The sequence below is a fragment of the Aristolochia californica genome, unplaced genomic scaffold, assembly GCF_029961685.1.
Source record: "Aristolochia californica isolate CCGP_79_NKW_82.1479 unplaced genomic scaffold, dmAriCali1.0.hap1 SCAF_3, whole genome shotgun sequence".
NCBI lineage: Eukaryota > Viridiplantae > Streptophyta > Magnoliopsida > Piperales > Aristolochiaceae > Aristolochia > Aristolochia californica.
In genome coordinates this window covers 23685598-23829776 of record NW_027181992.1, presented here as the reverse complement: position 1 = coordinate 23829776, position 144179 = coordinate 23685598, and positions in this window count along the sequence as shown.

Here is a 144179-nt window from a genome sequence, read left to right as displayed (position 1 = left end):
AAGATGGCAAATAGATCACTGTAAAATGAAAATTTTAGACAAAACTATCTTAAACAAAAAAATGTAAGCGAAGAAAATTTATTCACATGCCACAAATGAACACTAAAGTTTTGTTATCAGAGTTTGGGAAATTCCACCAGCTCAACCCTAATAGCTTGCAATTTTGTGAGAAAGAGATTTCTAATTGATCCAACACATATTTTAAACATGGATATTGCATTCTTGGAGCATGTTAAAGACGCAAATCTTTGCAAAACCTCAGATATTAAAACTGAAGAGAGTTCCTAATCCCTAAAAATTACATACACCTTTTTGAATTATCTATGTCTACATTTGTGCATTTTCTTTTTAGATGTATACTTTTCCCTTAAACATAAACTTGAGTTAACTCTCGGAATTCAAATTTTAAGAAGGCAAATAGATCATAGTAAAATGAAAATTTTAGAGAAAACTATTTGAAACAAAAAAATGTATCTGAAGAAAATTTATTAACATGCCACATATGTACAGTAAAGTTTTGTTATAGGAGTTTCGGAAATTGCACCAGTTCAACCCTAATAGCTTGGAATTTTTTGAGAAAGATTTCAAATTGATCTAACACATGTTTTAAACATGGATATTGCATGCTTGAAGCATATTAAAGACGCAAATGATTGTAAAACCTAAGATATAAAAACTGAAGAGAGTTTACATTCCCTAAAAATTACAAACACTTTTTGGAATTATTTATGTCTACATTTGTGCATTTCCTTTTTATATGTATACTTTACCCTAATACATAAACTGGACTTAACTCTCGGAATCCAAGTTTTTAATGGCAAATAGATCCTATGAAAATGAAAATTTTAGAGAAAACTATTTTAACCAAAAAAATATTTGTGAAGAAAATTTAGTCACACGCCACAAATGTACACTAAAGTTTTGTTATTAAAGTTTCGGAAATTGCACCAGTTCAACCCTAATAGCTTGGAATTTTGTGAGAAAGATTTTTAATTCATCCAACACATGTTTTAAACATGGATATTGCATGCTTGAAGCATGTTAAAGATGCAAATGATTGCAAAACCAAAGATGTAAAACTGAACAGAGTTTACATTCCCTAAAAATTACAAACACTTTTTGGAATTATCTATGTCTACATTTGTGCAGTTCATTTTTAGATGTATACTTTACCCTGATAGATAAACTTGAGTTAACTCTCGGAATCCAAATTTTAAGATGACCAATAGATTACAGTAAAATGAAAATTTTCGAGAAATCTATTTTCAACAAAAAAATGTAAGAGAAGAAAATTTATTCACACGCCACAAATGAACACTAAAGTTTTGTTATCAGAGTTTGGGAAATTCCACCAGTTCAACCCTAATAGCTATGAATTTTGTGAGAAAGAGATTTCTAATTGATCCAACACATGTCTTAAACATGGATATTGCATGCTTGAAGCTTGTTTAAGACGCAAATCATTGCAAAACCTAAGATATAAAAACTGAAGAGAGTTCCCAATCCCTAAAAATTACAAACACTTTTTGGAATTATCTAACCCTACATTTGTTCATTTCCATTTTAGGTGTATCCTTTACCCTTAAACATAATCTTGAGTTAACTCTCGGAATCAAAATTATAAGAAGGCAAATACATAACAGTAAAATGAAAAATATAGAGAAAAAAATTTTAAACAAAAAAATGTAAGTGTAGAAAATTTATTCACACACCACATATAAATACTAAAGTTTTGTTATCAGAGTTTGAGAAATTCCACCAGTTCAACCTTAATATTTTGGAATTTTGTGAGAAAGAGATTTCTAATTGATCCAACACATGTTTTAAACATGGATATTGCATTCTTGAAACATGTTAAAGACGCAAATGATTGCAAAATCTAAGATATAAAAACTGAAGAGAGTTTACAATCCCTAAATATTACAAACACTTTCAGGAATTATCTATGTCTACATTTGAGAATTTCCTTTTTAGATGTATACTTTTCCGTAAAACATAAACTTGAGTTAACTCTAGGAATCCAAATTTTATGATTGCAATAGATCACAATAAAATGAAAATTTTAGAGAAAACAATTTTAAACCAAAAAATTTAAGTGAAGAAAATTTATTCACACGCCACAAATGAACACTGTAGTTTTGTTATCAGAGTTTGGGAAATTCCACTAGTTCAACCCTAATTGCTTGGAATTTTGTGAGAAAGAGATTTCTAATTCATCCAACACATGTTTTAAACATGGATATTGCATGCTTGAAACATGTTAAAGACGCAAATCTTTGCAAAACCTAAGATATAAAAACTGAAGGGAGTTTACAATACCTACAAATTACAAACACTTTTTGGAATTATCTTTGTCCACATTTGTGCATTTCCTTTTTAGATGTATACTTTTCCATAAAACATAAACTTGAGTTAACTCTCGGAATCCTAATTTTAAGATTGCAAATAGATCACAGTAAAATAAAAATTTTAGAGAAAAAAATTCTAAACAAAAAAATGTACGTGAAGAAAATTTATTCACAGGGCACAAATGAACACTAATAGTTTTGTTATCAGAGTTTGGGATATTCCACCAGTTCAACCCTAATAGCTTGGAATTTTGTGAGAAAGGGATTTCCAATTGATCCAACATATGTTTTAAACATGGATATTGCATGCTTGAAGCATGTAAAAGACGTAAATAATTGCAAAACATAAGATATAAAAACTGAAGAGAGTTCCCAATCCCAAAAAATTACAAAGACTTTTTGGAATTGTCTATGTTTACATTTGTGCATTTCCTTTTTAGATGTACACTTTTCCCTTAAACATAAACTTGAGTTAACGCTCAGAATCCAAAATTTAAGATGGCAAATAGATTACAGTAAAATGAAAATTTTAGAGAAAACTATTTAAAACAAAAAAAGGCAAGTGATGAAAATTTATTCACACGCCACAAATGAACACTATAGTTTTGTTATCAGAGTTTGCGAAATTCCACCAGTTCAACCATAGTAGCTTGGAAGTTTATGAGAAAGAGATTTCTATTTGATCCAACACATGTTTTAAACATTGATATTGCATGCTTGAAGCATGTTAAAGACGCAAATTAGGGCAAAACCAAAGATATAAAAACTGAAGAGAGTTTACAATCCCTAAAAATTACAAACACTTTTTGGAATTATCTATGTCTACATTTATGCATTTCCTTTTTGATGTAAACATTTCCCTAAAACAGAAACTTGAGTTAACTCTCGGAATCCAAATTTTAAGAAGGCAAATAGATCACTGTAAAATGAAAATTTTAGAGAAAATAATTTTAAACAAAAAAATGTAAGTGAAGAAAATTTATTCACATGCCACAAATAAACACGAAAGTTTTGTTATCAGAGTTTGGGAAATTCCACCAGTTCAATCCTAATAGCTTGGAATTTTGTGAGAAAAAGATTTGTAATTGATCCAACACATGTTTTAAACATGGATATTGCATGGTTGAAGCATGTGAAAGACGCAAATCATTGCAAAACCTATGATATAAAAACTGAAAGAGTTCCCAAACCCAAAAAATTACAAACACTTTTTGGAATTATCTATGTCTACATTTGTGCATTTCCTTTTTAGATGTATACGTTTCCCTTGAACATAAACTTGCGTTAACTCTCGGAATAAAAATTTTAAGAAGGCAAATAGATAAAGTAAAATGAAAATTTTAGAGAAAAAAATTTTAAGCAAAAAAATCTAAGTGAAGAAAATTTATTCACACGCCACAAATGTACACTAAAGTTTTGTTATCAGAGTTTCCGAAATTCGACCAGTTCAACCCTAATAGCTTGGAATTTTGTGAGAAAGAGATTTCTAATTGATCCAACAAATGTTTTAAACATGGTGTTGCATGCTTGTAGCATGTTAAAGACGCAAATGATTCCAAAACCTAAGATACAAAAACTGAAGAGAGTTTACAATCCCTAAATATTACAAACACTTTTTGGATTATCTATGTCTACATTTGAGCATTTCCTTTTTAGATGTATACTTTTCCCTTAAACATAAACTTGAGTTAACTCTCGGAATCCCAATTTTAAGATGGCAAATAGATCACAGTAAAATGAAAATTTTAGACAAAACTTTCTTAACCAAAAAATTGTAAGAGACGAAACTTTATTCACACGCCACAAATGAATACAAAATTTTGTTATTAGAGTTTGGGAAATTCCACCAGTTCAACCCTAATAGTTTAGAATTTTGGGAGAAAGAGTTTTCTAATTGATCCAACACGTGTTTTAAACATGGATATTGCATGCTTGGAGCAAGTTAGAGACGTAAATCATTGCAAAACCGTAGATATAAAAACTGAAGAGAGTTCTTAATCCCTAAAAATTACAAACACTTTTTTGAATTATCTATGTCTACATTTGTGCATTTCCTTTTTAGATGTATACTTTTTCCTTAAACAAAAACTTGTGTTAACTCTCGGTGTCAAAATTTTAAGAAGGCAAATAGATCACAACAAAAAGAAAATTTTAGACAAAACAATTTTACACAAAAAAATGTAAGTGAAGAAAATTTTTTCACATGCCACAAATAAACACTAAACTTTTGTTATCAGATTTTGGGAAATTCCACCTGTTCAACCCTAATAGCATGGAAGTTTGTGAGAAAAAGATTTCTAATTGATCCAACACATGTTTTAAACATGGATATTGCATGCTTGAAGCATGTGAAAGAAGGAAATCATTGCAAAACCTAAGATATAAAAACTGAAGAGATTTCCCAAACGCTAAAAAATACAAACACTTTTTGGAATTATCTATGTCTACATTTGAGCATTTCCTTTTTAGATGTATACATTTCCATTACACATAAACTTGAGTTAACTTTCGGAATCAAGATTTTAAGAAGGCAAATAGATCAAGTAAAACGAAAATTTTGGAGAAAAAAAATTTAAACAAAAAAGTGCAAGTGAAGAAAATTTATTCACACGCCACAAATGTACACTAAAGTTTTGTTATCAGAGTTTCGGAAATTGCACCAGTTCAACCCTAATAGCTTGGAATATTGTGAGAAAGATTTCTTAATCATCCAACACATGTTTTAAACATGGATATTGCATGCTTGAAGCATGTTAAAGACGCAAATGATTGCAAAATCTAAGATATAAAAACTGAAAAGAGTTTACTTTCCCTAAAAATTACAAACAATTTTCGGAATTATCTATATCTACATTTGTGCATTTCTTTTTTAGATGTATACTTTACCCTTAAACATAAATGTCACGGAATCAAAATTTTAAGAAGGCAAATAGATAACAGTAAAATGAAAATTTTAGAAAAAAACAATTTTAAAAAAAAAATGTATGTGAAGAAAATTTATTTACACGTCACAAATGAACACTCAACTTTTGTTATCAAAGTTTGGGAAATTCCACTAGTTCAACCCTAATAACATGGAATTTTGTGAGAAAGAGATTTCTAATTGATCCAACACATGTTTTAAACTTGGATACTGCATGTTTGAAGCATGGTAAGGACGCAAATGATTGCAAAACCTAAGATATAAAAACTGAAAAGCGTTTACAATCCCTACAAATTACAAACATATTTTGGAATTATCTCTCTCTACATTTGTGCATTTCCTTTTAAGATGTATACTTTTCCCTTAAACATAAACTTGAGTTAACTCTCGGAATCCTAATTTTAAGATGGGAAATAGATCACAGTAAAATAAAAATTTTAGAAAAAAAAATTCTAAACTAAAAAATGTAAGTGAAGAAAATTTATTCACACGCCACAAATGAACATGGATATTGCAACACATGTTATCAGAGTTTGGGAAATTCCACCAGTTCAACCCTAATAGCTTGGAATTTTGTGAGAAATTGATTACTAATTGATCCAACACATGTTTCAAACATGGATATTTCATGCTTGAAGCATGTTAAAGACGCAAATGATTGCAAATCCTAAGATATAAAAAATGAGAAGAGTTTACAATCCCTAAAAATTACAAACATTTTTTGGAATTATCTATGTCTACATTTGTGCATTTCCTTTTTAGATGTATACTTTTCCCTTAAACATAAACTTGAGTTAACTCTCAGAATAAAAATTTTAAGAAGGCAAATACATAACAGTAAAATGAAAAATATAGAGAAAAAAATTTTAAACAAAAAAATGTAAGTGAAGAAAATTTATTCACACACCACATATAAACACTAAAGTTTTATTATCGGAGTTTGAGAAATTCCACCAGTTCAACCCTAATATTTTGGAATTTTGTGAGAAAGAGATTTCTAATTGATCCAACACATGTTTTAAACATGGATATTGCATTCTTGAAACATGTTAAAGACGCAAATGATTGCAAAATCTAAGATATAAAAACTGAAGAGAGTTTACAATCCCTAAATATTACAAACACTTTCAGGAATTATCTATGTCTACATTTGAGAATTTCCTTTTTAGATGTATACTTTTCCGTAAAACATAAACTTGAGTTAACTCTAGGAATCCAAATTTTATGATTGCAATAGATCACAGTAAAATGAAAATTTTAGAGAAAACAATTTTAAACCAAAAAATTTAAGTGAAGAAAATTTATTCACACGCCACAAATGAACACTGTAGTTTTGTTATCAGAGTTTGGGAAATTCCACTAGTTCAACCCTAATTGCTTGGAATTTTGTGAGAAAGAGATTTCTAATTCATCCAACACATGTTTTAAACATAGATATTGCATGCTTGAAACATGTTAAAGACGCAAATCTTTGCAAAACCTAAGATATAAAAACTGAAGAGAGTTTACAATCCTTACAAATTACAAACACTTTTTGGAATTATCTTTGTCCACATTTGTGCATTTCCTTTTTAGATGTATACTTTTCCATAAAACATAAACTTGAGTTAACTCTCGGAATCCTAATTTTAAGATTGCAAATAGATCACAGTAAAATAAAAATTTTAGAGAAAAAAATTCTAAACAAAAAAATGTACGTGAAGAAAATATATTCACAGGCCACAAATGAACACTAATAGTTTTGTTATTAGAGTTTGGGATATTCCTCCAGTTCAACCCTAATAGCTTGGAATTTTGTGAGAAAGACATTTCCAATTGATCCAACACTTGTTTTAAACGTGGATATTGCATGGTTGAAGGATGTAAAAGACGCAAATAATTGCAAAACATAAGATATAAAAACTAAAGAGAGTTCCCAATCCAAAAAAATTACAAAGACTTTTTGGAATTATCTATGTTTACATTTGTGCATTTCCTTTTTAGATGCACACTTTTCCCTTAAACATGAACTTGAGTTAACGCTCGGAATCCAAAATTTAAGATGGCAAATAGATCACAGTAAAATGAAAATTTTAGAGAAAACTATTTAAAACAAAAAAAGGTAAGTGATGAAAATTTATTCACACGCCACAAATGAACACTATAGTTTTGTTATCAGAGTTTGGGAAATTCCACCAGTTCAACCATAGTAGCTTGGAATTTTGTGAGAAAGAGATTTCTATTTGATCCAACACATGTTTTAAACATTGATATTGCATGCTTGAAGAATGTTAAAGACGCAAATTAGGGCAAAACCAAAGATATAAAAACTGAAGAGAGTTTACAATCCCTAAAAATTATAAACACTTTTTGGAATTATCTATGTCCACATTTGTGCATTTCCTTTTTTATGTAAACTTTTCCCTAAAACATAAACTTGAGTTAACTCTCGGAATCCAAATTTTAAGAAGGCAAATAGATCACTGTAAAATGAAAATTTTAGAGAAAACAATTTTAAACAAAAAAATGTAACTGAAGAAAATTTATTCACATGCCACAAATAAACACAAAATTTTTGTTATTAGAGTTTGGGAAATTCCACCAGTTCAACCCTAATAGCTTGGAATTTTGTGAGAAAGAGTTTTCTAATTGATCCAACACATGTTTTAAACATGGATATTGCATGGTTGGAGCAAGTTAAAGACGTAAATCATTGCAAAACCGCAGATATAAAAACTGAAGAGAGTTCTTAATCCCTAAAAATTACAAACACTTTTTTGAATTATCTATGTCTACATTTGTGCATTTCCTTTTTAGATGTATACTTTTTCCTTAAACAAAAACTTGTGTTAACTCTCGGTATCAAAATTTTAAGAAGGCAAATAGATCACAACAAAAAGAAAATTTTAGACAAAACAATTTTACACCAAAATATGTAAGTGAAGAAAATTTTTTCACATGCCAAAAATAAACACTAAACTTTTGTTATCAGAGTTTTGGAAATTCCACCTGTTCAACCCTAATAGCATGGAAGTTTGTGAGAAAGAGATTTCTAATTGATCCAACACATGTTTTAAACATGGATATTGCATGATTGAAGCATGTGAAAGACGGAAATCGTTGCAAAACCTAAGATATAAAAACTGAAGAGAGTTCCCAAACCCTAAAAATTATAAACACTTTTTGGAATTATTTACATCTACATTTGAGCATTTTCTTTTTAGATGCATACATTTCCATTACACATAAACTTGAGTTAACTTTCGGAATCATGATTTTAAGAAGGAAAATAGAAAAAGTAAAATGAAAATTTTTGAGAAAAAAAATTTAAACAAAAAAATGTAAGTGAAGAAAATTTATTCACACGCCACAAATGAACACTAAAGTTTTGTTATCAGAGTTTCGGAAATTGCACCAGTTCAACCCTAATAGCTTGGAATTTTGTGAGAAAGATTTCTAAATCATCCAACACATGTTTTAAACATGGATATTGCATGCTTGAAGCATGTTAAAGACACAAATGATTGCAAAATCTAAGATATAAAAACTGAAGAGAATTTACATTCCCTAAAAATTACAAACACTTTTTGGAATTATCTATGTCTACATTTGTGCATTTCCTTTTTAGATGTATACTTTACCCTTAAACATAAACTTGAGTAAACTCACGGAATCAAAATTTTAAGAAGGCAAATAGATAACAATAAAATGAAAATTTTAGAGAAAACAATTTAAAAAAAAAATTTAAGTGAAAAAAATTTATTCACACGCCACAAATGAACACTAAAGTTTAGTTATCAGAGTTTGGGAAATAACACTAGTTCAACCCTAATAGCATGGAATTTTGTGAGAAAGAGATTTCTAATTGATCTAACACTTGTTTTAAACAAGGATATTGCAAGCTTGAAGCATGGTAAAGACGCAAATGATTGGAAAAACTAAGATATAAAAACTGAAGAGAGTTTAAAATCCTTACAAATTACAAACACTTTTTGGAATTATCTCTGTCTACATTTCTGCATTTCCTTTTTAGATGTATACTTTTCCCTTAAACATAAACTTGAGTTAACTCTCGGAATCCTAATTTTAAGATGGCAAATATATCACAGTAAAAAGAAAATTTTAGAGAAAAAAATTCTAAAAAAAAAAATGTAAGTGAACAAAACTTATTCACACGCCACAAATGCACATGGATATTGCAACACATGTTATGAGAGTTTGGGAAATTCCACCAGTTCAACCCTAATTGCTTGGAATTTTGTGAGAAATAGATTTCTAATTGATCTAACACATGTTTTAAACATGGATATTGCATGCTTGAAGCATGTTAAAGACGCAAATGATTGCAAATCCTAATATATAAAAACTGAATAGAGTTTCCAATCCCCAAAAATTACAAACATTTTTTGAAATTATCTATGTCTACATTTGTGCATTTCCCTTTTAGATGTATACTTTTCCCTTAAACATAAACTTGACTTAACTCTCGGAATCAAAATTTTAAGAAGGCAAACAGATAAAGTAAAATAAAATTTTTTGAGAAAATAAATTTAAACAAAAAAATGTAAGTGAAGAAAATTTATTCACACGCCACAAATGTACACTAAAGTTTTGTTATCAGAGTTTCGGAAATTGCACCAGTTCAACCCTAATAGCTTGGAATTTTGTGAGAAAGATTTCTTAATCATCCAAGACATGTTTTAAACATGGATATTGCATGCTTGAAGCATGTTAAAGACGCAAATGATCGTAAAATCTAAGATATAAAAACTGAAGAGAGTTTACATTCCCTAAAAATTACAAACACTTTTTGGCATTATCAATGTCTACATTTGTGCATTTCCTTTTTAGATGTAAACGTTACCCTTAAACATAAACTTGAGTTAACTCACGGAATCAAAATTTAAAGAAGGCAAATAGATAACAGTAAAATGAAAATTTTAGAGAAAACAATTTAAAAAAAAAATGTAAGTGAAGAAAATTTATATACAAGCCACAAATGAACACTAGAGTTTTGTTATCAGAGTTTGGGAAATTCCACCAGTTCAACCCTAATAGCTTGGAATTTTGTGAGAAAGAGATTTCTAATTGATACAACACATATTTTAAAGATGGATATTGCATGCTTGAAGCATGTTAAAGACGCAAATCAGTGGAAAACCTCAGATATTAAAACTGAAGAGTGTTCCTAATCCCTAAAAGTTACAAACACTTTTTTGAATTATCTATGTCTACATTTGTGCATTTCCTTTTTAGATGTATACATTTCCCTTAAACATAAACTTGAGTTAACTCTCGCAATCCAAATTTTTAGAAGGAAAATAGATCACAGTAAAATGAAAATTTAAGAGAAAACTATTTTAAACAAAAAAACATATGTGAAGAAAATTTATTCACACGCCACAAATGTACAACAAAGTTTTGTTATAAGAGTTTCGGAAATTGCACCAGTTCAACCCTAATAGCTTGGAATTTTGTGAGAAAGATTTCTAATTGATCTAACACAGGTTTTAAACATGGATATTGCATGCTTGAAGCTTGTTAAAGACGCAAATGATTGCAAAACTAAAGATATAAAAACTGAAGAGAGTTTACATTCCCTAAAAATTACAAACACTTTTTAGAATTATTTATGTCTACATTTGTGCATTTCCATTTTATATGTATACTTTACCCTAATCCATAAAATTGAGTTAACTCTCAGAATCCAAATTTTAAATGGCAAATAGATCCCAGTAAAATGAAACTTTTAGAGAAAACTATTAAAAACAAAAAATATATGTGAAGAAAATATATTCACACGCCACAAATGTACACTAAAGTTTTGTTATCAAAGTTTCGGAAATTGCACCAGATCAACCCTAATAGCTTGGAATTTTGTGAGAAAGATTTCTAATTCATCCAACACATGTTTTAAACATGGATATTCCATGCTTGAAGCATGTTAAAGACGCAAATGATTGCAAAACCAAAGATATTAGAACTGAAGAGAGTTTACATTCCCTAAAAATTACAATCATTGTTTGGAATTATCTCTGTCTGCATTTGTGCATTACATTTTTAGATGTATACTTTACCCTGATAGATAAACTTGACTTAACTCACGGAATCCAAATTTTAAGATGGCAAAAAGATCACAGTAAAATAAAAATTTTAGAGAAATCTATTTTAAACAAAAAAATGTAAGAGAAGAAAATTTATTCACACGCCACAAATGAACACTAAAGTTTTGTTATCAGAGTTCGGGAAATTCCACTAGTTCAACCCTAATAGCTTGGAATTTTGTGACAAAGAGATTTCTAATTGATCCAACACATGTTTTAAATATGGATATTGCATGCTTGAAACATGTTAAAACGCAAATCATTGCAAAACCTATGATATAAAAACTGAAGAGAGTTTACAATCCCTACAAATTACAAACACTTTTTGGAATTATCTATGTCTACATTTGTGCATTTCCTTTTTAGATGTATACTTTTCCCTTAAACATAAACTTGAGTTAACTCTCGGAATCCTAATTTTAAGAAGGCAAATAGATCACAGTAAAATAAAAATTTTAGAGAAAACAATTTTAAACAAAAAAATGAAAGTGAAGAAAATTTATTCACATGCCACAAATAAACACAAAAGTTTTGTTATTAGAGTTTGGGAAATTCCACCAGTTCCACCAGATTTCTAATTGATCCAACACATGTTTTAAACATGGATATTGCATGCTTGAAGCATGTTAAAGACGCAAATCATTGCAAAACCACAGATATAAAAACTAAAGAGAGTTCTTAATCCATAAAAATTAAAAACAATTTTTTGAATTATCTATATCTAAGTTTGTGCATTTCCTTTTTAGATGTATACTTTTCCCTTAAACATAAACTTGTGTTAACTCTCCGAATAACAATTTTAAGAAGGCAAATAGATCACAATAAAAAGAAAATTTTAGACAAAAACATTTTACACAAAAAATTGTAAGTGAAGAAAATTTTTTCACATGCTAGAAATAAACACTAAAATTTTGTTATCAGAGTTTGGGAAATTCCACCAGTTCAACCCTAATAGCTTGGAATTTTGTGAGAAAGTGATTTCTAATTGATCCAACACATGTTTTAATCATGGATATTGCATGCTTGTAGCATGTGAAAGACGGAAATCATTGCAAAACCTAAGATATAAAAACTGAAAAGAGTTCCCAAACCCTAAAAATTACAAACACTTTTTTGAATTATCTATGTCTACATTTGTGCATTTCCTTTTTAGATGTATACTTTTCCCTTAAACATAAACTTGAGTTAACTCTCGGAATCAAAATTTTAAGAAGACAAATAGATAAAGTAAAATGAAAATTTTAGACAAAAAAATTTTAAGCAAAAAAATGTAAGTGATGAAAATTTATTCACACACCACAAAGGTACACTAAAGTTTTGTTATCAGAGTTTCGGAAATTGCACCAGTTCAACCCTAATACCTTGGAATTTTGTGAGAAAGATATCTAAATCATCCAACACATGTTTTAAACATGGATGTTGCATGCTTGAAGCATGTGAAAGACGCAAATGATTGCAAAACCCAAGATATAAAAATTGAAGAGAGTTTACATTCCCTAAAAATTACAAACACTTTTTGGAATTATCTATGTCTACATTTGTGCATTTCGTTTTTAGATGTATACTCTACCCTTAAACATAAACTTGAGTAAACTCTTGGAATCCAAATTTTAAGATGGCAAATAGATAACAGTAAAATGAAAATTTAAGAGAAAACAATTTTTAAAAAAAAATATAAGTAAAGAAAATTTATTCACACGCCACAAATGAACACAAAAGATTTGTTATCAGAGTTTGGAAAATTCCACTAGTTCAACTCTAATAGCTTGGAATTTTGTGAGAAAGAGATTTCTAATTGATCCAACACATGTTTTAAACATGGATATTGCATGCTTGAAGCATGTTAAAGACGCAAATCATTGCAAAACCTAAGATATAAAAATTGAAGAGAGTTCCCAATCCCTAAAAATTACAAATCGTTTTTGGAATTATCTATGTCTACATTTGTGCATTTCCTTTCTAGATGTATGCTATTCCCTTAAACATAAACTTGAGTTAACTCTCAGAATCCAAATTTTAAGATGGCAAATACATCACAGTAAAGTGAAAATTTTAGAGAAAACTATTTTAAACAAAAAAATGTAAGAGAAAAAAATTTATTCACACGCGACAAATGAACACTAAAGTTTTGTTATCAGAGTTTGGGAAATTCCACCAGTTCAACCCTAATTGCATGGAATTTTATGAGAAAGAGATTTCTAAATTATCCAACACATGTTTTAAACACGGATATTGCATTCTTGAAGCATGTTTAAGACGCAAATCATAGCAAAACCTAAGATGTAAAAACTGAAGAGAGTTCGCTATCCCTAAAAATTACTAACACTTCTTTGAATAATCTGTACCTACATTTGAGCATTTCCATTTTAGATGTATACTTTTCCCTTAAACATAAACTAGAGTTAACTCTCATAATCAAAATTTTAAGAAGGCAAATACATAACAGTTAAATGAAAAATTTAGAGAAAAAAATTTTAAACAAAAAAATGTAAGTGAAGAAAATTTATTCACTCGCCACAAATGAACACTAAACCTTTGTTACAAGAGTTTGGGAAATTGCACCAGTTCAACCATAATAGCTTGGAATTTTGTGAGAAAGAGACTTCTATTTGATCCAACATATGTTTTAAACATGGATATTGCATGCTTGAAGCATGTTAAAGACGCAAATGATTGAAAAAACTAAGATATAAAAGCTGAAGAGAGTTTACATTCCCTAAAAATTACTAACACTTTTTGGAATTATCTATGTCTACATTTGTGCATTTCCTTTTTAGATGTATACTTTTCCCTTAAACATAAACATGTGTTAACTCTCGGAATCAAAATTTAGAGAAGCCAAGTACATAATAGTAAAATGAAAATTTTAGAGAAAAAAATTTTAAACAAACAAATGTAAGTGAAGCAAATTTATTCACTCGCGAAAAATGAACACTAAAGTTTTGTTACCAGAGTTTGGGAAATTCCACCAGTTCAACCCCAGTAGCTTGGAATTTTGTGACAATGACATTTCTAATTGATCCAACAAATGTTTTTAGCATGGATATTACATGCTTGGAGCATGTTAAAGACGCAAATGATTGGAAAACCTAAGATATAAAAACTGAAGTGAGTTTACAATCCATAAAAATTACAAACACTTTTTGAAATTATCTATGTCTACATTTGTGCCTTTCCTTTTTAGATGTATACTTTTCCCTTAAACATAAACTTGAGTTAACTCTCGGAATCCAAATTTTAAGATGGCAAATAGATCACCGTAAAATTAAAATTTTAGAACATTCTATCTTAAACAAAAAAAAAAAGTTAAGAAAATTTATTCACAAGCCACAAATGAACAATAAAGTTTTGGTATCAGTGTTTGGGAAATTCCACCTGTTCAACCCTAATAGCTTGGAATTTTGTGAGAAAGAGATTTCTCACTGTTCCAACACATGTTTTAAACATGGATATTCCATGCTTGAAGAATGTTAAGGACGCAAATCATTGCAAAACCAAGGATATAAAAACTGAAGAGAGTTCCCAATCCGTAAAAATTACAAACACTTTTTTGAATTATCTATGTCTACATTTGTGAATTTCCTTTTTAGATGTAGACTTTTCCCTTAAACATAAACTTGAGTTAACTCTCGGAATCCAAATTTTAATAAGGCAAATAGATCAAAGTAAAATGAAAATTTTAGGGAAAAATGTTTTAAACAAAAAAATGTATGTGAAGAAAATTTATTCACACGCCACAAATGTATACTAAACTTTTGTTATCAGAGTTTCGAAAATTGCACCAGTGCAACCCTAATAGCTTGGAATTTTGTGAGAAAGATTTCTAATTCATCCAACACATGTTTTAAACATGGATATTGCTAGCTTGAAGCATGTTAAAGACGCAAATGATTGCAAAACCAAAGATATAAAAACTGAAAAGAGTTTACATTCCCTAAAATTTACAAACACTTTTTGGAATTATCTATGTCTACATTTGTGCATTTCCTTTTTAGATGTATACTTTACCCTTATACATAAACTTGACTTAACTCTCGAAATCCAAATTTTAAGATGGCAAATAGATCCCAATAAAATGAAAATTTTAAAGAAAACTATTTTGAACAAAAATATGTAAGTGAAAAAAATTTATTCACACACCACAAAAGAACACAAAAGATTTGTTATCGGAATTTGGGAAATTCCACAAGTTCAATCCTAAAAGCTTGGAATTTTGTGAGAAAGAGATTTCTAATTGATCCAACACATGTTTTAAACATGGATATTGCATGCTTGAAGCATGTTAAAGACACAAATCATTGCAAAACCTAAGATATTAAAACTGAAGAGAGTTCCCAATCCCTAAAAATTACAAACACTTTTTCAAATTACCTATGTCTACATTTGTGCATTTCCTGTTTAGATGTACACTTTTTCCTGAAACATAAACTTGAGTTAACTCTCGGAATCCAAATTTTAAGATGGCAAATAGATCACAGTAAAATGATAATTTTAGAGAAAACTATTTTAAAATAAAAAATGTAAGAGAAGAAAATTTATTCACATGCCATAAATGAACACTAAAGTTTTGTTATCAGAGTTTGGGAAATTCCACCAATTCAACCCTAATAGCTTGGAATTTTGTGAGAAAGAGATTTCTAATTGATGCAACACACGTTTTAAACATGGATATTGCGTGCTTGAAGCATGTTTAAGACGCAAATCATAGCAAAACTTAAGATATAAAAGCTGAAGAGAGTTCTGAATCCCTAAAAATTACAAAGACTTTTTTGAATTATCTAAGCCTACATTTGTGCATTTTCATTTTAGATGTATACTTTTCCCTTAAACATAAACTTGAGTTAACTCTCGGAATCCAAATTTTCAGAAGGCAAATAGATAGCAGCAAAATGAAAATTTTAGAGAAAAAATTTTAAACAAAAAATTGTAAGTGAAGAAAATTTTTTCATAGGCCACAAATAAACAATAAAGTTTTGTTATCAGAGTTTTGGAAATTCCACCAGTTCAACCCTAATAGTTTGGAATTTTGTGAGAAAGAGATATCTATTTGATCCTACACATGTTTTAAACATGGATATTGCATGCTTGAAGCATGTTAGCGATGCAAATCATTGCAAAACCTAAGATATAAAAACTGAAGAGAGTTTACAATTCCTAAAAATTACAAACACTTTTTGGAATTATCTATGTTTACATTTGTGCATTTCCTTTTTAGATGTATACTTTTCCCTTAAACATAAACTTGAGTTAACTCTCGGAATACAAATAATAAGATGGCAAATACATCACAGTAAAGTGAAAATTTTAGAGAAAACTATTTTAAACAAAAAAATGTAAGAGAAAAAAATTTATTCACACGCCACAAATGAACACTAAAGTTTTGTTATCAGAGTTTGAGAAATTCCACCAGTTCAACCCTAATAGCTTGGAATTTTATGAGAAAGAGATTTCTAATTGATCCAACACATGTTTTAAACACGGATATTGCATTCTTGAAGCATGTTTAAGACGCAAATCATTGCAAAACCTAAGATGTAAAAACTGAAGAGAGCTCGCTATCCCTAAAAATTACTAACACTTCTTTGAATTATCTATACCAACATTTGAGCATTTCCATTTTAGATGTATACTTTTCCCTTAAACATAAACCAGAGTTAACTCTCAGAATCAAAATTTTAAGAAGGCAAATACATAACAGTTAAATGAAAAATTTAGAGAAAAAAATTTTAAACAAAAAAATCTAAGTGAAGAAAATTTATTCACTCGCCACAAATGAACATTAAACTTTTGTTACAAGAGTTTGGGAAATTGCACCAGTTCAACCCTAATAGCTTGGAATTTTGTGAGAAAGAGATTTCTATTTGATCCAACATATGTTTTAAACATGGATATTGCATGCTTGAAGCATGTTAAAGACGCAAATGATTGCAAAACCTAAGATATAAAAGCTAAAGATTGTTTACAATCCCTAAAAATTACAAACACTTTTTGGAATTATCTTTGTCTACATTTGTGCATATCCGTTTTAGATGCATACTTTTCCCTTAAACATCAACTTGAGTTAACTCTCGGAATCAAAATTTAGAGAAGCCAAATACATAATAGTAAAATGAAAATTTTAGAGAAAAAAAATTTAAACAAAAAAATGTAAGTGAAGAAAATTTATTCACACGCGATAAATGAACACTAAAGTTTTGTTATCAGAGTTTGGGAAATTCCACCAGTTCAACCCCAATAGCTTGGAATTTTGTGACAATGACATTTCTGATTGATCCAACAAATGTTTTTAGCATGGATATTACATGCTTGAAGCATGTTAAAGACGCAAATGATTGCAAAACCTAAGATATAAAAACAGAAGTGAGTTTACAATCCATAAAAATTACAAAAACTTTTTGGAATTATCTATGTCTACATTTGTGCCTTTCCTTGTTAGATGTATACTTTTCCCTTAAACATAAACTTGAGTTAACTCTCGGAATCCAAATTTTAAGATGGCAAATAGATCACCATAAAATTTAAATTTTAGAAAAAACTATCTTAAACAAAAAAATAGAAGTTAAGAAAATTTATTCACAAGCCACAAATGAACAATAAAGTTTTGTTATCAGAGTTTCGGAAATTCCACCTGTTCAACCCTAATAGCTTGGAATTTTGTGAGAAAGAGATTTCTAATTGTTCCAACACATGTTTTACACATGGATATTACATGCTTGAAGAATGTTAAAGACGCAAATCATTGCAAAACCAACGAAATAAAAACTGAAGAGAGTTCCCAATCCGTAAAAATTACAAACACATTTTTGAATTATCTATGTCTACATTTGTGCATTTCCTTTTTAGATCTATACTTTTCCCTTAAACATAAACTTGAGTTAATTCTCAGAATCCAAATTTTAATAAGGCAAATAGATCACAGTAAAATGAAAATTTTAGGGAAAAATTTTTTAAACAAAAAAATGTATGTGAAGAAAATTTATTCACACGGCACAAATGTATACTAAACTTTTGTTATCAGAGTTTCGAAAATTGCACCAGTGCAACCCTAATAGCTTGGAATTTTGTGAGAAAGATTTCTAATTCATCCAACACATGTTTTAAACATGGATATTGCATGCTTGAAGCTTGTTAAAGACGCAAATGATTGCAATACCAAAGATATAAAAACTGAAGAGAGTTTATATTCCCTAAAAATTACAAACACTTTTAGGAATTATCTAAGTCTACATTTGTGCATTTCCTTTTTAGATGTATACTTTACCCTGATACATAAACTTGAGTTAACTCTCGAAATCCAAATTTTAAGATGGCAAATAGATCCCAATAAAATGAAAATTTTAAAGAAAACTATTTTAAACAAAAATATGTAAGTGAAAAAAATTTATTCACACGCCACAAAAGAACACTAAACTTTTGTTATCGGATTTTGGGAAATTTCACAAGTTCAATCCTAATAGCTTGGAATTTTGTGAGAAAGAGATTTCCAATTGATCCAACACATATTTTAAATAAGGATATTGCATGCTTGAAGCATGTTAAAGACACAAATCAATGCAAAACCTAAGATATTAAAACTGAAGAGAGTTCCCAATCCCTAAAAATCACAAACACTTTTTGGAATTATCTATATCTACATTTGTGCATTTCCCGTTTAGATGTACACTTTTCCCTTAAACATAAACTTGAGTTAACTCTCAGAATCCAAATTTTAAGATGGCAAATAGATTACAGTAAAATGATAATTTTAGAGAAAACTATTTTAAAATAAAAAATGTAAGAGAAGAAAATTTCTTCACACGCCACAAATGAACACTAAAGTTTTGTTATCAGAGTTGTGGAAATTCCACCAATTCAACCCTAATAGCTTGGAATTTTGTGAGAAAGAGATTTCTAATTGATCCAACACATGTTTTAAACATGGATATTGCATGCTTGAAGCATGTTAAAGACACAAATAATTGCAAAACCTAAGATATAAAAACTGAAGAGAGTTTACAATCCCTAAAAATTACAAACACTTTTTGGAATTATCTATGTTTACATTTGTGCATTTCCATTTTAGATGTATACTTTTCCTTGATACATAAACTTGAGTTACCTCTCGGAATCCAAATTTTAAGATGGCAAATAGATCCCAGTAAAATGAAAATTTTAGAGTAAACTATTTTAAACAAAAAAATGTAAGTGAAGAAAATTTATTTACACGCCACAAATGAACACAAAAGATTTGTTATCAGAGTTTGGGAAATTCCACCAGTTCAACTCTAATAGCTTGGAATTTTGTGAGAAAAAGATTTCTAATTGATCCAACATATGTTTTAAACATGGATATTGCATGCTTGAAGCATGTTAAAGACGCAAATCATTGCAAAACCTAAGATAGAAAAACTGAAGAGAGTTCCCAATCCCTAAATATTACAAACCGTTTTTGGAATTATCTATGTCTAAATTTGTGCATTTCCTTTCTAGATGTATGCTATTCCCTTAAACATAAACTTGAGTTAACTCTCGAAATCCAAATTTTAAGATGGCAAATACATCACAGTAAAGTGAAAATTTTAGAGAAAACTATTTTAAACAAAAAAATATAAGAGAAAAAAATTTATTCACACGCCACAAATGAACACTAAAGTTTTGTTATCAGAGTTTGGGAAATTCCACCAGTCCAACCCTAATAGCTTGGAATTTTATGAGAAAGAGATTTCTAATTGATCCAACACATGTTTTAAACACGGATATTGCATTCTTGAAGCATGTTTAAGATGCAAATCATTGCAAAACCTAAGATGTAAAAACTAAAGAGAGTTCTCTATCCCTAAAAATTACTAACACTTCTTTGAATTACCTATACCTACATTTTAGCATTTCCATTTTAGATGTATACTTTTCCCTTAAACATAAACTAGAGTTAACTCTCAGAATCAAAATTTTAAGAAGGCAAATACATAACAGTTAAATGAAAAATTTAAAGAAAAAAATTTTAAACAAAAAAATGTAAGAAAAAAAAATTTATTCACTCGCCACAAATGAACACTAAACTTTTGTTACAAGAGTTTTGGAAATTGCACCAATTCAACCCTAATAGCTTGGAATTTTGTGAGAAAGAGATTTCTATTTGATCCAACATATGTTTTAAACATGGATATTGCATGCTTGAAGCATGTTAAAGACGCAAATAATTGCAAAACCTAAGATATAAAAGCTGAAGAGAGTTTACAATCCCTAAAAATTACAAACACTTTTCAGAATTATCTATGTCTACATTTGTGCATTTCCTATTCAGATGTATACTTTTCCCTTAAACATAAACTTGAGTTAACTCTCAGAATCAAAATTTTAAGATGGCAAATAGATTACTGTAAAATGATAATTTTAGAGAAAACTATTTTAAAATAAAAAATGTAAGAGAAGAAAATTTATTCACACGCCACAAATGAACACTAAAGTTTTGTTATCAGAGTTTGGGAAATCCACCAATTCAACGCTAATAGCTTGGAATTTTGTGAGAAAGAGATTTCTAATTGATCCAACACATATTTTAAACATGGATATTGCATGCTTGAAGCAGGTTGAAGACGCAAATAATTGCAAAACCTAAGATATAAAAACTGAAGAGAGTTTACAATCCCTAAAAATTACAAACACTTTTTGGAATTATCTATGTTTACATTTGTGCATTTCCATTTTAGATGTATACTTTTCCATGATACATAAACTTGAGTTAACTCTCGGAATCCAAATTTTAAGATGGCAAATAGATCCCAGTAAAATGAAAATTTTAGAGTAAACTATTTTATACAAAAAAATGTAAGTGAAGAAAATTTATTCACACGCCACAAATGAACACAAAAGATTTGTTATCAGAGTTTGGGAAATTCCACCAGTTCAACTCTAATAGCTTGGAATTTTGTGAGAAAGAGATTTCTAATTGATCCAACATATGTTTTAAACATGGATATTGCATGCTTGAAGCATGTTAAAGACGCAAATCATTGCAAAACCTAAGATATTAAAACTGAAGAGAGTTCCCAATCCCTAAAAATTACAAACCGTTTTTGGAATTATCTATGTCTAAATTTGTGCATTTCCTTTCTAGATGTATGCTATTCCCTTAAACATAAACTTGAGTTAACTCTCGGAATCCAAATTTTAAGATGGCAAATACATCACAGTAAAGTGAAAATTTTAGAGAAAACTAATTTAAACAAAAAAATGTAAGAGAAAAAAATTATTCACATGCCACTAATGAACACTAAAGTTTTGTTATCAGAGTTTGGGAAATTCGACCAGTTCAACCCTAATTGCTTGGAATTTTATGAGAAAGAGATTTCTAATTGATCCAATACATGTTTTAAACACGGATATTGCATTCTTGAAGCATTTTTAAGACGCAAATCATTGCAAAACCTAAGATGTAAAAACTGAAGAGCGTTCGCTATCCCTAAAAATTACTAACACTTCTTTGAATTATCTATACCTACATTTGAGCATTTTCATTTTAGATGTATACTTTTCCCTTAAACATAAACTAGAGTTAACTCTCAGAATCAAAATTTTAAGAAGGCAAATACATAACAGTTAAATGAAAAATTTAGAGAAAAAAATTTTAAACAAAAAAAAGTAAGTGAAAAAAATTTATTCACTCACCACAAATGAACACTAAACTTTTGTTACAAGAGTTTGGGAAATTGCACCAGTCCAACCCTAATAGCTTGGAATTTTGTGAGAAAGAGATTTCTAATTGATCCAACACTTATTTTAAACATGGATATTGCATGCTTGAAGCATGTTAAAGACGCAAATAATTGCAAAACCTAAGATATAAAAATTGAAGAGAGTTTACAATCCCTGAAAATTACAAACACTTTTTGGAATTATCTATGTTTACATTTGTGCATTTCCATTTTAGATGTATACTTTTCCATGATACATAAACTTGAGTTAACTCTCGAATCCAAATTTTAAGATGGCAAAGAGATCCCAGTAAAATGAAAATTTTAGAGTAAACTATTTTAAAAAAAAAAATGTAAGTGAAGAAAATTTATTCACACTCCACAAATGAACACAAAAGATTTGTTATCAGAGTTTGGGAAATTCCACCAGTTCAACTCTCATAGCTTGGAATTTTATGAGAAAGAGATTTCTAATTGATCCAACATATGTTTTAAACATGGATATTGCATGCTTGAAGCATGTTAAAGACGCAAATCATTGCAAAACCTAAGATATAAAAACTGAAGAGAGTTCCCAATCCCTAAAAATTACAAACCGTTTTTTGAATTATCTATGTCTAAATTTGTGCATTTCCTTTCTAGATGTATGCTATTCCCTTAAACATAAACTTTAGTTAACTCTCGGAATCCAAATTTTAAGATGGCAAATACATCACAGTAAAGTGAAAAATCTAGAGAAAACTATTTTGAACAAAAAAATGTAAGAGAAAAAAATTTATTCACACGCCACAAATGAACACTAAAGTTTTGTTATCAGAGTTTGGGAAATTCCACCAGTTCAACCCTAATAGCTTGGAATTTTATGAGAAAGAGATTTCTAATTGATCCAACACATGTTTTAAACACGGATATTGCATTCTTGAAGCATGTTTAAGACGCAAATTATTGCAAAACCTAAGATGTAAAAACTGAAGAGAGTTCACTATCCCTAAATATTACTAACACTTCTTTGAATTATCTATACCTACATTTGAGCATTTCCATTTTAGATGTATACTTTTCCCTTAAACGTAAACTCGAGTTAACTCTCAGAATCAAAATTTTTAGAAGGCAAATACATAACAATTAAATGAAAAATTTAGAGAAAAAAATTTTAAACCAAAAAATGTAAGTGAAAAAAATTTATTCACTCGCCACAAATGAACAGTAAAATTTTGTTACAAGAGTTTGGGAAATTGCACCAGTTCAACCCTAATAGCTTGGAATTTTGTGAGAAAGAGATTTCTATTTGATCCAACATATATTTTAAACATGGATATTGAAAGCTTGAAGCATGTTAAAGACGCAAATAATTGCAAAGCCTAAGATATAAAAGCTGAAGAGAGTTTACAATCCCTAAAAATTACAAACACTTTTCGGAATTATCTATGTCTACATTTTTGCATTTCCTTTTTAGATGTATACTTTTCCCTTAAACATAAACTTGTGTTAACTCTCGGAATCACAATTTTATGATGGCAAATAGATTACAGTAAAATGATAATTTTAGAGAAAGCTATTTTAAAATAAAAAATGTAAGAGAAGAAAATTTATTCACACGCCACAAATGAACACTAAAGTTTTGTTATCAGAGTTTGGGAAATTCCACCAGTTCAATCCCAATAGCTTGGAATTTTGTGACAATGACATTTCTGATTGATCCAACAAATGTTTTTAGCATGGATATTACATGCTTGAAGCATGTTAAAGACGCAAATGATTGCAAAACCTAAGATATAAAAACTGAAGTGAGTTTACAATCCATAAAAATTACAAACACTTTTTGGAATTATCTATGTCTACATTTGTGCCTTTCCTTTTTAGATGTATACTTTTCCCTTAAACATAAACTTGAGTTAACTCTCGGAATCCAACTTTTAAGATGGCAAATAGATCACCGTAAAATTAAAATTTTAGAAAATTCTATCTTAAACAAAAAAATACAAGTTAATAAAATTTATTCACAAGCCACAAATGAACAATAAAGTTTTGTTATTAGAGTTTGGGAAATTCCACCTGTTCAACCCTAATAGCTTGGAATTGTGTGAGAAAGAGATTTCTACTTGTTCCAACACATGTTTTAAACATGGATATTCCGTGCTTGAAGAATGTTAAGGACGCAAATCATTGCAAAACCAAAGATATAAAAATTGAAGAGAGTTCCCAATCCCTAAAAATTACGAACACTTTTTTGAATTATCTATGTCTACATTTGTGCATTTCCTTTTTAGATGTATACTTTTGCCTTAAACATAAACTTGAGTTAACTCTCGGAATCCAAATTTTAATAAGGCAAATAGATCACAGTAAAATGAAAATTTTAGGGAAAATTTTTTAAACAAAAAATTGTATGTGAAGAAAATTTATTCACTCGCCACAAATGTATACTAAACTTTTGTTGTCAGAGTTTTGAAAATTGCACCAGTGCAACCCTAATAGCTTGGAATTTTGTGAGAAAGATTTCTAATTCATCCAACACATGTTTTAAACCTGGATATTGCATGCTTGAAGCATGTTAAAGATGCAAATGATTGCAAAACCAAAGATATAAAAACTGAAGAGAGTTTACATTCCCCAAAAATTACAAACACTTTTTGGAATTATCTATGTCTACATTTGTGCATTGCCATTTTAGATGTATACTTTTCACTAAAAGATAAACGTGAAATTACAAACACTTTTTGGAATTACAAACACTAAAAATTACAAACACTTTTTGGAATTATCTATGTCTACATTTGTGCATTTCCTTTTTAGATGTATACTTTACCCTGATACATAAACTTGACTTAACTCTTGAAATCCACATTTTAAGATGGCAAATAGATCCCAATAAAATGAAAATTTTAAAGAAAACTATTTTAAACAAAAATGTATAAGTGAAGAAAATTTATTCGCACGCCACAAAAGAACACTAAAGTTTTGCTATCGGAATTTGGGAAATTCCACAAGTTCAATCCTAATAGTTTGGAATTTTGTGAGAAAGAGATTCCTAATTGATCCAACACATGTTTTAAAAATGGATATTGCATGCTTGAAGCATGTTAAAGACACAAATCATTGCAAAACCTAAGATATAAAAACTGAAGAGAGTTCCCAATCCCTAAAAATTACAAACACTTTTTGGAATTATCTATGTCTACATTTATGCATTTCCTGTTTAGATGTACACTTTTCCCTGAAACATAAACTTGAGTTAACTCTCGGAATCCAAATTTTAAGATGGCAAATAGATCACAGTAAAATGATAATTTTAGAGAAAACTATTTTAAAATAAAAAATGTAAGAGAAGAAAATTTATTCACATGCCACAAATGAACACTAAAGTTTTGTTATTAGAGTTTGGGAAATTCCACCAATTCAACCCTAATAGCTTGGAATTTTGTGAGAAAAAGATTTCTAATTGATCCAACACATGTTTTAAACATGGATATTGCGTGCATGAAGCATGTTTAAGACGCAAATCATAGCAAAACCAAAGATATAAAAGCTGAAGAGAGTTCTGAATCCTTAAAAATTACAAAGACTTTTTGGAATTATCTAAGCCTACATTTGTGCATTTTGATTTTAGATGTATACTTTTCCCTTAAACATAAACTTGGGTTAACTCTCGGAATCCAAATTTTCAGAAGGCAAATACATAGCAGTAAAATGAAAATTTGAGAGAAAAAATTTTAAACAAAAAATTGTAAGTGAAGAAAATTTATTCACAGGCCACAAATAAACACTAAAGTTTTGTTATTAGAGTTTTGGAAATTCCACCAGTTCAACCCTAATACTTTGTAATTTTCTGAGAAAGAGATATTTATTTTATCCAACACATGTTTTAAACATGGATATTGCATGCTTGAAGCATGTTAGAGATGCAAATCATTGCAAAACCTAAGATATAAAAACTGAAGAGAGTTTACAATTCCTAAAAATTACAAACACTTTTTGGAATTATCTATGTTTACATTTGTACATTTCCTTTTTAGATGTATACTTTTCCCTTAAACATAAACTTGAGTTAACTCTCGGAATCCAAACTTTAAGAAGACATATAGATCACAGTAAAATGAAAATTTTAGAGAAAACATTTTTAAACAAAAAAATTTAAGTGTAGAAAATTTATCCACATGCCACAAATGAAGACAAAAGTTTTGTTATCAGAGTTTGAGAAATTCCACCAGTTCAACCCTAATAGCTTGGAATTTTGTGAGAAAGAGATTTCTAATCTATCCAACACATGTTTTAAACAAGGATATAGCATGCTTGATGGATGTTAAAGACGCAAATGATTGCGAAACCTAAGATATAAAATCTTAAGAGAGTTTACAATCCCTTAAATTATTACGTACACTTTTAGGAATTATCTATGTCTACATTTGTGGATTTCCTTTTTAGATGTATACTTTTCCCTTAAACATAAACTTGACTTAACTCTCGGAATCCAAATTTTAAGATTGCAATAGATCATAGTAAAATGAAAATTTTAGAGAAAGCAATTTTAAACAAAAAAATGTAAGTGAATAAAATTTATTCACACGCCACAAATGAACACTAAAGTTTTTTTATCAGAGTTTGGGAAATTCCACTAGTTCAACCCTAATAGGTTGGAATTTTGTGAGAAAGCGATTTCTAATTGATCCAACACATGTTTTAAACATGGATATTGCATGCTTGAACCATGTTAAAGACTCAAATCATTGCAAAACAAAATATATAAAAACTGACGAGAGTTTACAATCCCTACAAATTACAAACACTTTTTGGAATTATCTTTCTCTACATTTGTGTATATCCTTTTTAGATGTATTCTTTTCCCTTAAACATAAACTTGAGTTAACTCCCGGAATCCAAATTTTAAGATAGCAAATAGATCACTGTAAAATGAAAATTTTAGACAAAACTATCTAAAAACAAAAAAATGAAAGCGAACAAAATTTATTCACATGCCACAAATGAACACTAAAGTTTTGTTATCAGAGTTTGGGAAATTCCACCAGTTCAACCCTAATAGCTTGGAATTTTGTGAGATAGAGATTTCTAATTGATCCAACACATATTTTAAACATGGATATTGCGTGCTTGAAGCATGTTAAAGACGCAAATCATTGCAAAACCTCAGATATAAAAACTGAAGAGATTTCCTAATCTCTAAAAATTACAAACACTTTTTTGAATTATCTCTATCTACATTTGTGCATTTCCTTTTTAGTTGTATACTTTTCCCTTAAACATAAACTTGAGTTAACTCTCGGAATCCAAATTTTAAGAAGGCAAATAGATCACAGTAAAATGAAAATTTTAGAGAAAACAATTTTAAACAAAAAAATGTATGTACAGAAAATTTATTAACACGCCACAAATGTACACTAAAGTTTTGTTATAAGAGTTTTGGAAATTGCGCCTATTCAACCCTAATAGCATGGAATTTTGTGAGAAAGTTTTCTAATTGATCTAACACATGTTTTAAACATGGATATTGCATGCTTGAAGCATGTTAAAGACACAAATGATTGCAAAACCTAAGATATAAAAACTGAAGAGAGTTTACATTCCCTAAAAATTACCAACACTTTTTCGAATTATTTATGTCTACATTTGTGCAGTTCCTTTTTATATGTATACTTTACCCTGATACATAAACTTGAGTTAACTCTCGGAATCCAAATTTTAAGATGGCAAATAGATCCCAGTAAAATGAAAATTTTAGAGAAAACTATTTTAAAGAAAAAATGTATGTGAAGAAAATTTATTCCCACGCCACAAATGTACACTAAAGTTTTCTTATCTAAGTTTCGGAAATTGCACCAGTTCAACCCTAATAGCTTGGAATTTTGTGAGAAAGATTTCTAATTCATCCAACACATGTTTTAAACATGGATATTGCATGCTTGAAGCATGTTAAAGAGGCAAATGATTGCAAATTCAAAGATATAAAAACTGAAGAGAGTTTACATTCCCTAAAAATTACAAACACTTTTTGGAATTATCTATGTCTACATTTGTGCATTTCATTTTTTGATGTATACTTTACCCTGATACATGAACTTGAGTTAACTCTTGGAATCAAAATTTTAAGATGGCAAATAGATCACAGTAAAATGAAAATTTTAGAAAAATCTATTTTAAACAAAAAAAATGTAAGTGAAGAAAATTTAGTCACATGCCACAAATGAACACTAAAGTTTTGTTACCAGAGTTTGGGAAATTCCACCAGTTCAACCCTAATAGCTTGGAATTTTCTGAGAATGAGATTTCTAAATGATCCAATACATGTTTTAAACATGGATATTGCATGCTTGAAGCATGTTTAAGAAGCAAATCATTGCAAAACCAAATATATAAAAACTGAAGAGAGTTGCTAATCCCTAAAAATTATAAACACTTTTTGGAATTATCTTAGCCTACATTTGTGCATTTCCATTATAGATGTATACTTTTCCCTTAAACATAAACTTGAGTTAACTCTCGAAAACAAAATTTTAAGAAGGCAAATACATAACAGTAAAATGAAAATTTTAGAGAAAAAAATTTTAAACACAAAAATGTAAGTGAAGAAAAGTTATTCACACGCCACAAATGAACACTAAAGTTTTGTGATCAGAGTTTTGGAAATTCCGCCAGTTCAACCCTAATAGCTTGGAATTTTGTGAGAAAGTGATTTCTATTTGATCCAACAGATGTTTTTAACAAGGATCTTGCATGCTTGAAGCATGTTAAAGACACAAATGATTGCAAAGCCTAAGAAATAAAAACGGAAGAGAGTTTACAATCCCTAAAAATTACAAACACTTTTTGGAATTATCTATGTTACATTTGTGCATTTTCTTTTTAGATGTATACTTTTCCCTTAAACATAAACTTGAGTTAACTCTCGGAATCCAAATTATAAGTAGGCATATAGATCAGACTAAAATGAAAATTTTAGAGAAAACAATTTTAAACAAAAAAATGTAAGTGAAGAAAATTTATTCACACGCCACAAATGAATACTAAAGTTTTGTTATCTGAGTTTGTGAAATTCCACCAGTTCAACCCTAATAGTTTGGAATTTTGTGAGAAAGAGATTTCTAATTGATCCAACACATGTTTTAAACATGGATATTACATGCTTGAAGCAAGTTAAAGACACAAATGATTGCAAAACCTAAGATATAAAAACTAAAGAGAGTTTACAATCCCTAAATATTACAAACACTTTTAGGAATTATCTACGTCTACATTTGAGCATTTCCTTTTTAGATGCATACTTTTCCCTTAAATATAAACTTGAGTTAACTCTCGGAATCCAAATTTTAAGATGGCAAATAGATCACAGTAAAATGATAATTTTAGAGAAAAAAATTCTAAACAAAAAAATGTAAGTGAAGAAAATTTATTCACTCGCCACAAATGTATACTAAACTTTTGTTGTCAGAGTTTTGAAAATTGCACCAGTGCAACCCTAATAGCTTGGAATTTTGTGAGAAAGATTTCTAATTCATCCAACACATGTTTTAAACATGGATATTGCATGCTTGAAACATGTTAAAGACGCAAATGATTGCAAAACCTAAGATATAAAAACTGAAGAGAGTTCCCAATCCCTAAAAATTACAAACACTTTTTTGAATTATCTATGTTTACAATTGTGCATTTCCTTTTTAGATGTATACTTTTCCCTTAAACATAAACTTGAGTTAATGCTCGGAATCCAAATTTGAAGATGGCAAATAGATCACAGTAAATTAAAATTTTAGACAAAACTATTTAAAAAAAATATGTAAGAGAAGAAAATTTATTCACACGCCACAAATAAACACTAAAGTTTTGTTATCAGAGTGTGGGAAATTCCACTAGTTCAACCCTAACAGCTTGGTATTTTGTGAGAACGAGATTTCTAATAGATCCAACGCATGTTTTAAACATGGATATTTCATGCTTGAAGCATGTTTAAGACGCAAATCATTCCAAAACCTATGATATAAAAACTGAAGAGAGTTTACAATCCCTAAGAACTATAAACACTTTTTTGAATTATCTAAGTCTACATTTGTTCATTTCCTTTTTAGATGTATACTTTTCCCTTAAACATAAACTTGAGTTAACTCTCAGAATCCAAATTTTCAGAAGGCAAATAGATCCCAATAAAATGAAAATTTTAGAGAAAACAATTTTAAAAAAAAAATATATCTGAGGAAAATTTATTAACACGCCACAAATGTACACTAAAGTTTTGTTATCAGAGTTTTTGAAATTGCACCAGTTCAACCCTAATAACTTGGAATTTTGTGATAAAGATTTCTAAATCATCCAACACATGTTTTAAACATAGATATGGCATGCTTGAAGCCTGTTAAAGACACAAATGATTGCAAAACCTAAGATATAAAAACTGAAGAGAGTTTACAATCCCTTAATATTACTAATGCTTTTAGAAATTATTTATGTCTACATTTGAGCATTTCCTTTTTAGATGTATAGTTTTCCCTTCAACATAAAGTTGAGTTAACTCTAGGAATCCAAATTTTAAGATGACAATAGATCACAGTAAATTGAAAATTCTAGAGAAAACAATTTTAAACAAAAAAATGTAAGTGAAGAAAATTTATTCACCCGCCACAAATGAACACTAAAGTTTTGTTATCAGAGTTTGGGAAATTCCACTAGTTCAACCCTAATAGCTTGAAATTTTGTGAGAAAGAGATTTCTAATTGATCCAACACATGTTTTAAACATGGATATTGCATGCTTGAAGCATGTTAAAGACGCAACTGATTGCAAAACCTAAGATATAAAAACTAAAGAGAGTTTACAATCCCTACAAATTACAAACACATTTTGGAAATATCTATATCTACATTTGTGTATTTCCTTTTTAGATGTATACTTTTCCCTTAAACATAAACTTGAGTTAACTCTCGGAATCCTAATTTCAAGATTGCAAATAGATCACAGTCAAATGAAAATTTTAGAGAAAAACATTCTAAACAAAAAATGTAAGTGAAGAAAATTTATTCACACGCCACAAATGAAAACTAAAAGTTTTGTTATCAGAGTTTGGGAAATTCCTCTAGTTCAACCCTAATAGCTTGGAATTTTGTGGGAAAGAGATTTCTAATTGATCCAACACATGTTTTAAACATGGATACTGCATGCTTGAAGCAGGTTAAAGACGCAAATGATATCAAAACCTAAGATAATAAAAACTGAAGAGAGTATACAATCCCTACAAATTACAAACACTTTTTGGAATTATCTATGTCTACATTTGTGCATTTCCTTTTTAGATGTATACTTTTCCCTTAAATATAAACTTGAGTTAACTCTCGGAATCCAAATTTTAAGATGGCAATAGATCACAGTAAAATGAAAATTTTAGAGAAAACAATTTTGAACAAAAAAATGTAAGTTAAGAAAATTTATTCACATGCCACAAATAAACACTAAAGTTTTGTTATCAGAGTTTGGGAAATTCCACCAGTTCAACCCTAATAGCTTGGAATTTTGTGAGAACGAGATTTCTAATTAATCCAACACATGTTTTAAACAAGGATATTGCATGCTTGAAGCATGTTAAAGACGCAAATCATTGCAAAACCTAAGATATAAAAACTGAAGAGTGTTTACAATCCCTACAAATTACAAACACTTTTTGGAATTATCTATGTCTGCATTTGTGCATTTTCTTTTTAGATATATACTTTTCGCTTAAACATAAACTTGAGTTAACTCTCGGAATCCTAATTTTAAGATTGCAAATAGACCACAGTAAAATGAAAATTTTAGAGAAAAACATTCTAAACAAAAAATGTAAGTGAAGAAAATTTATTCACAGGCCACAAATGAACACTAAAAGTTTTGTTATTAGAGTTAGGGAAATTCCACTAGTTCAACCCTAATAGCTTGGAATTTTGTGAGAAAGAGATTTCTAATTGATCCAACACATGTTTTAAACATGGATATTGCATGCTTGAAGCAGGTTAAAGACGCAAATGATTGCAAAACCTAAGAGATAAAAACTGAAGAGAGTTTACAATCCCTACAAATTACAAAAACTTTTTAGAATTATCTATGTCTACATTTGTGCATTTCCTTTTTAGATGTATACTTTTCCCTTAAATATAAACTTGAGTTAACTCTCGGAATCCAAATTTTAAGATGGCAATAGATCATAGTAAAATGAAAATTTTAGAGAAATTTTTTTTTTTAAGAAAATGTAAGTATAGAAAATTTATTCACATGCCACAAATAAATTCTAAAGTTTTGTTATCAAAGTTTGGAAAATTCCTCCAGTTCAACCCTAATAGCTTGGAATTTTGTGAGAAAGAGATTTCTAATTAATCCAACACATGTTTTAAACATGGATATTGCAGGCTTGAAGCTTGTTAAAGACGCAAATCATTGCAAAACCTAAGATATAAAAACTGAAGAGAGTTTATAATCCCTACAAATTACAAACACTTTTTGGAAATATCTATGTCTACATTTGTGCATTTCCTTTTTAGATGTATACTTTTCCCATAAACATAAACTTGAGTTAACTCACGGAATCCTAATTTTAAGATTGCAAATAGATCACAGTAAAATGAAAATTTTAGAGAAAAAAATTCTAAACAAAAAATATAAGTGAAGAAAATTTATTCACAGGCCTCAAATGAACTATAAAAGTTTTGTTATCAGAGTTTGGGAAATTCCACTAGTTCAACCAAAATAGCTTGGAATTTTGTGAGAAAGAGATTTGTAATTGATCCAACACAGGTTTTAAACTTGGATATTGCATGCTTGAAGCATGTAAAAGACGTAAATCATTGCTAAACCTAAAATATAAAAACTGAATAGAGTTTACAATCCCTACAAATTACAAACCCTTTTTGGAATTATCTATGTCTACATTTGTGCATTTCCTTTTTAGATGTATACTTTTCCCTTAAACATAAACTTGAGTTAACTCTCGGAATCCTAATTTTAAGATTGCAAATAGATCACAATAAAATGAAAATTTTAGAGAAAAACATTCTAAACAAAAAATGTAAATGAAGAAAATTTTTTCACAGGCCACAATTGAGCACCAAAAGTTTTTTTATCAGAGTTTGGGAAATTCCACCAGTTCAACCATAATAGCTTGGAATTTTGCGAGAAAGAGATTTCTAATTGATCCAACACATGTTTTAAACATGGATATTGCATACTTGAAGCATGTTAAAGACGCAAATGATTGCAAAACCTAAGATATAAAAACTGAAGAGAGTTTACAATCCCTACATATTACAAACACTTTTTGGAATTATCTATGTCTACATTTGTGCATTTCCTTTTTAGATGTATACTTTTCCCTTAAATATAAACTTGAGTTAACTCTCGGAATCCAAATTTTAAGATGGCAATAGATCACAGTAAAATGAAAATTTTAGAGAAAATAATTTTAAATAAAAAATGTAACTGAAGAAAATTTATTCACTCGCTACAAATGAACACTAAAGTTTTGTTATGTGAGTTTGGGAAATTCCACTAGTTCAACCCTAATAGCTTGGAATTTTGTGACAAAGAGATTTCTAATTGATCCAACACATGTTTTAAACATGGATATTGCATGCTTGGAGCGTGTTAAAGTTGCAAATCATTGCAAAACCTAAGATATAAAAACTGAAGAGAGTTTACAATCCCGACAAATTACAAACACTTTTTGGAATTATCTATGGCTATCTTTGTGCATTTCCTTTTTAGATGTATACTTTTCCCTTAAACATAAACTTGAGTTAACTCTCGGAATCCTAATTTTAAGATAGCAAATAAATCACAGTGAAATGAAAATTTTAGAGAAAAAAATTCTAAACAAAAAAGTAAGTGAAGAAAATTTATTCACAGGCCACAAATGAACACTAAAAGTTTTGTTATCAGAGTTTGGCAAATTCCACCAGTTCAACCCTAATAGCAAGAATTTTGTGAGAAACAAATTTCTAATTGATCCAACACATGTTTTAAACATGGATATTGCATGCTTGAAGCATGTAAAAGACGGAAATTATTGCAAAACCTAAGATTTAAAAACTGAAGAGAGTTCCCAGTCCCTAAAAATTACAAACACTTTTTTGAATTATCTATGTTTACAATTGTGCATTTCATTTTTAGATGTATACTTTTCCCTTAAACATAAACTTGAGTTAACGCTCGGAATCCAAATTTTAAGATGGGTTATAGATCACTGTAAAATGAAAATTTTAGAGAAAACTATTTTAAAGAAAAAACAGTAAGTGAAGAAAATTTATTCACATGCCACAAATGAACACTAAAGTTTTGTTATCAGAGTTTTGGAAATTCCACCAGTTCTACCCTAATAACATAGAATTTTTTGAGAAAGAGGTATCTATTTGATCCAACACAAGTTTTAAACTTGGATATTGCATGCTTCAAGCATGTTAAAGACGCAAATGATTGCAAAACCTAAGATATAAAAACTGAAGAGAGTTTACAATCCCTAAAAATTACAAAAACTTTTTGGAATTATCTATGTTTAAATTTGTGCATTTCCTTTTTAGATGTATACTTTTCCCTTTAAGATAAACTCGAGTTAACTGTCGGAATTCAAAATTTAAGAAGGCATATAGATCCCAGTAAAATGAAAATTTTAGAGAAAACAATTTTAAACAAAAAAATGTAAGACAAGAAAATTTATTCACATGCCACAAATAAAAACTAAAGTTTTGTTAACAGAGTTTGGGAAATTCCACCAGTTCAACCCTAATAGCTTTGGAATTTTGTGAGAAAGAGATTTATAATTGATCCAACACTTGTTTTAAACATGGATATTGCAGGCTTGAAGCATGTGAAAGACGCAAATCATTGCAAAACCTAAGATATAAAAACTGAAGAGAGTTCCCAAACCCTAAAAATTACAAACACTTTTTGGAATTATCTATGCCTACATTTGTGCCTTTCCTTTTTAGATGTATACTTTTCCCTTAAACATAAACTTGAGTTAACTCTTGGAATCAAAATTTTAAGAAAGCAAATAGATAACAGTAAAATAAAATATTAGAGAAAAAAATTTTAAACAAAAAAATGGAAATGAAGAAAATTTATTCACACGCCACAAATGAACACTAAAGTTTTGTTATCAGAGTTTGAGAAATTCCACCAGTTCAACCCTAATAGCTTGGAATTTTGTGAGAAAGAGATTTCTAATTGATCCAACACATATTTTAAAAATGGATATTGAATGCTTGAAGCATGTTAAAGATGCAAATGATTGCAAAGCCTAAGATATAAAAACGGAAGAGAGTTTACAATCCCTAAAAATTACAAAATTATCTATGTCTACATTTGTGCATTTCCTTTTTAGATGTATACTTTTCCCGTAAAGATAAACTTGAGTTAACTCTCGGAATCCAAATTTTAAGAAGGCATATAGATCACAGTAAAATGAAAATTTTACAGAAAAATTTTTTTAACAAAAAAATGTAAGTGAAGAAAATTTATTCACATGCCACAAATAAACACTAAAGTTTTGTTATCAGAGTTTGGGAAATTCCACCAGTTCAACCCTAATAGCTTGGTATTTTGTGAGAAAGAGATTTCTAATTAATGCAACACATGTTTTAAACATGGATATTGCATGCTTGAAGCATGTTAACGACGCAAAAGATTGCAAAACCTAAGATATAAAAACTAAAGAGAGTTTATTATACCTACAAATTACAAAAACTTTTTGGAATTATCTATGTATACATTTGTGCATTTCCTTTTTAGATGTATACTTTTCCCTTAAACATAAACTAGAGTTAACTGTCGGAATCCTTATTTTAAGGTAGCAAATAGATCACAGTAAAATGAAAATTTTAGAGAAAAAAAATTCTAAACAAAAAATGTATGTGAAGAAAATTTATTCACAGGCCATAAATGAACACTAAAAGTTTTGTTATCAGAGTTTGGGAAATTCCACTAGTTCAACCCTAATAGCATGGAATTTTGTGAGAAAGAGATTTCTAATTGTTCCAACACATATTTTAAACATGGATATTGCATGCTTGAAGCATGTAAAAGACGCAAATCATTGCAAAACATAAGATATAAAAACTGAAGAGAGTTTACAATCCCTACAAATTACAAACACTTTTTGGAATTATCTATGTCTACATTTCTTCATTTCCTTTTTAGATGTATACTTTTGCCTCAAACATAAACTTGAGTTAACTCTCGGAATCCTAATTTTTAGATTGCAAATAGATCATAGTAAAATGAAAATTTTAGAGAAAAACATTCTAAACAAAAAATGTAAGTGAAGAAAACTTATTCACAGGCCACAAATGAACACTAAAGTTTTGTTATCGGAGTTTGGGAAATTCCACCAATTCAACCCTAATAGCTTGGAATTTTGTGAGAAAGAGATTTCTAATTAATCCAACACATGCTTTAAACATGGATATTGCATGCTTGAAGCATGTTAAAGACACAAATGATTGCAAAACCTAAGATATAAAAATTGAAGAGAGTTTACAATCCCTACAAATTACAAACACTTTTTGGAATTATCTATGTCAACATTTGTGCATTTCCTTTTTAGATGTATTTTTTCCCCTTAAATATAAACTTGAGTTAACTCTCGGAATCCAAATTTTAAGATGGCAATAGATCACAGTAAAATGAAAATTTTAGAGAAAACAATTTTAAACAAAAAAATGTAATTAAAGAAAATTTATTCACTCGCCACTAATGAACACTAAAGTTTTGTTATCAGCGTTTGGGAAATTCCACTAGTTCAACCCTAATTGCTTGTAATTTTGTGAGAAAGAGATTTCTAATTGATCCAACACATGTTTTAAACATGGATATTGCATGCTTGAAGCATGTTAAAGACGCAAATGATTGCAAAACCTAAGATATAAAAACTAAAGAGAGTTTACAATCCCTACAAATTACAAACACTTTTTTTAATTATCTATGTCTACATTTGAACATTTCCTTTCTAGATGTATACTTTTCCCCTAAACATAAACTTGAGTTAACTCTCGGAATCCTAATTTTAAGATTGCAAATAGATCACAGTAAAAATTTTAGAGAAAAAAATTTTATACAAAAAATGTAACTGAAGAAAATTTATTCACAGGCCACAAATGAACACTAAAAGTTTTGTTATCTGAGTTTGGGAAATTCCACCAGTTCAACCCTAAAAGCTTTGAATTTTGTAAGAAAGAGATTTCTAATTGATCCAACAAATGTTTTAAACATGGATATTGCATGCTTGAAGCATGTAAAAGACGCAAATTATTGCAAAACCTAAGATATAAAAACTGAAGAGAGTTCACATTCGCTAAAAATTACAAAAAAATTTTTGAATTATCTATGTTTACAATTGTGCATTTCCTTTTTAGATGTATACTTTTCCCTTAAACATAAACTTTAGTTAACGCTCGGAATCCAAATTTCAAGATGGCAAATAGATCTCTGTAAAATGAAAAACTTTGGAGAAAACTATGATAAAGAAAAAAATGTAAGCAAAGAAAATTTATTCACATGCCACAAATGAACACTAAAGTTTTGTTATCAGAGTTTTGGAAATTCCACGAGTTCAACCCTAATAGCATGGAATTTTGTGAGAAAGAGATATCTATTTGATCCAACACAAGTTTTAAACTTGGATATTGCATGCTTCAAGCATGTTAAAGATGCAAATGATTGCAAAACCTAAGATATAAAAACTGAAGAGAGTTTACAATCCCTAAAAATTACAAACACTTTTTGGAATTATCTTTGTTTACATTTGTGCATTTCCTTTTTAGATGTATACTTTTGCCTTACACATAAACTTGAGTTAACGCTCGGAATCCAAATTTTAAGAAGGCTTATAGATCACAATAAAATGAAAATTTTAGAGAAAACAATTTTAAACAAAAAAATGTAAGTGATGAAAATTTATTTACACGCCACAAATGAACACTATAGTTTTGTTATCAGAGTTTGGGAAATTCCACCAGTTCAACCCTAATAGCTTGGAATTTTGTGAGAAAGAGATTTCTAATTGATCCAACACATATTTAAAACATGGATATTGCATGCTTGAAGCATGTTAAAGATGCAAATGATTGCAAAGCCTAAGATATAAAAACTGAAGGGAGTTTACAATCCCTAAAAATTACAGAATTATCTGTCTACATTTGAGCATTTCCTTTTTAGAAGTATACTTTTCCCTTAAAAATAAAGTTGAGTTAACTCTCGGAATCCAAATTTTAAGATGGCAATAGATCACAGTAAATTGAAAATTTTAGAGAAGACAATTTTAAACAAAAAAAAGTAAGTGAAGAAAATTTATTCTCACGCCACAAATGAACACTAAAGTTTTGTTATCAGAGTTTGGGAAATTCCACTAGTTCAAAACTAATATCTTGGAATTTTGTGAGAAAGAGATTTGTAATTGATCCAACACATGTTTTAAACATGGATATTGCATGCTTGAAACATGTTAAAGACGCAAATGATTGCAAAACCTAAGATATAAAAACTGAAGAGAGTTCCCAATCCCTAAAAATTACAAACACTTTTTTGAATTATCTATGTTTACAATTGTGCATTTCCTTTTAGATGTATACTTTTCCCTTAAACATAAACTTGAGTTAACTCTTGGAATCAAAATTTTAAGAATGCAAATAGATTATAGTAACATGAAAATTTTAGAGAAAAAAATTTTAAACAAAAAAATGGAAGCGAAGAAAATTTATTCACACGCCACAAATGAACACCAAAGTTTTCTTATCAGAGTTTGGGAAATTCCACCAGTTGAACCCTAATAGCTTGGAATTTTGTGAGAAAGAGATTTCTAATTGATCCAACACATGTTTTAAACATGCATATGGCATGCTTGAAGCATGTTAAAGACGCAAATGATTGCAAAACCTAAGATATAAAAACTGAAGAGAGTTTACAATCCCTACAAATCACAAACACTTTTTGGAATTATCTCTGTCAACATTTGTGCATTTCCTTTTTAGATGTATACTTTTCCCTTAAACAAAAACTTGAGTTAACTCTCGGAATCCTAATTTTAAGATGGCAAATAGATCACAGTAAAATGAAAATTTTAGAGGAAAAATTTCTAAAAAAAAAATATAAGTGAAGAAAATTTATTCACACGACACAAATGAAAACTAAAAGTTTTGTTATCAAAGTTTGGGAAACTCCACTAGTTCAACCCTAATAGCTTGGAATTTTGTGAGAAAGAGATTTCTAATTGATGCAACAAATGTTTTAAACATGGATATTGCATGCCTGAAGCATGTTAAAGACGCAAATGATTGCAAATCCTAAGATATAAAAACTGAATAGAGTTTACAATCCCTAAAAATTAGAAACCTTTTTTGGATTTATCTATGTCTACATTTGTGCATTTCCTTCTTAGATGTATACTTTTCCCTTAAACATAAACTTGAGTTAACTCTCGGAATCCAAATTGTAAGATGGCAAATAGATCACTGTAAAATGAAAGTTTTAGACAAAACTATCTTAAACAAAAAAATGTAAGCGAAGAAAATTGATTCACATGCCACTAAAGAACACTAAAGTTTTGTTATTAGAGTTTGGGAAATTCCACCAGTTCAACCCTACTAGCTTGGAATTTTGTGAGAAACAAATTTCTAATTGATCCAACACATATTTTAAACATGGATATTGCATGCTTGAAGCACATTAAAGATGCAAATCATTGCAAAACGTCAGATATAAAAACTGAAGAGAGTTCCTAATCCCTAAAAATTACAAACACTTTTTTGAATTATGTATGTCTACAGTTGTGCATTTCCTTTTTAGATGTATACTTTTCCCTTAAACATAAACTTGAGTTAACTGTCGGAATCGAAATTTTAAGAAGGCAAATAGATCACAGTAAAATGAAAATTTTAGAGAAAACAATTTTAAACAAAAAAATGTATGTGAAGAAAATTTATTCACACGCCAGAAATGTACACTAAAGTTTGGTTATAAGAGTTTTGGAAATTGCACCAGTTCAACCCTAATAGCTTGGAATTTTGTGAGAAAGATTTCTAATTGATCTAACACATGTTTTAAGCATGGATATTGCATGCTTGAAGCATGTTAAAGACGCAAACAATTGCAAAACCTAAGATATAAAACTGAAGAGAGTTTACATTCGCAAAAAATTACAAACACTTTTTGGAGTTATTTATGTCTACATTTGCGCATTTCCTTTTTATATGTATACTTTACCCTGATACATAAACTTGAGTTAACTCTCGGAAACCAAATTTTAAGATGGAAAATTGATCCCAGTAAAACGAAAATTTTAGAGAAAACTATTTTAAACAAAAAAATGTATGTGAAGAAAATTCATTCACACGCCACAAATAAACACTAAAGTTTTGTTATCAAAGATTCGGAAATTGCACAAGTTCAACCCTAATAGCTTGGAATTTTGTGAGAAAGATTTCTAATTCATCCCACACATGTTTTAAACATGGATATTGCAAGCTTGAAGCATGTTAAAGACGCAAATGATTCCAAAACCAAAGATATAAAAACTGAAGAGAGTTCACATTCTCTAAAAATTACAAACACTTTTTGGAATTATCTATGTCTACATTTGTGCATTTCTTTTTTAGATGTATACTTTACCCTGATACATATACTTGAGTTAACTCTCGGAATCAAAAGTTTAAGATGGCAAATAGATCACAGTAAAATGAAAATTTTAGAGAAAACTATTTTAAACAAAAAAATGTAAGAGAAGAAAATTTATTCACACGCCACAAATGAACACTAAAGTTTTGTTATCAGAGTTTGGGAAATTCCACTAGTTCAACCCTAATAGCTTGGAATTTTGTGAGAAAGAGATTTCAAATTGATCCAACACATGTTTTAAACATGGATATTGCATGCTTGAAGCATGTTTAAGATGCAAATCATTGCAAAACATAAGATATAAAAACTGAAGAGAGTTCCCAACCCCTAAAAATTACAAACACTTTTTGAAATTATCTAAGCCTACATTTGTGCATTTCCATTTTAGATGTATACTTTTCCGTTAAACATAAACTTGAGTTAACTCTCGGAATAAAAATTTTAAGAAGGCAAATACATAACAGTAGAATAAAACTTTAAGAGAATAAAATTTTAAACAAAAAAATATATGTGAAGAAAATTTATTCACACGGCACAAATGAACACTAAAGTTTTGTTATAAGAGTTTCGGAAATAGCACCAATTCAACCCTAATAGCTTGGAATTTTGTGAGAAAGATTTCTAATTAATCCAACAGATGGATATTGCATGCTTGAAGCATGTTAAAGAGGCAAATGATTGCAAACCGTAAGAAAAAAAAAACTGAAAAGAGTTTACATTCCCTAAAAATTACAAACACTTTTTGGAATTATCTATGTTTACATTTGTGCATTTCCTTTTTTGATGTATACTTTTCCCTCAAACATAAACTTGAGTTAACTATCGGAATCCAAATTTTAAGAAGGCATATAGATCACAGTAAAATGAAAATTTTAGACAAAAGTATCTTAAACAAAAAAATACAAGTGAAGAAAATTTATTCAAATGCCACAAATGAACAATAAAGTTTTGTAATCAGAGTTTGGGAAATTCCACCAGTTCAGCCCTAATTGCTTGGAATTTTGTGAGAAAGAGATTTCTAATTGATCCAACACATGTTTTAAACATGGATATTGCATGCTTGAAGATTGTTCAAGACGCAAATGATTACAAAACCTAAGATATAAAAACTGAAGAGAGTTTACAATCCCTTAATATTACAAACGCATTTAGGAATTTTCTTTGTCTACATTTGAGCGTTTCCTTTTTAGATGTATACTTCTCCCTTAAACATAAACTTGAGTTAACTCTCGGAATCCAAATTTTAAGATGGCAATAGATCACAGCAAATTGAAAATTTTAGAGAAAAAAATTTTAAACAAAAAAATGTAAGTGAAAAAATTTATTCACACACCACAAATGAACACTAACGTTTTCTTATCAGAGTTTTCAAAATTCCACCAGTTCAACTCTAATAGCTTGGAATTTTGTTAGAAAGAGATTTCTCATTGATCCAACACATGTTTTAAACATGGATATTGCATGCTTGAAGCATGTTAAAGACGCAAATGATTGCAAAACCTAAGATATAAAAACTGAAGAGAGCTTACAATCCCTACAAATTACAAACACTTTTTGGAATTATCTATGTCTACATTTGTGCATTTCCTTTTTTAGATGTATACTTCTCCCTTAAACATAAACTTGAGTTAACTTTCGGAATCCAGATTTTAAGATGGCAAATAGATCACTATAAAATGAAAGTTTTAGAGAAAACAATTTTAAACAAAAAAATGTATGCGAAGAATATTTATTCACACGCCACAAATGTACACTAAAGTTTTGTTATCAAACTTTCAGAAATTGCACCAGTTCAACCCTTATAGCTTGGAATTTTGTGAGAAAGATTTCTAAATCATCCAACACATGTTTTAAACATGGATATGGCATGCTTGAAGCATGTTAAAGACACAAATAATTGAAAAACCTAAGATATAAAAACTGAAGAGAGTTTACAATCCCTTAATATTATTAACGCTTTTAGAAATTATCTATGTCTACATTTGAGCATTTCCTTCTTAAAAGTATACTTTTCCCTGAAACATAAAGTTGAGTTAACTCTCGGAATCCAAATTTTAAGATGGTAATTGATCACAGTAAATTTAAAATTTAGAGAAAACAATTTTAAACAAAAAAATGTAAGTGAAGAAAATTTATTCACACGCCACAAATGAATAATAAAGTTTTGTTATCAGAGTTTGGGAAATTCCACTTGTTCAACCCTAATAGCTTGGAATTTTGTGAGAAAGAGATTTCTAATTGACCCAACACATGTTTTAAACATGGATATTGCATGCTTGAAGCATGTTAGAGACGCAAATCGTTGCAAAACCTAAGATATAAAAACTGAAGAGAGTTTACAATCCCTACAAATTACAAACACTTTTTGCAATTTTCTATGTCTACATTTGTGCATTTCCTTTTTAGATGTATACTTTTCCCTTAAACATAAACTTGAGTTAACTCTCGGAATCCTAATTTTAAGATTGCAAATAGATCACAGTAAAATAAAAATTTTAGAGAAAAAAAATTTAAACAAAAAAATGTAAGTGAAGAAAATTTTGTCACAGGCCACAAATGAACACTAAAAGTTTTGTTATTAGAGTTTGGCAAATTGCACCAGTTCAACCCTTATAGCTTGGAATTTTGTGAGAAAGAGATTTCTAACTGATCCAACACATGTTTTAAACATGGATATTGTATGCTTGAAGCATGTTAAAGACGCAAATAATTGCAAATCCTATGATATAAAAACTGAAGAGAGTATAGAATCCCTTAAAATTACAAACACTTTTTGGAATTATCTATGTCTACATTTGTGCATTTCCTTTTTAAGATGTATACTTTTTCCTTAAACATAAACTTGGGTTAACTTTCGGAATCCAAATTTTAAGAAGGCAAAAAAAGAAAATTTTAGAGAAAAAATTTTAAACAAAAAAATGTATGTGAAGAAAATTTATTCATACGCCACAAATGTACACTAAAGATTTGTTATAAGAGTTTCGGAAATTGCGCTAGTTCAACCCTAATAGATTGGAATTTTGTGAGAAACATTTCTAATTCATCCAACGCATGTTTCAAACATGGATATTGCATGCTTGAAGCATGTTAAAGACGCAAATGATTGCAAAACCTAAGATATAAAAACTGAAGAGAGTTTATATTCCCTAAAAATTACAATCACTTTTTTGAATTATCTATGTCAACATTTGTGCATTTCCTTTTTAGTTGTATACTTTACCCTGATACATAAACTTGAGTTAACTCTTAGAATCCAAATTTTAAGAAAGCAAATAGATCTCAGTAAAATAAAAAATTTAGAGAAAACTATTTTAAACAAAAAAATGTATGTGAATAAAATTTATTCACATGCCACAAATGAACACAAAAGTTTTGTTATCAGAGTTTGGGAAATTCCACCAATTCAACCCTAATAGCTTGGAATTTTGTGATAAAGAGATTTCTAATTGATCCAACACATGTTTGAAACATGGATATTGCATGCTTGTAGCATGTTAAAGACTCAAATCATTGCAAAAGCTAAGAAATAAAAACTGAAGAGAGTTCCGAATCCCTAAAAATTACAAACACTTTTTGGAATTATCTATGTTTACATTTGTGGATTTCCTTTTTAGATGTATACTTTTCCCTTAAACATAAACTTGAGTTAACTCTAGGAATCCAAATTTTAAGTTGGAAAATACACACAGTAAAGTGAAAATTTTAGAGGAAACTATTTTAAACAAAAAAATGTAAGATAAGAAAATTTATTCACACGTGACAAATGAACACTTTAGTTTTGTTTTCAGAGTTTTGGAAATTCTACCTGTTCAACCCTAATAGCTTCGAATTTTTTAAGAAAGTGATTTCTAATTGATCCAACACATGTTTTAAACATAGATATTGCATGGTTGAAGCATGTGAAAGACGCAAATCATTGCAAAACCTAAGATATAAAAACTGAAGAGAGTTCCCAATCCCTAAAAATTACAAACACTTTTTGGAATTATCTATGCCTACATTTGTGCATTTCCATTTTAGACGTATACGTTTCCCTTAAACGTAAACTTGCGTTAACTCTCGGAATCAAAATTTTAAGAAGGCAAATAGATAACAATAAAGTGAAAATTTTAGAGAAAAAAATTTTCAACAAAAAAATGTTAGTGAAGAAAATTTATTCACATGCCACAAATGTACACTAATGTTTTGTTATCAGAGTTTTGGAAATTCCAGTAGTTCAACCCTAATAGATTGGAATTTTGTGAGAAAGAGATTTCTAATTGATCCAAAACATGTTTTAAACATGGATATTGCATGCTTGAAGCATGTTAAAGACGCAAATGATTGCAAAACCTAAGATATAAAAACTGAAGAGAGTTTACAATTCCTAAAAATTACAAACACATTTTGGAATTATCTATGTCTACATTTGTGCATTTTCTTTTTAGATGTATACTTTTCCCTTAAACATAAACTTGAGTTAACTCTCGGAATCATAATTTTAAGATGGCAAATAGATCACAATAAAAAGAAATCTTAGAGAAAAAAATTTTAAACAAAAAAATGTAAGTGAAGAAAATTTATTCATAGGCGACAAATGAACACTAAAAGTTTTGTTATCAGAGTTTTGGAAATTCCACCAGTTCATCCCTAATAGCTTGGTATTTTGTGAGAAAGAGATTTCTAATTGATCCAACACGTGTTTTTAACATAAATATTGCATGCTTGAAGCATGTTTAAGACTCAAAAGATTGCAAAACCTCAGATAAAAAAACTGAAGAGAGTTCCCAAAGCCTAAAAATTACAAACACTTTTTGGAAAATCTATGTCTACATTTGTGCATTTCCTTTTTAGATGTACACTTTTCCCTTAAACATAAACTTGAGTTAACTCTCGGAATCTAAATTTTAAGAAGGCAAATAGATCACAGGGAAAAAAAAATTTCAGACAAAACAATTTTAAACAAAAAAATGTAAGTGAAGAAAATTATAGAGAAAATTTTTTTTAGCAAAATAATGTAAGTGTAGAAAATTTATTCATACGCCACAAATGAACACTAAAGTTTTGTTATCAGAGTTTCGGAAATTCCATCAGTTCAACCGTAATAGCTTGGAATTTTGTGAGAAAGAGATTTCTAATTGATCCAACATATGTTTTAAACAAGGATATTGCTTCAAGCGTGTTAAAGATGCAAATGATTGCAAAACCTAAGATATAAAAACTAAAGAGAGTTTACAATCCCTGAAAATTACAAACACTTTTTGGAATTATCTATGTCTACCTTGTGCATTTCTGTTTTAGATGTATACTTTTCCCTTAAACATAAACTTGAGTAAACTCTCGGAATCCCAATTTTGAGAAGGCAAATAGGTCATAGTAAAATGTAAATTTTAGAGAAAACTATTTTAAACAAAAAAATGTAAGTGGAGAAAATTTATTCACACGCCACAAATGAAAACAAAAGTTTTGTTATCAGAGTTTGGGAAATTCCAACTGTTGAACCCTAATTGCTTGGAATTTTGTGAGAAACAGATTTCTAATTGATCCAACACATGTTTTAAACTTGGATATTGCATGCTAAAGGAATGTTAAAGACGCAAATCATTGCAAAACCTACGAAATAAAAACTGAAGAGGGTTCCCAATCCCTAAAAATTACAAAAACTTTTTGGAATTATCTATGCCTACATTTGTGCATTTCCTTTTTAGATGTGCACTATTCCCTTAAACATAAACTTGAGTTAACTCTCGGAATCCCAATTTTGAGAAGGCAAATAGATCACAGTAAAATGAAAATTTTAGAGAAAACTATTTTAAACAAAAAAACATAAGAGAAGAAAATTTATTCACATGCCAAAAATAAACACTAAAGTTTTGTTATCAGAGTTTGTAAAATTCCACCAGTTCAACCCTAATAGCTTGGAATTTTGTGAGAAAGAGATTTCTAAATGATCCAACACATGTTTTAAACATGGATATTGCATGCTCGAAGCATGTGACAGACGCAAATCATTGCAAAACCTAAGATATAAAAACTAAAGAGAGTTCCCAAACCCTAAAAATTACAACCACTTTTTGGAATTATTTATATCTAATTTTGTGCATTTCCTTTTTAGATGTATACTTTTCCCTTAAATATAAACTTGAGTTAACTCTCGGAATCAAAATTTTAAGAAGGCAAATAGATAACAGTAAAAAGAAAATTTTAGAGAAAAAAATTTTTAACAAAAAAATGTGAGTGAAGAAAATTTATTCACACGCCACAAATAAACACTAAAGTTTTGTCATCAGAGTTTGAGAAATTCCACTAGTTCAACCCTAATAGCATGGAATTTTGTGAGAAAGAGATTTCTAATTGATCCAACACATGTTTCAAACATGGATATTGCCTGCTTGAAGCAAGTTAAAGACGCAAATGATTGCAAAACCTAAGATATAAAAACTGAAGAAAGTTTACAATCCCTACAAATTACAAACACTTTTTGGAATTATCTATGTCTACATTTGTGCATTTCCTTTTTAGATGTATACTTTTCCCTTAAACATAAACTTGAGTTAACTCTCGGAATCCTAACTTTAAGATGGCAAATAGATGACAGTAAAATGAAAATTTTAGAGAAAAAAATTCTAAACAAAAAAATGTAAGTGAAGAAAATTTATTCACACGCCACAAATGAACACTAAAAGTTTTGTTTTCAGAGTTTGGGACATTCAACCAGTTCAACCCTAATTGCTTGGAATTTTGTGAGAAAGAGATTTCTAATTGATCCAACACATGTTTTAAACATGGATATTGCATGCTTGAAGCATGTTAAAGACGCAAATGATTGCAAATCCTAAGATATAAAAACTGAATAGAGTTTACAATCCCTAAAAATTACAAACACTTTTTGGAATTATCTTTGTCTACATTTGTGGATTTCCTTTTTAGATGTATACTTTTCCCTTAAACATAAACTTGAGGTAACTCTCGGAATCCTAACTTTAAGATGGCAAATAGATCACAGTAAAATGAAAATTTTAGAGAAAAAAATTCTAAACAAAAAAATGTAAGTGAAGAAAATTTATTCACACGCCACAAAAGAACACTAAAAGTTTTGTTATCAGAGTTTGGGAAATTCAACCAGTTCAACCCTAATTGCTTGGAATTTTGTGAGAAAGAGATTTTTAATTGATCCAACACATGCTTTAAACATGGATATTGCATGCTTGAAGCATGTTAAAGACGCAAATGATTACAAATCCTAAGATATAAAAACTGAAGAGAGTATAGAATCCCTAAAAATTAAAAACACTTTTTGAAATTATCTACCTCTACATTTGTGCATTTCCTTTTTAGATGGATACTTTTCCCTTAAACATAAACTTGAGTTAACTCTCGGAATCCTAACTTTAAGATGGCAAATAGATAACAGTAAAATGAAAATTTTAGAGAAAAAAATTCTAAACAAAAAAATGTAAGTGAAGAAAATTTATTCACACACCACAAATGAACACTAAAAGTTTTGTTATCAGAGTTTGGGAAATTCAACCAGTTCAACCCTAATTGCTTGGCATTTTGTGAGAAAGAGATTTCTATTTGATCCAGCACATGTCTTAAACATGGATATTGCATGCCTGAAGCATGTTAAAGACGCAAATGATTGCAAATCCTAAGATATAAAAACTGAAGAGAGTATAGAATCCCTAAAAATTAAAAACGCTTTTTGGAAATATCTACGTCTACATTTGTGGATTTTCTATTTTAGATGTATACTTTTCCCTTAAACAAAAACTTGAGTTAACTCTCAGAATCAGAATTTTAAGGTGGCAAATAGATCACAGTAAAATGAAAATTTAAGACAAAACTACCTTAAACAAAAAAATATAAACGAAGAAAATTTATTCACACGCCACAAATGAACGCTTAAGTTTTGTTATCAGAGTTTGGGAAATTCCACCAGTTCAACCCTAATAGTTTGGAATTTTGTAGGAAAGAGATTTCTAATTGTTCCAACACATGTTTTAAACATGGATATTGCATTCTTGAAGCATGTTTAAGACGCAAATCATTGCAAAACCTAAGATATAAAAATGGAAGAGAGTTCCCAATCTCTAAAAATTACAAACACTTTTTGGAATCCCTTAAACATAAACTTGAGTTAGCTCTCGGAATCAAAATTTTAAGAAGGCAAATACATAACAGTAAAATGAAAATTTAAGAGAAAAAAATTTTAAACAAAAAAATGTAAGTGAAGAAAATTTTTTACACTCCACAAATGAACACTAAATTTTTGTTATCAGAGTTTGGGAAATTCCACCAGTCCAACCCTAATAGCTTGGAATTTTGTGAGAAAGAGATTTCTATTTGATCCAACGCATGTTTTAAACGTGGATATTGCATGCTTGAAGCATGTTAAAGACGCAAATGATTGAAAACCTAAGATATAAAAATTGAAGAGATTTTACAATCCCTAAAAATTACAGACACTTTTTGGAATTATCTCTGTCGATATTTGTGCATTTCCATTTTATATGTTTAATTTTAACTTAAATATCAACTTGAGCTATCTCTCATAAACAAATATTTAAGAAGGTAAATTGATCACTAAAAAATGAAAATTTTGGAGAAAAAATTTATATAAAAAACAAATGTAAGTGAAGAAAATTTATTCACACACCACAAATCAGCACAAAAGTTTTGTTATCAGAGTTTGGGAAATTCCACCAGTTCAACCCTTATAGCTTGGAATTTTGTGAGAAAGAGATTTCTATTTGATCCAACTGATGTTTTAAACATGGATATTGCATGCTTGAAGCATGTTAAAGACGGAAATGATTGCAAAACATAAGATATAAAAACTGAAGAGAGTTTACAATCCCTAAAAATTACACACACTTTTAGGAATTATCTATGTCTACATTTGTGCATTTCCTTTTTAGATGTATGCTTTTCCCTTAAACATAAATTTGAGTTAAGTCTAGGAATCCAAATTTTAAGAAGGCAAATAGATCACAATAAAATGAAAATTATAGAGAAAATAATTTTTAACAAAAAAATGTAAGTGATGAAAATTATTCACACGCGACAAATGAACACTAAATTTTTGTTATCAGAATTTGGGAAATTCCACCAGTTCAACAGTAATAGCTTCGAATTTTGTGAGAAAGAGATTTCTAATTGATCCAACACATGTTTTAAACATGGATATTGCATGCTTGAAGCATGTTAAAGACGCAAATGATTACGAAACCTCAGATATAAAAACTGAAGAGAGTTCCCAATCCCTAAAAATTACAAAGACTATTTGGAATTATCTATGTCTACATTTGTGCATTTCCTTTTTAGATGTATACTTTTCCCTTAAAAATAAACTTGAGTTAAATCTTGGAATCCAAATTTTAAGAAGGCAAATAGATCATAGTAAAATGAAAATTTTAGAGAAAACTATTTAAAAAAAAATGTCAGTGAATAAAATTTATTCACCCGCCACAATAGAACAAAAAAATTTTATTATCAGAGTTTGGGAAATTCCACCAGTTCAACCCTAATAGCTTGGAATTTTCTGAGAAAGAGATTTCAAATTGATCAAACATATGTTTTAAACATGGATATTGCATGCTGGAAGCATGTTAACGACGCAAATTGTTGCAAAACCTAAGATATAAAAACTGAAGAGAGTTCCCAATCTCTAAAAATTACAAAGACTATTTGGAATTATCTATGTCTACATTTGTGCATTTCCATTTTAGATGTATACTTTTCCCTTAAACATAAACTTGAGTTAACTCTCGGAATCTAAATTTTAAGAAGGCAAATACATAACATTAAAATGAAAATTTTTGAGAAAAAAATATTAAACAAAAAAATGTAAGGGAAGAAAATTTATTCACACGCCACAAATGAACAGTAAAGTTTTGTTATCAGAGTTTGGGAAATTCCACCAGTTCAACCCTAATAGCTAGGAATTTTGTGACAAAGACATTTCTAATTGATCCAACGAATGTTTTTAGCATGGATATTGCATGCTTGAAGCATGTTAAAGACGCAAATGATTGCAAAACCTAAGATATAAAAATTGAAGAGATCTTACAATCCCTAAATATTACAGACACTTTTTGGAATTATCTCTGTCGACAATTTTGCATTTCCATTTTATATGTTTACTTTTAACTTAAATATCAACTTGAGCTATCTCTCATAAACTAATATTTAAGAAGGTAAATAGATCACAAAAAATGAAAATTTTTGAGAAAAAATTTATATGAAAAACAAATGTAAGTGAAGAAAATTTATTCACACGCCACAAATGAACACAAAAGTTTTGTTATTAGAGTTTGGGAAATTCCACCAGTTCAACCCTAATAGCTTTGAATTTTGTGAGAAAGAGATTTCTAATTGATCCAACACATGTTTTAAACTTGGATATTGCAAGCTTGAAGCATGTTAAAGACGCAAATCAGTGCAACACCTAATATATAAAAACTGAAGAGAGTTTACAATCCCTAAATATTACAAACACTTTTTAGAATTATCTATGTCTACATTTAAGCATTTCCTTTTTAGATGTATACTTTTCCCTTAATCATAAACTTGAGTTAACTCTCGGAATCAAAATTTTAAGATGGCAAGTAGATCACAGTAAAATGAAAATTTTAGAGAAAACAATTTTAAACAAAAAAATGTAAGTGAATATAATTTATTCACACGCCACAAATGAACACTAAAGTTTTGTTATCAGAGTTTGAAAATTCCACCAGTTCAACCCTAATAGCTTGGAATTTTGTGAGAAAGAGATTTCTATTTGATCCCAAACATGTTTTAATCATGGATATTGCATGCTTGAAGCATGATAAAGATGCACATGATTGCAAAACCTAAGATATAAAAACTGAAGAGAGTTTACAATTTCTAAAAATTACAAACATATTTTGGAATTATCTATGTCTACATTTGTGCATTTTCTTTTTAGATGTATACTTTTCCCTTAAACATAAACTTGGGTTAACTCTCGGAATCATAATTCTAAGATGGCAAATAGATCACAGTAAAAAGAAAATTTTAGAGAAAAAAATTGTAAACAAAAAAATGTAAGTGAAGAAAATTTATTCACAGGACACAAATGAACACTAAAAGTTTTGTTATCAGAGTTTTGGAAATTCCACTAGTTCATCCCTAATAGCTTGGAATTTTGTGAGAAAGAGATTTCTAATTAATCCAACACATGTTTTAAACATGGATATTGCATGCTTGAAGCATGTTTAAGACTCAAATGATTGCAAAACCTCAGATAAAAAAACTGAAGAGAGTTCCCAAAGCCTAAAAATTACAAACACTTTTTAGAAATATCTATGTCTACATTTGTGCATTTCTTTTTTAGATGTATACTTTTCCCTTAAACATAAACTTGAGTTAACTCTTAGAATCCAAATTTTAAGAAGGCAAATAGATTACAGTAAAAAGAAAATTTTAGAGAAAAATTTTTTTAGCAAAATAATGTAAGTGTAGAAAATTTGTTCACCCGCCACAAATGAACAATAAAGTTTTGTTATCAGAGTTTCGGAAATTCCTTCAGTTCAATCGTAATAGCTTGGAATTTTGTGAGAAAGAGATTTCCAATTGATCCAACACATGTTTTAAACAAGGATATTGCATGCTTGAAACGTGTTAAAGATGCAAATGATTACAAAACCTAAGGTATAAAAACTGAAGAGAGTTTACAATCCCTAAAAATTACAAACACTTTTTGGAATTATCTATGTCTACATTTGTGCATTTCCGTTTTAGATGTATACTTTTTCCTTAAACAAAAACTTGAGTAAAAGAATCCCAATTTTGAGAAGGCAAATAGGTCATAGTAAAATGTAAATTTTAGAGAAAACTATTTTAAACAAAAAAATGTAAGTGAAGAAAATTTATTCACACGCCACAAATGAACACAAAAGTTTTGTTATCAGAGTTTGGGAAATTCCAATAGTTGAACCCTATTTGCTTGGAATTTTGTGAGAAACAGATTTCTAATAGATCCAACACTAGTTTTAAACTTGGATATTGCATGCTTGAAGCATGTTAAAGACGAAAATCATTGCAAAACCTAAGACATAAAAACTGAAGAGGGTTCCCAATCCCTAAAAATTACAAACACTTTTTGGAATTATCTATGTCTACATTTGTGCATTTCCTTTTTAGATGTATACTATTCCCTTAAACATAAACTTGAGTTAACTCTCGGAATCCAAATTTTAAGATGGCAAATAGATCACAGTAAAATAAAAATTTTAGACAAAACTATCTTAAACAAAAAAATGTAAGTGAAGAAAATTTATCCACACGCCACAAAAGAACACTCAAGTTTTGTTATCAGAGTTTGGGAAATTCCACAAGTTCAACCCTAATAGCTTGGAATTTTGTGAGAAAGAGATTTCTAATTGATCCAACACATGTTTTAAAAATGGATATTGCATGCTTGAAGCATATAAAAGACGCAAATCATTGCAAAACCTAAGATATAAAAACTGAAGAGAGTTCCCAAAGCCTTAAAATTACAAACACTTTTTGGAATTATCTATGCCTACATTTGTGCATTTCCATTTTAGATGTATACTTTTCCCTCAAACATAAACTTGAGTTAACTCTCGGAATCCAAATTTTAAGAAGGCAAATAGATAACAGTAAAATGAAAATTTTAGAGAAAAAAATTTTAAACAAAAAAATGTAAGTGAATAAAATTTATGCACACGCCACAAATGAACAGTAAAGTTTTGTTATCAGAGTTTCGGAAATTCCATCAGTTCAACCATAATAGCTTGGAATTTTGTGAGAAAGAGATTTCTAATTGATCCAACACAATGTTTTAAACAAGGATATTTCATGCTTGAAGCGTGTTAAAGACGCAAATGATTGCAAAACCTAAAATATAAAAACTAAAGATAGTTTACTATCCCTAAAAAATACAAACACTTTTTGGAATTATCTATGTCTACATTTGTGCATTTTCTTTTTACATGTACACTATTCCCTTAAACATAAACTTGAGTAAACTCTCGGAATCACAATTTTAAGATGGCAAATACATCACAGTAAAATGAAAATTTTAGAGAAAACTATATTAAACAAAAAAACGTAAGAGAAGAAAATTTATTCACACGCCACAAATGAACACTATAGTTTTGTTATCAGAGTTTTGGAAATTCCACCAGTTCATCCCTAATAGCTTGGAATTTTGTGGGAAAGAGATTTCTAACTGATCCAACACAAGTTTTAAACATGGATATTGCATGCTTGCAGCATGTTAAAGACACAAATGATTGCAAATCCTCAGCTATAAAAACTAGCGAGAGTATAGAATCCCCAAAAATTACAAACACTTTTCTGAATTATCTATGTCTACATTTGTGCATTTCCTTTTTAGATGTACACTTTTCCCTTAAACAAAAACATGTGTTAACTCTCAGAATCCATATTTTAAGATGGCACATAGATCACAGTAAAATGAAAATTTTAGACAAAACTATCTTAAACAAAAAAATGTAAGAGAAAAAAATTGATTCACACGCCAAAATTGAACACAAAAGTTTTGTTATCAGAGTTTGGGAAATTCCACCAGTTCAACCCTAATAGCGTGGAATTTTGTGAGAAAGAGATTTCTAATTGATCCAACACATGTTTTAAACATGGATATTGCATTCTTGAAGCATGTTAACGACGCAAATCATTGCAAAACCGCAGATATAAAAACTGATGAGCGTTCCCAATCCCTTAAAATTACAAACACTTTTTTGAATTATCTATGTCTACATTTGTGCATTTCCTTTTTAGATGTATACTTTTCCCTTAAACATAAACTTGAGTTAACTCTCGGAATCCAAATTTTAAGAAGGCAAATAGATCACAGTAAAATGAAAATTTTAGACAAAACAGTTTTAAACAAAAAAATGCAAGTGAAGAAAATTTATTCACATGTCACAAATAAACACTAAAGTTTTTTATCAGATTTGGGAAATTCCAACAGTTCAACCCTAATCGCTTGGAATTTTGTGAGAAAGAGATTTCTAATTGATCCAGCACATGTTTTAAACATGGATATTGCATGCTTGAAGCATGTGAAAGATGCAAATCATTGCAAAACCTAAAATATCAAAACTGAAGAGAGTTCCCAAAGCCTTAAAATTACAAACATTTTTTGGAATTATCTATGTCTACATTTGTGCATTTCCATTTTGGATGTATACTTTTCCCTTAAACATAAACTTGAGTAAGCTCTCGGAATTCCAATTTTGAGAAGGCAAATAGATCACAGTAAAATGAAAATTTTAGAGAAAACTATTTTAAACAAAAAAATGTAAGTGAAGAAAATTTATTCACATGCCACAAATGAACACAAAAGTGTTGTTATCAGAGTTTGGGAAATTCCACCAGTTGAACCCTAATTGCTTGGATTTTTGTGAGAAAGAGATTTCTAATTGATCCAACACATGTTTTAAACATGGATATTGCATGCTTGAAGCATGTTAAAGACGCAAATCATTGCAAAACCTAAGATATAAAAATTGAAGAGGGTTCCCAATCCCTAAAAATTACAAACACTTTTTGGAATTATCTGTGCCTACATTTGTGCATTTCGTTTTTAGATGTAAACTATTCCCTTAAACATAAACTTGAGTTAACTCTCGGAATCCCAATTTTGAGAAGGCAAATAGATCACAGTAAAATGAAAATTTTAGAGAAAACTTTTTTAAACAAAAAAATGTCAGTGAAGATAATTTATTCACACGCCACAAATGAACACAAAAGTTTTGTTATCAGAGTTTGGGAAATTCCACCAGTTGAACCCTAATTGCTTGGAATTTTGTGAGAAAGAGATTTCTAATTGATCCAACACATGTTTGAAACCTGGATATATCATGCTTGAAGCATGTTAAAGACGCAAATCATTGCAAAACCTAAGATATAAAAACTGAAGAGAGTTCCGAATCCCTAAAAATTACAAACCCTTTTTGGAATTATCTATGTCTACATTTGTGCATTTTCCTTTTAGATGTACACTATTCCCTTAAACATAAACTTGAGTTAACTCTCGGAATCACAATTTTAAGATGGCAAATACGTCACAGTAAAATGAAAATTTTAGAGAAAACTATTTTAAACCAAAAAACATATGAGAAGAAAATTTATTCACACGCCACAAATGAACACTAAAGTTTTGTTACCAGAGTTTGGGAAATTCCACCAATTCAACCCTAATAGCTTGGAATTTTGTGAGAAAGATATTTCTAATTGATCGAACACATGTTTTAAACATGGATATTGCATGCTTGAAGCTTGTTTAAGACGCAAATCTTTGTAAAACCTAAGAGATAAAAACTGAAGAGAGTTCCCAATCCCTAAAAATTACAAAAACTTCTTTGAATTATCTATGCCTACATTTGTGCATTTCCATTTTAGATGTATACTTTTCCCTTCAACATAAACTTGAGTAAACTCTCGGAATCAAAATTTTAAGAAGGCAAATACATAACAGTCAAAAGAAAATTTTAGAGAAAAAATTTTAAACAGAAAAATGTAAGTGAAGAAAATTTATTCACACACCACAAATGAACACTAAAGTTTTGTTATCAGAGTTTATGAAATTCCTCCAGTTCAACTCTAATAGCTTGAAATTTTGTGAGAAAGAGATTTCTATTTGATCCAACACATGTTTTAAACTTGGATATTGCGTGCTTGAAGCATGTTAAAGACGCAAATGATTGCAAAACCTAAGATATAAAAACTGAAGAGAGTTTACAATCCCTAAAAATAACAAACACTTTTTGGAATTATCTATGTTTACATTTGAGCATTTCCTTTTTAGTTGTGTAATTTTCCCTTAAACATAAACTTGAGTTAACTCTTGGAATCAAATTTTAAAAAGGCAAATACATAACAGTAAAATGAAAATTATAGAGAAAAATATTTTAAAGCAAAAAATGTATGTGAAGAAAATTTATTCACACGCCAAAAATAAACACTAAAGTTTTGTTATCAGAGTTTGGGAAATTCTAGCAGTTCCACGCTAACAGCTTGGAATTTTTTGAGAAAGAGATTTCTAATTGATCCAACACATGTTTTAAACATGGATATTGCATGCTTGAAGCATGTGAAAGACTCAAATCATTGCAAAACCTAAGATATAAAAACTGAAGAGAGTTCCCAAACCCTAAAAATTACAAGCACTTTTTGGAATTATTTATGTCTACATTTGTGCATTTTCTTTTTAGATGTATACTTTTCCCTTAAATATAACGTTGAGTTAACTCTCGGAATCAAAATTTTAAGAAGGCAAATAGATAACAGTAAAATGAAAATTTGAGAGAAAAAAAATTTTAACAAAAAAATGTGAGTGAAGAAAGTTTATTCACACGCCACAAATGAACACAAAAGTTTTGTTATCAGAGTTTGAGAAATTCCACTAGTTCAACCCTAATAGCATTGAATTTTGTGAGAATGAGATTTCTAATTGATCCAACACATGTTTCAAACATGGATATTGCCTGCTTGAAGCATGTTAAAGACGCAAATGATTGCAAAACCTAAGATATAAAAACTGAAGAAAGTTTACAATCCCTACAAATTACAAACACTTTTTGGAATTATCTATGTCTACATTTGTGCATTTTCCTTTTAGATGTACACTATTCCCTTAAACATAAACTTGATTTAACTATCAGAATCACAATTTTAAGATGGCAAATACCTCACAGTAAAATGAAAATTTTAGAGGAAACTATTTTAAACAAAAAAACATAAGAGAAGAAAATTTATTCACATACCACAAATGAATACTAAAGTTTTGTTTCGAGAGTTTGGGAAATTCCACCAATTCAACCCTAATAGCTTGGAATTTTGTGAGAAAGAGATTTCTAATTGATCGAACACATGTTTTAAACATAGATATTGCATGCTTCAAGCATGTTTAAGACACAAATCTTTGTAAAACCTAAGATATAAAAACTGAAGAGAGTTCCCAATCCCTAAAAATTACAAAAACTTCTTTGGATTATCTATGCCTACATTTGTGCCTTTCCATTTTTGATGTATACTTTTCCCTTCAACTTAAAGTTGAGTAAACTCTCAGAATCTAAATTTTAAGATGGCAAATACATAATAGTGAAATGAAAATTTTAGAGAAAAAAATTTTAAATAAAAAAATGTAAGTGAAGAAAATTTATTCACGCCACAAATGAACACTAAAGTTTTGTTATCAGAGTTTATGAAATTCCTCCAGTTCAACTCTAATAGCTTGGAATTTTGTGAGAAAGAGATTTCTATTTGATCCAAAACATGTTTTAAACATGGATATTATATGCTTGAAGCATATTAAAGACGCAAATGATTGCAAAACCTAAGATATAAAAAATGAAGAGAGTTTACAATCCGTAAAAATTACAAACACTGTTTGGAATTATCTATGTCTACATTTGAGCATTTCCTTTTTAGATGTGTAATTTTCCCTTAAACATAAACTTGAGTTAACTCTCGGAATCAAAATTTTAAGAAGGCAAATACATAACAGTAAAATGAAAATTATAGAGAAAAAATTGTAAACAAAAAAATGTATGTGAAGAAAATTTATTCACACGCCAAAAATAAACACTAAAGTTTTGTTATCAGAGTTTGGGAAATTCCAGCAGTTCAACCATAACAGCTTGGAATTTTGTGAGAAAGAGATTTCTAATTGATCCAACACATGTTTTAAACATGGATATTGCATGCTTGAAGCATGTGAAAGACGCAAATCATTGCAAAACCTAAGATATAAAAACTGAAGAGAGTTCCCAAACCCTAAAAATTACAAACTTTTTTTGGAATTATTTATGTCTACATTTGTGCATTTTCTTTTTAGATGTATACTTTTCCCTTAAATATAAACTTGAGTTAACTCTCGGAATCAAAATTTTAAGAAGGCAAATAGATAACTGTAAAATGAAAATTTTAGAGAAAAAAATTTTTAACAAAAAAATGTGTGTGAAGAAAATTTATTCACACGCCACAAATGAACACAAAAGTTTTGTTATCAAAGTTTGAGAAATTCCACTAGTTCAACCCTAATAGCATGGAATTTTGTGAGAAAGAGATTTCTAATTGATCCAACACATGTTTCAAACATGGATATTGCCTGCTTGAAGCATGTTAAAGACGCAAATGATTGCAAAACCTTAGATATAAAAACTGAAGAAAGTTTACAATCCCAACAAATTACAAACACTTTTTGCAGTTATCTATGTCTACATTTGTGCATTTTCCTTTTAGATGTACACTATTCCCTTAAACATAAACTTGAGTTAACTCTCGGAATCCTAACTTTAAGATGGCAAATAGATGACAGTAAAATGAAAATTTTAAAGAAAAAAATTCTAAACAAAAAAATGTAAGAGAAGAAAATTTATTCACACGCCACAAATGAACACAAAAGTTTTGTTATCAAAGTTTGGAAAATTCCACCAGTTCAACCCTAATAGCTTGGAATTTTGTGAGAAAGAGATTCCTAATTTATCCAAAACATGTTTTAAACATGGATATTGCATGCTTGAAGCATGTGAAAGACGCAAATCAATGCAAAACCTAAGATATAAAAACTGAAGAGAGTTCCCAAAGCCTTAAAATTACAAACACTTTTTGGAATTATCTATGTCTACATTTTTGCATTTGCATTTTAGATGTATACTTTTCCCTTAAACATAAACTTGAGTTAACTCTCGGAATCCAAATTTTAAGGAGGCAAATAGATAACAGTAAAATGAAAATTTTAGAGAAAAAAATTTTAAACAAAAAAATGTATGTGAAGAAAATTTATTCACACGCCACAAATGAACACTAAAGATTTGTTATCAGAGTTTCAGAAATTCCATCAGTTCAACCATAATAGCTTGGAATTTTGTGAGAAGGAGATTTCTAATTGATCCAACACATGTTTTAAACAAGGATATTGCATGCTTGAAGCGTGTTAAAGACGCAAATGATTGCAAAACCTAAAATATAAAAATTGAAGATCGTTTACAATCCCTAAAAAATACAAACACTTTTTGGAATTATCTATGTCTACATTTGTGCATTTTCTTTTTAGATGTACACTATTCCCTTAAACATAAACTTGAGTTAACTCTCGGAATCACAATTTTAAGATGGCAAATACATCACAGTAAAATGAAAATTTTAGAGAAAACAATATTAAACAAAAAAACGTAAGAGAAGAAAATTTATTCACATGCCACAAATGAACACTAAAGTTTTGTTATCAGAGTTTGTGTTCAACCCTAATAGCTTGGAATTTTGTGAGAAAAAGATTTCTAATTGTTCCAACACATGTTTTAAACATGGATATTGCATTCTTGAAGCATGTTGAAGATGCATATCATTGCAAAACCTAAAATATAAAAACTGAAGAGAGTTCCATATCTCTAAAAATTACAAACACTTTTTGGAATTATCTTTGCCTACATTTTTGCATTTCCATTTTAGATGTACACTTTTCCCATAAACATAAACTTGAGTTAACTCTTCAAACCAAAATTTTAAGAAGGAAAATACATAACACTAAAATGAAAATTTTAGAGAAAAAAATTTTAAACAAAAAAATGTTAGTGAAGAAAATTTATTCACACGCCACAAATGAACACTAAAGTTTTATTATCAGAGTTTGGGAAATTCCACCAGTTCTACCCTAATAGCTTGGAATTTTGAGAGAAAGAGATTTCTATTTGATCCAACACATGTTTTAAACATGGATATTGCATGTTTGAAGCATGTTAAAGACGCAAATGATTGCAAATCCTAAGATATAAAAACTGAAGAGAGTTTACAATCCCTAAAAATTACAAACACATTTTGGAATTATCTATGTCTACATTTGAGCATTTTCTTTTTAGATGTATACTTTGCCCTTAAACATAAACTTGAGTTAACTCTCGGAATCAAAATTTTAAGATGGCAAATAGATCACAGTAAAATGAAAATTTTAGAGACAAAAATTCTAAAAAAAAAAATGTATGTGAAGAAAATTTATTCACAGGCCACAAATGAACACTAAAAGTTTTGTTATCAGAGTTTTGGAAATTCCACCAGTCCATCCCTAATAGCTTGGAATTTTGTGGGAAAGAGATTTCTAACTGATCTAACACAAGTTTTAAACATGGATATTGCATGCTTGAAGCATGTTAAAGACGCAAATGATTGCAAATCCTCAAATATAAAAACTAGTGAGAGTATAGAATCCCCAAAAATTACAAACATTTTTCTGAATTATCAATGTCTACATTTGTGCATTTCCTTTTTAGATGTACACTTTTCCCTTAAACAAAAACTTGTGTTAACTCTCAGAATCCATATTTTAAGATGGCAAATAGATCACAGTAAAATGAAAATTTTAGACAAAACTATCTTAAACAAAAAAATGTAAGAGAAGAAAATTTATTCACACGCCAAAATTGAACACAAAAGTTTTGTTATCAGAGTTTGGGAAATTCCACCAGTTCAACCCTAATAGCTTGGAATTTTGTGAGAAAGAGATTTCTATTTGATCCAACATATGTTTTAAACATGGATATTGCATGCTTGAAGCATGTTAAAGATGCAAATCATTGCAAAACCGTAGATATAAAAACTGATGAGAGTTCCCAATCCCTTAAAATTACAAACACTTTTTTGAATTATCTATGTCTACATTTGTGCTTTTCCTTTTTAGATGTATACTTTTCCCTTAAACATAAACTTGAGTTAACTCACACAATCCAAATTTTAAGAAGGAAAATAGATCACAGTAAAATGAAAATTTCAGACAAAACAGTTTTAAAAAAAAAAATTAAGTGAAGAAAATTTATTCACATGTCACAAATAAACACTAAAGTTTTTTATCAGATTTGGGAAATTCCAACAATTCAACCCTAATTGCTTGGAATTTTGTGAGAAAGAGATTTCTAATTGATCCAACACATGTTTTAAACATGGATATTGCATGCTTGAAGCATGTGAAAGATGCAAATCATTGAAAAACCTAAAATATCAAAACTGAAGAGAGTTCCCAAAGCCTTAAAATTACAAACACTTTTTGGAATTATCTATGTCTACATTTGTGCATTTCCATTTTGGATGTATTCTTTTCCCTTAAACATAAACTTGAGTAAGCTCTCGGAATCCCAATTTTGAGAAGGCAAATAGATCACAGTAAAATGAAAATTTTAGAGAAAACTATTTTAAACAAAAAAATGTAAGTGAAGAAAATTTATTCACACGCCACAAACGAACACAAAAGTTTTGTTATCAGAGTTTGGGAAATTCCACCAGTTGAACCCTAATTGCTTGGATTTTTGTGAGAAAGAGATTTCTAATTGATCCAACACATGTTTTAAACATGGATATTGCATGCTTGAAGCATGTTAAAGACACAAATCATTGCAAAACCTAAGATATAAAAACATAAGAGGGTTCCCAATGCCTAAAAATTACAAACACATTTTGGAATTATCTATGCCTACATTTGTGCATTTCCTTTTTAGATGTAAACTATTCCCTTAAACATAAACTTGAGTTAACTCTCGGAATCCCAATTTTGAGAGGCAAATAGATCACAGTAAAATGAAAATTTTAGAGAAAACTATTTTAAACAAAAAAATGTAAGTGAAGAAAATTTATTCACACGCCACAAATGAACACAAAAGTTTTGTTATCAGAGTTTGGGAAATTCTACCAATTGAACCCTAATTGCTTGGAATTTTGTGAGAAAGAGATTTCTAATTGATCCAACACATGTTTGAAACATGGATATATCATGCTTGAAGCATGTTAAAGACGCAAATCATTGCAAAACATAAGATATAAAAACTGAAGAGAGTTCCGAATCCCTAAAAATTACAAACACTTTTTGGAATTATCTATGTCTACATTTGTGCATTTTCCTTTTAGATGTACTCTATTCCCTTAAACATAAACTAGAGTTAACTCTCGGATTCACAATTTTAAGATGGCAAATACATCACAGTAAAATGAAAATTTTAGAGAAAACTATTTTAAACCAAAAAACATAAGAGAAGAAAATTTATTCACACGCCACAAATGAACACTAAAGTTTTGTTTCCAGAGTTTGGGAAATTCCACCAATTCAACCCTAATAGCTTGGAATTTTGTGAGAAAGAGATTTCTAATTGATCGAACACATGTTTTAAACATAGATATTGCATGCTTGAAGAATCTTTAAGACGCAAATCTTTGTAAAACCTAAGATATAAAAACTGAAGAGAGTTCCCAATCCCTAAAAATTATAAAAACTTCTTTGAATTATCTGTGCCTACATTTGTGCATTTCCATTTTAGATGTATACTTTCCCCTTCAACATAAACTTGAGTAAACTCTTGGAATCAAAATTTTAAGAAGGCAAATACATAACAGTCAAATGAAAATTTTAGAGAAAAAAATTTTAAACAAAAAAATGTAAGTGAAGAAAATTTATTCACAAGCCACAAATGAACACTAAAGTTTTGTTATCATAGTTTATGAAATTCCTCCAGTTCAACTCTAATAGCTTGGAATGTTGTGAGAAAGAGATTTCTATTTGATCCAACACTTGTTTTAAACATGGATATTGCGTGCTTGAAGCATGTTAAAGACGCAAATGATTGCAAAACCTAAGATATAAAAACTGAAGAGAGTTTAGAATCCCTAAAAATTACAAACACTTTTTGGAATTATCTGTCTACATTTGAGCATTTCCTTTTTAGATGTGTAATTTTCCCTTAAACATAAACTTCAGTTAACTCTCGGAATCAAAATTTTAAAAAGGCAAAAACATAACAGTAAAATGAAACTCGTAGAGAAAAATATTTTAAACAAAAAAATGTATGTGAAGAAAATTTATTCACACGCCAAAAATAAACACTAAAGTTTTGTTATCAGAGTTTGGGAAATTCCAGCAGTTCCACCCTAACTGCTTGGAATTTTTTGAGAAAGAGATTTCTAATTGATCCAACACATGTTTTAAACATGGATATTGCATGCTTGAAGCATGTGAAAGACGCAAATCATTGCAAAACCTAAGATATCAAAATTGAAGAGAGTTCCCAAACCCAAAAAATTAAAAGCACCTTTTGGAATTATTTATGTCTACATTTGTGCATTTCCTTTTTAGATGTATACTTTTCCCTTAAATATAACCTTGAGTTAACTCTCGGAATCAAAATTTTAAGAAGGCAAATAGTTAACAGTAAAATGAAAATTTTAGAGAAAAAAAATTTTAACAAAAAAATGTGAGTGAAGAAACTTTTTTCACACGCCACAAATGAACACAAAAGTTTTGTTATCAAAGTTTGAGAAATTCCACTAGTTCAACCCTAATAGCATTGCATTTTTTGAGAAAGAGATTTCTAATTGATCCAACACATGTTTCAAACATGGATATTGCCTGCTTGAAGCATGTTAAAGACGCAAATGATTGCAAAACCTAAGATATAAAAACTGAAAAAAGTTTACAATCCCTACAAATTACAAACACTTTTTGGAATTATCTATGTCTACATTTGTGCATTTTCCTTTTAGATGTACACTATTCCCTTAAACATGAACTTGAGTTAACTCTCGGAATCCTAACTTTAAGATGGCAAATAGATGACAGTAAAATGAAAATTTCAAAGAAAAACATTCTAAACAAAAAAATGTAACAGAAGAAAATTTATTCACACGCCACAAATGAACACTAAAGTTTTGTTACCAGAGTTTGGGAAATTCCACCAATTCAACCCTAATAGCTTGAAATTTTGTGAGAAAGAGATTTCTAATTGATCTAACACATGTTTTAAACAGGGATATTGCATGCTTGAAGCATGTTTAAGACACAAATCTTTGTAAAACCTAAGATATAAAAACTGAAGAGAGTTCCCAATCCTTAACAATTACAAAAACTTCTTTGAATAATCTATGCCTACATTTGTGGATTTCCATTTTAGATGTATACTTTTCCCTTCAACATAAAGTTGAGTAAACTCTCGGAATCAAAATTTTAAGAAGGCAAATACATAACAGCCAAATGTAAATTTTAGAGAAAAAAATTTTAAACAAAAAAATGTAAGTGAAGAAAATTTATTCACACGCCACAAACGAACACTAAAGTTTTGTTATCAGAGTTTATGAAATTCCTCTAGTTCAACTCTAATAGCTTGGAATTTTGTGAGAAAGAGATTTCTATTTGATCCAACACATGTTTTAAACATGAATATTGCATGCTTGAAGCATGTTAAAGACGCAAATGATTGCAAAACCTACGATATAAAAACTGAAGAGAGTTTACAATCCCTAAAAATTACAAACACTTTTTGGAATTTTCTATGTCTACATTTGAGCATTTGCTTTTCAGATGTGTAATTTTCCCTTAAACATAAACTTGAGTTAATTCTCGGAATCAAAATTTTAAGAAGGCCAATACATAACAGTAAAATGAAAATTATTGAGAAAAAAAATTTAAACAAAAAAATGTATGTGAAGAAAATTTATTCACACGCCAAAAATAAACACTAAAGTTTTGTTATCAGAGTTTTGGAAATTCCAGAAGTTCAACCATAACAGCTTGGAATTTTGTGAGAAAGAGATTTCTAATTGGTCCAACACATGTTTTAAACATGGATATTGCATGCTTGAAGCATGTAAAAGACGCAAATCATTGCAAAACCTAAGATATAAAAACTGAAGAGAGTTCCCAAACCCTAAAAATTACAAACACTTTTTGGAATTATTTATGTCTACATTTGTGCATTTCCTTTTTAGATGTATACTTTTCCCTTAAATATAAACTTGAGTAAACTCTCAGAATCAAAATTTTAAGAAGGCAAATAGATAACAGTAAAATGAAAATTTTAGAGAAAAAACTTTTTAACAAAAAAATGTGAGTGAAGAAAATTTATTCACACGCCACAAATGAACACTAAAGTTTTGTTATCAGAGTTTGAGAAATTCCATTAGTTCAACCCAAATAGCATGGAATTATTTGAGAAAGAGATTTCTAATTGATCCAACACATATTTCAAACAAGGATATTGCCTGCTTGAAGCATGTTAAAGACGCAAATGATTGCAAAACCTAAGATATAAAAACTGAAGAAAGTTTACAATCCCTAGAAATTACAAACACTTTTTGCAATTCTCTATGTCTACATTTGTGCATTTTCCTTTTAGATGTACACTATTCCCTTAAACATAAACTTGAGTTAACTCTCGGAATCCTAACTTTAAGATGGCAAATAGATGAAAGTAAAATGAAAATTTTAAAGAAAAAAATTCTAAACAAAAAAACATAAGAGAAGAAAATTTATTCACACGCCACAAATGAACAGTAAAGTTTTGTTACCAGTGTTTGGGAAATTCCACCAATTCAACCCTAATAGCTTGGAATTTTGTGAGAAAGAGATTTCTAATTGATCGAACACATGTTTTAAACATGGATATTGCATGCTTGAAGCATGTTTAAGACGCAAATCTTTGTAAAACCTAAGCTATAAAAACTGAAGAGAGTTCGAAATCGCTAAAAATTACAAAAACTTCTTTGAATAATCTATGCCTACATTTGTGGATTTCCATTTTAGATGTATATTTTTCCCTTCAACATAAACTTGAGTAAACTCTCGGAATCCAAATTTTAAGAAGGCAAATACATAATAGTCAAATGAAAATTTTAAAGAAAAAAATTTTAAAGAAAAAAATGTAAGTGAAGAAAATTTATTCACACGCCACAAATGATACCTAAAGTTTTGTTATCAGAGTTTATGAAATTCCTCCAATTCCACTCTTATAGCTTGGAATTTTGTAAGAAAGAGATTTCTATTTGATCCAACACGTGTTTTAAACATGGATATTGCATGCTTGAAGCATGTGAAAGACGCAAATCATTGCAAAACCTAAGACATAAAAACTGAAGAGAGTTCCCAAACCCTAAAAATTAGAAACACTTTTTGGAATTATTTATGTCTACATTTGCGCATTTCCTTTTTAGATGTATACTTTTCCCTTAAATACAAACTTGAGTTAACTCTCGGAATCAAAATTTTAAGAAGGCAAATAGATAACAGTAAAATGAAAATTTTAGAGAAAAAAATTTTTAACAAAAAAATGCGAGTGAAGAAAATTTATTCACACGCCACAAATGAACACTAAAGTTTTGTTATCAAAGTTTGAGAAATTCCACTGTTCAACCCTAATAGCATGGAATTTTGTGAGAAGAGATTTCTAATTGATCCAACACATGTTTCAAACATGGATATTGCCTGCTTGAAGCATGTTAAAGACACAAATGATTGCAAAACCTAAGATATAAAAACTGAAGAAAGTTTACAATCCCTACAAATTACAAACACTTTTTTGGATTATCTATGTCTACATTTGTGCATTTCCTTTTTAGATGTATACTTTTGCCTTAAACATAAACTTGAGTTAACTCTCGGAATCCGAACTTTAAGATAGCTAATAGAGCGCAGTAAAGTGAAAATTTTAGGGAAAAAAATTCTAAACAAAAAAATGTAAGTGAAGAAAATTTATTCACACACCACAAATGAACACTAAAAGTTTTGTTATCTGAGTTTGGGAAATTCAACCTGTTCAACCCTAATTGCTTGGAATTTTGTGAGAAAGAGATTTTTAATTGATCCAACACATGTTTTAAACATGGATATTGCATGCTTGAAGCATTTAATGACGCAAATGATTGCAAATCCTAAGATATAAAAACTGAATAGAGTTTACATTCCCTAAAGATTACAAACACTTTTTGGAATTATCTATGTCTACATTTGTGGATTTCCTTTATAGATGTGTACTTTTCCTTTAAACAAAAACTTGAGTTAACTCTCGGAATCCAAATTTTAAGGTGGCAAATACGTCATAGTAAAATGAAAATTTAAGACAAAACTATCTTAAACAAAAAAATGTAAGGGAAGAAAATTTATTCACAAGCCACGAATGAACACATAAGTTTTGTTATCCGAATTTTGAAAATTCCACCAGTTCAACCTTAATAGTTTGGAATTTTGTAGGAAAGAGTTTTCTAATTGTTCCAACACATGTTTTAAACATCGATATTGCATTCCTGAAGCATGTTTAAGACGCAAATCATTGCAAAACCTAAGATATAAAAATTGAAGAGAGTTCCCAATCTCATAAAATTACAAACACTTTTTGGGATTATCTTTGCCTACATTTGTGCATTTCCATTTTAGATGTATACTTTTCCCTTAAACATAAACTTGAGTTAACTCTCGGAATCAAAATTTTAAGAAGGCAAATACATAACAGTAAAATTAAAATTTTAGAGCAAAAAATTTTATACAAAAAAATGTAAGTGAAGAAAATTTATTCACACTCCACAAATGAACACTAAATTTTTTTTATCAGAGTTTGGGAAATTCCACCAATTCAACCCTAATAGCTTGGAATTTTGTGAGAAGGAGATTTCTATTTGATCCAACACATGTTTTAAACATGGATATTGCATGCTTGAAGCATGTTAAAGACGCAAATGATTGCAAATCCTAAGATATAAAAACTGAAGAGAGTATAGAATCCCTAAAAATTACAAACACTATTTGGAATTATCTACGTCTACATTTGTGCATTTCCTTTATAGATGTATACATTTCCCTTAAACAGAAATTGGAGTTAATTCTCAGAATCCAAATTTTAAGAGGGCAAATAGGTCACTGTAAAATGAAAATTTTAGACAAAACTATCTTAAACAAAAAAATGTAAGAGAAGAAAATTTATTCACATGCCACAAATGAACACAAAAGTTTTGTTATCAGAGTTTATGAAATTCCATCAGTTCAACCCTAATAGATTGGAATTTTGTGAGAAAGAGATTTCTATTTGATCCAACACATGTTTTAAACATGGATATTGCATGTTCGAAGCATGTAAAAGACGCAAATAATTGCAAAACCACAGATATAAAAACTAAAGAGAGTTCCCAATCCCAAAAAATTAGAAACACGTTTTTGAATTATCTATGTCTACATTTGTGCATTTCCTTTTTAGATGTATACTTTTCCCTTAAACATAAACTTCAGTTAAGTCTCGAAATCCAAATTTTAAGATGGCAAATAGATAAGAGAAAAATGAAAATTGTAGAGAAAACTATTTTAAACAAAAAAATGTAAGAGAAGAATATTTATTCACAACCACCAATGAACACTAAAGTTTTGTTATCTGTGTTTGGGAAATTCCACCAGTTCAACCCTAATAGCTTGGAATTTTGTGAGAAAGAGATTTTAATTGATTCAACACATGTTTTAAACGTGGATATTGCATGCTTGAAGCATGTTAAAGACGCAAATAATTGCAAAACCTAAGATTTAAAAATTGAAGAGAGTTCCCAATCCCCAAAAATTACAAACACTTTTTGGAATTATCTATGTCAACATTTGTGCATTTTCTTTTTAGATGTACACTATTCCCTTAAACATAAACTTGAGTTAACTCTCGGAATCACAATTTTAAGAGGGCAAATACATCACAGTAAATTGAAAATTTTAGAGCAAACTATATTAAACAAAAAAACATAAGAGAAGAAAATTTATTCACATGCCACAAATGAACACTAAAGTTTTGTTACCAGAGTTTGGGAAATTCCACCAATTCAACCCTAATAGCGTGGAAATTTGTGAGAAAGAGATTTCTAATTGATCAAACACATGTTTTAAACATGAATATTGCATGCTTGAAGCATGTTTAAGATGCAAATGTTTGCAAAACCTAAGATATAAAAACTGAAGAGACTTCCCAATCCTTAAAAATTACAAAAACTTCTTTGAATTATCTATGCCTACATTTGTGCCTTTCCATTTTAGATGTATACTTTTTCCTTAAACATAAACTCGAGTAAACTCTCGGAATCAAAATTTTAAGATGGCAAATACTTAACAATCAAATGAAAATTTCACAGAAAAAAATTTTAACAAAAAAATGTAAGTGAAAAAAATTTATTCACACGCCACAAATGAACACTAAAGTTTTGTTATCAGAGTTTATGAAATTCCACCAGTTCAACTCTAAGAGCTTGTAATTTTGTGAGAAAGAGATTTCTATTTGATCGAACACATGTTTTAAATATGGATATTGCATGCTTGAAGCATGTTAAAGACGCAAGTGATTGCAAAACCTAAGATATAAAAACTGAAGAGAGTTTAAAATCCTGAAAAATTACAAACACTTTTTGGAATAATCTATGTCTACATTTGAGCATTTACTTTTTAGATGTATAATTTTCCTTTAAACATAAACTTGAGTTAACTCTCGGAATCAAAATTTTAAGAAGGCAAATACATAACATTAAAATGAAAATTATAGAGAAAAAAACTTTTAATAAAAAAATGTGAGAAGAAAATTTATTCACACGCCACAAATGAACACTAAAGTTTTGTTACCAGAGTTTGGGAAATTCCACCAGTTCAACCCTAATAGCTTGGAATTTTGTGAGAAAGAGATTTCTAATTGATCGAACACATGTTTTAAACATGGATATTGCCTGCTTGAAGCATGTTAAAGACGCAAATCTTTACAAAACCTAAGATATAAAACTTGATGAGAGTTCCCAATCCCTAAAAATTACAAAAACTTCTTTGAATTATTTATGCCTACATTTGCTGCTTTTCTATTTTAGATGTATACTTTTTCCTTAAACATAAACTTGAGTTAACTCTCGGAATCCAAATTTTAAGATGGCAAATAGATAACAGTAAAAAGAAATTTTAGAGAAAAAAATTTTAAACAAAAAAATGTAAGTGAAGAAAATTTATTCACACGCGACAAATGAACAGTAAAGTTTTGTTATCAGAGTTTGGGAAATTCCACCAGTTCAACCCTAATAGCTTGGAATTTTGTGAGAATGAGATTTCTAATTTATCCAACACATGTTTTAAACAAGGATATTGCATGTTTGAAGCATGTTAAAGACGCAAATGATTGCAAAACCGAAGATATAAAAACTGAAGAGAGTTTACAATCCCTAAAAATTTCAAACACTTTTTGGAATTATCTATGTCTGCATTTGTGCATTTCCTTTTTAGATTTCCCTTAAAGATAAACTTGAGTTAACTCTCGGAATCCAAATTTTAAGAAGGCTAATAGATCACAGTAAACTGAAAATTTTAGAGAAAACTAATTTAAACAAAAAAATGTAAGGGAAGAAAATTTATACACACTCCAAAAATGAATACTAAAGTTTTGTTATCAAAGTTTGGGAAATTCACAAGTTCAACCCTAATTGCTTGAAATTTTGTGAGAAAGAGATTTTTAAATTATCCAACACATGTTTTAAACATGGATATTGCATGCTTGAAGCATTTTAAAGACGCAAATCATTGCAAAACCTAAGATATAAAAACTGATGAGAGCTCCCAATCCCAAAAAATTACAAAGAATATTTGCAATTATCTATGTCTACATTTGTGCTTTTCCATTTTAGATGTATACTTTTCCCTTAAACATAAACTTGAGTTAACTCTCGGAATCTAAATTTTAAGAAGGCAAATACATTACAGTAAAATGAAAATTTTAGAGAAAAAAATTTTAAACAAAAAAATGTAAGTGAAGAAAATTTTTTCGCACGCCACAAATGAACACTAAAGTTTTGTTATCAGAGTTTGGGAAATTCCACCAGTTCAACCCTAATAGCTTGGAATTTTGCGAGAAAGAGATTTTTAATTGATCCAACATATGTTTTAAACATGGATATTGCATGCTTGAAGCATGTTAAAGACGCAAAAGATTGCAAAAGCTAAGATATAAAAACTGAAGAGAGCTTACAATCCCTAAAAATTACAAACACTTTTTTGAATTATCTATGTCTACATTTGTGCATTTCCTTTTTAGATGTATACTTTTCCCTTAAACATAAACTTGAGTTAACTCTCGGAATCCAAATTTTTAGAAGGCAAATAGATCACAGTAAAATGAAAATTTTAGAGAAAACAATTTTAAACAAAAAAATGTTTGTGAAGAAAATTTATTCACACGCCACAAATGTACACTAAAGTTTTGTTATCAGAGTTTCGGAAATTGCAGCAGTTCAACCCTAATAGCTCGGAATTTTGTGAAAAATATTTCTAAATCATCCAACACAAGTTTTAAACTTTGATATTGCATGCTTGAAGCATGTTAAAGACGCAAATGATTGCAAAACCTAAGATATAAAAACCGAAGAGAGTTTACATTCCCTAAAAATTACAAACACTTTTTAGAATTATCTATGTCTACATTTGTGCATTTCCTTTTTAGATGTACACTTTTACCCTTAAACATAAACTTGAGTTAACTCTCGGAATCAATATTTTAAGATTGCAAATAGATCACAAAAATGAAAATTTTAGAGAAAACTATTTTAAACAAAAAAATGTAAGTGAAGAAAATTTATTCACACGCCACAAATGAACACTAAAGTTTTGTTATCAGATATTGGGAAATTCCACCGTTCAACCCTAATAGATTGGAATTTTGTGAGAAAGAGATTTCTAATTGATGCAACACATGTTTTAAAAATGGGTATTGCATGCTTGAAGCATGTTAAAGGCACAAATCATAGCAAAACCTAAGATATAAAAACTGAAGAGAGTTCCCAATCCCTAAAAATTAAAAGAACTTTTAGGAATTATTTATGCCCACATTTGTGCTTTTCCATTTTAGATATATAATTTTCCCTTAAACATAAACTTGAGTTAACTCTCGGAATCTAAATTTTAAGAAGGCAAATACATAACAGTAAAATGAAAATTTTAGAGAAAAAAATTTTAAACAAAAAAATGATAGTGAAGAAAATTTTTCACACGCCACAAATGAACACAAATGTTTTGTTTGCAGTGTTTCTTAAATTCCACCAGTTCAACCCTAATAGCTTGGAATTTTGTGAGAAAGAGATTTCTAATTGATCCAACACATGTTTTAAACATGGATATTGCATGCTTGAAGCATGTTATAGACGCAAATGATTACAAAATATAAGATATAAAAACTGAAGAGAGGTTACAATCCCTAAAAATTACAAACACTTTTTTGTATTATTTATGTCTACATTTGTGCATTTCCTTTTTAGATGTATACTTTTCCCTTCAGCATAAACTTGAGTTAACTCTAAGAATCCAAATTTTTAGAAGGCAAATAGATCACAGTAAAATAAAAATTTCAGAGAAAACAAATTTAAACAAAAAAAATGTAAGTGAAGAAAATTTATTCACAAGCCACAAATAAATACTAAAGTTTTGTTATCAGAGTTTGGGAAATTCCACCAGTTCAACCCTAATAGCTTGGAATTTTTTGAGAAAGAAATTTCTAATTGATTCAACACATGTGTTAAACATGGATATTTCATGCTTGAAGCATGTTAAAGACGCAAATCATTGCAAAACCTAAGATACAAAAACTGAAGAAAGTTCCCAATCCCTAAAAATTACAAACACTTTTTGGAAATATCTATGTCTACATTTGTGCATTTCCACTTTAGATGTATACTTTTCCCTTAAACATAAACTTGAGTTAACTATCGGAATCAAAATTTTAAGAAGGCAAATAGATAACAGCAAAATGAAAATTTTAGAGAAAAATATTTTCAACAAAAAATGTAAGTGAAGAAAATTTATTCACACGCCAGAAATGAACACTAAAGTTTTGTTATCAGAGTTTGGCAAATTCCACCAGTTCAACGCTAATAGTTTGGAATTTTGTGAGAAAGAGATTTCTAATTGATCCAACACATGTTTTAAACATGGATATTGCATGCTTGACGCATGTTAAAGACGCATATGATTGCAAATCCTAAGATAAAAAAACTGAAGAGAGTTTAGAATCCCTAAAAATTACAAACACTTTTTGGAATTATCTTTGTCTCCATTTGTGCATTTCCTTTTTAGATGTATACTTTTCCCTGAAACATAAACCTGAGTTAACTCTCGGAATCCAAATTTTAAGATGGCCAATAGATGACAGTAAAATGAAAATTTTGGACAAAACTATTTTAAACAAAACAATGTAAGTGAAGAAAATTTATTCACTTGCCACAAATGATCACAAAAATTTTGTTATCAGAGTTTGGGAAATTCCACCAGTTCAACCCTAATAGCTATGAATTTTGAGTGAAAGAGATTTCTAATTGATCCAACACATGTTTTAAACATGGATATTGCATGCTTGAAGCAAGTTAAAGACGCAAATCATTGCAAAACCGCAAATATAAAAACTGAAGAGAGTTCCCAATCCCGAAAAATTAAAAACACTTTTTGGAATTATCTATGTCTACATTTGTGCATTTCAAGTTTAGATGTATACTTTTCCCTTAAACATAAACTTTAGTTTACTCTCGGATTCAAAATTTTAAGAAGGCAAATAGATAACAGTAAAATGAAAATTTTAGAGAAAAAAATGTTAATAAAAAAAAGGTAAGTGAAGAAAATTTATTCAAACGCCACAAATGAACACTAAAGTTTTGTTATTAGAGTTTGGGAAATTCCACCAGTTCAACCCAAATAGCTTGGAATTTTGTGAGAAAGAGATTTCTAATTGATCCAACACATGTTTTAAACATGGATATTGCTTGCTTGAAGCATGTTAAAGACACAAAAGATTGCAAAACCTAAGATATAAAAACTGAAGAGAGTTTACAATCCCTAAAACTTAGAAACACTTTTTTGAATTATCTAAGTCTACATTTGTGCATTTCCTTTTTAGATGTATACTTTTCCCTTAAACATAAGCTTGAGTTAACTCTCGGAATCCAAATTTTTAGAAGGCAAATAGATCACAGTAAAATGAAAATTTCAGAGAAAACAAATTTAAACAAAAAATGTAAGTGAAGAAAATTTATTCACTAGCCACAAATAAACACTAAAGATTTGTTATCAGAGTTTGGGAAATTCTACCTGTTCAACCTTAATAGCTTGGAATTTTGGGAGAAAGAGATTTCTAATTGATTCAACACATGTTTTAAACATGGATATTGCATGCTTTAAACATGTGGAAGACGCAAATGATTGCAAAACCCAAGATATAAAAACTTAAGAGAGTTTACATTCCCTAAAAATTACAAACACTTTTTGGAATTCTCTATGTCTGCATTTGTGCATTTCCTTTTTAGATGTATACTTTTACCCTTAAACATAAACTTGAGTTAACTCTCGAAATCAATATTTTAAGACTGCAAATAGATCACAGTAAAATGAAAATTTCAGAGAAAACTATTTTAAACAAAAAAATGTAAGTGAAGAAAATTTATTTACACTCCACAAATGAACACTAAAGTTTTGTTATCAGATATTGGGAAATTCCACCTGTTCGACCCTAATAGCTTGGAATTTTGTGAGAAAGAGATTTCTAATTGATGCAACGCATGTTTTAAAAATGGGTATTGCATGCTTGAAGCATGTTAAAGACACAAATCATAGCAAAACCTAAGATATAAAAACTGAAGAGAGTTCCCAATCCCTAAAAATTACAAAAACTTTTTGGATTTATTTATGCCAACATTTGTGCTTGTCTATTTTAAATGTATACTTTTCCCTTAAACATAAACTTGAGTTAACTCTCGGAATCAAAATTTTAAGAAGGCAAATACATAACAGTAAAATGAAAATTTTAGAGAAAAAAATTTTAAACAAAAAAATGTAAGTGAAGAAAATTTATTCACACGCCACAAATGAACACAAATGTTTTGTTTTCGGAGTTGTTAAATTCCACCAGTTCAACCCTAATAGCTTAGAATTTTGTGAGAAAGAGATTTCTAATTGATCCAACACTTGTTTTAAACATGGATATTGCATGCTTGAAGCATGTTATTGACGCAAATGATTACAAAACCTAAGATATAAAAACTGAAGAGAGGTTACCATCCCTAAAAAGTACAATCACTTTTTGGAATTATCTATGTCTACATTTGTGAATTTCCTTTTTAGAGGTATACTTTTCCCTTAAACATAAACTTGAGTTAACTCTCGGAATCCAAATTTTTAGAAGGCAAATAGATTACAATAAAATGAAAATTTCAGAGAAAACAAAATTAAACAAAAAAATGTAAGTGAAGAAAATTTATTCACATGCCACAAATAAACACTAAAGTTTTTTTGTTATCAGAGTTTTGGAAATTCTACCAGTTCAACCATAATAGCTTGGAATTTTGTGAGAAAGAGATTTCTAATTGATTCAACACACGTTTTAAACATGCATATTGCATGCTTGAAGCATGTGAAAGACGCTAATCATTGCAAAACCTAAGATATAAAAACTGAAGAGAGTTCCCAAACCCTAAAAATTACAAACACTTTTTGGAATTATCTATGTTTGCATTTGTGCATTTCCTTTTTAGATTTCCCTTAAAGATAAACTTGAGTTAACTCTCAGAATCCAAATTTTAAGAAGGCAAATAGATCACAGTAAAATGAAAATTTTAGAGAAAACTAATTTAAACAAAAAAATGTAAGTGAAGAAAATTTATTCACCCGCCACAAATGAATACTAAAGTTTTGTTATCAAAGTTTGGGAAACTCCACCACTTCAACCCTAATTGCTTGGAATTTTGTGACAAAGAGATTTCTAATTGTTCAAACACATGTTTTAAACATGGATATTGCATGCTGGAAGCATGTTAAAGACGCAAATCGTTGCAAAACCTAAGATATAAAAACTGAAGAGAGTTCCCAATCCCTAAAAATTACAAACACTTTTAGGAATTATCTATGTCTACATTTGTGCATTTCCTTTTTAGATGTATACTTTTCCCGTAAACATAATCTTGAGTTAACTCTCGAAATCAAAATTTTAAGAAGGCAAATACATAACAGTAAAATGAAAATTTTAGAGAAAAAAATTTTAAACAAAAAAATGTAAGTGAAGAAAATTTATTTACACTCCACAAATGAACACTAAAGTTTTGTTATCAGATATTGGGAAATTCCACCTGTTCGACCCTAATAGTTTGAAATTTTGTGAGAAAGAGATTTCTAATTGATGCAACGCATGTTTTAAAAATGGGTATTGCATGCTTGAAGCATGTTAAAGACACAAATCATAGCAAAACCTAAGATATAAAGACTGAAGAGAGTTCCCAATCCCTAAAAATTACAAAAACTTTTTGGATTTATCTATGCCAACCTTTGTGCTTTTCTATTTTAAATGTATACTTTTCCCTTAAACATAAACTTGAGTTAACTCTCGGAATCAAAATTTTAAGAAGGCAAATACATAACAGTAAAATGAAAATTTTAGAGAAAAAAATTTTAAACAAAAAAATGTAAGTGAAGAAAATTTATTCACACGCCACAAATGAACACAAATGTTTTGTTTTCGGAGTTGTTAAATTCCACCAGTTCAACCCTAATAGCTTAGAATTTGTGAGAAAGAGATTTCTAATTGATCCAACACATGTTTTAAACATGGATATTGCATGCTTGAAGCATGTTATTGACGCAAATGATTACAAAACCTAAGATATAAAAACTGAAGAGAGGTTACCATCCCAAAAAAGTACAAACACTTTTTGGAATTATCTATGTCTACATTTGTAAATTTCCTTTTTAGAGGTATACTTTTCCCTTAAACATAAACTTGAGTTAACTCTCGGAATCAAAATTTTTAGAAGGCAAATAGATTACAGTAAAATGAAAATTTCAGAGAAAACAAATTTAAACAAAAAAATGTAAGTGAAGAAAATTTATTCACATGCCACAAATAAACACTAAAGTTTTTTTATTATCAGAGTTTTGGAAATTCTACCAGTTCAACCCTAATAGCTTGGAATTTTGTGAGAAAGAGATTTCTAATTGATTCAACACATGTTTTAAACATGGATATTGCATGCTTGAAGCATGTTAAAGACGCAAATCATTGCAAAACCTAAGATATAAAAACTGAAGAGAGTTCCCAATCCTAAAAAATTACAAAGACTATTTGGAATTATCTATGTCTACATTTGAGCATTTCCATTTTAGATGTATACTTTTCCCTTAAACATAAACTTGAGTTAACTCTCGGAATCTAAATTTTAAGAAGGCAAATACATAACAGTAAAATGAAAATTTTAGTGAAAAAAAAATTAACCAAAAAAATGTAAGTGAAGAAAATTTATTCACACGCCACAAATGAACACTAAAGTTTTGTTATCAGAGTTTGGGAAATTCCACCAGTTCAACCCTAATAGCTAGGAATTTTGTGACAAAGACATTTCTAATTGATCCAACAAATGTTTTTAGCATGGATAATGCATGCTTGAAGCATGTTAAAGACGCAAATGATTGCAAAACCTAAGATATAAAAATTGAAGAGATTTTACAATCCCTAAAAATTACAGACACTTTTTAGAATTATCTCTGTCGACATTTGTGCATTTCCATTTTATATGTTTAATTTCAACTTAAATATCAACTTGAGCTATCTCTCGTAAACAAATATTTAAGAAGGTAAATTGATCACAAAAAAATGAAAATTTTAGAGAAAAAGTTTATATAAAAAAAAAATGTAAGTGAATAAAATTTATTCACACACCACAAATCCACACAAAAGTTTTGTTATCCGAGTTTGGGAAATTCCACCAGTTCAACCCTTATAGCTTGGAATTTTCTGAGAAAGAGATATCTATTTGATCCAACTGATGTTTTAAACATGGATATTGCATGCTTGAAGCATGTTAAAGACAGAAACGATTGCAAAACATAAGATATAAAAACTTAAGAGAATTTACAATCCCTAAAAATTACAAACACTTTTGGGAATTATCTATGTCTACATTTGTGCATTTCCTTTTAAGATGAATACTTTTCCCTTAAACATAAACTGTAGTTAACTCTCGGAATCCAAATTTTAAGATGGCAAATAGATAACTGTAAAATGAAAATTTTAGAGAAAACTATTTTAAACAAAAAAATCTAAGAGAAGAAAATTTATTCACATGCCACAAATGAACACTAAAGTTTTGTTATCAGATTTTCAGAAATTCCACCAGTTCAACCCTAATCGCTTGGAATTTTGTGAGAAAGAGATTTCTAATTGATTCAACACATGTTTTAAACATGGATATTGCAAGCTTGAAGCATGTTAAAGACGCAAATAATTGCAAAACCTAAGATATAAAAACTGAAGAGAGTTCCCAATCCCTAAAAATTACAAACACTTTTTGGAATTATCTGTGTTTACATTTGTGCATTTCCATTTTAGATGTATACTTTCCCTTAAACATAAACTTGAGTTAACTCTCGGAATCAAAAATTTTAGAAGGCAAAAAGATAACAGCAAAATTAAAATTTTAGAGAAAAAAATTTTAAAGAAAAAAATGTAAGTGAAGAAAATTTATTCACACGCCACGAATGAACACTAAAGTTTTGTTATCAGAGTTTGGGAAATTCCACCAGTTCAACCCTAATAGCTTGGAATTTTGTGAGAAAGGGATTTCTAATTGATCCAACACATGTTTTAAACATGGATAATGCATGCTTGAAGCATGTTAAAGACGCAAATGATTGCAAAACCTATGGTATAAAAACTGAAGAGAGTTTTCAAACCCTAAAAATTACAAACACTTTTTGGAATTATCTATGTCTACATTTTTGCATTTCTTTTTTAGATGTATACTTTCCCATAAACATAAACTTGAGTTAACTCTCGGAATCCAAATTTTAACAAGGCAAATAGAACACAGTAACATGAAAATTTTAGAGAAAATAATTTTTAACAAAAAAATGTAAGTGAAGAAAATTTATTCACACGCCACAAATGAACACTAAAGTTTTGTTATCAGAATTTGGGAAATTCCATCAGTTCAACAGTAATAGCTTGGAATTTTGTGAGAAAGAGATTTCTAATTGATCCAACACATGTTTTAAACATGGATATTGCATGCTTGAAGGATGTTAAAGATGCAAATGATTGCAAAACCTAAGATATAAAAATTGAAGAGAGTTTACAATCCCTAAAAATTACAAGCACATTTTCGAATTAGCTATGTCTGCATTTGTGCATTTCCTTTTTAGATTTCCCTTAAAGATAAACTTGAGTTAACTCTCGGAATCCAAATTTTAAGAAGGTAATTAGATCACAGTAAAATGAAAATTTTAGAGAAAAGTAATTTAAACAAAAAAATGTAAGTGAAGAAAATTTATTCACACGCCACAAATGAATACTAATGTTTTGTTATCAAAGTTTGAGAAATTCCGCAAGTTCAACCCTAATTGCTTGGAATTTTGTGAGAAAGTGATTTTTAATTGATCCAACACATGTTTTAAACATGGATATTTCATGCTTGAAGCATTTTAAAGACGCAAATAATTGCAAAACCTAAGATATAAAAACTGAAGAGAGCTCCCAATCCCTAAAAATTACAAACACTTTTTGGAATTATCTATGTCTACATTTGTGCATTTCTATTTTAGATGTATACTTTTCCCTTAAAGATAAACTTGAGTTAACTCTCGGAATCCAAATTTTAAGAAGGCAATTAGATCACAGTAAAATGAAAATTTTAGAGAAAAGTAATTTAAACAAAAAAATGTAAGTGAAGAAAATTTATTCACACGCCACAAATGAATACTAAAGTTTTGTTATCAAAGTTTAAGAAATTCCACAAGTTCAACCCTAATTGCTTGGAATTTTGTGAGAAAGAGATTTTTAATTGATCCAACACATGTTTTAAACATGGATATTTCATGCTTGAAGCATTTTAAAGACGCAAATAATTGCAAAACCTAAGAAATAAAAACTGAAGAGCGCTCCCAATCCCTAAAAATTAAAAACACTTTTTGGAATTATCTGTGTCTACATTTGTGCATTTCCATTTTAGATGTATACTTTTCCCTTAAACATAAACTTGAGTTAACTCTCGAAATCAACATTTTTAGAAGGCAAAAAGATAACAGCAAAATGAAAATTTTAGAGAAAAAAATTTTAAAGAAAAACATGTAAGTGATGAAAATTTATTCACACGCCACAAATGAACACTAAAGTTTTGTTATCAGAATTTGGAAATTCTACCAGTTCAACAGTAATAGCTTCGAATTTTGTGAGAAAGAGATTTCTAATTGATCCAACACATGTTTTAAACATGGATATTGTATGCTTGAAGCATGTTAAAGACGCAAATGATTGCAAAACCCCAGATATAGAAACTGAAGAGAGTTCCCAATCCCTAAAAATTACAAAGACTATTTGGAATTATCTATGTCTACATTTGTGCATTTCCTTTTTGGATGTATACTTTTCCCTTAAAAATAAACATGAGTTAAATCTTGGAATCCAAATTTTAAGAAGGCAAATAGATCATAGTAAAATGGAAATTTTAGAGAAAATTAAAAAAAAATGTAAGCGAAGAAAATTTATTCACACGCCACAAATGAACAAAAAAGTTTTATTATCAGAGTTTGGGAAATTCCACCAGTTCAACACTAGTAGCTTGGAATTTTTTGAGAAAGAGATTTCAAATTGATCTAACAAATGTTTTAAACATAGATATTGCATGCGTGAAGCATGTTAAAGACGCAAATCAGTGCAAAACCTAAGATATAAAAACTGAATAGAGTTCGCAATCCCTAAAACTTACAAAGACTATTTGGAATTATCTATGTCTACATTTGTGCATTTCCATTTTAGATGTATACTTTTCCCTTAAACATAAACTTGACTTAACTCTTGGAATCTAAATTTTAAGAAGGCAAATACATAAAAGTAAAATGAAAATTTTAGAGAAAAAAATTTTAAACAAAAAAATGTAAGTGAAGAAAATTTATTCACACGCCACAAATGAACCCTAAAGTTTTGTTATCAGAGTTTGGGAAATTCCACCAGTTCAACCCTAATAGCTAGGAATTTTGTGACAAAGACATTTCTAATTGATCCAACAAATGTTTTTAGCATGGATATTGCATGCTTGAAGCATGTTAAAGACGCAAATGATTGCACAACCTAAGATATAAAAATTGAAGAGATTTTACAATCCCTAAAATTACAGACACTTTTTGGAATTATCTATGTCGACATTTGTGCATTTCAATTTTATATGTTTAATTTTAACTTAAATATCAACTTGAGCTATCTCTCGTAAACAAATATTTACGTAGGTAAATTGATAAAAAAAATGAAAATTTTAGAGAAAAAATTTATAAAAAACAAATGTAAGTGAAGAAAAATTATTCACACACCACAAATCAGCACAAAAGTTTTGTTATCCGAGTTTGGGAAATTCCACTAGTTCAACCCTTATAGCTTAGAATTTTGTGAGAAAGAGATTTCTAATTGATCCAACTGAAGTTTTAAACATGGATATTGCATGCTTGAAGCATGTTAAAGACGGAAATGATTGCAAAACATAAGATATAAAAACTGAAGAGAGTTTACAATCCCTAAAAATTACAAACACTTTTAGGAGTTATCTATGTCTACATTTGTGCATGTCCTTTTAAGATGAATACTTTTCCCTTAAATATAAACTTGAGTTAACTCTCGGAATCCAAATTTTAAGATGGCAAATAGATAACAGTAAAATGAAAATTTTAGAGAAAACAATTTTAAACAAAAAAATCTAAGAGAAGAAAAGTTATTCACACGCCACAAATGAACACTAAAGTGTTGTTATTAGATTTTCGGAAATTCCACCAGTTCAACCCCATTAGCTTGGAATTTTGAGAGAAAGAGATTTCTAATTGATTCAACACATGTTTTAAACATGGATGTTGCATTCTTGAAACATATTAAAGACGCAAACAATTGCACAACCTAAGATATAAAAACTGAAGAGAGTTCCCAATCCCTAAAAATTACAAACACTTTTTGGAATTATCTATGTCTACATTTGTGTATTACCATTTTAGATGTATCCTTTTCTCTTAAACATTAACTTGACTTAACTCTCGGAATCAAAATTTTTAGAAGGCAAATAGATAATAGCAAAACGAAAATTTAAGAGAAAAAAATTTTAAACAAAAAAATGTTGGTGAAGAAAATTTATTCACACGCTACAAATGAACACTAAAGTTTTGTTATCAGAGTTTGGGAAATTCCACCAGTTCAACCCTAATAGCTTGGAACTTTGTGAGAAAGAGATTTCTAATTGATCAAACACATGTTTTAAACATGGATAATGCATGCTTGAAGCATGTTAAACACGCAAATGATTGCAAAACCTATGATATAAAAACTGAAGAGAGTTTTCAAACCCTAAAAATTACAAACACTTTTTGGAATTATCTATGTCTACATTTGTGCATTTCCCTTTTAGACGTATACTTTTCCCTTAAACATAAACTTGAGTTAACTCACGGAATCCAAATTTTAAGAAGGCAAATAGATCACAGTAAAATGAAAATTTTAGAGAAAACAATTTTTAACAAAAAAATGTAAGTGAAGAAAATTTATTCACACGCCACAAATGAACACTAAAGTTTTGTTATCAGAATTTGGGAAATTCCATCAGTTCAACAGTAATAGCTTGGAATTTTGTGAGAAAGAGATTTCTAATTGACCCAATACATGTTTTAAACATGGATATTGCATGCTTGAAGGATGTTAAAGATGCAAATATTTGCAAAACCTAAGATATAAAAATTAAAGAGAGTTTACAATCCCTAAAAATTACAAGCACTTTTTGGAATTATCTATGTCTGCATTTGTGCATTTCCTTTTTAGATTTCCCTTAAAGATAAACTTGAGTTAACTCTCGGAATCCAAATTTTTAGAAGGCAATTAGATCACAGTAAAATGAAAATTTTAGAGAAAAGTAATTTAAACAAAAAAATGTAAGTGAAGAAAATTTATTCACACGCCACAAATGAATACTAAAGTTTTGTTATTAAAGTTTGAGAAATTCCACAAGTTCAACCCTAATTGCTTGGAATTTTTTGAGAAAGAGATTTTTAATTGATCCAACACATGTTTTAAACATGGATATTTCATGCTTGAAGCATTTTAAAGACACAAATCATTGCAAAACCTAAGATATAAAAACTGAAGAGAGCTCCCAATCCCTTAAAATTACAAAGAATATTTGGAATTATCTATGTCTACATTTGTGCATTTCCATTTTAGATGTATACTTTTCCCTTAAACATAAACTTGAGTTAACTCACGGAATCTAAATTTTAAGAAGGCAAATACATAATAGTAAAATGTAAATTTTAGAGAAGAAAATTTTAAACAAAAAAATGTAAGTGAACAAAATTTTTTCACACGCCACAAATGAACACTAAAGTTTTGTTATCAGAGTTTTGGAAATTCCACCAGTTCAACCCTAATAGCTTGGAATTTTGTGCGAAAGATATTTCTAATTGATCCAACACATGTTTAAAACTTGGATATTGCATGCTTGAAGCATGTTAAAGACGCAAAATATTGCAAAAGCTAAGATATAAAAACTGAAGAGAGTTTACAATCCCTAAAAATTACAAACACTTTTTTGAATTATCTAAGTCTACATTTGTGCATTTCCTTTTTGGATGTATACTTTTCCCTTAAACATAAACTTGAGTTAACTCTCGGAATCCAAATTTTAAGAAGGCAAATAGATCACAATAAAATGAAAATTTAGAGAAAACAATCTTTAAAAAAAAATGTATGTGAAGAAAATTTATTCACACGCCACAAATGTACACTAAAGTTTTGTTATCAGAGTTTCAGAAATTGCACCAGTTCAACCCAAATAGCTTGGAATTTTGTGAGAAAGATTTCTAAATCATTCAACACAAGTTTTAAACATGGATATTGCATGCTTGAAGCATGTTAAAGACGCAAATGATTGCAAAGCCTAAGATATAAAAACTGAAGAGAGTTTACATTCCCTTAAAATTACAAACACTTTTTGGAGTTATCTATGTCTACGTTTGTGCATTTCCTTTTTAGATGTATACTTTTACCCTTAAACATAAACTTGAGTTAACTCTCGGAATCCAAATTTTAAGATGGCCAATAGATCACAGTAAAATGAAATTTTAAGAGAAAACTATTTTAAACAAAAAAAAGTAAGTGAAGAAAATTTATTCACATGCCAGAAATGAACATTAAAGTTTTGTTATCAGATATTGCGAAATTCCACCCGTTCAACCCTAATAGCTTGGAATTTTGTGAGAAAGAGATTTGTTATTGATGCAACACATGTTTTAAAAATTGGTATTGCATGCTTGAAGCATGTTAAAGAAACAAATCATAGCAAAACCTAAGATATAAAAACTGAAGAGAGTTCCCAATCCCTAAAAATTACAAAAACTTTTTGGAATTATCTATGCCAAATTTTGTGCTTTTCCTTTTTTGATGTATACTTTTCCCTTAAACATAAACTTGAGTTAAGTCTCGGAATCAAGATTTTAAGAAGGCAAATACGTAACAGTAAAATGAAAATTTTAGAGAAAAAAATTTTAAACAAAAAAATGTAAGTGAAGAAAATTTATTCACATGCCACAAATGAACACAAATGTTTTGTTTTCAGAAGTTGTTAAATTCCACCAGTTAAACCCTAATAGCTTGGAATTTTGTGAGAAAGAGATATCTAATTGATCCAACACATGTTTTAAACATGGATATTGCATGCTTGAAGCATGTTAAAGACGAAAATGATTACAAAACCTAAGATATAAGAACTGAAGCGAGGTTACAATCCCTAAAAATTACAAACACTTTTTGGAATTATCGATGTCTACATTTGTGCATTTCCTTTTTAGATGTATACTTTTCCCTTAAACATAAACTAGAGTTACCTCTCGGAATCCAAATATTTAGAAGGCAAATAGATTACAGTAAAATGAAAATTTCAGAGAAAACAAATTTAAACAAAAAAATGTAAGTGAAGAAAATTTATTCACAAGCCACAAATAAACACTAAAGTTTTGTTATCAGAGTTTGGGAAATTCTACCTGTTCAACCCTAATAGCTTGGAATTTTGTGAGAAAGAGATTTCTAATTGATTCAACACATATTTTAAACATGGATATTGCATGCTTGAAACATGTGAAAGGCGCTAATCATTGCAAAACCTAAGATATAAAAACTGAAGAGAGTTCCAAAACCCTAAAAATTACAAACACTTTTTTAAATTATCTAGGACTACACCGGTGCATTTCCATTTTAGATGTATACTTTTCCCTTAAACATATACTTTAGTTAGCCCGTGGAATCCAAATTTGAAGATGCCAAATAGATAACAGTAAAATGAAATTTTTTAGAGAAAAATATTTTAAACAAAAAAAAGTAAGAGAAGAAAATTTATTCACATGCCACAAATGAACACTAAAGTTTTGTTATCAGAGTTATGGAAATTCCACCAGTTCAACCCTAATAGCTTGGAATTTTGTGAGAAAATTTTCTAAATCATCCAACACAAGTTTTAAACATGGATATTGCATGCTTGAAGCATGTTAAAGACGCAAATGATTGCAAAACCCAAGATATAGAAACTTAAGAGAGTTTATAGTCCCTAAAAATTACAAACACTTTTTAGAATTCTCTATGTCAACATTTGTGCTTTTCTATTATAGATGTATACTTTTCCCTTAAACATAAACTTGAGTTAACTCTCGGAATCAAATTTTTAAGAAGGCAAATACATAACAGTAAAATGAAAATTTTAGAGAAAAAAATTTTAAACAAAAAAATGTAAGTGAAGAAAATTTATTCACATGCCACAAATGAACACATGTTTTGTTTTCGGAGTTTGTTAAATTCCACCAGTTCAACCCTAATAGCTTAGAATTTTGTGAGAAAGAGATTTCTAATTGATCCAACACATGTTTTAAAAAGGATATTGCATGCTTGAAGCATGTTATTGACGCAAATGATTACAAAACCTAAGATATAAAAACTAAAGAGAGGTTACCATCCCTAAAAATTACAAACACTTTTTGGAATTATCTATGTCTGCATTTGTGAATTTCCTTTTTAGACGTATACTTTTCCCTTAAACATAAGCTTGAGTTAACTCTCGGAATCCAAATTTTTAGAAGGCATCACAGTAAAATGAAAATTTCAGAGAAAACAAATTTTAACAAAAAAATGTAAGTGAAGAAAATTTATTTACATGCCACAAATAAACACTAAAGTTTTTTTGTTATCAGAGTTTTGGAAATTCTACCAGTTCAACCCTAATAGCTTGGAATTTTGTGAGAAAGAGATTTCTAATTGATTCAACACATGATTTAAACATGGATATTGCATGCTTGAAGCATGTGAAAGACGCTAATCATTGCAAAACCTAAGATATAAAAACTGAAGAGAGTTCCCAAACCCTAAAAATTACAAACACTTTTTGGAATTATCTATGTTTGCATTTGTGCATTTCCTTTTTAGATTTCCCTTAAAGATAAACTTGAGTTAACTCTCAGAATCCAAATTTTAAGAAGGCAAATAGATCACAATAAATGAAAATTTTAGAGAAAACTAAGTTAAACAAAAAAATATAAGTGAAGAAAATTTATTCACACGCCACAAATGAATAATAAAGTTTTGTTATCAAAGTTTGGGAAATTCCACCAGTTCAACCCGAATTGCTTGGAATTTTGTGACAAAGAGATTTCTAATTGTTCAAACACATGTTTTAAACATGGATATTGCATGCTGGAAGCATGTTAAAGACACAAATTGTTGCAAAACCTAAGATATAAAAACTGAAGAGAATTCCCAATCCCTAAAAATTACAAACACTTTTTGGAATTATCTATGTCTACATTTGTGCATTTCCTTTTTAGATGTATAATTTTCCCTTAAACATAATCTTGAGTTAACTCTCGAAATCAAAATTTTAAGAAGGCAAAGAGATCACAGTAAAATCAAAATTTTAGAGAAAATAATTTTAAAGAAAAAAATGTTAGTGAATAAAATTTATTCACACGCCACAAATGAACACTAAAGTTTTATTATCAGAGTTTGGGAAATTCCACCAGTTCAACCCTAGTAGCTTAGAATTTTGTGAGAAAGGGATTTCTAATTGATCCAACATGTTTTAAACATGGATATTGCATGCTTGAAGCATGTTAAAGGCGCAAATCATTGCAAAACCTTAGATATAAAAACAGAAGAGAGTTCCCAATCCTAAAAATTACAAACACTTTTTGGAATTATCTATGTCTACATTTGTGCATTTCCATTTTAGATGTATACTTTTCCCTTAAACATAAACTTGAGTTAACTCTTGGAATCTAAATTTTAAGAAGACAAATACATAACAGTCAAATGAAAATTTAAGAGAAAAAAATTTTAAACAAAAAAATGTAAGTGAAGAATATGTATTCACACCCCACAAATGAACACTAAAGTTTTGTTATCAGAGTTTTGGAAATTCCACCATTCAACCCTAATAGCTTGGAATTTTGTGAGAAAGAGATTTCTAATTTATCCAACACATGTTTTAAACACGGATATTGCTGGCTTCAAGCATCTTAAAGAGGCAAATGATTGCAAAACCAAAGATATAAAAACTGAAGAGAGTTTACAATCCCTAAATACTACAAATCTTTTTGGAATTATCTTTGTCTACATTTGTGCATTTCCTTTTTAGATGAATATTTTTCCCTTAAACATAAACTTGAGTTAACTCTCGGAATCAAAATTTTAAGAAGACAAATAGATCACAGTAAAATGAAAATTTTAGACAACAATTTTAAACAAAAAAATGTAAGTGAAGAAAATTTATTTACACGCCACAAATGACCTCTAATGTTTTGTTATCAGAGTTTGGGAAATTCCACCATTTCAACCCTAATAGCTTCGAATTTTGTGAGAAAGAGATTTCTTATTCATCCAACACATGTTTTAAACATGGATATTGCATGTTTGAAACATTTTAAAGTCGCAAATCATTGCGAAACCTATGATATAAAAACTGAAGAGAGTTCCCAATCCTCAAAAATTACAAAGACTATTTGGAATTATACATCTCTTTATTTCTGCATTTCCATTTTAGATGTATAATTTTCACATTAAACATCAACTTGAGTTAGGTCTAGGAATCTAAATTTTAAGAAGGCAAATACATAACAGTAAAAATAAAATTTTAGAGAAAAAAATTTTAAACAAGAAAATGTAAGGGAAGAAAATTTATTCACACGCCACAAATGAACTAAAGTTTTGGTATCAGAGTTTGGGAAATTCCACCAGTTCAACCCTAATAGCTTGGAATTTTGTGAGAAAGAGATTTCTAATTGATCCAATACATGTTTTAAACAAGGATATTGCATGCTTGAAGCATATTAAAGACGCAAATGATTGCAAAACCTAAGTTATAAAAATAGAAGAGAGTTTACAATCCCTAAATATTATAAACACATTTTGGAATTATCTATGACTACATTTGTGCATTTCCTTTTTGGATGTATACTTTTCCCTTAAACATAAACTTGAGTTAACTCTCGGAATCCAAATTATAAGAAGGCAAATAGATCACAGTAAAATGAAAATTTTAGAGAAAACAATTTTAAAAAAAAAAATGTAAGTGAAGAACATTTATTCACACGTCACAAATGAACACTAAAGGTTTGTTATCAGAGTTTGGGAAATTCCACCAGTTCAACCCTAATGGCTTGGAATTTTGTGAGCAAGAGATTTCTAATTGATTCAACACATGTTTTAAACATGGATATTGCATGCTTGAAGCATGTTAAAGACGCAAATAATTGCGAAACCTAAGATATAAAATCTGAAGGGAGTTCCCAATCCCTAAAAATTACAAACACTTTTTGCAATTATCTATGTCTACATTTGTGCATTTCCATTTTAGATGTATACTTTTCCCTTAAACAAAAACTTGAGTTATCTCTCGGAATCAATATTTTTAGAAGGCAAATAGATGGCAGCAAATTGAAAATTATAGAGAAATTTTTTTTTAAAAAAATTGTAAGTGAAGAAAATTTACTCACATGCCACAATTGAACAAAAAAGTTTTATTATTAGAGTTTGGGAAATTCCACCAGTTCAACCCTAATAGCTTGGAATTTTGTGAAAAAGACATTTCTAATTGATCAAACACATGTTTTAAACGTGGATAATGCATGCTTGAAGCAGGTTAAAGACGCAAATTATTGCAAAACCTAAGATATAAAAACTGAAGAGAGTTCCCAATCCTTAAAAATTACAAAGACTATTTGGAATTATCTATGTCTACATTTGTGCATTTCCATTTTAGATGTATACTTTTCCCTTAAACATAAACTTGAGTTAACTCTCGGAATCTAAATTTTAAGAAGCCAAATACATAACAGTAAAATGAAAATTTTAGAGAAAAAAATATTAAACAAAAAAATTTAAGTGAAGAAAATTTATTCACACGCCACAAATGTACACTAAAGTTTTGTTATCAGAGTTTGGGAAATTCCACCAGTTCAACCCTAATAGCTAGGAATTTTGTGACAAAAACATTTCTAATTGATCCAACAAATGTTTTTCGCATGGATATTGCATGGTTGAAGCATGTTAAAGACGCAAATGATTGCAAAACCTTAGATATAAAAATTGAAGAGATTTTACAATCCCTCAAATTACAGACACTTTTTGGAATTATCTCTATCGACATTTGTGCATTTCCATTTTATATGTTTACTTTTAACGTAAATAAAACCTTCAGCTATCTCTCGTAAACTAATATTTAAGAAGGTAAATTGATTAAAAAAAAAGAAAATTTTAGAGAAAAGATTTATATATAAAAGAAATGTAAGTGAATAAAATTTATTCACACGCCACAAATGAACACAAAAGTTTTATTATCAGAGTTTGGGAAATTCCACCAGCTCAACCCAAGTAGCTTGGAATTTTGTGAGAAAGAGATTTCTAATTGATCCAACACATGTTTTAAACATGGATATTGCATGGTTGAAGCATGTTAAAGACGCAAATGATTGCAAAACCTAAGATATAAAAATTGAAGAGATTTTACAATCCCTAAGAATTACAGACACTTTTTTGAATTATCTCAGTCGACATTTGTCAATTTCCTTTTTATATGTTTAATTTCAACTTAAATATCAACTTGAGCTATCTCTCGTAAACAAATATTTCAGAAGGTAAATTGATCACAAAAAAATGAAAATTTTAGAGAAAAAATTTATCTAAAAAACAAATGTAAGTGAATAAAATTTATTCCCACACCACAAATCCACACAAAAGTTTTTTTATCCGAGTTTGGGAAATTCCAGCAGTTCAACCCTTATAGCTTGGAATTTTCTAAGAAAGAGATTTCTATTTGACCCAACTGATGTTTTAAACATGGATATTGCATGCTTGAAGCATGTTAAAGACAGAAATGATTGCAAAACATAAGATATAAAAACTGAAGAGAGTTTACAATCCCTAAAAATTACAAACACTTTTAGGAATTATCTATGTCTATATTTGTGCATTTCCTTTTAAGATGAATACTTTTCCCTTAAACATAAACTTTAGTAACTCTCGGAATCCAAATTTTAAGATGGCAAATAGATAACAGTAAGATGAAAATTTTAGAGAAAATTATTTTCAACAAAAAAATCTAAGAGAAGAAAATTTATTCACATGCCACAAATGAACACTAAAGTTTTGTTATCAGATTTTCGGAAATTCCACCAGTTCAACCCTAATAGCTTGGAATTTTGTGAGAAAGAGATTTCTAATTGATTCAACACATGTTTTAAACATGGATATTGCATGCTTGAAGCATGTTAAAGACGCAATTAATTGCAAAACCTAAGATATAATAACTGAAGAGAGTTCCCAAACCCTAAAAATTACAAACATTTTTTGGAATTATCTGTCTCTACATTTGTGCATTTCCATTTTAGATGTATACTTTTCCCTTAAACATAAACTTGAGTTAACTCTCGAAATCAAAATTTTTAGAAGGCAAAAAGATAACAGCAAAATGAAAATTTTAGAGAAAAAAATTTTAAAGAAAAAAATGTAAGTGAAGAAAATTTATTCACACGCCACTAATGAACACTAGAGTTTTGTTATCAGAATTTGCGAAATTCCACCAGTTCAACAGTAATTGCTTCAAATTTTGTGAGAAAGAGATTTCTAATTGATCCAACACATGTTTTAAACATGGATATTGCATGCTTGAAGCATGTTAAAGACGCAAATGATTGCAAAACCTCATATATAAAATCTGAAGAGAGTTCCCAATCCCTAAAAATTACAAAGACTATTTGGAATTATCTATGCCTACATTTGTGCATTTCCTTTTTAGATGTATACTTTTCCCTTAAAAATAAACTTGAGTTAAATCTCGAAATCGAAATTTTCAGAAGGCAAATAGATCACAATAAAATGAAAATTTTAGAGAAAACTTTTGAAAAAAAAAGAAGAAAATTTATTCACACGCCACAAATGAACAAAAAAGTTTTATTATCAGAGTTTGGGAATTTCCACCTGTTCAACACTAATAGCTTGGAATTTTTTGAGAAAGAGATGTCAAATTGATCAAACAAATGTTTTAAACATAGATATTGCATGCTTGAAGCATGTTAAAGACGCAAATCAGTGCAAAACCTAAGATATAAAAACTGAAGAGAGTTCGCAATCCCTAAAAATTACAAAGACTATTTGGAATTATCTATGTCTACATTTGTGAATTTCCATTTTAGATGTATACTTTTCCCTTAAACATAAACTTGAGTTAACTCTCGGAATCTAAATTTTAAGAAGGCAAAGACATAAAAGTAAAATGAAAATTTTAGAGAAAAGTTTTAAACAAAAAAATGTATGTGAAGAAAATTTATTCACATGCCACAAATGAACACTAAAGTTTTGTTATCAGAGTTTGGAAAATTTCACCAGTTCAACCCTAATAGCTAGGAATTTTGTAACAAAGACATTTCTAATTGATCCAACAAATGTTTTTAGCATGGATATTGCATGCTTGAACCATGTTAAAGACGCAAATGATTGCAAAACCTAAGATATAAAAATTGAAGAGATTTTACAATCCCTAAGAATTACAGACACTTTTTTGAATTATCTCAGTCGACATTTGTCAATTTCCTTTTTATATGTTTAATTGCAACTTAAATATCAACTTGAGCTATCTCTCGTAAACAAATATTTCAGAAGGTAAATTGATCACAAAAAAATGAAAATTTTAGAGAAAAAATTTATCTAAAAAACAAATGTAAGTGAATAAAATTTATTCCCACACCACAAATCCACACAACAGTTTTTTTATCCGAGTTTGGGAAATTCCAGCAGTTCAACCCTTATAGCTTGGAATTTTCTGAGAAAGAGATTTCTATTTGACCCAACTGATGTTTTAAACATGGATATTGCATGCTTGAAGCATGTTAAAGACAGAAATGATTGCAAAACATAAGATATAAAAACTGAAGAGAGTTTACAATCCCTAAAAATTACAAACACTTTTAGGAATTATCTATGTCTATATTTGTGCATTTCCTTTTAAGATGAATACTTTTCCCTTAAACATAAACTTTAGTAACTCTCGGAATCCAAATTTTAAGATGGCAAATAGATAACAGTAAGATGAAAATTTTAGAGAAAATTATTTTAAACAAAAAAATCTAAGAGAAGAAAATTTATTCACATGCCACAAATGAACACTAAAGTTTTGTTATCAGATTTTCGGAAATTCCACCAGTTCAACCCTAATAGCTTGGAATTTTGTGAGAAAGAGATTTCTAATTGATTCAACACATGTTTTAAACATGGATATTGCATGCTTGAAGCATGTTAAAGACGCAATTAATTGCAAAACCTAAGATATAATAACTGAAGAGAGTTCCCAAACCCTAAAAATTACAAACACTTTTTGGAATTATCTATCTCTACATTTGTGCATTTCCATTTTAGATGTATACTTTTCCCTTAAACATAAACTTGAGTTAACTCTCGAAATCAAAATTTTTAGAAGGCAAAAAGATAACAGCAAAATGAAAATTTTAGAGAAAAAAATTTTAAAGAAAAAAATGTAAGTGAAGAAAATTTATTCACACGCCACTAATGAACACTAGAGTTTTGTTATCAGAATTTGCGAAATTCCACCAGTTCAACAGTAATAGCTTCAAATTTTGTGAGAAAGAGATTTCTAATTGATCCAACACATGTTTTAAACATGGATATTGCATGCTTGAAGCATGTTAAAGACGCAAATGATTGCAAAACCTCATATATAAAATCTGAAGAGAGTTCCCAATCCCTAAAAATTACAAAGACTATTTGGAATTATCTATGCCTACATTTGTGCATTTCCTTTTTAGATGTATACTTTTCCCTTAAAAATAAACTTGAGTTAAATCTCGAAATCGAAATTTTCAGAAGGCAAATAGATCACAATAAAATGAAAATTTTAGAGAAAACTTTTGAAAAAAAAAGAAGAAAATTTATTCACACGCCACAAATGAACAAAAAAGTTTTATTATCAGAGTTTGGGAATTTCCACCTGTTCAACACTAATAGCTTGGAATTTTTTGAGAAAGAGATGTCAAATTGATCAAACAAATGTTTTAAACATAGATATTGCATGCTTGAAGCATGTTAAAGACGCAAATCAGTGCAAAACCTAAGATATAAAAACTGAAGAGAGTTCGCAATCCCTAAAAATTACAAAGACTATTTGGAATTATCTATGTCTACATTTGTGAATTTCCATTTTAGATGTATACTTTTCCCTTAAACATAAACTTGAGTTAACTCTCGGAATCTAAATTTTAAGAAGGCAAAGACATAAAAGTAAAATGAAAATTTTAGAGAAAAAAATTTTAAACAAAAAAATGTATGTGAAGAAAATTTATTCACATGCCACAAATGAACACTAAAGTTTTGTTATCAGAGTTTGGAAAATTTCACCAGTTCAACCCTAATAGCTAGGAATTTTGTAACAAAGACATTTCTAATTGATCCAACAAATGTTTTTAGCATGGATATTGCATGCTTGAACCATGTTAAAGACGCAAATGATTGCAAAACCTAAGATATAAAAATTGAAGAGATTTTACAATCCCTAAGAATTACAGACACTTTTTTGAATTATCTCAGTCGACATTTGTCAATTTCCTTTTTATATGTTTAATTTCAACTTAAATATCAACTTGAGCTATCTCTCGTAAACAAATATTTCAGAAGGTAAATTGATCACAAAAAAATGAAAATTTTAGAGAAAAAATTTATCTAAAAAACAAATGTAAGTGAATAAAATTTATTCCCACACCACAAATCCACACAAAAGTTTTTTTATCCGAGTTTGGGAAATTCCAGCAGTTCAACCCTTATAGCTTGGAATTTTCTGAGAAAGAGATTTCTATTTGACCCAACTGATGTTTTAAACATGGATATTGCATGCTTGAAGCATGTTAAAGACAGAAATGATTGCAAAACATAAGATATAAAAACTGAAGAGAGTTTACAATCCCTAAAAATTACAAACACTTTTAGGAATTATCTATGTCTATATTTGTGCATTTCCTTTTAAGATGAATACTTTTCCCTTAAACATAAACTTTAGTAACTCTCGGAATCCAAATTTTAAGATGGCAAATAGATAACAGTAAGATGAAAATTTTAGAGAAAATTATTTTAAACAAAAAAATCTAAGGGAAGAAAATTTATTCACATGCCACAAATGAACACTAAAGTTTTGTTATCAGATTTTCGGAAATTCCACCAGTTCAACCCTAATAGCTTGGAATTTTGTGAGAAAGAGATTTCTAATTGATTCAACACATGTTTTAAACATGGATATTGCATGCTTGAAGCATGTTAAAGACGCAATTAATTGCAAAACCTAAGATATAATAACTGAAGAGAGTTCCCAAACCCTAAAAATTACAAACACTTTTTGGAATTATCTGTCTCTACATTTGTGCATTTCCATTTTAGATGTATACTTTTCCCTTAAACATAAACTTGAGTTAACTCTCGAAATCAAAATTTTTAGAAGGCAAAAAGATAACAGCAAAATGAAAATTTTAGAGAAAAAAATTTTAAAGAAAAAAATGTAAGTGAAGAAAATTTATTCACACGCCACTAATGAACACTAGGAGTTTTGTTATCAGAATTTGCGAAATTCCACCAGTTCAACAGTAATAGCTTCAAATTTTTTGAGAAAGAGATTTCTAATTGATCCAACACATGTTTTAAACATGGATATTGCATGCTTGAAGCATGTTAAAGACGCAAATGATTGCAAAACCTCATATATAAAATCTGAAGAGAGTTCCCAATCCCTAAAAATTACAAAGACTATTTGGAATTATCTATGCCTACATTTGTGCATTTCCTTTTTAGATGTATACTTTTCCCTTAAAAATAAACTTGAGTTAAATCTCGAAATCGAAATTTTCAGAAGGCAAATAGATCACAATAAAATGAAAATTTTAGAGAAAACTTTTGAAAAAAAAAGAAGAAAATTTATTCACACGCCACAAATGAACAAAAAAGTTTTATTATCAGAGTTTGGGAATTTCCACCTGTTCAACACTAATAGCTTGGAATTTTTTGAGAAAGAGATGTCAAATTGATCAAACAAATGTTTTAAACATAGATATTGCATGCTTGAAGCATGTTAAAGACGCAAATCAGTGCAAAACCTAAGATATAAAAACTGAAGAGAGTTCGCAATCCCTAAAAATTACAAAGACTATTTGGAATTATCTATGTCTACATTTGTGAATTTCCATTTTAGATGTATACTTTTCCCTTAAACATAAACTTGAGTTAACTCTCGGAATCTAAATTTTAAGAAGGCAAATACATAAAAGTAAAATGAAAATTTTAGAGCAAAAAATTTTAAACAAAAAAATGTATGTGAAGAAAATTTATTCACATGCCACAAATGAACACTAAAGTTTTGTTATCAGAGTTTGGAAAATTTCACCAGTTCAACCCTAATAGCTAGGAATTTTGTAACAAAGACATTTCTAATTGATCCAACAAATGTTTTTAGCATGGATATTGCATGCTTGAACCATGTTAAAGACGCAAATGATTGCAAAACCTAAGATATAAAAATTGAAGAGATTTTACAATCCGTAAAATTACAGACAGTTTTTGGAATTATCTCTGTCGACATTTGTGCATTTCAATTTTATATGTTTAATTTTAACTTAAATATCAACTTGAGCTATCTCTCGTAAACAAATATTTACGACGGTAAATTGATCACAAAAAAATGAAAATTTTAGAGAAAAAATTTATAAAAAAAGAAATGTAAATGAAGAAAACTTATTCACACACCACAAATCAGCACAAAAGTTTTGTTGTCCGAGTTTGGGAAATTCCACTAGTTGAACCCTTATAGCTTAAAATTTTGTGAGAAAGAGATTTCTAATTGATCCAACTGAACTTTTAAACATGGATATTGCATGCTTGAAGCATGTTAAAGACGGAAATGATTGCAAAACATAAGATATAAAAACTGAAGAGAGTTTACAATCCCTAAAAATTACAAACACTTTTAGGAGTTATCTATGTCTACTTTTGTGCATTTCCTTTTAAGATGAATACTTTTCCCTTAAATATAAACTTGAGTTAACTCTCGGCATCCAAATTTTAAGATGGCAAATAGATAACAGTAAAAAAAAAATTTTAGAGAAAACAATTTTAAACAAAAAAATCTAAGAGAAGAAAATTTATTCACACGCCACAAATGAACACTAAAGTTTTGTTATCAGATTTTCGGAAATTCCACCAGTTAAACCCCATTAGCTTGGAATTTTGTGAGAAAGAGATTTCCAATTGAGTCAACACATGTTTTAAACATGAATATTGCGTTCTTGAAACATTTTAAAGACGCAAATAATTGCAAAGCCTAAGATATAAAAACTGAAGACAGTTCCCAATCCCTAAAAATTACAAACACTTTTTGGAATTATCTATGTCTACATTTGTGCATTTCCATTTTAGATGTATAGTTTTCTCTTAAACATAAACTTGAGTTAACTCTCGGAATCAAAAATTTTAGAAGGCAAATAGTTAATAGCAAAATGAAAATTTTAGAGAAAAAAATTTTAAAGAAAAAAATGTAAGTGAAGAAAATTTATTCACACGCCACAAATGAACACTAAAGTTTTGTTATCAGAGTTTGGGAAATTCCACCAGTTCAACCCTAATAGCTTGGAATTTTGTGAGAAAGAGATTTCTAATTGATCAAACACATGTTTTAAACATGGATAATGCATGCTTGAAGCATGTTAAACACGCAAATGATTGCAAAACCTATGATATAAAAACTAAAGAGAGTTTTCAAACCCTAAAAATTACAAACACTTTTTGGAATTATCTATGTCTACATTTGTGCATTTCCTTTTTAGACGTATACTTTTCCCTTAAACATAAACTTGAGTTAAGTCACGGAATCCAAATTTTAAGAAGGCAAATAGATCACAGTAAAATGAAATTTTTTGGGAAAGCAATTTTCAACAAAAAAATGTAAGTGATGAAAATTTATTCACACGCCACAAATGAACACTAAAGTTTTGTTATCAGAATTTGGGAAATTCCACAAGTTCAACCGTAATGGCTTGGAATTTTGTGAGAAAGAGATTTCTAGTTAATCCAACACATATTTTAAACATGGATATTGCATTCTTGAAGCATGTTAAAGACGCAAATGATTGCAAAACCTAAGATATAAAAATTGAAGAGATTTTACAATCCCTAAAAATTATAGACACTTTTTGGAATTATCTCTGTCGACATTTTCGCATTTCTATTTTATATGTTTACTTTTAACTTAAATATCAACTTGAGCTATCTCTCGTAAACAAATATTTAAGAAGGTAAATTGATCACAAAAAAATGAAAATTTTAGAGAAAAATTTATATAAAAAACAAATCTAAGTGCAGAAAATTTATTCACACACCACAAATCAGCACAAAAGTTTTGTTTTCAGAGTTTGGGAAATTCCACCCGTTCAACCCTTATAGCTTGGAATTTTGTGAGAAAGAGATTTCTAATTGATCCAATTGATGTTTTAAACAAGGATATTGCATGCTTGAAGCATGTTAAAGACGGAAATGATTGCAAAACATATGATATAAAAACTAAAGAGAGTTTACAATCCCTAAAAAATACAAACACTTTTAGGAATTGTCTCTGTCTACATTTGTGCATTTGCTTTTAAGATGAATACTTTTCCCTGATACATAAACTTGAGTTAACTCTCGGATTCGAAATTTTAAGATGGCAAATAGAAAACAGTAAAATGGAAACTTTAGAGAAAAAAATGTTAAACAAAAAAATCTAAGTGAAGAAAATTTATTCACACACCATAAAAAACACTAAAGTTTTGTTACCAAAGTTTGGGAAACTCCTCCAGTTCAACCCTAATAGCTTGGAATTTTGTGAGAAAGAGATTTCTAATTGATCCAACACGTGTTTTAAAAATGGATAATGCATGCTTGAAGCATGTTAAAGACGCAAATGATAGCAAAACATAAGATATAAAAACTGAAGAGAGTTTACAATCCCTAAAAATTACAAACACTTTTTGGAATTATCTATGTCTACATTTTTGCATTTCCTTTTAATATGAATACTTTTCCCTTAAACATAAACTTGAGTTAACTCTCGGAATCCAAATTTTAAGATGGCAAATAGATAACAGTAAAATGAAAATTTCAGAGAAAACTATTTTAAACAAAAAAATGTAAGAGAAAAAAATTTATTCACACGCCACAAATGAACACTAAAGTTTTGTTCTCAGAGTTTCGTAAATTCCACTAGTTCAACCCTAATAGCTTGGAATTTTGTGAGAAAGAGACTTCTAATTGATTCAACACATGTTTTAAACATGGATATTGCATGCTTCAAGCATGTGAAAGACGCAAATAATTGCCAAACCTAAGATGTAAAAACTGAGGGGAGTTCCCAATCCCTAAAAAATACAAACACTTTTTGGAATTATCTATGTCTACATTTGTGTATTTCCATTTTAGATGTATACTTTTCCCTTAAACATAAACTTGAGTTAGCTCTCAGAATCAAAATTTTTAGAAGGCAAATAGATAGCGGCAAATTGAAAATTTTGGAGAAAAAAATTTTAAACAAAAAAAAGTAAGTGAAGAAAATTTATTCACACGCCACAAATGAACACTAAAGTTTTGTTATCAGAGTTTGGGAAATTCCACCAGTTCAACCCTAATAGCTCTGAATTTTGTGAGAAAGAGATTTCTAATTGATCCAACACATGTTTTAAACATGGATAACGCATGCTTGAAGCACGTTAAAGACGTAAATGATTGCATAACCTATGATATAAAAACTAAAGAGAGTTTTCAAACCCTAAAAATTACAAACACTTTCTGGAATTATGTATGTCTACATTTGTGCATTTCCTTTTTAGATGTATACTTTTCCCTTAAACATAAACTTGAGTTAAGTCACAAAATCTAAATTTTAAGAAGGCAAATAGATCACAGTAAGATGAAAATTTTAGAGAAAACTATTTTTAAATAAAAATTGTAAATGATGAAAATTTATTCACACGCCACAAATGAACACTAAAGTTTTGTTATCAGAATTTGGGAAATTCCACCAGTTCAACCCTAATAGCTTGGAATTTTGTGAGAAAGAGATTTCTAATTGATCTAACTGATGTTTTAAACATAGATATTGCATGCTTGAAGCATTTTAATGACGCAAATGATTGCAAAACATAAAATATAAAAACTGAAGAGAGTTTACAATCCCTAAAAATTACAAACACTTTTTGGAATTCTCTATGTCTACATTTGTGCATTTCCTTTTAAAATGAATACTTTTCCCTTAAACATAAACTTGAGTTAACTCTCGGAATCCAAATTTTAAGATGGCAAAAAGATAACAGTAAAATGAAAATTTTAGAGAAAAGTATTTTAAACAAAAAAATGTAAGAGAAGAAAATTTATTCACACGCCACAAATGAACACTAAATTTTTGTTATCGGAGTTTCAGAAATTCCACCAGTTCAACCCTAATCGCATGGAATTTAGTGAGAAAGAGATTTCAAATTGATCAAACACATGTTTTAAACATTGATATTGCATGCTTGAAGCATGTTAAACACGCAAATCATTTCCAAACCTAAGATATAAACACTAAAGAGAGTTCCCAATCCGTAAAAATTACAAAGACTATTTGGAATTATCTATGTCTACATTTGTGCATTTCCATTTTAGATGTATACTTTTCCTTAAACATAAACTTGAGTTAACTCTCAGAATCTAAATTTTAAGAAGGCAAATACATAACAGTAAAATGAAAATTTTAGAGAAAAAAATATTAAACAAAAAAATGTAAGTGAATGAAATTTATTCACACGCCACAAATGAACACTAAAGTTTTGTCACCAGAGTTTGGGAAATTTCACTAGTTCAACCCTAATAGCTAGGAATTTTGAGACAACGACATTTCTAATTGATGCAACAAATGATTGTAGCATGGATATTGCGTGCTTGAAGCATGTTGAAGACGCAGATGATTGCAAAACCTAAGATATAAAAATTGAAGAGATTTTACAATCCCTAAAAATTACAGACACTTTTTGGAATTATCTCTGTCGACATTTGTGCTTTTCCATTTTATATGTTTACTTTTAACTTAAATATCAACTTGAGCTATCTCTCGTAAACTAATATTTAAGAAGGTAAATTGATCACAAAAAAATTAAAATTTTAGAGAAAAAATTTATATAAAAAACAAATGTAAGTGAAGAAAATTTATTCATACACCACAAATGAACACTAAAGTTTTGTTATCAGTATTTGGGAAATTCCACCAATTCAACCCTAATAGCTTGGAATTTTGTGAGAAAGAGATTTCTAATTGATCCAACACATATTCTAAACTTGGATATTGCATGCTTGAATCATGTTAAAGATGCAAATGATTGCAAAACCTCAGATATAAAAACTGAAGAGAGTTCCCAATCCTTAAAAATTACAAAGACTATTTGGAATTATCTATGTCTACATTTGTTCATTTCCTTTTTAGATGTATACTTTTCTCTTAAACATAAATTTGAGTTAACTCTCGGAATCCAAATTCTAAGATGGCAAATCGATTACAGTAAAATGAAAATTTTAGACAAAACTATTTTAAACAAAAAAATGTGAGTGAAGAAAATTTATTCACATGCCACAAATGAACACTAAAGTTTTGTTATCAGAATTTTGGAAATTCCACCAGTTCAACCCTAATAGCTTGGAATTTTGTGAGAAAGAGATTTCTAATTGATCCAACATAGGTTTTAAACATGGATATTGCGTGTTTGACGTATGTTAAAGACGCAAATCATTGCTAAACCTCATATATAAAAACTGAAGAGAGTTCCCAATCCCTAAAAATTAGAAACACTTTTTGGAATTATCTATGTCTACATTTTTGCATTTCAAGTTTAGATGTATACTTTTCCCTTAAACATAAACTTGAGTTAACTCTTGGAATCAAAACTTTAAGAAGCCAAATAGATAAAAGTAAAAGAAAAATTTTAGCGAAAAAAATTTTAAACAAAAAAAGGTAAGTGAGGAAAATTTATTCACACGCCACAAATGAACACTAAAGTTTTGTTATCAAAGTTTGGGAAATTCCACTAGTTCAACCCAAATAGCTTGGAATTTTGTGAGAATGAGATTCCTAATTGATCCAACACAAGTTTTAAACATGGATATTGCGTGCTTGAAGATTGTTAAAGACTCAAAAGATTGCAAAACCTAAGATATAAAAACAGAAGAAAGTTTACAATCCCTAAAAATTACAAACACTTTTTTGAATTATCTAAGTCTACATTTGTGCAATTTCTTTTTAGATGTATACTTTTCCCTTAAACATAAACTTGAGTTAACTCTCGGAATCCAAATTTTAAGAAGGCAAATAAGTCACAGTAAAATGAAAATTTTGGAAAAAACAATTTTAAACAAAAAAATGTATGTGAAGAAAATTTATTCACACGCCACAAATGTACACTAAAGTTTTGTTATTAGAGTTTCGAAAATTGCACCAGTTCAACCCTAATAGCTTGTAATTTTGTGAGAAAGATTTCTAAATCATCCAACACATGTTTTAAACATGGATATTGCATGCTTGATGCATGTTAAAGACGCAAATGATTGCAAAACCTAAGATATAAAAACTGAAGAGAGTTTACATTCCCTAACAATTAAAAACACTTTTTTGAATTATCTATGTCTACATTTTTGCATTTCCTTTTTAGATGTATACTTTACCCTTAAACATAAACTTGAGTTAACTCTCGGAATCCAAATTTTAAGGTGGCAAATAGATCACAGTAAAATGAAAATTTTAGAGAAAACTATTTTAAACTAAAAAAAGTAAGTAAAGAAAATTTATTCACATGCCACAAATTAACACTAAAGTTTTGTTATCAGATATTGGGAAAGTCCACCTGTCCAACCCTAATGGCTTGGAATTTTGTGAGAAAGAGATTTCTAATTGATCCAACACATGTTTTAAAAATCGGTATTGCATGCATGAAGCTTGTTAAAGACACAAATCAATGCAAAACCTTAGATATAAAAACTGAAGAGAGTTCCCAATCCCTAAAAATTACAAACACTTTTTGGAATTATCTGTGTCTACATTTGTGCATTTCCATTTTAGATGAATACTTTTCCCTTAAGCATAAACTTGAGTTAACTCTCGGAATCAAAATTTTCAGAAGGCAAATACATAACAGTAAAATGAAAATTTTAGAAAGAAAAATTTTAAACAAAAAAAAGTAAGTGAAGAAAATTTTTTCACACGCCACAAATGAACACTAAAGTTTTGTTTTCAAAGTTTGTTAAATTCCACCAGTTCAACCCTAATAGCTTGAAATTTTGTGAGAAAGAGGTTTCTAATTGATCCAACACATGTTTTCAACATTGATATTGCATGCTTGAAGCATGTTAAAGACGCAAATGATTGCAAAACCTAAGATATAAAAACTGAAGAGAGGTTACAATCCCTAAAAAGTACAAACACTTTTTAGAATTATCAATGTCTGCATTTTTGCATTTCCTTTTTAGAAGTATACTTTTCCCATAAACATAAACTTGAAATAACTCTCGGAAACCAAATTTTAAGATGGCAAATAGATAACAGGAAAAAGAAAATTTTAGAGAAAAAAATTTGAAACAAGAAAATGTAAGTGAAGAAAATTTATTCACACGCCACAAATGAACACTAAAGTTTTGTTATCATAGTTTCAGAAATTCCATGATTTCAACCCTAATAGTTTGGAATTTTGTGAGAATGAGATTTCTAATTCATCCAACACATGTTTTAAACAAGGATATTGCAAGCTTGAAGCTTGTTAAAGACGCAAATGATTGCAAAACCTAAGATAAAAAAACTGAAGAGAGTTTACAATCCCTAAAAATTCCAAACAGTTTTTGGAATTATCTATGTCAACATTTGTACATTTCCTTTTTAGATGTATACTTTTCCCTTAAACATAAACTTGAGTTAACTCTCGGAATCAAACTTTTAAGAAGGGAAATAGATCATAGTAAAATGAAAATTTTTGAGAAAACTATTTTATACACAAAAATGTAAATGAAGAAAATTAATTCACACGCCACAAATGAACACAAAAGTTTTGTTATCAGAGTTTGGGAATTTCCACCAGTTCAACCCCAATAGCTTGGAATTTTGTGAGAAAGAGATTTCTAATTGATCCAACACTTGTTTTAAACATGGATATTGCATGGTTGAAGCATGTTAAAGACGCAAATCATTGCAAAACCTAAGATATAAAAACTGAAGAGAGTTCCCAATCCCTAAAAATTACAAAGACTATTTGGAATTATCTATGTCTACATTAGTGCATTTCCATTTTAGATGTATACTTTTCCCTCAAACATAGACTTGAGTTAACTCTCGGAATAAAAAATTTCAGAAGGCAAATATAAAACAGTAAAATGAAAATTTTAGAAAAAAAAATTATAACAAAAAAATGTAAGTGAAATTTTTTTTTTCACACACCACAAATGAACACTAAAGTTTTGATTTGAGAGTTTGTTAAATTCCACCAGTTCAACCCTAATAGCTTGAAATTTTGTGAGAAATAGATTTCTAATTGATCCAACACATGTTTTAAACACGGATATTGCATGCTTGAAGCATGTTAAAGACGCAAATGATTGCAAAACCTAAGATATAAAAACTGAAGAGAGGTTACAATCTCTAAAAATTACAAACACTTTTTGGAATTATCAATGTCTACATTTTTGCATTTCCTTTTTAGATGTATACTTTTCCCTTAAACATAAACTTGAAATAAGTCTCGGAATCCAAATTTTAAGAAGGCAAATAGATAACAGTAAAATGAAAATTTTAGAGAAAAAAATTTTAAACAGAAAAATGTAAGTGAAGAAAATTTATTCACACGCCACAAATGAACACTAAAGTTTTGTTAACAGAGTTTCGGAAATTCCATCATTTCAACCCTAATAGCTTGGAATTTTGTGAGCAAGAGATTTCTAATTGATCCAACACAGGTTTTAAACATGGATATTGCGTGCTTAACGTATGTTAAAGACGCAAATCATTGCAAAACCTCAGATATAAAAACTGAAGAGAGTTCCCAATCCCTAAAAATTACAAAGACTATTCAGAATTATCTATGTCTACATTTGTGCATTTCCATTTGAGATGTATAATTTTCCCTTAAACATAAACTTGAGTTAACTCTCGGGATCTAAATTTTAAGAAGGCAAATACATAAAAGTAAAATGAAAATTTTAGAGAAAAAATATTAAACAAAAAAATGTAAGTGAAGAAAATTTACTCATACGCCACAAATGAACACTAAAGTTTTGTTATCAGAGTTTGGGAAATTCCACCAGTTCAACCCTAATAGCATGGAATTTTTTGACAAAGACATTTCTAATTGATCCAACATATGTTTTTAGCATGGATATTGCATGCTGAAAGCATGTTAAAGACGCAAATGATTGCAAAACCTAAGATAAAAAAAATGAAGAGATTTTACAATCCCAAATAAGTACAGACACTTTTTGGAATTATCTCTGTCAACATTTGTGCATTTCCTTTCTATATGTTTACTTTTAACTTAAATATCAACTTGAGCTATCTCTCGTAAACAAATATTTAAGAAGGTAAATTGATAAAAAAAAGAAAATTTTAGAGAAAAAATTTATATAAAAAACAAATGTAAGTGAAGAAAATTTATTCACACACCACAAATCAGCACAAAAGTTTTGTTATCTGAGTATGGGAAATTCCACCAGTTCAACCCTAATAGCTTGGAATTTTGTGAGAAAGAGATTTCTAATTGATCCAACTGATGTTTTAAACAGGGATATTGCATGCTTGAAGTATGTTAAAGACGCAAATGATTGCAAAAGATAAGATATAAAAACTAAAGAGCGTTTACAATCCCTAAAAATTACAAACACTTTTTGGAATTATCTATGTCCACATTTGTGCATTTCCTTTTAAGATGAATACTTTTCCCTTAAACATAAACTGTAGTTAACTCTCGGAATCCAAATTTAAGGACGGCAAATAGATAACAGTAAATTGAAAATTTTAGAGAAAAGTATTTTAAACAAAAAAATATAAGAGAAGAAAATTTAATCACACGCCACAAATGAACACTAAAGTTTTGTCATCACAGTTTGGGAAATTCCACTAGTTCAACCCTAATAGCTTGGAATTTTGTGAGAAAGAGATTTCTAATTGATTCAACACATGTTTTACACATGGATATTTCATGCTTGAAGCATGTTAAAGACGTAAATCATTGCGAAACCTAAGATATAAAAACTGAAGAGAGTTCCCAATCCCTAAAAATTACAAACACTTTTTGGAATTATCTATGTCTACATTTGTGCATTTCCATTTTAGATGTATACTTTTCCCTTAAACATAAACTTGAGTTAACTCTCGGAATCCAAATTTTCAGAAGGCAAATAGATAACAGCAAAAAGAAAACTTTAGAGAAAAAAATTTTAAACAAAAAAATGTAAGTGAAGAAAATTTATTCACACGCCACAAATGAACACTAAAGTTTTGTTATTAGAGTTTGGGAAATTCCACAAGTTAAACCCTAATAGCTTGGAATTTTCTGAGAAAAACATTTCTAATTGGTCCAACACATGTTTTAAACGTGGATAATGCATACTTGAAGCATGTTAAAGACGCAAATGACTGCAAAACCTATGATATAAAAACTGAAGAGAGTTTACAAACACTTAAAATTACAAACACTTTTTGGAATTATCTATGTCTACATTTGTGCATTTCCTTTTTAGATATATACTTTTCCCTTAAACATAAACTTGAGTTGAGTCTCGGAATGCAAATTTTAAGAAGGCAAAAAGATCACAGTAAAAAGAAAATTTTAGAGAAAACTATGTTTAACCAAAAAATGTAAGTGATAAAAATTTATTCACACGCCACAAATGAGCACTAAAGTTTTGTTATCAGAGTTTGGGAAATTCCACCAGTTCAACCCTTATAGCTTAGAATTTTGTGAGAAAGAGATTTCTAATTGATCCAACACATGTTTTAAACATGGATATTGCAGGCATGAAGCATGTGAACGACGCAAATGATTTCAAAACCGCAGATATAAAAACTGAGTGAGTTCCCAATCCTTAAAAATTACAAAGACTATTTGGAATTATCTATGTCAACATTTGTGCATTTCCTTTTTAGATGTATACTTTCCCTTAAACATAAACTTGAGTTAACTCTCGGAATCCAAATTTTAAGAAGGCAAATAGATCACTGTAAAATAAAAATTTTAGAGAAAACTATTTTAAACAAAAAAATGTAAGAGAAGAAAATTTATTCACACGCCACAAATGAACACTAAAGTTTTGTTATCAATGTTTGGGAAATTCCACCAGTTCAACCCTAATAGCTTGGAATTTTGTGAGAAAGAGATTTCTAATTGATCCAACACATATTTTAAACATGGATATTGCATGCTTGAAGCATGTTAAAGACGCAAAAGATTGCAAAGCCTAAGATATAAAAACTGAAGAGAGTTTGCAATCCCTAAAAATTACAGAATTATCTATGTGTACATTTGTGCATTTCCTTTTTAGATGTATACTTTTCCCTTAAACATAAATTTGAGTTAACTCTCGGAATCCAAATTTTAAGATGGCAAATAGATCACTGTAAAATGAAAATTTTAATGAAAAAAATTCTAAACAAAAAAATGTAAGTGAAGAAAATTTATTTACACGCCACAATTGAAAACTAAAGTTTTTTTATCAGAGTTTGGGAAATTCCACCAGTTCAACCCTAATAGCTTGGAATTTTGTGAGAAAGTGATTTCTAATTGATCCAACACATGTTTGAAACATGCATATTGCATGCTTGAAGCATGTTAAAGACACAAAGGATTGCAAATCCTAAGATAAAAAAACTGAAGAGAGTTTACAATCCCTAAAAATGACAAACACTTTTTGGAATTATCTATGTCTACATTTGTGCATATCCTTTTAAGATGAATACTTTTCCCTTAAACATATACTTGAGTTAACTCTCGGAATCAAAATTTTAAGATGGCAAAAAGATAACAGTAAAATGAATATTTTAGAGAAAAGTATATTAAACCAAAAAATGTAAGAGAAGAAAATTTATTCACACGCAATAAATGAACACTAAAGTTTTGTTATCTGAGTTTCAGAAATTCCACCAGTTCAACCCTAATAGCTTGGAATTTTGTGAGAAGGGGATTTCTATTTGATCAAACAAATGTTTTAAACATGGATATTGCATGCTTGAAGCTTGTTTAAGACGCAAATCATTGCCAAACCCAAGATATAAAAACTGAAAAGAGTTCCCAATCCATAAAAATTACAAAGACTATTTGGAATTATCTATGTCTACATTTGTGTATTTCCATTTTAGATGTATACTTTTCATTAAACATAAACTTGAGTTAACTCTTGGAATCTAAATTTTAAGAAGGCAAATACATAACAGTAAAATAAAAATTTTAGAGAAAAAAATGTTAAACAAAAAAATGTAAGTGAAGGAAATTTATTCACACGCCACAAATGAAAACTAAAGTTTTGTCATCAAAGTTTAGGAAATTCCACCAGTTCAACCCTAATAGCTAGGAATTTTGTGACAACGACATTTCTAATTGATCCAACAAATGTTTTTAGCATGGATATTGCGTGCTTGAAGCATATTGAAGACGCAAATGATTGCAAAACCTAAGATATAAAAATTGAAGAGATTTTACAATCCCTAAAAATTACAGACACTTTTTGGAATTATCTCTGTCAACATTGGTGCAATTCCATTTTATATGTTTACGTTTAATATAAATATCAACTTGAGCTATCTCTCATAAAGTAATATTTAAGAAGGTAAATTGATCACAAAAAAATGAAAATTTTAGAGAAAAAATATATATAAAAAACAAATGTCAGTGAAGAAGATTTATTCACACACCACAAATGAACACTAAAGTTTTGTTATTAGAATTTTGGAAATTCCACCAGTTCAACCCTAATAGCTTGGAATTTTGTGAGAAAGAGATTTCTAATTGATCCAACACAGGTTTCAAACATGGATATTGCGTGCTTGACGTATGTTAAAGACGCAAATCATTGCAAAACCTCAGATATAAAAACTGAAGAGAGTTCCCAATCCCTAAAAATTACAAACACTTTTAGGAATTATCTATGTCTACATTTTTGTATTTCAAGTTTAGATGTATACTTTTCCCTTAAACATAAACTTGAGTTAACTCTCGGAATCAAAACTTTAAGAAGGCAAATAGATAAAAGTAAAATGAAAATTTTAGAGAAAAAAATTTTAAACAAAAAAAGGTAAGTGAAGAAAATTTATTCACATGCCACAAATGAACACTAAAGTTATGTTATCAGTGTTTGGGAAATTCCACCAGTTCAATCCAAATAGCTTGGAATTTTGTGAGAAAGAGATTCCTAATTGATCCAACACATGTTTTAAAAATGGATATTGCATGCTTGAAGATTGTTAAAGACGCGCAAGATTGCAAAACCTAAGATATAAAAATAGGAGAAAGTTTACAATCCCTAAAAATTACAAACACTTTTTTGAATTATCAAAGTCTACATTTGTGCAATTCCTTTTTAGATGTATACTTTTCCCTTAAACATAAACTTTAGTTAACTCTCGGAATCCAAATTTTAAGAAGGCAAATAGATCACAGTAAAATGAAAATTTTGGAGAAAACAATTTTCAACAAAAAAATGTATGTGAAGAAAATTTATTCACACGCCACAAATGTACACAAAAGTTTTGTTGTCAGAGTTTGGGAAATTCCACCAGTTCAACCCTAATAGCTTGGAATTTTGTAAGAAAGAGATTTCTAATTGATCCAACACATGTTTTAAACAAGGATATTCCATGCTTGAAGCATGTTAAAGACGCAAATCATTGCAAAACCTAAGATATAAAAACTGAAGAGAGTTCCCAATCCCTAAAAATTACAAAGACTATTTGGAATTATCTAAGTCTACATTTGTGTATTTCCATTTTAGATGTATAATTTTCCTTAAACATAAACTTGAGTTAACTCTCGGAATCTAAATTTTAAGAAGGCAAGTACATAACAGTAAAATGAAAATTTTAGAGAAAAAATATTACAAAAAAAATGTTAGTGAAGAAAATTTACACACACCCCATAAATTAACACTAAAGTTTTGTTATCAGAGTTTGGGAAATTCCACCAGTTCAACCCAAATAGCTTGGAATTTTTTAACAATGACATTTATAATTGATCCAACATATGTTTTTAGCTCTGATATTGCATGCTGGAAGCATGTTAAAGACGCAAATGATTGCAAAACCTAAGATATAAAAATTGAACAGATTTTAAAACCCCTAAAAATTACAGACACTTTTTGGAATTATCTCTGTCAACATTTGTGCATTTCCATTCTATATGTTTACTTTTAACTTAAAAATCAACTTGAGCTATCTCTCGTCAACAAATATTTAAGAAGGTAAATTGATAAAAAAAAAATGAAAATTTTAGAGAAAAAATTTATATAAAAAACAAATGTAAGTGAAGAAAATTTATTCATACACCACAAAAGTTTTGCTATCAGAGCTTGGAAAATTCCACCAGTTCAACCCTAATAGCTTGCAATTTTGTGAGAAAGAGATTTCCAATTTATCGAATTGATGTTTTAAACATGGATATTGCATGCTTGAAGCATGTTAAAGACGCAAATGATTGCAAAACATAAGATATAAAAAATAAAGAGCGTTTACAATCCCTAAAAATTACAAACACTTTTTGGAATTATCTATGTCCACATTTGTGCATTTCCTTTTAAGATAAATATTTTTCCCTTAAACATAAACTTGAGTTAACTTTCGGAATCCAAATTTTAAGATGGCGAATAGATAACAGTAAAATGAAAATTTTAGACAAAACTATTTTAAACAAGAGAATGTAAGAGAAGAAAATTTATTCAAACGCCACAAATGAGCACTAAAGTTTTGTTATCAGAGTTTGGGAAATTCCACTAGTTCAACCCTAACAGCTTGGAATTTTTTGAGAAAGAGATTTCTAATTGATTCAACACGTATTTTAAACATGGATATTTCATGCTTGAAGCATGTTACAGACGTAATCATTGCGAAACCTAAGATATAAAAACTGAAGAGAGTTCCCAATCCCTAAAAATTACAAACACTTTTCGGAATTATCTATGTGTACATTTGTGCATTTCCATTTTAGAAATATACTTTTCCCTTAAACATAAACTTGAGTTAACTCTCGGAATCAAAATTTTAAGAAGGCAAATAGATAACAGCAAAAACGAAATTTTAGAGAAAAAAATTTTAAACAAAAAAATGTAAGTGAAGAAAATTTATTCACACGCCACAAATGAACACTAAAGTTTTGATATTAGAGTTTGGGAAATTCCACCAGTTCAACCCTAATAGCTTAGAATTTTCTGAGAAAAACATTTCTACTTGATCCAACACATGTTTTAAACAAGGATAATGCATGCTTGAAGCATGTTAAAGACGCAAATGATTGCAAAACCTATGATATAAAAACTGAAGAGAGTTTACAAACCCTAAATATTCCAACACTTTTTGGAATTATTTATGTCTACATTTGTGCATTTCCATTTTAGATGTATACTTTTCCCTTAAACATAAACTTTAGTTGAGTCTCAGAATCCAAATTTTAAGAAGGCAAATAGATCACAGTAAAAAGAAAATTTTAGAGAAAACTTTGTTTAACCAAAAAATGTAAGTGATAAAAATTTATTCACACGCCACAAATGAACACTAAAGTTTTGTTATCAGAGTTTGGGAAATTCCACCAGTTCAACCCTAATAGCTTATAATTTTGTGAGAAAGAGATTTCTAATTGATCCAACACATGTTTTAAAAATGGATATTGCAAGCTTGAAGCATGTGAAAGACGCAAATGATTGCAAAACCTCAGAAATAAAAACTGAAGTGAGTTCCCAATCCTTAAAAATTACAAAGACTATTTGGAATTATCTATGTCTACATTTGTGCATTTCCTTTTTAGATGTATACTTTTCCCTTAAACATAAACTTGAGTTAACTCTCGGAATCCAAATTCTAGGAAGGCAAATAGATCACAGTAAAATGAAAATTTTAGAGAAAACTATGTTAAACAAAAAAATGTAAGAGAAGAAAATTTATTCACACGCCACAAATGAACACTAAAGTTTTGTTATCAGAGTTTGGGAAATTCCACCAGTACAACCCTAATAGCTTTGAATTTTGTGAGAAAGATATTTCTAATTGATCCAACACATATTTTAAACATGGATATTGCATGTTTGAAGCATGTTAAAGACGCAAATGATTGCAAAACCTAAGATATAAAAACTGAAGAGAGTTTACAATCCCTAAAAATTACAAAATTATCTATGTGTACATTTGTGCATTTCCTTTTTAGATGTATACTTTTCCCTTAAACATAAATTTGAGTTAACTCTCGGAATCCAAATTTTAAGATGGCAAATAGATCACTGTAAAAAGAAAATTTTAATGAAAAAAATTCTAAACAAAAAAATGTAAGTGAAGAAAATTTATTTACACGCCACAATTGAACACTAAAGTTTTGTTAGAGTTTGGGAAATTCCACTAGTTCATCCCTAATAGCTTGGAATTTTGTGAGAAAGTGATTTCTAATTGATCCAACACATTTTTAAACATGCATATTGCATGCTTGAAGGATGTTAAAGACGCAAAGCATTGCAAATCCTCAGATAAAAAAACTGAAGAGAGTTTACAATCCCTAAAAATTACAAACACTTTTTGGAATTATCTATGTCTACATTTGTGCATATCCTTTTAAGATGAATACTTTTCGCTTAAACATAAACTTGAGTTAACTCTCGGAATCCAAATTTTAAGATGGCAAAAAGATAACAGTAAAATGAAAATTTTAGAGAAAAGTATTTTAAACCAAAAAATGTAAGAGAAGAAAATTTATTCACATGCAACAAATGAACACTAAAGTTTTGTTATCAGAGTTTCAGAAATTCCACCAGTTCCACCCTATTAGCTTGGAATTTTGTGAGAAAGAGATTTCTATTTGATCAAACACATGTTTTAAACATGGATATTGCATGCTTGAAGCATGTTTAAGACGTAAATCATTGGCAAACCTAAGATATAAAAACTGAAGAGAGTTCCCAATCCGTAAAAATTACAAAGACTATTTGGAATTATCTATGTCTACATTTGTGCATTTCCATTTTAGATGTATACTTTTCTTTAAACATAAACTTGAGTTAACTCTCGGAATCTAAATTTTAAGAAGGCAAATACATAACAGTAAAATGAAAATTTGAGAGAAAAAAATTTTTAACAAAAAAATGTATGTGAAGGAAATTTATTCACACGCCACAAATGAACACTAAAGTTTTTTCATCAGAGTTTGGGAAATTCCACTAGTTCAACCCTAATAGCTAGGAATTTTGTGACAACGACATTTCTAATTGATCCAACAAATGTTGTTTGCATGGATATTGCGTGCTTGAAGCTTGTTGAAGACGCAAATGATTGCAAAACCTAAGATATAAAAATTGAAGAGATTTTACAATCCCTAAAAATTAAAGACACTTTTTGCAATTATCTCTGCCAACAGTGCAATTCCATTTTATATGTTTACTTTTAACTTAAATATCAACTTGAGCTATCTCTCGTAAACTAATATTTAAGAAGGTAAATTGATCACAAAAAAATGAAAATTTTAGAGAAAAAATATATATAAAAATCAAATGTCAATGAAGAAAATTTATTCACACACCACAAATGAACACTAAAGTTTTGTTATCAGAATTTGGGAAATTCCACCAATTCAACCCTAATAGCTTGGAATTTTGTGAGAAAGAGATTTCTAATTGATCCAACACATATTCTAAACATGGATATTGCATGCTTGAATCATGTTAAAAACGCAAATGATTGCAGAACCTTAGATATAAAAACTGAAGAGAGTTCCCAATCCCTAAAAATTACAAAGACTATTTGGAATTATCTATGTCTACATTTGTGCATTTCCTTTTTAAATGTATACTTTTCCCTTAAACATAAACTTAAGTTAACTCTCAGAATCAAAATTCTAAGATGGCAAATAGATCACAGTAAAATGAAAATTTTAGACAAAACTATTTTAAACAAAAAAATGTAAGTGAAGAAAATTTATTCACATGCCACAAATGAACACTAAAGTTTTGTTATCAGAGTTTGGGAAATTCCACCAGTTCAACCCTAATAGCTTGGAATTTTGTGAGAAAGAGATTTCTAATTGATCCAACACAGGTTTTAAACAGGGATATTGCGTGCTTGACGTATGTTAAAGACGCAAATCATTGCAAAACCTCAGATATAAAAACTGAAGAGAGTTCCCTATCCCTAAAAATTACAAACACTTTTAGGAATTATCTATGTCTACATTTTTGTATTTCAAGTTTAGATGTATACTTTACCCTTAAACATAAACTTGAGTTAACTCTCGGAATCAAATCTTTAAGAAGGCATACATAACAGTACAATGAAAATTTTAGAGAAAAAAATTTTAAACAAAAAAAGGTAAGTGAAGAAAATTTATTCACATGCCACAAATGAACACTAAAGTTTTGTTATCAGACTTTGTGAAATTCCACCAGTTCAACCCGAATCGCTTGGAATTTTGTGAGAAAGCGATTCCTAATTGATCCAACACATGTTTTAAACATGGATATTGTATGCTTGAAGATTGTTAAAGACAGAAAAGATTGCAAAACCTAAGATATAAAAATAGAAGAAAGTTTACAATCCCTAAAAATTACAAACAATTTTTTGAATTATCTTAGTCTACATTTGTGCAATTCCTTTTTAGATGTATACTTTTACCTTAAACATAAACTGGAGTTAACTCTGAGAATCCAAATTTTAAGAAGGCAAATAGATCACAGTAAAATGAAAATTTTGGTGAAAACAATTTTAAACAAAAAAATGTATGTGAAGAAAATTTATTCACACGCCACAAATGTACACTAAAGTTTTGTTATCAGAGTTTCGGAAATTGCACCAGTTCAACCCAAATAGCTTGGAATTTTGTGTGAAAGATTTCTAAATCATCCAACACATGTTTTAAACATGGATATTGCATGCTTGATGCATGTTAAAGAGGCAAATGTTTGCAAAACCTAGGATATAAAAAATGAAGAGAGTTTACATTCCCTAAAAATTACTAACACTTTTTTGAATTATCAATGTCTACATTTGTGCATTTCCTTTTTAGATGTATACTTTACCTTTAAACATAAACTTGAGTTAACTCTCGGAATCCAAATTTTAAGATGGCAAATAGATCACAGTAAAATGAAAATTTTAGAGAAAACTATTTTAAACTAAAAAATGTTAGTGAAGAAAATATATTCACACGCCACAAATGAACACTAAGTTTTGTTCTCAGATATTGGGAAAGTCCACCTGTTCAACCCTAATAGCTTGGAATTTTGTGAGAAAGAGATTTCTAATTGATCCAACACATGTTTTAAAAATGGGTATTGCATGCTTGAAGCATGTTAAGGACACAAATCAATGCAAAACCTAAGATATAAAAACTGAAGAGAGTTCCCAATCCCTAAAAATTACAAACACTTTTTGGAATTATCTGTGTTTACATTTGTGCATTTCCATTTTAGATGAACACCTTTCGCTTAAACATAAACTTGAGTTAACTCTCGGAATCAAAATTTTCAGAGCGCAAATACATAATAGTAAACAGAAAATTTTAGAAAAAAAAATTTTAAACAAAAAAAATGTAAGTGAAGAAAATTTATTCACACGCCACAAATGAACACGAAAGTTTTGTTTTCAGAGTTTGTTAAATTCCACCAGTTCAACCCTAATAGCTTGAAATTTTGTGAGAAAGAGATTTCTAATTGATCCAACATATGTTTTAAATATGGATATTGGATGCTTGAAGCATGTTAAAGACGCAAATGATTGCAAAACCTAAGATATAAAAACTGAATAGAGACTACAATCCCTAAAAATTACATACACTTTTTGGAATTATCTATGTCTACATTTGTGCATTTCCTTTTTAGATGTATACTTTTCCCTTAAACATCAACTTGAAATAACTCTCGGAATCCAAATTTTAAGAAGGCAATTAGATAACAGTAAAATGAAAATTTTAGAGAAAAAAATTTTAAACAAATAAATGTAAGTGAAGAAAATTTATTCACACGCCACGAATGAGCACTAAAGTTTTGTTATCAGAGTTTCGGAAATTCCATCAGTTCAACCCTAATAGCTTGGAATTTTGTGAGAATGAGATTTCTAATTGATCTAACACATGTTTTAAACAAGGATATTGCATGCTTGAAGCATGTTGAAGACGCAAATGATTGCAAAACCTAAGATATAAAAACTGAAGAGATTTTAAAATCCCTAAAAATTACAAACACTTTTTGGAATTATCTATATCTGCAAGTGTGCATTTCAATTTTAGATTTCCCTTAAAGATAAACTTGAGTTAACTCCCGGAATCCAAATTTTAAGAAGGCAAATAGATCACAGTAAAATGAAAATTTTAGAGAAAACTAATTAAAAAAAAAAATGTAAGTGATGAAAATTTATACACACGCCACAAATGAATACTAAATTTTTATTATCAAAGTTTGGGAAATTCCACAATTTCATCCCTAATTGCTAGGAATTTTGTGAGAAAGAGATTTTTAATTGATCCAACACATGTTTTAAACACGGATATTGCATGCTTGAAGCATTTTAAAGACGCAAATCATTGCGAAACCTATGATATAAAAACTGAAGAGAGCTCCCAATTCCAAAAACTTACAAAGAATATTTGGAATTATCTATGTCTACATTTATGCATTTCCATTTCAGATGTATACTTTTCCCTTACACATAAACTTGATTTAACTCTTGGAATTTAAATTTTAAGAAGGCAAATTCATAACAGTAAAATGAAAATTTTAGAGAAAAAAAATTTAAACAAAAAAATGTAAGTGAAGAAAAATTTTTCACACGCCACAAATGAACACTAAAGTTTTTTTATCAGAGTTTGGGAAATTCCACCAGTTCAACCCTAATAGATTGGAATTTTGCGAGAAAGAGATTTCTAATTGATCCAACACATGTTTTAAACATGGATATTGCATGCTTGAAGCATGTTAAAGACGCTAAAGATTGCAAAAGCTAAGATATAAAAACTGAAGAGAGTTTACAATCCCTAAAAATTACAAACACTTTTTTGAATTATCTAAGTCTATATTTGTGCATTTCCTTTTTTGGTGTATAAATTTCCCTTAAACATAAACTTGAGTTAACTCACGGAATCCAAATTTTAAGAAGGCAAATAGATCACAATAAAATGAAAATTTTAGAGAAAACAATTTTAAACAAAAAAATGTATGTGAAGAAAATTTATTCACACGCCACAAATGTAAACTAAAGTTTTGTTATCAGAGTTTCGGAAATTGCACCAGTTCACCCAAATAGCTTGGAATTTTATGAGAAAGATTTCTAAATCATCCAACACAAGTTTTAAACATGGATATTGCATACTTGAAGCATGTTAAAGACGCAAATGATTGCAAAACCTAAGATATAAAAACTGAAGAGAGTTTACATTCCCTAAAAATTACAAACACTTTTTGGAATTATCTATGTCTACATTTGTGCATTTCCTTTTAAGATGTATACTTTAACCCTTAAACATAAACTTGAGTTAACTCTCAGAATCAATATTTTAAGATTGCAAATAGATCACAGTAAAATGAAAATTTTAGAAAAAACTATTTGAAACAAAAAAATGTAAGTGAAGAAAATTTATTCACACGCCACAAATGAACACTAAAGTTTTGTGATCAGATATTGGGAAATTCCACCTGTTCAACCCTAATAGCTCGGAATTTTGTGAGAAAGAGATTTCTAATTGATGCAACACATGTTTTAAAAATGGGTATTGCATGCTTGAAGGATGTTAAAGACACAAATCATAGCAAAACCTAAGATATAAAAACTGAAGAGAGTTCCCAATCCCTAAAAATTACAAAAACTTTTGGAATTATTTATGCCAACATTTGTGCTTTTCCATTATAGATGTATACTTTTCCCTTCAACATAAACTTGAGTTAACTCTCGGAATCAAAATTTTAAGAAGGCAAATACATAAGAGTAAAATAAAAATTTTAGAGAAAAAAATTTTGAACAAAAAATGTAAGTGAAGAAAATTTATTCACACGCAACAAATGAACACAAAAGTTTTTTTTTGAGAGTTTGTTAAATTCCACCAGTTCAACCCTAATAGCTTGGAATTTTGTGAGAAAGAGAATTCTAATTGTTCCAACACATGTTTTAAACATGGATATTGCATCCTTGAAGCATGTTAAAGACGCAAATGATTGCAAAACCTAAGAAATAAAAACTGAAGAGAGTTTACATTCCGTAAAAATTACAAACACTTTTTGGAATTATCTATGTCTACATTTGTGCATTTCCTTTTTAGATGTATACTTTTACCCTTAAACATAAACTTGAGTTAACTCTCAGAATCCATATTTTAAGATTGCAAATAGATCACAGTAAAATGAAAATATAAGAGAAAACTATTTTAAACAAAAAAATAAGTGAAGAAAATTTATTCACACGCCACAAATGAACACTAAAATTTTGTTATCAGATATTGGGAAATTCCACCTGTTCAACCTTAATAGCTTGGAATTTTGTGAGGAAGAGATTTCTAATGGATGCAACACATGTTTTAAAAATGGGTATTGCATGCTTGAAGCATGTTAAAGAAACAAATCATAGCAAAATCTAAGATATAAAAACTGAAGAGAGTTCCCAATCCCTAAAAATTACAAAAAGTTTTTGGAATTATTTATGCCAACATTTGTGCTTTTCCATTTTAGATGTATACTTTTCCCTTAAACATAAACTTGAGTTAGTTCTCAGAATCTAAATTTTAAGAAGGCAAATACATAACAGTAAAATGAAAATTTTAGAGAAAAAAATTTTATACAAAAAAATGTAAGTGAAGAAAATTTATTCACACGCCACAAATGAACACAAATGTTTTGTTTTCAGAGTTTGTTAAATTCCACCAGTTCAACCCTAATAGCTTGGAATTTTGTGAGAAAGAGATTTCTAATTGATCCAACACATGTTTTAAACATGGATATTGAATGCTTGAAGCATGTTAAAGACGCAAATGATTACAAAACCTAAGATATAAAAGCTGAAGAGAGGTTACAATCCCTAAAAAATACAAACACTTTTTGGAATTATCTATGTCTACATTTGTTCATTTCCTTTTTAGAAGTATACTTTTCCCTTAAACATAAACTTGAGTTAACTCTTGGAATCCAAATTTTTAGATGGCAAATATATCACAGTAAAATGAAAATTTCAGAGAAAACAAATTTAAACAAAAAAATGTAAGTGAAGAAAATTTATTCACAAGCCACAAATAAGCACTAAAGTTTTGTTATCAGAGTTTGGGAAATTCTACCTGTTCAACCCTAATAGCTTGGAATTTTGTGAGAAAGAGATTTCTAATTGATTCAACACATGTTTTAAACATGGATATTTCATCCTTGAAGCATGTTAAAGACGCAAATGATTGCAAAACCTAAGATATAAAAACTGAAGAGAGTTCCCAATCCCTAAAAGTTACAAACACTTTTTGGAAATATCTATGTCTACATTTGTGCATTTCCATTTTAGATGTATACTTTTCCCTTAAACATAAACTTGAGTTAACTCTCGGAATCAAAATTTTAAGAAGGCAAATAGATAATAGCAAAATGAAAATTTTAGAGAAAAAAATTTTCAACAAAAAAATGTAAGTGAAGAAAATTTATTCACACGCCAGAAATGAACACTAAAGTTTTATTATTAGAGTTTGGGAAATTCCACCAGTTCAACCCTAATAGCGTAGAATTTTCTGAAAAAAACATTTCTAATTGATCCAACACATGTTTTAAACTTGGACAATGCATGCTTGAAGCATGTTAAAGACGCAAATGATTGCAAAACTTATGATATAAAAACTGAAGAGAGTTTACAAACCCTAAAAATTCCATATACTTTTTGGAATTATCTATGTTAACATTTGTGCATTTCCTTTTTAGATGTATACTTTTCCCTTATACATAAACTTGAGTTAAGTCTCGGAATCCAAATTTTAAGAAGGCAAATAGATCACAGTAAAATGAAAATTTTAGAGAAAACTATGTTTAACAAAAAAATGTAAGTGATGAAAATTTATTCACATGCCACAAATGAACACTAAAGTTTTGTTATCAGAGTTTGGGAAATTCCACCAGTTCAACCCTAACAGCTTAGAATTTTGTGAGAAAGAGATTTCTAATTGATCCAACACATGTACTAAACATGGATATTGCATGCTTGAAGCATGTTAAAGTCGCAAATCATTGGAAAACCTCAAATATAAAAACTAAAGAGAGTTCCCAATCCCTAAAAATTACAAAGACTATTTGGAATTATCTATGTCTACATTTCTCCATTTCCTTTTTAGATGTATACTTTTCCCCTAAACATAAACTTGAGTTAACTCCTGGAATCCAAATTTTAAGAAGGCAAATAGATCACAGTAAAATGAAAATTTTAGAGAAAACTTTTTTAAAAAAAATGTAAGAGAAGAAAATTTATTCGCACGCCACAAATGAACACTAAAGTTTTGTTATCAGAGTTAGGGAAATTCCACCAGTTCAACTTTAATAACTTGGAATTTTGTGAGAAAAGATTTCTAATTGATCCAACACAAATTTTAAACATGGATATTGCATGCTTGAAGCATGTTAAAGACGCAAATGATTGCAAAGCCTAAGATATAAAAATGGAAGAGAGTTTAAAATCGCTAAAAATTACAGAATTATCTATGTGTACCTTTGAGCATTTCCTTTTTAGATGTATACTTTTCCCTTAAACATAAATATGAGTTAACTCTCGGAATCCAAATTTTAAGATGGCAAATAGATCATGTAAAATGAAACTTATAATGAAAAAAATTCTAAACAAAAAAATGTAAGTGAAGAAAATTTATTTACACACTACAATTGAACACTAAAGTTTTGTTATCAGAGTTTGGGAAATTCCACCAGTTCAACCCTAATAGCTTGGAATTTTGTGAGAAAGTGATTTCTAATTGATCCAACACATGTTTTAAACATGGATATTGCATGCTTGAAGCATGTTAAAGAGGCATATGATTGCAAATCCTAAGATAAAAAAACTGAAGAGAGTCTACAATCCCTAAAAATTACAATCACTTTTTGGAATTATCTATGTCTCCATTTGTGCATTTCCTTTTTAGATGTATACTTTTCCCTTTAGCATAAACTTGAGTTAACTCTCGGAATCCAAATTTTAAGATGGCAAATAGATCACAGTAAAATGAAAATTTTGGACAAAACTATTTTAAACAAAAAAATGTAAGTGAAGAAAATTTATTCACATGCCACAAATGATCACTAAAGTTTTGTTATCAGAGTTTGGGAAATTCCACCAGTTCAACCCTAATAGCTCTGAATTTTTTGAGCAAGAGATTTCTAATTGATCCAACACATGTTTTAAACATGGATATTGCATGCTTGAAACAAGTTAACGACGCAAATCATTGCAAAACCGCAAATATAAAAATTGAAGAGAGTTCCCAATCCCGAAAAATTACAAACACTTTTTGGAATTATCTATATCTACATTTGTGTATTTCCTTTTTAGATTTCCCTTAAAGATAAACTTGAGTTAACTCTCGGAATCCAAATTTTAAGAAGGCAATTAGATCACAGTAAAATGAAAATTATAGAGAAAACTAATTTCAACAAAAAAATGTAAGTGAAGAAAATTTATTCACACGCCACCAATGAATACTAAAGTTTTGTTATCAAAGTTTGAGAAATTCCACAAGTTGAACCCTAATTGCTTGGAATTTTGTGAGAAAGAGATTTTTAATTGATCCAACACATGTTTTAAACATGGTTATTGCATGCTTGAAGCATTTTAAAGTCGCAAATCATTGCAAAACCTAAGATATAAAAACTGAAGAGAGCTCCCAATCCCAAAAAATTACAAAGAATATTTGGAATTATCTATGTCTACATTTGAGCATTTCCATTTTAGATGCATACTTTTCCCTTAAACATAAACTTGAGTTAACTCTCGGAATCTAAATTTTAAGAAGGCAAATATACATAACAGTAAATTGAAAATTTTAGAGAAAAAAATTTTAAACAAAAAAATGTAAGTGAAGAAAATTTTTTCACACGCCACAAATGACACTAAAGTTTTGTTATCAGAGTTTGGGAAATTCCACCAGTTCAACCCTAGTAGCTTGGAATTTTGTGAGAAAGAGATTTCTAATTGATCCAACACATGTTTTAAATATGGATATTGCATGCTTGAAGCATGTTAAAGACACAAAAGATCGCAAAAGGTAAAATATAAAAACTGAAGAGAGTTTACAATCCCTAAAAATTACGAACACTTTTTTGAATTATCTATGTCTACATTTGTGCATTTCCTTTTTAGATGTATACTTTTCCCTTACACCACAAATGAACACAAAATTTTTGTCATTTGAGTTTTGAAAATTCCACCAGTTCAACCGTAATAGCTTGGAATTTTTTGAGAAAGTGATTTCTAACTTATCCAACACATGTTTTAAACATGGATATTGCATGCTTGAAGCATGTTAAAGACGTAAATGATTGCAAAAGCTAAGATATAAAAACTGAAGACAGTTTACTATCCCTAAAAATTAGAGACACTTTTTGGAATTATCTCTGTCTAAATTATTGGATTTCCATTTTAGATGTATACTATTCACTTAAATATAAACTTGACTTATCTCTGGTAAAAAAATAATTAAGAAGGCAAATAGATCACAGTAAAATGAAAATTTTGGAGAATTTTTTTTTAAACAAAACAATTGTTAGTGAAGAAAATTTATTCAAACACCACAAAGGAACAAAATAGTTTTTTTATCCGATTTTGGGAAATTCCACCAGTTCAACCTAATAGCTTGGAATTGTCTGAGAAAGAGATTTCTAATTGATCCAGCACATGTTTTAAACATGGATATTGCATGCTTGAAGCATGTTAAAGACGCAAATGATTGTAAAACCTAAGATATAAAAACTGAAGAGAGTTTATAATCCCTAAAAATTACAGACACTTTTTGGAATTATCTCTATCTTAATTTGTGCATTTCTATTTTAGATGTATACTTTTCACGTAAATATGAACTTGAGTTATCTCTCGGAAACAAATATTTAAGAAGGAAAATAGATCACAGTAAAATAAAAATTTTAGAGAATTTTTTTTCACAAAAACATATGTAAGTGAAGAAAATTTATTCAAACACCACAAATGAACAATAAAATTTTATTATCAGATTTTTGGAAATTAAACCAGTTCAACCTAAAAGCTTGGAATTTTTTGAGAAAGAGATTTCTAATTGATCCAACACATGTTTAAAATATGGATATTGCATGCTTGACGCATGTTAATGAAGCAAATGATTGCAAAACCTAAGACATAAAAACTAAAGAGAGTTTACAATCTCTAAAAATTATAGACCCTTTTTGGAATTATCTCTGTCTAAATTTGTGCATTTCCATTTTAGATGTGTACTTTTCACTTAAATATAAACTTGAGTTATCTCTCGTAAACAAATAATTAAGAAGGCGAATAGATCACAGTAAAATAAAAATTGTAGAGAAAAACATTCATCACAAAAACAAATATAAGTGAAAACAATTTATTCAAACACCACAAATGAACACCAAAGTTTTGTTATGAGATTTTGGGAAATTCCACCAATTCAACCTAATAGCTTGGAAGTTTGTAAGAAAGAGATTTCTAATTGATCCTACACATGTTTTAAACATGGATATTGCATGCTTGAAGCATGTTAAAGACGCAATTAATTGCAAAACCTTAGACATAAAAACTGAAGAGAGTTTACCATCCCTAAAAATTACAGACACTTTGTGGAATTCTCTCTGTCTAAATTTGTAAATTTCCATTTTATATGTATTATTTTCACTTAAATATAAACTTGAGTTATCTCTCGTAAACAAATATTTAAGAAGGCAAATAGATCACAGTAAAATAAAAATTTTAGAAAAAAAAATTTCAAACAAAAACAAATGTAAGTGAAGAAAATTTATTCTCACACCACAAATGAACATAAAAGTTTTGTTATCCAAATTTTGGAAATTCCACCAGTTCAAGCCTAATAGCTTGAAATTTTGTGAGAAAGATATTTCTAATTGATCGAACACATATTTTAAACATGGATATTGTATGCTTGAAGCATGTTAAAGACGCAAATAATTGCAAAACCTAAGATATAAAAACTTAAGAGAGTTTACAATCCGTAAAAATTACAGACACTTTTTGTAATTATCTCTGTCTAAATTTGTGCATTTCAATTTTAGATGTATACTTTTCACTTAAATATAAACCTGAGTTATCTCTCGTAAACAAATATTTGAAAAGGGCAAATAGATCACAATAAAATGAAAATTTTTAAGAAAAAAATTTAAAACAAAAAAAATGTTGGTGAAGAAAATTTATTCACACCACAAATGAACAAAATGTTTTGTTATCCTAGTTTTGAAATTCGACAAGCTCAACCCTAGTAGCTTGGAATTTGGTGAGAAAGAGATTTCTAATTGATCCAACACATGTTTTAAACATGGATATTGCTTGCGTGAAGCATGTTAAAGACGCAAATGAATACAAAACCAACGATATAAAAACTAAAGAGAGTTTACAATCCCTAAAAATTACAGACACTTTTTTGAATTATCTCTATCGTAATTTGTGCATTTCCATTTTAAAAGTATACTTTTCTCTTATATATAAACTTCAATTAACTCTCGTAAACAAAATTTTAAGAAGGCACATAGATTACAATAAAAAGAAAATTTTAGAGAAAAAAATTTTAAACAAAAAAAATGTAAGCGAAGAAAATTTATTCACACACCACAATGTATAGTAAAGTTTTGTTATCAGAGTTTGGGAAATTCTACCAGTTCAACTCTAATAGCCTCGAATTTTGTGATAAAGAGATTTCTAATTGGTCCAACACATGTTTTAAACATGGATATTGCAAGCTTGAAGTATGTTAAAGATGCAAATGATTGCAAAACCTCAGATATAAAAACTGAAGAGAGTTTACAATCCCTAAAAATTACAGACACTTTTTGGAATTATCTCTGTCTAAATTTGTGCATTTCTATTTTAGATGTATACTTTTCACTTAAATATAAACTTGTGTTATCTCTCGTAAACAAATATTTATGAAGGCGAAAAGATCACATTAAAAAGAAAATTTTAGAGAAATAAATTTAAAACATAAACAAATGTAAGTGAAGAAAATTTATTCAAACACCACAAATGAACACAAAAGTTTTGTGATAAGATTTTATGAAATTCCACCTGTTCATCCTAATAGCTTCGAATTTTGTGAGAAAGAGATTTCTATTTGATCCTACACATGTTTTAAACATGGATATTGCATGCTTGAAGCATGTTAAAGACGCAAATGATTGCAAAACCTTACATATAAAAACTGAAAAGAGTTTACAATCCCTAAAAATTACAGACACTTTTTGGAATTATCTCTGTCTAAATTTGTGCATTTCCATTTTAGATGCAAACTTTTCACTTAATTATAAACTAGAGTTATCTCTCGTAAACAAATATTTAAGAGGGAAAACAGATCACAGTAAAATGAAAATTTTAGAGAAAACAATTTAAGACAAAAAAAAATGTAAGTGAAGAAAATTTATTCACACACCACAAATGAACACAAAAGTTTTGTTATCCAAGTTTGGGAAATTCACAATGTTCAACCCTAATAGCTTCGAATTTTGTGAGATAGAGATTTCTATTTGATCCAACACGTGTTTTAAACATGGATATTGCATGCTTGACGCAAGTTAAAGAAGCAAATGATGGCAAAACCTAAGATATAAAAACTGAAGAGAGTTTACAATCCCAAAAAATTATAGACACTTTTTAAAATTATCACTGTCAAAATTTGTGCATTTCCATTTTAGAGGTATAATTTTCACTTAAATATAAACTTGAGTTATCTCTCGCAAAAAAATATTTAAGAAGGCGAATAGATTACAGTAAAATGAAAATTTTAGACAAAAACATTTATAACAAAAACAAATGTAAGTGAAGAAAATTTATTGAAATTCCACAAATGAACACAAAATTTTTGTTATCTGATTTTTAGCAATTCCACCACTTCAACCTAATAGCTTGGAATTTTGTGAGAAAATGATTTCTAATTGACCCTACACATGTTTTAAACATGGATATTGTATGCTGGAAGCATGTTACTGACGCAAATGATTGGAAAACCATAGATATAAAAACTGATGAGAGTTTACAATCCCTAAAAATTACAGACACTTTGCGGATTTATCTCTGTCTAAATTTGTGAATTTCCATTTTAGATGTATACTATTCACTTAAATATAAACTTGAGTTATCTCTCGTAAATAAATATTTAAGAAGCCAAATAGATCAAAGTAAAAATAAAATTTTAGAGAAAATATTTGAAAGAAAAAAAAATGTGAGTGAAGAAAATTTATTCACACACCACAAATGAACACAAGTTTTGTTATCCAAGTTTGGGAAATTCCACCATATCAAGCCTAATAGCTTGAAATTTTGTCAAAAGAGATTTCTAATTGATCTGACACATATTTTAAACATGGATATTGCATGCTTGAAGCATGTTAAAGACGCAAATGATTGCAGAACCTAAGATATAAAAATTTAAGAGAGTTTACAATACCTAAAGATTACAAGCACTTTTTGGAATTATCTCTTTCTAAATTTGTGCATTTCCATTTTAGATGTATACTTTTCACGTAAATATAAACTTGAGTTATCTCTCGTAAACAAATATTTAAAAAGGCAAATAGATCACAGTCAAATGAAATTTTTTGGGAAAAAAATTTCATACAAAAACAAATGTAAGTGAAGAAAATCTATTCACACAGGACAAATGAACACAAACGTTTTATTACCCTAGTTTGAGAAATTCCACCAGCTCAACCCTAATAGCTTGGAATTTTGTGAGAAAGATATTTCTAATTGATCCAACACATGTTTTAAACATGGATATTGCATGCTTGAAGCATGTTAGAGACGCAAATGATCGCAACACCTATGATATAAAAACTGAAGAGCGTTTCAATCCCTAAAAATTACAAACACTTTTTTGAATTATCTATGTCTTAATTTGTGAATTTCTATTTTAGGAGTATACTTTTCTCTCAAATATAAACTGGAGTTAACTCTCGTAAAAAAATTTTTAAGAAGGCACATAAATCACAGTAAAAAGAAAATTTTAGAGAAAAAAATTTTAAACAAAAATCAAGTAAGGGAAGAAAATTTATTCACACACTACAAATGAACAGTAAAGCTTTGTTATCAGAATTTGGGAAATTCCACCAGTTCAACCCTATTTGCTTGGAATTTTGTGAGACAAATTTTTCAAATTGATCCAACACATGTTTTAAACATGGTTATTGTATACTTGAAGCAAGTTAGAGACGCAATTGATTGAAAAACCTAAGATATAAAAACTGATGAGAGTTTAAAATCCCTAAAAATTACAAACACATTTTGGAATTAACTCGGTTTAAATTTGTGCATTTCCAATTTAGATGTGTTCTTTTTACTTAAATATAAACTTGAGTTATCTCTCGTAAACAAATATTTAAGTAGGCAAAAAGATCACAGTAAAATAAACAAATTTGAGAATTTTTTTTAATCAAGACAAACGTAAGTGAAGAAACTTTATTCAAACACCACAAATGAACACAAAAGTTTTGTTATCAGATTTTGGGAAATACCACCAGTTCAATCTAATACCTTGGAATTTTGTGTGAAAGAGATTTCTAATTGATCCTACACATGTTTTAAACATTGATATTGCATGTTTTAAGCATGTTAAAGATGCAAATGATTGCAAAACCTTTGATATAAAAATTGAAGAGAGTTTACAATCCATAAAAATTATAGAAATTTTTTGGAATTATCTCTGTCTAAATTCATTTTAGATGAATACTTTTCACTTAAATATAAACTTGAATTATCTCTCGTGAACAAATATTTAAGAAGGCAAATACATCACAGTAAAATGAAAATTTTAGAGAAATTTTTTTTAACAAAAACAAATGTAAGTGAAGAAAATTTATTCAAACACCACAAATGAACAGTAAAGTTTTGTTATCAGATTTTGGGAAATGCCACCAGTTCAACCTAATAGTTTGGAATTTATTGAGAAAGAGATTTCTAATTGATCCTACTCATGTTTTAAAGATGGATATTGCATGCTTGACGCATGTTAAAGAAGCAAATGATTGCAAAACCTAAGATATAAAAACTGAAGAAAGTTTACAATCCCTAAAAATTACAGACACTTTTTGGAATTATCTCTGTCTAAAGTTGTGCAATTCCATTTTAGATGTATACTTTTCACTTAAATATAAACTTGAGTTATCTCTCGTAAACAATATTTAAGAAGGCGAATAGATCATAGTAAAATGAAAATTTTAGAGAAAAAATTTAAAACAAAAACAAATATAAGTGAAGAAAATTTATTCAAAAACCACAAATGAACACAAAAGTTTTGTTATAAGATTTTGTAAAATTCCACCAGTTCAACCCTAATAGCTTGAAATTTTGTGAGAAATAGATTTTATAATTTATCAACACATGTTTTAAATATGGATATTGCATGCTTGAAGCATGTTAAAGACGCAAATGATTGCAAAGCCTAAGATATAAAAATTGAAGAGAGTTTACAATCCCTAAAAATTACAGACAATTTACTGAATTATCTCTATCTAAACTTGTGCAGTTCCATTTTAGATGTATAGTTTTCACTTAAATATAAACTTAAGTTATCCCTCGTAAACAAATATTTAAGAAGGTGAATAGATCACAGTAAAAGGAAAATTTTAGAGAAAAAATTTTAAAACAAAAACAAATATAAGTGAAGAAAATTTATTCAAACACCACAAATGAACACAAAAGTTTTGTTAAAAGATTTTAGGAAATTCCACCAGTTCATCCTAATAGCTTGCAATTTTGTGAGATAGAGATTTCTAATTGATCCTAAACATGTGTTAAACATGGATATTGCATGCTTGAAGCATGTTAAAGACACAAATGATTGCAAAACATTAGATTTAAAAACTGAAGAGAGTATAAAATCCCTAAAAATTACAGACACTTTTTGGAATTATCTCTATCTAAATTTGTGCATTTCCATTTTAGATGTATACTTTTCACTTAAATATAAACTTGAGTTATCTCTCGTAAAAAAAAATTTAAGAAGGCAAATAGATCACCGTAAAATTAAAATTTTAGAGAAAAAAATATAAGACAAAGACAAATGTAAGTGAAGAAAATTTATTCACACACCACAAATGAACACAAAAGTTTTGTTATCAGAGTTTGGGAAATTCACACAGATCAACCCTAATAGCTTGGAATTTTGTGAGAAAGAGATTTCTAATTGATCCAACACATGTTTTAAACATGGATATTGCATGCTTGAAGCACGTTACAGATGCAAATGATTGCAAAACCTACGATATAAAAACTGAAGAGAGTTTATAATCCCTAAAAATTACAGTCACTTTTTTTAATCATCTCTGTCCAAATTTGTGCATTTCCATTTTAGAAGAATACTTTTCTCTTAAATATGAACTTGAGTTAACTCACGTAAACAAAATTATAAGAAGGCAAATAGATCACAATAGAAGGAAAATTTTAGATAAAAATATTATAAACAAAAAAAATGTAAGTGAAAAATATTTATTCACACACCACAAATGAACACTAAAGTTTTATTATCAGAGTTTGGCAAATTCCACCAGTTCAACCCTAATCGCTTGGAATTTTTTGAGAAAAGAGATTTCTAATTGATCCAACACATGTTTTCGACATGGATATTGCAAGATTGAAGCATGTTAAAGACGCAAATGATTGCAAAACCTAAGATATAAAAACTGAAGAGAGTTTACAATCCCTAAAAATTGCAGACACTTTTTGGAATTATCTGTTTCTAAATTTTTGCATTTCCATTTTAGATGTATACTTTTCACTTAAATATAAACTTGAATTATCTCTCGTAAAAAAATATTTCAGAAGGTAAATAAATCACAGTAAAATGAAAGTGTTAGAGAAAAACTTTTATCACAAAAACAAATGTCAGTGATGAAAATTTATTCACACACCACAAATGAACACAAAAGTTTTGTTATTCAAGTTTTGGAAATTCCACAAGGTCAACCCTAATAGATTGAAATTTTGTATGAAAGAGATTTTATAATTTATCAAACACATGTTTTAAACATGGATATTGCATGCTTGAAGCAAGTTAAAGACGCAAATGATTGCAAAACCTAAGATATAAAAATTGAAGAGAGTTTACAATCCCTAAAAATTATAGACACTTTTCGGAATTATCCCTGTCTAAATTTGTGCATTACCATTTTAAATGTATACTTTTCACTCAAATATAAACTTCAGTTATCTCTCGTAAACATATTTTTAAGCAGGCAAATAGATCACAGTAAAATGAAAATTTTAGAGAAAAAATTTTAAACAAAAAAAAGGTAAGTGAAGAAAATTTATTCACACACTACAAATGAACGCTAAAGTTTTGTGATCAGAGTTTGGGAAATTCCACCAGTTCAACCCTAATAGCTTGGAATTTTGTGTGAAAAAGAATTCTAATTGATCCAACACAAGTGTTAAACATGGATATTGCATGCCAGAAGTAAGTTAAAGATGCAAATGATTGCAAAACCTAAGATATAAAAGCTGAAGAGAGTTTACAATCCCTAAAAATTATTGACAGTTTTTGGAATTATCTCTGACTAAATTTATGCATTTCCATTTTAGATGTATACTTTTCACTTAAATATAAACTTGAGTTATCTCTCGTAAACAAATATTTAAGAAGGCAAAATAGATCTCAATAAAATGAAAATTTTTTAGAAATTGTTTTTTAACCAACACAAATGTTTGTGAAGAAAATTTATTCAAACACCACAAATGAACATAAAAGTTTTGTTATCGGATTTTGGGAAATTCCGCCAGTTCAACCTAATAGTTTGGAATTTTGGAAGCATGAGATTTCTAATTGATCCTACACATGTTTTAAAAATGGATATTGCATGCTTGAAGCATGTTAATGACGCAAATGTCTAGAAAACCTGGGATATAAAAACTGAAGATAGTTTTCAATCCCTAAAATTTACAGACACTTTTTGGAATTATCTCTGTCTAAATTTGTGCATTTCCATTTTAGATGTATACTTTTCACTTAAATATAAACTTGAGTTATCTCTCGTAAACAAATATTTAAGAAGGCGATTAGATCACAGTAAAATGAAAATTTTAGTGAAATTTTTTTTAAAAAAAAACAAATGTAAGTGAAGAAAATTATTCAAACACCTCAAATGAACACAAATTTTTTTTTATCAGATTTTTTGACATTCCACCAGTTCAATCTAATAGCTTGGAATTTTGTGAGAAAGAGATTTCTAATTGATCCTACACATGTTTTAAACATGGATATTGCATGCTTGACGCATTTTAAAGAAGCAAATGATTTCAAAACCTAAGATATAAAAACTGAAGAGAGTTTACAATCCCTAAAAATTATAGACACTTTTTGGAATTATCTCTATCTAAATTTATGCATATCCATTTTAGATGTATACTTTTTACTTAAATAAACTTGAGTATCTCTCCTAAACAAATATTTAAGAAGGCAAATAGATCACAATAAAAATAAAAATTTTGGAGATATTTTTTTTTAACAAAAACCAATGTAAGTGAAGACAATTTTTTCAAACACCACAAATGAACACAAAAGTTTTGTTATCAAATTTTGGGAAATTCCACCAGTTCAACCTAATAGCTTGGAAATTTTGTGAGAAAAAGATTTTTAATTGATCCTACACATGTTTTAAACATGGAGATTGCATGCTTGACGGATGTTAAAGAAGCAAAAGATTGCAAAACCTAAGATATAAAAACTGAAGAGAGTTTACAATCCTTAAAAATTACAGACACTTTTTGGAATTATCTCTGTCTAAACTTGTGCATTTCCATTTTAGATGTATTCTTTTCACTTAAATATAAACTTGAGTTATCTCTCGTAAAAAAATATTTAAGAAGGCGAGTAGATCACAGTAAGATGAAAATTTTAGAGAAAAAAATTTAAAACAAAAACAAATGTAAGTGAAGAAAATTTATTCAAACACCACAAATCAACACAAAAGTTTTGCTTTAAGATTTTGGGAAATACCACCAGTTCATACTAATAGCTTGGAATCTTGTGAGAAAGAGATATTTAATTGATCATTCACAAGTTTTAAACATGAATATTGCATGCTAGTAGCATGTTAAAGACGCAAATGAATCCAATACCTTAGATATAAAAACTGAAGAGAGTATACAATCCCTAAAAATTACAAACACTTTTTGGAATTATCTCTTTCTAAATTTGTGCATTTCCATTTTAGATGTATACTTTTCACTTAAATATAAACTTGAGTTCTCTCTCGTAAACAAATATTTAAGAAGGCCAATAGATCACAGTAAAATGAAAATTTTGGAGAAAAAAATTTAAGACAAAAAAAAATGTAAGTGAAGAAAATTTATTCACACACCACAAATGAACACAAAAATTTTGTTATTACAGTTTTGGAAATTCACACAGTTCAACCCTAATAGCTTGGAATTTTGTGAGAAAGTGATTTCTAATTGATCCAACACATGTTTTGAACATGGATATTGCATGCTTGGAGCATCTTATAGACGCAAATGATTGCGACACGTATGATATAAAAACTTAAGAGAGCTTACAATCCCTAAAAATTACAGACACCTTTTAGAATTATGTTTGTCTAAATTTGTGCATTTTTATTTTAGAAGTATACTTTTCTCTTAAATATAAACTTGAGTTATCTCACGTAAACAAAATTTTAAAAAGGCAAATAGATAGCAGTAAAAAGAAAATTTTAGAGAAAAAAATTTTATGCTAAAAAAATGTCAGTGAAAAAAATTTATTCACACACCACAAATGAACACTAAAGTTTTATTATCAGAGTTTGGGAAATTCCACCAATTCAACCCTAATAGCTTGGAATTTTTTGAGAAAGAGATTTCTATTTGATCCAACACATGTTTTAAAAATTGATATTGCATGCTTGAAGCATGTTAAAGACACAAATGATTACAAAACCTTAGATATAAAAACTGAAGAGAGTTTTCCATCCCTAAAATTTGCAGACACTTTTTCGAATTATTTGTTTCTAAATTTGTGCATTTCTATTTTAGATGTATACATTTCACTTAAATATAAACTTGAGTTATCTCTTGTAAATAAATATTTAAGAAGGCAAATAGATCACAGTAAAATGAAAATTTTTGAGAAATTGTTTTTTAACCAAAACAAATGTTTGTGAAGAAAATGTATTCAAACACCAAAAATGGACACAAAAGTTTTGTTATCGAATTTTGGGAAATTCCACCAGTTCACCCTAATAGCTTGGAATTTTGCAAGGAAGAGATTTCTAATTGTTCCTACACATTTTATAAAAATAGATATTGCATGCTTGAAGCTTATTAATAACGGAAATGTCTGCAAAACCTAAGATATAAAAACTGAAGAGAGTTTTCAATCCCTAAAAATTACAGACACTTTTTGGAATTATCTCTGTCTAAATTTGTGCATTTCCATTTTACATGTATACTTTTGACTTAAATATAAACTTGAGTTATCTCTCATAAACAATTATTTAAGAAGGCAAATACATCACTGTAAAATGAAAATTTTAGAGAAATTTTGTTTAACAAAAAAAAATGTAAGTGAACAAAATTTATTCAAACAGCACAAATGAACAGTACAGTTTTGTTATCAGATTTTGGGAAATTTCACCAGTTCAACCTAATAGCTTGGAATTTTTTGATACTACTCATGTTTTAAACATTGATATTGCATACTTGACGCATGTTAAAGAAGCAAATGATTGCAAAACCTAAGATATAAAAACTGAAGAGAGTTTACAATCACTAAAAATTACAGACACTTTTTAGAATTATCTGTGTCTAAAGTTGTGCAATTCCATTTTAGATGTTTACTTTTCACTTAAATATAAACTTGAGTTATCTCTCGTAAACAAATATTTAAGAAGGCGAATAGATCGCAGTAAAATGAAAATTTTAGAGAAAAAAATTTAAGAAAAAAAACAAATGTAAGTGAACAAAATTATTTCACACACCACAAATAAACACCAAAGTTTTGTTATCAGAGTTTGGGAAATTCACACAGTTCAACCCAAATAGATTGGAATTTTGTGAGAAAGAGATTTCTTTTGATCCAACACATGTTTTAAACATGGATATTGCATGCTTGAAGCATGTTACAGACGCAAATGATTGCAAAACCTACGATTTAGAAACTGAAGAGAGCTTACAATCCCGAAAAATTACAGACACTTTTTGGAATTATCTGTGTCTAAATTTGTGCATTTCCTTTTTAGAAGAATACTGTTCTTTTAAATATAAACTTCAGTTTACTCACGTAAAGAAAATTTTAAGAAGGCAAATAGATCAAAGTAAAAGTAAAATTTTAGAAAAAAAAAAAATTTTAAAATATAAGTGAAAAAAATTTATTCACACAGCACAAATGAACACTAAAGTTTTGTTATCAGAGTTTTGGAAATTCCTTCAGTTCAACCCTAATAGCTTGAAATTTTTTGACAAAGAGATTTCTAATTGATCCAACACATGTTTTAAACATGGATATTGCATGCTTGAACCATGTTAAAGACGCAAATGATTGCAAAACCTTAGATATAAAAACTGAAGAGAATTTACAATCCCTAAAAATATCAGACTCTTTTTGGAATTACCTGTTTCTAAATTTTTGCATTTCCATTTTAGATGTATACTTTTCACTTAAATATAAACTTGAGTTATCTCTCGTAAAAAAATATTTAAGAAGGCAAATAGATCATAGTAAAATGAAAGTGTTAAAGAAAAATTTTTTATCACAAAAACAAATGTCAGTGAAGAAAATTTATTCACACACCACAAATGAACACAAAAGTTTTGTTATTCAAGTTTTTTAAAATTCCACCAGGTCAAGCCTAATAGATTGGAATTTTGTGTGAAGGAGATTTTAAAATTTATCTAACACATGTTTTAAACATGAATATTGCATGCTTGAAGCAAGTTAAAGACGCAAATGATTGTAAAACCTAAGATATAAAAATTGAAAAGAGTTTACAATCACTAAAAATTACAGACACTTTTTGGAATTATCCCTGTCTAAATTTGTGCATTTCCATTTTAAACGTATACTTTTCACTTAAATATAAACTTCAGTTATCTCTTGTAAACATATAATTAAGAAGGCAAATAGATCACAGTAAAATGAAAATGTTAGAGAAAAAAATTTTAATCCAAAAAAGAGTAAGTGAAGAAAATTTATTCACACACCACAAATGAACGCTAAAGTATTGTTATCAGAGTTATGGAAATTCCACCAGTTCAACCGTAATTGCTTGGAATTTTGTAAGAAAGAGATTTTTAATTGATCCAACACAAGTTTTAAACTTGGATATTGCATGCTAGAAGCATCTTAAAGAAGCTAATGATTGCAAAACTTAAGATATGAAAAATGAAGAGAGTTTACAATCCCTAAAAATTATAGACACTTTTTGGAATTATCTCTGTCTAAATTTGTGCATTTCCATTTTAGATGTATACATTTCACATAAATATAAACTTGAGTTATCTCTCCTAAATAAATATTTAAGAAGGCAAATAGATCACAGTAAAATAAAAATTTTTGAGAAATTGTTTTTTAACCAAAACAAATATTTGTGAAGAAAATTTATTCAAACACTAGAAATGGACACAAAAGTTTTGTTATCGGATTTTGGGAAATTCCACCAGTTCAACCTAATAGCTTGGAATTTTGCTAGGAAGAGATTTCTAATTGATCCTACACATGTTTTAAAAATGGACATTGCATGCTTGAAGCTTGTTAATAACGCAAATATCTGCAAAACCTAAGATATAAAAATTGAAAAGAGTTTTCAATCCCTAAAAATTACAGACACTTTTTGGAATTATCTCTGTCTAAATTTGTGCATTTCCATTTTAGATGTATACTTTTCACTTAAATATAAACTTGAGTTATCTCTCGTTAAAAATATTTAAGAAGGCGATTAGATCACAGTAAAATGAAAATTTTAGAGAAAACTTTTTTTAACAAAAAAAAAAATATAAGTGAAGAAAAATTAGTCAAACACCTCAAATGAACACAAATTTGTTTTTATTAGATTTTTTTGAAATTGCACCAGTTCAATCTAATAGGATGAAATTTTGTGAGAAAGAGATTTCTAATTGATCCTATACATGTTTTAAACATGTATATTGCATGCTTGACGCATTTTAAACAAGCGAATGATTTCAAAACCTAAGATATAAAAACTAAAGAGAATTTAAAATCCCTAAAAATTACAGACACTTTTTAGAATTATCTCTGTCTAAACTTGTTCATTTCCATTTTAGATGTATTCTTTTCACTTAAATATAAACTTGAGTTATCTCTTTTAAACAAATATTTAAGAACACGAATAGATCACAAAAACAAATGTATTAAGAAAATTTATTCAAACACCACAAATGAACACAAAATTTTTGTTATAAGATTTTAGGAAATTCCACCAGTTCATCCTAATAGCTTGGAATTTTGAGAGAAAGAGATTTCTAATTGATCCTACACATGTTTTAAACATGGATATTGCATGCTTGAAGCATGTTAAAGACGAAAATGATTGCAAAACCTAAGATATAAAAACTGAAGAGAGTTGGTAATCCCTAAAACTTACAGACACTTTTTGGAAATATCTCTATCTTAATTTGTGCGTTTCCATTTTAGATGTATACTTTTTACTTAAATAAAAACTTGAGTTTTCTCTCGGAAACAAATATTTAAGAAGGAAAATAGATCACAGTAAAATGAAAATTTTAGAGAAATTTTTTTAACAAAATCATATGTAAGTTAAGAAAATTTATTCAAACACCACTAATGGAACAGAAAAGTTTTTTTATCAGATTTTCAAAAATTCCACTAGTCCAACCTAATAGCTTGGAATTTTGTGAGAAAGAGATTTCTAACTGATCCAACACATAGTCAAAACATGGATATTGCATGCTTGACGCAAGTTAACGAAGCAAATGATTGCAAAACCTAAGATATAAAAACTAAAAAGAGTTTACAATCCCTAAAAATTACAGACACTTTATGGAATTATCTCTGTCTAAATTTGTGCATTTCCATTTTAGATGTATACTTTTCACTTAAATATGAACTTGAGTTATCTCTCGTAAAGAAATAATTAATAAGGCGAATAGGTGATAGTAAAATGAAAATTGTAGAGAAAAACATTTATAAGATAAACAAATGTAAGTGAAAAACATTTTTTCGAACACCACAAATGAACACAAAAGTTTTGTTATGACATTTTGGGAAATTCCACCAGTTCAACCTAATAGCTTGGAATTTTGAGAGAAAGAGATTTCTAATTGATCCTACACATGTTTTAAACATGGATATTGCATGCTTGAAGCATGTTAAAGACGCAAATGATTGCAAAACCTTAGATATAAAAACTCTAAGAGAGTTTACCATCCCTAAAAATTACACACGCTTTGTGGAATTATCTCTGTCTAAATTTGTGAATTTCCATTTTAGATGTATAATTTTCACTTAAATATAAACTTGAGTTATCTCTCGTAAACAAATATTTAAGAAGGCAAATAGATCACAGTAAAATGAAAATTTTAGAGAAAAAAATTTAAACAAAAAAAAAGTAAGTGATAAAAATTTATTCAAACACCACAAATGAACACTAAAGTTTTGTTATCAGAGTTTGGGAAATTCCACCTGTTCAACCCTAATTGCTTGGAATTTTGTGAGAAGGAGATTTCTAATTGATCCAACACTATTTTTAAACATGGATATTGCATCCTAGAAGCATGTGAAAGATACAAATAAGTGCAAAACCTAAGATATAAAAACTGAAGATAGTTTACAATCCTAAAAATTACGGACACCTTTTGGAATTATCTCAATCAAAATTTGTACATTTCCATTTTAGATGTATACTTTTCACTTAAATATAACCTTGAGTTATCTCTCGTAAACAAATATTTAAAAAGGCACATAAATCACAGTAAAAAGAAAATTTTAGAGAAAAAAATTTTAAACAAAAAAAAATGTAAGGGCAAAAAATTTATTCACACACCACAAATGAACAGTAAAGTTTTGTTATCAGAGTTTGGGAAATTCGACCAGTTCAACCCTAATAGCTTGGAATTTTGTGAGAAGTGATTTCAAATTGATCCAACACATGTTTTAAACATGGGTATTGCATGCTTGAAGCATGTTACACACGCAAATCATTGCAAAACCTACGATATAAAAACTGAAGTGTGCTTACAATCCCTAAATATTACAGACACTTTTTGGAATTATCTCTGTCTAAATTTGTGCATTTCCATTTTAGAAATAGATTTTTCTCTTAAATATAAAATTGAGTTATCTCACGTAAAAAAAATTTTAAGAAGGTAAATAGATCACAGTAAAAAGAAAATTTTAGAGAAAAAAATTATAAACAAAAAAAAAGTAAGTGAAAAAAATTTATTCACACATCACAAATGAACACTAAAGTTTTTTTATCAGAGTTTGGGAAATTCCACCAGTTCAACCCTAATTGATTAGAATTTTTTGAGAAAGAGATTTCTAATTGATCCAACACTTGTTTTAAACATGGATATTGCATGTTTGAAGCATGTTAAAGACGCAAATGATAGCAAAACCTTAGGTATAAAAACTGAAGAGATTTTACTATCCTTAAAAATTATAGACACTTTTTGGAATTATCTCTATCTAAATTATTGCATTTCCATTTTATATGTATACTTTTCACTTAAATATAAACTTGACTTATCTCTCATAAAATAATAATTAAGAAGGCAAATAGATCACAGTAAAGTTAAAATTTTGGAGAAATTTTTTTTAACCAAAAAAATTGTTAGTGAAGAAAATTTATTCAAACACCACAAATGAACAAAATAGTTTTGTTATCAGATTTTGGGAAATTCCACCAATTCAACCTAATAGCTTGGAATTTTGTGAGAAAGAGATTTCTAATTGATCCTACACATGTTTTAAACTGGGATATTGCATGCTTGAAGAATGTTAAAGACGAAAATGATTGCAAAACCAATGATATAAAAACTGAAGAGAGTTTATAATCCCTAAAAATTACAGACACTTTTTGGAATTATCTCTATCTTAATTTGTGCATTTCCATTTTAGATGTATACTTTTCAATTGAATATAAACTTGAGTTATCTCTCGTAAATAAATATTTAAGAAGGAAAATAGATCACAGTAAAATGAAAATTTTAGAGAAATTTTTTTAACAAAAACATATGTAAGCGAAGAAACGTTATTCAAACACCACAAATTAACAGTAAAGTTTTGTTATCAGATTTTCGGAAATTTCACCAGTTCAACCTAATAGCTTGGAATTTTGTGAGAAAGAGATTTCTAATTGATCCAACACATGTTTAAAACATGGATATTGCTTGCTTGATATTAAAACCTAAGATATAAAAACTAAAGAGAGTTTACAATCCCTAAAAATTACAGACACTCTTTGGAATTATTTCTGTCTAAATTTGTGCATTTCCATTTTAGATGTATATTTTTCACTTAAATATAAACTTGAGTTATCTCTCGTAAACAAATAATTAAGAAGGTGAAGAGATCACAGTAAAATAAAAATTGTAGAGAAAAATATTTATAACAAAAAAAAATGTAAGTGAAAAAAATTTATTCAAACGCCACAAATGAACATAAAAGTTTTTTATGAGATTTTGGGAAATTCCACGAGTTCAACCTAATAGCTTGGAATTTTGTGAGAAAGAGATTTCTAATTGATCCTACACATGTTTTAAACATGGATATTGCATGCTTGAAGCATGTTAAAGACGCAAATGATTGCAAAACCTTAGATAAAAAAGTTGAAGAGAGTTTACCGTCCCTAAAAATTACAAACACATTGTGGAATTATCTCTTTCTAAATTTGTGAATTTTCATTTTAGATGTATAATTTTCTCTTAAATATACACTTGAGTTATCTCTCGTAAACAAATATGTAAGAAGGCAAATAGATCACAGTATAATGAAAATTTTACAGAAAAAAATTTAAAACAAAAACAAATGTAAGTGAAGAAAATTTATTCTCACACCACAAATGAACACAAAAGTTTTGTTATCCAAATTTGGGAAAATCCATCAGTTGAAGCCTAACAGCTTGGAATTTTGTGAGAAAGAGATTTCTAATTGATCCAACACATATTCTAAACATGGATATTGCATGCTTGAACCATATTAAAGACGCAAATGATTGCAAAACCTAAGATATAAAAACATAAGAGAGTTTACAGTCCGTAAAAATTACAGACACTTTTTGGAATTATCTCTGTCTAAAATTTTGCATTTCCATTTTAAATGTATACTTTTCACTTAAATATAAACCTGAGTTATCTCTCATAAACAAATATTTAAGAATGCAAATAGATCACAATAAAATGAAAATTTTTGAGAAAAAAATTTAAAACAAAAAAATGTAAGTGAAGAAAATTTATTCACACACCACAAATGAACAAAAAAATTTTGTTATCCTATTTTTGAAATTCCACAAGCACCACCCTAATAGCTTGGAATTTGGTGAGAAAGTGATTTCTAATTGATCCAACACTTGTTTGAAACATGGATATTGCATGCTTGAGGCATGTTAAAGACACAAATGAATACAAAACCAACGATATAAAAACTGAAGAGAGTTTACAATCCCTAAAAATTATAGACACTTTTTTGAATTATATTTTATATATAAACTTGAGTTAACTCGAGTAAACAAAATTTTAAGAAGGCACATAGATCACAGTAAAAAGAAAATGTTAGAGAAAAAAATTTTAAACAAAAAAAATGTAAGCGAAAAAAATTTATTCACACACCACAAATGTACAGTAAAGTTTTGTTACCAGAGTTTGGGAAATTCCACCAGTTCAACCCTAATAATATTGAATTTTGAGAGAAAGAGATTTCTAATTGATCCAACACATGTTAAACATGGCAATTGTATACTTGAAGCATGTTAAAGACCTAAATGATTGCAAAACCTAAGATATAAAAACATAAGAGAGTTTACAATCCCTAAAAATAATAAACACTTTTTGGAATTATCTCTGTCTTAACTTGTGCATTTCCATTTTAGATGTATACTTTCACTTAAATATAAACTTGAGTTATCTCTCGTAAACAAATATTTAAGAAGGAGAATGGATCACAGTAAAATGAAAATTTTAGTGAAAAAAAATTAAAACAAAAACAAATGTAAGTGAAGAAAATTTATTCAAACATCACAAATGAAAAAAATAGTTTTGTTATAAGATTTTGGGAAATTCCACCAGTTCATCCTAATAGCTTGGAATTTTGTGACAAAGAGATTTCTAATTGATCTTACACATGTTTTAAATATGGATATTGCATGCTTGAAGCATGTTACAGACGCAAATGATTGCAAAACCTTAGATATATAAACTGAAGAGAGTTTACAATCCCTAAAAATTACAGACAGTTTTTGGAATTATCTCTGTCTAAATTTGTGCATTTCCATTTTAGATGTATACTTTTCCCTTAAATATAAACTTCAGTTATCTCTCGTAAACAAATATTTAAGAAGGAAAATAGATCACAGTAATATGAAAATTTTAGAGAAAAATATTTTAGACAAAAACAAATGTAAGTGAAGAAAATTTATTCACCCACCACAAATGAACTTAAAAGTTTTGTTATCCAAGTTTGGGAAATTCACAATGTTCACCCTAATAGCTTGGAATTTTGTGAAAAAGAGATTTCTAATTGATCGAACACATGTTTTAAACATGGATATTGCATGCTTCACGCATGGTAAAGAAGCAAATGATTGCAAAACCTAAGATATAAAAACTGAAGAGAGTTTACAATCCCTAAAAATTACAGAGACTTTTTGGAATTATCTCTGTCTAAATTTATGCATTTCCATTTTAGATGTAAACTTTTCACTTAAATATAAACTTGAGTTATCTCTCGTAAACAAATATTTAAGAAGGCAAATAGATCACAGTAAAATGAAAATTTTAGAGAAATATTTTTTTAACAAAAACAAATGTAAGTGAAGAAAATTTATTAAAACGTAAAAAATGAACACAAACGTTTTGTTATCAGATTTTGGGAAATTCCATGAGTTCAACCTAATAGCTTGGAATTTTTTGAGAAAGAGGTTTCTAATTAGATCCCACACATGTTTTAAACATGGATATTGCATGCTTGACGCATGTTAAAGAAGCAAATGATTGCAAAACCTGAGATATAAAAACTGAAGAGAGTTTACAATCCCTAAAAATTACACACACATTTTGGAATTATCTCTGTCTAAACTTGTGCATTTCCATTTTAGATGTATACTTTTCACTTAAATATAAACGTGAGTTGTCTCTCATAAACAAATATTTAAGAAGGCGAATAGATCACAATAAAATGAAAATTTTAGAGAAAAAAATTTAAAACAAAAACAAATGTAAGTGAAGAAAATTTATTCAAACACCACGAATGAACACAAAAGTTTTGTTATAAGATTTTGGAAAATTCCACCAGTTCATCCTAATAGCTGGGAATTTTGTGAGAAAGAGATTTCTTATTGATCCTACGCATGTTTTAAACATGGATATTTCTTGCTTGAAGCATGTTAAAGACACAAATGATTGACCAACCTTAGATATAAAAACTGAAGAGAGTTTAGAATCGCTAAAATTACAGACACTTTTTGGGATTATCTCGGTCTAAATTTGTGCATTTCAATTTTAGGTGTATACTATTCACTCAAATATAAATTTAAGTTATCTCTCGTAAACAAATATTTAAGAAGGCAAATAGATCACAGTAAAAAGAAAATTTTAGAGCAAAAAATTTAAGACAAAAACAGATGTAAGTGAAGAAAATTTATTCACACACCATAAATGAACTCAAAAGTTTTGTTATCAGAGTTTGGGAAATTCGCACAGTTCAACCCTAATAGCTTGGAATTTTGTGAGAAGGAGATTTCTAATTGATCCAACACATGTTTTAAACATGGATATTGCATGCTTGGAGCATGTTACAGACGCATATGATTGAAAAACCTACGATATAAAAATTGAAGAGAGCTTACAATCCCTAAAAATAAAAGACACTTTTTGGAATTATCTCTGTCTAAATTTGGGCATTTCCATTCTAGAAGTCTACTTTTCTCTTAAATATAAACTTGAGTTATCTCTCGTAAACAAAATTTTAAGAAGGCAAATAGATCACTATAAAAAGAAAATTTTAGAGAAAATTTTTTAAACAAAAAAAATGTAAGTGAAAAAAATTTATTCACACATCAGAAATGAACACTAAATTTTTGTTATCAAAGTTTGGGAAATTCCATCAGTTCAACCGTAATAGATTCGAAATTGTTGAGCAAGAGATTTCTAATTGATCCAGCACATGTTTTAAACATGGATATTGCATGCTTGAAGCATGTTAAAGAGGCAAATGATTGCAAAACCTTAGATATAAAAACTGAAGAGAGTTTACAATCCCTAAAAATTACAGACACTTTTTGGAATTATATCTTTCTATTTTGTGCATTTCCATTTTGGTTGTATACTTTTAACTTAAATATAAACTTGAGTTATCTCTCGTAAACAAATATTTAAGAAGGCAAATAGATTACAGTAAAATGAAAGTTTTAGAAAAAAATATTTATCACAAAAACACATGTTAGTGAAGAAAATATATTCACGCACCACAAATGAACACAAAATTTTTGTTATCCAAGTTTTGGAAATTCCAAAAGTTCAACCCTAATAGCTTGGAATTTTGTGAGAAAGGGATTTTATAATTTATCCAACA